General features: G+C 40.9%; 14 protein-coding genes across 18 annotated transcripts; 13 read left to right on the forward strand and 1 right to left on the reverse strand.

Moving 5' to 3' along the window:
- Window positions 1-516: 516 nt before the first annotated feature.
- Window positions 517-6,435, forward strand: LOC308099356 (uncharacterized protein; the record flags this gene model as incomplete). Its single annotated transcript, XM_080448101.1, has 4 exons — window positions 517-554; window positions 3,292-3,439; window positions 4,526-4,770; window positions 6,283-6,435. Exons 2-4 carry the CDS (start codon window positions 3,292-3,294, stop codon window positions 6,433-6,435), a joined length of 546 nt encoding a protein of 181 aa, XP_080304227.1. The 5' UTR covers window positions 517-554.
- A 3,421-nt stretch (window positions 6,436-9,856) lies between these two features.
- Window positions 9,857-10,168, forward strand: LOC308097865 (histone H4; the record flags this gene model as incomplete). Its single annotated transcript, XM_080445964.1, has 1 exon — window positions 9,857-10,168. The coding sequence occupies one exon, from the start codon at window positions 9,857-9,859 to the stop codon at window positions 10,166-10,168; it is 312 nt and encodes a 103-aa protein (XP_080302090.1).
- Window positions 10,169-11,304: 1,136 nt separating this feature from the next.
- Window positions 11,305-11,679, forward strand: LOC308097858 (histone H2B-like; the record flags this gene model as incomplete). The annotated part of the gene is made up of 1 exon (XM_080445957.1): window positions 11,305-11,679. The coding sequence occupies one exon, from the start codon at window positions 11,305-11,307 to the stop codon at window positions 11,677-11,679; it is 375 nt and encodes a 124-aa protein (XP_080302083.1).
- A 1,820-nt stretch (window positions 11,680-13,499) lies between these two features.
- LOC308097847 (histone H1-like) lies at window positions 13,500-14,111 on the forward strand (the record flags this gene model as incomplete). Its single annotated transcript, XM_080445946.1, has 1 exon — window positions 13,500-14,111. The coding sequence occupies one exon, from the start codon at window positions 13,500-13,502 to the stop codon at window positions 14,109-14,111; it is 612 nt and encodes a 203-aa protein (XP_080302072.1).
- Window positions 14,112-15,490: 1,379 nt separating this feature from the next.
- Window positions 15,491-15,874, forward strand: LOC308099167 (histone H2A-like; the record flags this gene model as incomplete). The annotated part of the gene is made up of 1 exon (XM_080447789.1): window positions 15,491-15,874. The coding sequence occupies one exon, from the start codon at window positions 15,491-15,493 to the stop codon at window positions 15,872-15,874; it is 384 nt and encodes a 127-aa protein (XP_080303915.1).
- A 1,058-nt stretch (window positions 15,875-16,932) lies between these two features.
- Window positions 16,933-17,343, forward strand: LOC308098693 (histone H3.2; the record flags this gene model as incomplete). The annotated part of the gene is made up of 1 exon (XM_080447106.1): window positions 16,933-17,343. One exon carries the CDS (start codon window positions 16,933-16,935, stop codon window positions 17,341-17,343), a length of 411 nt encoding a protein of 136 aa, XP_080303232.1.
- A 1,413-nt stretch (window positions 17,344-18,756) lies between these two features.
- LOC308098329 (histone H4) lies at window positions 18,757-19,068 on the forward strand (the record flags this gene model as incomplete). The annotated part of the gene is made up of 1 exon (XM_080446639.1): window positions 18,757-19,068. One exon carries the CDS (start codon window positions 18,757-18,759, stop codon window positions 19,066-19,068), a length of 312 nt encoding a protein of 103 aa, XP_080302765.1.
- A 1,239-nt stretch (window positions 19,069-20,307) lies between these two features.
- On the forward strand, window positions 20,308-20,682 carry LOC308098522 (histone H2B-like; the record flags this gene model as incomplete). The annotated part of the gene is made up of 1 exon (XM_080446913.1): window positions 20,308-20,682. The coding sequence occupies one exon, from the start codon at window positions 20,308-20,310 to the stop codon at window positions 20,680-20,682; it is 375 nt and encodes a 124-aa protein (XP_080303039.1).
- An 11,287-nt stretch (window positions 20,683-31,969) lies between these two features.
- Window positions 31,970-51,716, forward strand: LOC308097839 (synaptonemal complex protein 3-like). Its single transcript, XM_080445931.1, has 11 exons — window positions 31,970-32,368; window positions 34,449-34,596; window positions 37,902-38,041; window positions 46,789-46,873; window positions 47,861-47,924; window positions 48,264-48,298; window positions 48,388-48,505; window positions 49,519-49,618; window positions 49,979-50,077; window positions 50,374-50,478; window positions 51,531-51,716. Exons 2-11 carry the CDS (start codon window positions 34,449-34,451, stop codon window positions 51,588-51,590), a joined length of 954 nt encoding a protein of 317 aa, XP_080302057.1. The 5' UTR covers window positions 31,970-32,368; the 3' UTR covers window positions 51,591-51,716.
- A 3,515-nt stretch (window positions 51,717-55,231) lies between these two features.
- LOC308097830 (serine/threonine-protein kinase/endoribonuclease IRE2-like) lies at window positions 55,232-67,746 on the forward strand. Its single transcript, XM_080445914.1, has 13 exons — window positions 55,232-55,362; window positions 57,693-57,768; window positions 58,784-59,556; window positions 59,743-59,804; window positions 61,158-61,239; window positions 61,883-62,072; window positions 62,274-62,370; window positions 62,490-62,599; window positions 62,737-62,815; window positions 63,052-63,176; window positions 63,902-64,025; window positions 65,899-65,972; window positions 66,487-67,746. The coding sequence occupies exons 1-13, from the start codon at window positions 55,262-55,264 to the stop codon at window positions 66,751-66,753; spliced, it is 2,160 nt and encodes a 719-aa protein (XP_080302040.1). The 5' UTR covers window positions 55,232-55,261; the 3' UTR covers window positions 66,754-67,746.
- Window positions 67,747-67,825: 79 nt separating this feature from the next.
- Window positions 67,826-87,423, forward strand: samd9l (sterile alpha motif domain containing 9 like). 2 transcript variants are annotated; one of them, XM_080445902.1, is made up of 7 exons: window positions 67,826-67,854; window positions 69,412-69,502; window positions 69,813-69,881; window positions 78,249-78,381; window positions 79,126-79,198; window positions 80,728-80,821; window positions 81,612-87,423. In XM_080445902.1, exons 3-7 carry the CDS (start codon window positions 69,878-69,880, stop codon window positions 86,252-86,254), a joined length of 4,947 nt encoding a protein of 1,648 aa, XP_080302028.1. In that variant the 5' UTR covers window positions 67,826-67,854; window positions 69,412-69,502; window positions 69,813-69,877; the 3' UTR covers window positions 86,255-87,423. The 2 variants fall into 2 exon arrangements, with proteins under 2 accessions (XP_080302028.1, XP_080302027.1); XM_080445901.1 differs by lacking the exon at window positions 67,826-67,854 and having other exon boundaries at window positions 69,380-69,502.
- A 3,316-nt stretch (window positions 87,424-90,739) lies between these two features.
- On the forward strand, window positions 90,740-91,255 carry LOC308098698 (NADH dehydrogenase [ubiquinone] 1 beta subcomplex subunit 10-like; the record flags this gene model as incomplete). The annotated part of the gene is made up of 1 exon (XM_080447110.1): window positions 90,740-91,255. The coding sequence occupies one exon, from the start codon at window positions 90,740-90,742 to the stop codon at window positions 91,253-91,255; it is 516 nt and encodes a 171-aa protein (XP_080303236.1).
- A 1,777-nt stretch (window positions 91,256-93,032) lies between these two features.
- LOC308099172 (NADH dehydrogenase [ubiquinone] 1 beta subcomplex subunit 11, mitochondrial-like) lies at window positions 93,033-93,473 on the reverse strand (the record flags this gene model as incomplete). Its single annotated transcript, XM_080447792.1, has 1 exon — window positions 93,033-93,473. One exon carries the CDS (start codon window positions 93,471-93,473, stop codon window positions 93,033-93,035), a length of 441 nt encoding a protein of 146 aa, XP_080303918.1.
- Window positions 93,474-95,774: 2,301 nt separating this feature from the next.
- gaa (alpha glucosidase) lies at window positions 95,775-121,628 on the forward strand. Of its 4 annotated transcripts, XM_080445907.1 has the most exons (20): window positions 95,775-96,233; window positions 96,686-97,045; window positions 98,083-98,234; window positions 99,011-99,176; window positions 100,911-101,007; window positions 101,837-101,956; window positions 104,470-104,588; window positions 105,967-106,098; window positions 108,194-108,304; window positions 108,870-108,983; window positions 109,839-109,923; window positions 111,184-111,301; window positions 114,255-114,388; window positions 114,966-115,117; window positions 116,227-116,375; window positions 116,587-116,728; window positions 117,978-118,076; window positions 119,033-119,197; window positions 120,018-120,170; window positions 121,286-121,628. In XM_080445907.1, exons 2-20 carry the CDS (start codon window positions 96,740-96,742, stop codon window positions 121,349-121,351), a joined length of 2,580 nt encoding a protein of 859 aa, XP_080302033.1. In that variant the 5' UTR covers window positions 95,775-96,233; window positions 96,686-96,739; the 3' UTR covers window positions 121,352-121,628. The 4 variants fall into 4 exon arrangements, with proteins under 4 accessions (XP_080302033.1, XP_080302034.1, XP_080302032.1 ...); XM_080445908.1 differs by lacking the exon at window positions 95,775-96,233 and having other exon boundaries at window positions 96,679-96,791; XM_080445906.1 differs by lacking the exon at window positions 95,775-96,233 and having other exon boundaries at window positions 96,685-97,045.
- Window positions 121,629-133,936: the final 12,308 nt, after the last annotated feature.

Below are 133,936 nucleotides of genomic sequence, written 5' to 3' on the forward strand. Positions count from 1 at the left end.
GTTGCTTCTTTTGCCCTCGATTTTATAGACCTGGTTGCTTGTTTTTCTCCCACAATCTGGCAACAATAGTAGCGTCGTGTTCAGCCCGTATCACGAGAGAGACGAGCGGACAGAACAACAACAAAGCATCTTGATTGTGTGTTATAACATTATATTATAAGTTTGCACTGCAGTGCACAACCCTGCTGTGTGTAACCTGTGTCTTAACATTGTTTTCACGACAGTCTGTGTAAAGAGAGTCAATCTGCACATTTCTACACGGGGTTCGTTCAGAGACTGTTGTGTTGTCTCTAACGCTAATGCTAAGCTAGCTTCCAGTCTAGAGTCAGTACATTACACGTGAGCAGAACGTTGAACAAGTTGAACTTCCCCAGTTGGACGTTTTGAGGGATGCTCTGCTGTTTTACACCTGAAGACAAGACACGAAGAGGACAATCCAGATAGTTAGTTCTTCTGGCCTAGTGGGATGAAAAGACAGTGAGTGGACTGAGATACCTTGTTAACCTTCTACAATACCTGCTCTGTGACTGTTGGGAGGATCCAGGAACATTAAGGTACAACACTAGCCTTAGATCAACACTATCGTAGATGTATTTGATCGATTGTTACGTCTACGACGAGAGTCTTAGTGACCCCCCCCAGAGTGCCCTGGACTTTCACCAGTAAAACCCGTACTTCTCCGTACATTTACAAACAGTATATATAAGGTGTTTACCCGTTTGCACCAAATGTTAACTAGCGGTCCGGAGTGTTTGTGTAATGTATTAGTCCGTATTTGTCAAGAAATAAGTGTTTTAATCCCGTCTGTGGCCGATTCTGTTGGAAATTCTCAATGGGCGGTAGAGACGGGGCGCATCTGGTGAAAGCCGGAATTACACTCAATGTAAACCAGAAGTATACGAGGGGGGAAATGGCGTTCGGTCACAGATGGGATTAAAACACTTCTTTATTGAAAAATATGGACTAATACATTGCACAAACATGCCGGACCGCTAGTTAACATTTGGGGCACCCGTAGCTCTGATTCATAGCCTTGAAGAAGTTCTCTTTAAGGCTATGGGACTCTCGTCTGCAGTAAAAAAAATAAAAAAAATACTCTTTCGCTACTCAGCAAAACAAAGACGACACCCCCACACACACACACACACACACACACACACACACACACACACACACACACACACACACACACACACACACACACACGTCTAAAATACAGGTTTTGGCCAAAATGTAAAATAATCCACCGGAAAGAAAACATTATTTAGTTACTCCGCTGCGCCCTCTACAGATCCGGTCGACGGATTTTGTTCTATTATTAACAGTTTGCCAAAAACAAGGCAAGGTGGCACAGATTTAAACAAATGAATGCTAAAAGGATAACCCAGATATGCCCTCAGGGCTTATTGTTACCATTAAGATCCTGTGTATTCAGTTTGTTGAGACATTTAAAGACTAACAATAATATGCAACAAAAAAAGTGTTTGTCTGGTTGGTCCCACAAATGAAGTGATAAATTGTGGTTTTCACTTGAATAATTCCTTTGAGAAAGTACAGTATATATTGTTGTGGTATATTGTGTTATTGTGTTAAGAGTGTTTACTGAAAGAATAGGGACATTTCATATTGAAGTCAATGTTTATTTTATTATTTTATTTGTATTTGCACAATTCATTCATTCACTAAATAATTGAGAATTACATGACGTTATCACTCCAAAGGTGACAGGAGTCATTTGGATTTAATATGTATTATAATAGTTTAATAATAATAATGAATTGTATTTATAATGCACGTTACATTTGAACAAATCTCAAAGTGATATAATAGACATTTGCATAAAAATATCACACAGCTTTTAACAAAAAATATATATCTTTAAAAACCAAACATTAAAAACACAGGAGGGCACAAAGCTTAGAGGTAAAACCAGTCTAGCTTAAATGTTTTGTTAACACATCCACCGCCAAGAACGTAGTCCTACGGTCCGTTAAATCCAACTGTTAAGCGCCGAGACCGTAGCCCTACGGTCCACGGTCTTTTCGCGCTAAGAATGTCCGGGTTCACTTTCGGATTTTTTTTTATCCACTTCCGTTTCCGGTTTGATGACCGGAAATGGAATTATTTGGGATCCGGTTTTGACGATCACGTCCGCTCCCATTCTACAGAGGAAACTGAAACTCGATTCTCTTCCTGTAGTTTTTTCTCCTCGCATTTCACTGTTTAACGTAATCCGCTCTAACTACAACATGGATGCCCCGTTTGACACGTGGATTATTGGATGACTGGGTGTATTTCCAGTAGGATACACAAAGAGTCTACTTTGTGTCTCCTATAGGATACATTAGCATCTTTCTGCCGGTAATCTAATTATTGGCTTAGGAATGTGACAAAAAACTAAAAGAAATCCATGAATTCAAGGGGCCATGGGGTGTGTAATAATTGATAGAAAATAAGTAATTTTTTGGGTGAACTACTCCTTTAAGTCGTCTCTTAAAAGCATCAACAGACTGCGGTGCTCTCAGTACCAGTGGTACATTTACTCATGTACTGTACTTGAGTAAATATTTGAGGCATTTTTTACTTTACTGGAGTATTTGCAATTTTCAGTAGTTTTACTTCTACTCCACTACATCTCAGAGGCAAATATTGTACATTTACACCACCAACATGATATGAAAACTTTAGTAACTAGTAGTAACTTTGTAGATTTAGGTTATTTCTTAACACACATGAACTACTTCAGTCCTATTGTATAAGATGTTTCATACATTTTGAAAACTAGCAAAATGACTTTCTGCATAATCTCAAGTAAAATTTTGATCACAGGACTTTTACTTGTAACAGAGAATTTATATTTTCTACATTGTGGAATTGATACTTTCTTTACTTCTTCCACCACTGATCAATACAACATGCAACAGTTATTATTCCACAAACAGCTGGCTTGTTGCAGAGTGAGTCTGGTCAAAGAACTGCCTCGTTCAAAGAACTGCTTCACCACTTCAAACGTATTTTATACTTCACCGTACGATGTGAATGAACACCACCTACATACACTTAGGTTGTAGATCTGCTATTTTCAACACATTCTCAAGTTTGTGTAATTCTGGAAGTTTTTCTTTAGTTTTCTAAAATGTCTCATATGCCCAAAATTGGGATGCCAGTTGAACGTTGTTTTTTCATCTTCACTGTTTGACTGTTTATATTATTTATTATTTCAATTATAATATAGCTCTTGTCTAATTGTGTGTGTGTGTGTGTGTGTGTGTGTGTGTGTGTGTAAAGCAGATGTCTACAGGTGAAGACCATCTATCCAGTCACAGCATGTTGCCTCAGCACCACATGCATTCCTACGACTCAGCAGCCCTGAGTCCAGACCATCCAATGGCTCCTCCCACCTTCACCTCTGAGGACAACAACCACACTGATACAGGAAGTGAGTCTCTCTCTCTCACACACACACACACACAGTTTGTACCCAAATTGGTACACCGTATCTCTGTAGTCATGTGATCAAGATGTATGACCGGCTTCGAATGCTGCCAATGCACTGAATGGGACATTATCACGTTTGTTCAGACCATTGAATGGGCGTAGTAGGCGACATAATGACCTACCCACCATTTATCAGCCCATTCATTGGGCGTAATCAGGTACAGATCAGATACAAGAAACAAGATTTATGATTCTGTGCCTATCGGTACATGACTCGTACGGCGCTGAGTAGGCTCAAGCAAAAGACGCAACGTTTGTGACGGCAACTAGCTCGCTTTCGCTCCGTCGGTGGTCCCTCTCGTGGCTCCAGTCTGCTTGAGACTGCGCACCTCTAAACCGAAACGTAACTTTATATAAGTATATAAGTCATCTCCGTCGGTAGGTTAGTATGTTCTGATAACAACTAATGAATGGTCTGATAAATCGCTGGATGTCAGATTTTTTAGACCCTATTCCGATTGACTATGATTGGCTTTCATAGTTTGCTGGAGGGGTAGTTTTGCACCACATGCTACAAGCACCACTGAACCGATTGGCGGGAAACTTTTCACGCATAGTCCAAGTAGGCCAAGGAAGAATTTCCACCACGATTATTTTCAAATTGCCGAATTGATCTACAACTGAGCTTATAGATTCGTAATTTTCACTGGTCAACACCATTGTGCACCGAGGTATAAATTGAGCTTCACAGAGGGCACATAGCCTATCTGAAATTTACAGTTATAAGTATGGTCAATGGACCAATAGTATTTTTAAACCCGTGATGTAGTGATTGAACTAAATTTGGCCCAATACCGGCTTCACTTCGGTCACGGTGGCGTTTGGACTCACCAAAAGTTTGTTTCTTGGCGCGCTCGCCTCGCTCACTCCAGCCTGGCTCCTTCCAGCAGCACTTGTATTGGCAATAATAATAATACTGCAAAGTCACCCATGTGTGTGTGTATTTCCTAGTTTGTTTTCCTACATTCTTAAAGGTGTGCCATTGAGTTGCTCTCTGCTGACGTTAGCTCCTCTCTCCTCGTTCTAGATCTCCAATTCCTTCTTGATGTGTGTAAAGAGGAGTCTTCCCCTGAACACCAGGAGAGCAGCTGTGCTCTGGTCCAGGTGAAACTAGAACCTCCACAGATTAAAGAGGAACAGGAGGAGAGTTCTTCCAGTCTGGTCCAGGTGAACATTGAAACTTCACAGATTAAAGAGGAACGGGAGGAGAGTAGTTCCAGTCTGGTCCAGGTGAAACTAGAAACTCCACAGATTAAGGAGGAACAGTCAGAAGTACTTCTAAGACCAGAGGAGGCTGCAGTGAAAAGTGAAGATAATGATGACAACAGAAAGACAGAGCCTCTAGCCAGCACCTCAACTGAACACATGAAAACACAAGCTGCTGTAGAGGACTGTGGAACATCACAACCAACTAGTGATGAGCTGCTCCTGTCTTCACACTGTTCTGAATCTGATACTGATGACAGTGATGACTGGGATACCAGGGATGATGAGTCAGTTTTAAACACACTGAAATCATACAAGACACAACATGTGGAAGGGCAAAACATGTCTTTTAGCAAGCTGTCACAGAACCTGAAATCATTTAAACAAAAGCCATACATGAGGAGTCAAACAGGAAAGAAAGACTTTAGCTGTACAGAGTGTGGAAAAGTCTGTGGTTGCAAGAGTGCTCTGAAAAAACACATGAGGATTCATACAGGCGAAAAGCCCTTTGCTTGTACAGTTTGTAACAAAAGCTTTAACCAAAGTCAATATCTAAAACCACACATGAGGATTCATACAGGTGAAAATCCCTTTGCTTGTACAGTTTGTAACAAAAGCTTTAATCAAAATCAAACTCTGAAAACCCACATGAGTATTCATACAGGTGAAAAGCCCTTTGCTTGTACAGTTTGTAACAAAAACTTTAAACAAAATCAACATCTGAAAAGACACATGAGGATTCATACAGGTGAAAAGCCCTTTGCTTGTACAGTTTGTAACAAAAGCTTTAATCAAAATCAAACTCTGAAAACCCACATGAGTATTCATACAGGTGAAAAGCCCTTTGCTTGTACAGTTTGTAACAAAAGCTTTAATCAAAATCAAACTCTGAAAACCCACATGAGTATTCATACAGGCGAAAAGCCTTTTGCTTGTACAGTTTGTAACAAAAGCTTTAAACATAATCAAACTCTGAAAAATCACATGAGGATCCATACAGGCTAAAAGACCTTTGCTTGTACAGTTTAAAACAAAAGATTTAACTGAAATCATCATTTGAAAACACATGAGGATTCTTTCGGGCACAAATCCCTTTGCTTGGACAGTTTGTAACAAAAGCTTTAACCGAAATCAAGCTCTGAAAGAACACACAAGGATTCATAAGGCGTAAATCCCTTTGCTTTGACAGTTTGTAACAAATGTTGTAATACTTTTTTTTCTCTGAAGATACACATGAAAGCTCACATGATAAGAACTTAAGTTGTACATTGTGGCATATGCTTTGGTCAAACAGTAACAACAGTAATAGGAGCCGTCACATGATATGACATACACAACAAACGTATCATTCTGCTAGTTTAGCTTGAAACCTGTCATTGATACCAAGCAAAAATAACCATACATGGTAGATTTAGTTAAACACTGATGTTTTTTACATCAAAATGATTGGTAGCCACTGTATTCTGAAGAAGAAAAATGAAATGTATACTTTAGCAGTAGACTTTGTCTACAAACATTAGACTTTGTCCAGAAACTGGTGTATTGTTCTTCACATGACTTGTGGTGTCACATCTCTAGGGACACACAGTCTTTGTCTCAAATGATGCTCATAAGAATGAAATATCTCACAAGAATGCTAGTGTAAAAACCATGAACTCCTCCTGGCTCATCTGTATCACGTTCTTTGAAATCAAAGCTGAGGACTTTCTGTTTCCTGCTGCCTTTTACTGACGTTTTTTATTCATTTTTTCTCTTGTTTTTATTTTACTTTATTTTTTCTGTTCTCAACTCTTTTTTTCATTGCCTTGTTAAAATGTGCTGTACAAATAAACATACGTACCTACCCAAATTATTATTATATTTTCTGTAGAAATATTCACAAATGTCAAGTGATGGTTGGCTTATATTGTTACTTAGCGTAGGTTACCACCTCAGTTAGTGGTTAAACTGTGTCTCATATGGCCCAAGTTCTGGTAATGGTAAATGAAGACCAGATGCAGACAATTAAGTGAGTCAACACAGCCATCTACCAGCAGATTTTAAAGCACTTTGTTTTTCCGTATGTTGACAAGCTTTACAGAGATGCTGATTTCCTTTCCAGCAGGACTTGGCACCTGCCCACACTGCCAAAACTACTAGTAACTGGTGTACTGACCATGGTATTACTGTGCTTGACTGACCAGCCAACTGGCCTGACCTGAACCCCACAGAGAATCTATGTTGTATTGTCAAGAGGAAGGTGTGAGACACTAGACTCAACAATGCAGATGAGCTTAAGGCCGATATCAAAGCAAACCTGGGCTTCCATAACACTTTAACAGAACCACAGGCTGATCACCTCCATGCCACGCCCCATTGATGAAGTAATTTGTTCAAAAGTAGCCCAGACCAAGTATTGAGTGCCTAAATTAAAATACTTTTAAGATGGTTGACATTTCTGTATTACAATTATTTTTTTGAGTGGACTTATGTAATATTCTAACATTTTGAGATATAGATTTTATATTTTCATGAGCTATATACCATAATTATCTAGATTAAAATATATATATTTTAAAAAGCATTTCACTTCATACGCAATGAATCTAGAATCTATTTTCCACGATATTCAATAGTTTTTTAGATGGGTCTGCAGACTGTATTTGAGTGAAACAGGGTAGGTGGATATACATCTGGAGACGTTCCACACTCTAGAGACCTAATGAACATCGCAGTGATCTGGCAGGAAGAAAAAGCCCAAGCCTAGAAGAGAGTGAGATGGAGAGCTCTGGTGAATGCCTTATGCCCCTCAACGGGGTAAAGAGGATAAAGTAAAGCATTTATTTGTTTTTATCCTGTGAAATTGATACAGACTTCATGACAAGGACTTCAAATATGTTAATCTAGTGTATGGTGACACCTACTGGACACATTACCATTCTGCACAGAACTATTACATCAAATAATAATAATATAGAGTACAGTATGACAGATTAAATGATTACACATACACATACAAACTAAATAAACACACACATCAGACACAGGCATGATACCCTCCACGTCTCCCAGGCCATTTCATTGGCCCACCTCCTCTGGTTAACAACATGGTCATTGTTTTAGAACATGAACAAAAGGTAGCAGTTTTATTTTGGTCATTAAAAGTAATTCAAAAAGATACAAAGTATTCATTTCATATGAATCAGTGAAACAGACCAAAAGGGTGTAACTGAGGCCAATGGCTTATTGTGCCTACCCTTTTACATTTAAATCAAAGGTCAAAGGTTAAATACGTAGACTTTACCTTTGGCTTTGGTACTTGGTCTGCTCTTTTTTCCCTCCACACATAACCTTTCCAATAATAGCCATTCTACAAGCTCACGACGTGTCTGTGATGCGTTGTGAGCTTGTAGATCTGCTATTTTTGGCTAATGTTACCCCGAGAATAGGGATGGGAGGGTTCAAGTGGTTAATGTAAAAAATCAATCAAGTCCCTTGATTTAAATGTGTATTTTGACTTAAATGTAATTAAGTCCCTCTCACACAACGTTTTGGCAGCCCCCCTGCAGTATATGAGGACCCCCAAGGGGTCCTCAGAAACGGCTCTTTTAAGAGCCACCCACTTATTTCTTTAAAAGATTTCCATTTATTAAAGCCATTATAGTCATATGCCATAACATTATGGCTGAAGTTATGACAACGAAAATATAAACGCAAGTATAATTTACTAATATTTTAAAGGGCATTGGTGTTTACCATTAAAAGACAATTCCCATAATGGTCTGCTCTACTGGGCTATATGAGTTATCAGTGACGGGTCTCCCCTCCATCTGTAGCCCTTGGTATACACAAAATAAAACTAATGATTGATATAGATCCCCTCTAAAGACCATTATTTCCCCTGGTTACTGCTATCTTAATGCGTGAGAGGGCCACCTTTCTGTTTTGTCAATTAAAGAAGTATATATTTTATGAAAAATAATGGTCACCAGGACCATGGGTGTGTTTTCAAAGAGTCTTAACATGCTCAATTGAGTTATAACGGGGTTACGACATCTGCATAGGCATTATAGGGACACAGACAGACGGTAATCTGCTAACGGTTATTGCATGATACATTCCTATTTCTTCACTCTTGCTTTGGTTGATTTTTTTTTAAAAATCTCTGTTGTTATTCATGTCCTCGCTGTTTTGCCTGATTCACTGCCTTTTGCCTTTGCATATTACAATGACCAGAGATGGACATTGTGTCTGCAACAGTAGAACAAACTGCTTCTCTCTCTCTCTCTCTCTCTCTCTCTCTCTCTCTCTCTCTCTGCAAGTAACTTGCAAACTTGCAGCAACAGTTCACTGTGATATATTTACTGAACAGTTCGGTCCCCTAGCTACTGCTATAAAGGTAGGCCTAATTGATCTTGCCATGGGGATGGACATATTTGCTATGGCAGTCCCACTGTTTTCATACAGATACATACATATTTTGTTTACTTTAGTTTTATCAGATGTTAATTACTCACTGTAAGTTATTCACTATGCGAGGCGTTGTGAGCTTGTGGATCAGCTATTTTGGCCAATGTTAAACCAGTTTTTATAGTATAGTTTGTTGATGACTTTTGTTGCAGTAATGCATTTTTTATTTTATTATTAGGTATTTAACATGTATTAATAGTCCTTAAATTGTCACTTAACTGCCATCTGGGGACCCCCTGTTTTAACAGTAACATATGATGTTATATAAACATATAATGGTCAGATATAACTTTTGTATACAGTCAATGTGGATTTCATTTTCACAATTGTTTTAAAATAGCAGTGTAGATAGATAGATAGATAGCTGTATATTATGTACATTTTTCACTATTCATGTTGAAGTCGTATAAGCCAGGCATGGCTTATAATGATTTATAATACGGTATTGTTAAACAAGACATGGAATACATAGTGCCGGTTAAAAGTGGGAATAGTTAAATGCTTCCACCAAGTCTCAGCTTTATAACCATGTTCTAACCGTTGGAGAGGTCATTGTCATGCAGAACACGGAATAAAGGGGGTGGGCTGCAACGCCCAGTGCAGAGCAGGCTGCCTGTCTTCCTATACGTCCTCAGAACACACATATATTGACGGGGCTTACAGCCTTTTCAGCACTTCTGTCTATATCATCTATTGAGCAAAAATGTCTGGTCGTGGTAAGGGAGGAAAGGGTCTTGGAAAAGGAGGCGCTAAGCGCCATCGCAAAGTGCTTCGTGATAACATCCAGGGAATCACAAAGCCCGCTATCCGCCGTCTGGCTCGCCGTGGCGGTGTGAAGCGTATCTCCGGTCTGATCTACGAGGAGACCCGCGGTGTCCTCAAGGTTTTCCTGGAGAACGTGATCCGTGACGCCGTCACCTACACCGAGCACGCCAAGAGAAAGACCGTGACCGCCATGGATGTTGTCTATGCTCTGAAGAGACAGGGACGCACTCTGTACGGCTTCGGCGGGTAAATGACTGACTGACTTCCACCAACAACCCAAAGGCTCTTTTAAGAGCCGCCCACATTTATTTACAGAGTTAATTCCATTATTGAATTGTGAGAAATTTCTGTTTTTACTTATTAAAGCAAATGAGTTGCTGTTTGCCTCGTATAAATGATTAATGGTCAGTTTCTATGGAAAGGCATGGGTTCCCGAGGCTAGTGAACGGGTCTAAATACAATCTCCCAACATGTACATCCTAGTTGTGCATACCCGAGCCAAGATAACCTGTCTGTTTTCATTTATATGTAAGCTATTCAAAGAGTCGCCAGTGGGGGACAGGGTTGGATCAAGGAAAAGTACACTGCAGTGGCCATGATGAGACTCAAAGTTGAGGGTGTACAACTCTCTTCACATTTAACTTGTGAAAATCTTCAGCAAGCTATACAATAGATTCCAGGGAATTTAATTGTTATAAGAAGCTTTATAAAAGCTTGTCAAGATTAAGATATGGAAACCAATGTCCACTGGTCCAGCATTTTCTATATTGTCTAGTAGTGCAGAGAGTGACTTTATTTGACCATGGTAGGCTATTATACTTATTTTTTGAACGCAGATGAAATTCACATTCACTTGCCAGCACCATGTCATGCTCCCTGATTCAGTTTGGAATAAGTTCCCATAGTGGGAGACTAAGGAGTCGAACCGAGGCCGCCTGGATGAGAACTAGGAATCCTAACCGCTAGACCATATGGGAATGTGTACAACCATCTACTTCATTTATATCAGATAGAAGTATCATCTCGGATTAGTAGCAAACTAGCAATAGTCTGCAGCTAGTGGATTAACTAGATTATACTGTATACATTATGTATCGATAGAAAAGTATGTTACAACTGGATTGAAATTGGAGCGTGGAACAGAGCTATTAATTCAAATTTAAATATAGATTTACCCTGAATGTTTATTATACTTTATCCCTAGTAGGCGGGAAAACATTATGCAGAAACAGAGACAGTGTAAGACACCTCCCTCTGTGGGTCACATAGGCAGTGGCACCAATCATGTGCTGGGAGTCGCACACTTCATTTGCATTGGCCTGGTATAAGTACTGGTGCGACGCCCATAGAGAAACACTTTTCCACTACATCCCTCGTAGAAAGAACATGCCTGAACCCGCCAAGCCAGCGCCCAAGAAGGGCTCCAAGAAAGCCGTCACTAAGACCGCCACCAAGGGCGGCAAGAAGCGTAGAAAGTCCAGGAAGGAGAGTTACGCCATCTACATCTACAAGGTGATGAAGCAGGTCCATCCTGACACCGGTATCTCCTCTAAGGCCATGGGCATCATGAACTCATTTGTCAACGACATCTTTGAGCGCATCGCCGGTGAAGCCTCCAAACTGGCTAACTACAACAAGCGCCGCACGATCACGTCCAGGGAGATTCAGACCGCCGTCCGCCTGCTGCTCCCCGGTGAGCTGGCCAAGCACGCCGTGTCTGAGGGCACCAAGGCTGTGACCAAGTACACCAGCGCCAAGTAAACGACATCGTCTGCTCTAACCACAACGGTCCTTTTAAGGACCACGCATATTATCAAGAAGGGGCATATCCATATAGATTTTAATTTGAACTACTTGGGCTCTTTATTAGAAATGCAGTGGATACTTGAGTTAAGTACCCCCTCCCCCCATTTTGTTTAAACTGATAACAAAAGCGTTTCTTGTACTCTATTTCTTGCCTTTAAAAAAAAGTATTATCTATTGTAATGGTCAAATATAAATACCTAAAACCTATACCTAAATGATCAATGTCAAGAGAAAGCCTAGCTTCTTGCCTAGCCTAGCTTCTTGTACTATAATATAATTTGAGTAGCCTACTTTACCCCCCATGAGGGTTCTTTTGCATATTCTAGTATTCTTATTGTCTTGATTTTGACTGGAGTGGTTTCGGCTGATTGTCCTTCATTCAAAATAGACCTTGATGTAACCAGGCTTGACTTAAAACAATGTAGTGGATACCAAGCGTATTTTTTATCTAGTGGAAAATCGCTGGACTCGCTATAATGATAGCTTTATTTAGCGCCTTTCATGAACAATATGAAAAAAAAACAAGCAACTATATTTGCCATAAGATGGCAGAATGGACCTTACAGTTACACCTTTAAAAAGTACACAGTGCAACAAAAAACACCTAAAATGGATTACAATCTGTGTTCCATGTAAACACTCTAAATAAACTTAGCATTTATAAATTATGATGTGATGTGTAGATATGTCCATGCAATGGGTGATTGTGAACACTTTAACTATAGTAGGGTAATTTATTAATGAGTAGGCCTATATATAGTATATACCTATACATACATTGTGTAGTCTTACGCACATAGCGAGTGATCAGACCTCATAAGCATGATATGCCCGAGCGTGCATGAGCGTGACAGCTGAACACTGGTCATGGCATTATTTGCCATAATTAATTTAGGTGTCAGTGGTGGCCAGCTAATGTACATTAACACAATTAACTGAAACACGTGTGGTGTTTCTTTTCCTCTGCTGTGCTCCTTGGCTACCGTATTACTTTTGATAAAATTAAAGAAGATATATTGTATACCCATTTTGCCTATTATAATAAATTATGAAGCAATCTGGGTATACATGTGCTATGTAAATTGCTTGTAAATAAATGGTGTGCTGTGTTTATACATTTTAAATGATGTCAAGTAATAATTATGTAATATGCCATATGTTTTGTAAATGGCACCATTGGAAAAGTGGAGCTTGCTCTCAACTGGCCATCCTCTCATAAGTCTCCATGCCACAGGAAGGACAACAGCAGCACTGTGTTTGCAGACACTGGGAAGTTTGAAATTTAAAACAAAACGCTTAGCCAAAGAGGATATGTTTAACTGTTGTTCCAAAGTCAGACATCTCAGCTTGATCTGCAGCAAATAGCGAATTGGATATTCTATGTTTAAACTATTTTAAACGACAAATGACAGAGGAAAGCTAGCAAACTCCTCTCCTTGTAATGGTGTATATGTGAGGTTTTTAACATCTCCAAACAAAACGCAGGAGTCCTCAGCGCTCCACATGATTTGATTATGAAGTGAAACTTGTCTGCTATCTGCTCCATTTGTTGTTTTGACATAAATCCATTTCTACGTCTGTATTTTATCTGGTTTTAGTTGTGGAGAAAACACAAGTGTTCAGTATTCTGCAGCACACAGAGCACTGACCCAGTGGGTTGAGTCTACATGGTTCTCACACATCATTTAAGTTCCACCCCCTCCTCCTCTATTCCATCAGTCTCTCTCTCTACTCAGACTTTAGTCCAGTGCATCTGAAACATTAACCAGAAGACCATGGCAGAAGTCGCTCCAGCCCCAGCTGCCTCCCCGGCTAAAGTAGCCAAGAAGAAGACCGCGGCCAAGCCCGTGAAGGTCGGTCCCAGCGTCCAGGAGCTCATCGTCAAGGCTGTGAGCGCTTCCAAGGAGAGGAGCGGCGTGTCTCTGGCCGCCCTCAAGAAGGCTCTGGCCGCCGGTGGCTACGACGTGGAGAAGAAGAACAGCCGCGTCAAGATCGCCGTGAAGAGCCTGGTGGCAAAGGGCACCCTGGTCCAGACCAAGGGTACCGGTGCGTCTGGATCCTTCAAGCTCAACAAGAAGGCCGAAGAGAAGGTAAAGAAACCCGCTAAGAAGGCAGTCAAACCCAAGAAGCCGGCAGCCAAGAAACCCGCCGCGGCAAAGAAATCCCCCAAGAAGGCAGCAGCCAAGAAGCCCGCAGCCGCTAAGAAATCTCCCAAGAAGGTAAAGAAGCCTGCAGCTGTAAAGAAACCAGCAGCCAAGAGCCCCAAGAAGGCGGCCAAGAGTCCCAAGAAGGTGCAGAAACCCGCTGCCGTCAAGAAAGCACCAGCAAAGAAAGCAGCAAAGCCCAAGGCGGCGAAACCCAAGAAGACAGCCGCTAAGAAGAAGTAAACATTCACACAGCAACCTGTATATCCCACAAAGGTTCTTTTAAGAGCCACCCACAACTTTATTTAAAGAGTTCCTTTTAGTCTATTCTATGTCTGACATTTAGAATTGGTTATCAATGTATTAACTCAACTGAGCTAAGAGGAGAGGGTGGGATTATGTGATTGCTAGCATTGGGAACTAATGATCAAGTTTTGCGAGATAAATAAGCCCAAGGTATATGAAAACTAGCCCCAAAAGAGGCCACATGAGCGCTAAAGCCTGTACGTCGGTAGGCGTTGTGAGCTTGTAGATCTTCTTTTTTCACGAACATATTGGGGGGGAGGGGAGCATGGTTAAAGTGACATGGATAAATACATGTAACAGTCTCAAAAAGTACACAGTGCAACAAAAAGCACCAACTGGATGAAAGCCCACTAGACAGACAATAGCTACAAGCATTCGGTGTGAGTTTTAGATACAGATATGGCTGCCCATGCAATCAGGGTGATTGTCTACAAATTAAATATGGTAATTTTACAAACACTGATATTTATTGGTATGTATATTACATGCGAACATCTACATGTATTAATATATATAAGATCATAATGATCGAATATAGGTGCATGATGTGCAAGAGAGAACATAAAGTGATACATGAGAAAACATGATTAATATACAAAATATAGTGTGGCAATATATATTAAGAGACAATATAAATATAATACATATTCAATATGAATTCACTAATTTTATTTTTAAATCAAATCTAAAGCCTTGGCATATCTACATACTGATACATCACACAGAATTATGTTCAGCAAACAGTTCGTTTTACTTTTGATTATATTACAATGTAATAATAACATTAATTATAACAATTGTACTAAGAATGTAATATTGTCACACGTCACTCTAAAGTCCCAGTAATATGTTTTAAAATGTGTTCATCATTACAATGGATCCTATTCCCAGCAGCCTGTTCATGTTGGTTAGTTGTACCTTTTATTTAGCTTGACCACTAATACTGACAATGTTATTTTAGTAGCACTATTATACAGATGCCACATTTAAAGTTTCAAAGTTAAACTTTGTAGCACCAAATCATTGTATGTGACCATTTACTATATGTCGTCTCTGATTGTGCACTTTGTAAAATGTAAATCACACATTTAGGATGAATAGTGCCTGATAACTGTCTAAACTGGACATTGACTGAGAGACGCCGTCATTCTCCGATTGGTCAGGAACCTCCTGGGGGAGGAACAGTACGTCACTGGTTCTGATTGGTGGGGAGCATTTACAAACTTAACCCCGCCCACTTGAGGACATAAATAGTCCTGTATTCCTCTCCTCAGACACATTTCTTCTCTCTACATATCAAGGAACAAAACCCAACCATGTCAGGAAGAGGCAAAACTGGTGGAAAGTCCAGGGCTAAGGCCAAGACCCGCTCATCCCGTGCCGGGCTCCAGTTCCCCGTGGGTCGTGTCCACAGGCTGCTGCGTAAAGGCAACTATGCCCAGCGTGTCGGTGCCGGCGCCCCGGTATATCTGGCGGCTGTTCTCGAGTACCTGACCGCTGAGATCCTGGAGCTGGCTGGAAACGCTGCCCGTGACAACAAGAAGTCTCGCATCATCCCCCGTCATCTCCAGCTGGCCGTCCGCAACGACGAGGAGCTCAACAGGCTGCTGGGTGGAGTGACCATCGCTCAGGGCGGTGTGCTGCCCAACATCCAGGCTGTTCTGCTCCCCAAGAAGACCGAGAAAGCCGCCAAGAAATAAATCTACACTCATTTGACGAACCCCACAAAGGCTCTTTTAAGAGCCACCCACTCATTCAATACAAAGATGAATTCTATTCCATTCTATATAGACTGTGCTCAGTTTATATAAACCGACTAATGTTATGCTGTTATGCAGCGGTGTAAAGTAGCTCATATATTACTGAAGTATTTTAAATACAGTACTTGTACCCTGCTGCAAATATTGTACTCTACGATTATTTGAAAACCAGTTAATTTGCAGATTGTATTATAAAACCTACATTAGCCGCTTGAGCCTTATTTTATACATTTGAAAATAGCCGATCTACAAGCTCATTGTAGATCTGCAAATGTCAATCATTACAGTAACTTTTGGTACTTATATTACCAATATGTTGATAGCAATACTTTTGTACATTTACTCAAGTAACACTTGAACACAGGCATTTTATTAGTATTTTTACATTTTTGTATTGCTTCTTTTGAGTGAAATATGTGAGTACTTCTTCCACCACTGATATTATTACTAGTTTACAGCAAAGTGAAAATACATTGCTGTGTGTTTTATGACATGGGGCAAAGAAATAAATATTTCTACTCGAGTGACAAAACACAAGGATTATGGTGTATACGAGTTATAAAGGCACATATTGTCTTAATTAAACCAAAATGTAACACTCATCCGATTCACAACATATTAATGTTGTCAAACAAGTGTCAACTTCCAATATGGACAATGACTGCTTTTACTTCAAATAATTTTGGATTGAGGACTACCTTGCATTTAGGCAGTGAATAATAGGCACTGATGTAATCCATGCAATCTGGCTCTAACTATAAATATGTAAAGGATATTAAATGCCTGCAAGTCATTACGACCATTTCATAGTTCAGTATGAAGTTTGAAAGAGATCCCCTCCTCCAATCGATACCAGTGACGTATATGGTACCTCCCCAAATAAGGAGGTTCCTGACTGCTGACCAATCAGAGAACGACGGCGTCTCAAGAAGCGCTAATAAAAGGCAGCAGTTTGCGCTGTTCTTGTATCACTGTTCTCTACTTCGCTCAGAGAAGCCATGGCAAGAACCAAGCAGACAGCTCGTAAGTCCACCGGCGGCAAAGCCCCCAGGAAGCAGCTCGCCACCAAGGCAGCGCGTAAGAGCGCGCCGGCAACCGGTGGAGTGAAGAAGCCTCACCGTTACAGGCCTGGTACTGTGGCTCTGAGGGAGATCCGTCGTTACCAGAAATCTACCGAGCTGCTGATCCGTAAGCTGCCCTTCCAGCGCCTGGTGAGGGAGATCGCCCAGGACTTCAAGACCGACCTGCGCTTCCAGAGCTCCGCCGTCATGGCGCTCCAGGAGTCTGCCGAGGCTTATCTGGTGGGTCTGTTTGAAGACACCAACCTGTGCGCCATTCACGCCAAGAGGGTGACCATCATGCCCAAAGACATCCAGCTGGCCCGTCGTATCCGCGGAGAACGTGCCTAAACTACTCTGCAACTGTCACAACCCCCAAAACGGTTCTTTTAAGAGCCACCCACTCATTTCTTTAAAGGATTTCCATTTATTAAAACCATTATGGTCATATCAGCCATAACGTTATGGCTGAAGTTATGACAGTGAAAATATAATGTACTAATATTTTAACACCAATGCCCTTTTGGTGTTTACCATTTTTAAAAGACAATTCCCATAATGGTCTGCTCTACTGGGCAATATGAGCTATCAGTGACGGGTCTCTCCTCCATCTGTAGCCCTGTGTAAACACAAAATAAAACTAATGATTGAATATAGAGCCCCTCTAAAGACTATTATTTCCCCTGGTGGTTACTGCTATATTGCGTGAGAGGGCCACCTTTCTGTTTCTCTCTCTCTCTCTCTCTCTCTCTCTCTCTCTCTCTCTCTCTCTCTCTCTCTCTCTCTCTCTCTCTCTCTCTCTCTCTCTCTCTCTCTCTCTCTCTCTCTCTCCTCTCTCTCTCTCTCTCTCTCTCTCTCTCTCTCTCTCTCTCTCGGCTGCCTCACCAACATTATCTTCTTATCACGTGTCTCTCTCTCTTTCTCTCATATATAAGGTAGCCTATTTTAGTCATTTCAGCCCATGATGCATTTGAAATATTCTAGAGCTCATCTAGGATAGATTATCCATGTTTGTCCCATTGAAATAAATGCTCTATTTATAAGAGAGACAAGAATAGCAGCACCACAAAGTTTAAACAGTAACATAATGTTATATAAACATATAATGGTCAGATATAACTTTTGTATACAGTCAATGTGGATTCCATTTTCACAATTGTTTTAAAATAGCAGTGTAAATAGATAGATAGATAGATAGATGTATATTATGTACATTTTTCACTATTCATGTTGAAGTCCATGCCTGGCTTATAATGATTTATAATACGGTATTGTTAAACAAGACATGGAATACATAGTGCCAGTAAAAGTGGGAATAGTTAAATGCTTCCACCAAGTCTCAGCTTTATAACCATGTAATAATCGTTGGAGAGGTCATTGTCATGCAGAACACAGAATAAGGATAAGGATAATTCCTTTTAACAGGTCGTTCATGAAAGTCCTTGCGGTCTTGTTTCCAATGAGAACCTGTGAGCAATTGGGGTTAAGAGTCTTGCTCAGGGACAAATTTCATATCATCGGCACATATGCTGGGATAGCCTGGAATCGAACCTGGGGCAACCAGGGCCTCTGGTTCCCTAGGCGGGCTCACTAACCACTCAGCTATGGCCGCCCCTGGGAATAAAGGGGGTGGGGCTGCTACTTTTTAGGCAACGCCCAGTGCAGAGCAGGCTGCCTGTCTTCCTATACGTCCTCAGAACACACATATATGGACGAGGTTTGCCGAATAGCGTTACTTGTTACAGTACCTACTATAACGTTAAGATGTCTGGTCGTGGTAAGGGAGGAAAGGGTCTTGGAAAAGGAGGCGCCAAGCGCCATCGTAAAGTGCTTCGTGATAACATCCAGGGAATCACAAAGCCTGCTATTCGCCGTCTGGCTCGCCGTGGCGGCGTGAAGCGTATCTCCGGTCTGATCTACGAGGAGACCCGCGGTGTCCTCAAGGTTTTCCTGGAGAACGTGATCCGTGACGCCGTCACCTACACCGAGCACGCCAAGAGAAAGACCGTGACCGCCATGGATGTTGTCTATGCTCTGAAGAGACAGGGACGCACTCTGTACGGCTTCGGAGGTTAATAATGCTGACTTGATCTACCAACAACCCAAAGGCTCTTTTAAGAGCCGCCCACACTTTCTTTACAGAGTTTATTCCATTATTGAAATATGAGCAATTTAAGGTAGCAAAACCTTTTTTAGAAAAATGTGTAGTACTTTGCCTCGTATATAGTTGCAGTATACAGAGAACCGTGATTCATGGACATGGTCAGTCTTGACACAATCTCCTTTATCTTACCATCAAGACAGTAAAAGTTGAAGGTGTACAACACACTTTGCACATTCAATTTGTGAAAATCTTCCAGCAAGCTACGCAATAAATTCCAGGCTGATACTTAATATAACACGAATGTAATTGTTATAAGACTCTTTATATTAAGATGGGGAAACCAAGGTCCATTGGTCCAGCATTTTTCTATATTGTATAGTCTAGAGTGACTATTTTTTAGGACTATAACAGTTGAATGCAGATTAAATTCACACCCACCTTTGTGTTTGAATCCCAATCCCATCCCAGCTATAATGAACATGATGAAATGCAATTGTTGATTGTTAAAATACCAAAAGTATTGGTATTAAAATGTACTTAAAGTACCAAAAGTAAAAGTACAAAAACTGTTAGAAAATAGCAGATCTACAAGCTCACAACATGTTGCGATGCCAAGCTTGCAGAGCGGCTATTTTCAAATAGCTTAGGTATAAAATAGGGCTGAAGTGGTTAATGTATGTTTTATAATGTAATCATTTATATCTGCAAAGTAACTGGTAACTAAAGTTTTTGAATAATTGTAGTGGAGTAGAAGTACAATATTTGCCTCTGAGATGTAGTGGAGTAGAAGTAAAAGTACTTAAAACTGGGAAATACTCCAATAAAGTAAAAAAGACCTCAAAATTGTGATTGTCTGATTATACTGTATAAATTATGCATCGATAGAAAGTGTGTTACAAGTTACAACTGGTGTCTGGATTGCAATTGGAGCGTGGAATAGAACTATTAATTCCAATTAAAACATGAATTTACCCTAAATGTTTATTATACTTTATCCTTAGTCTTTATTTTAGTGGGACAAATAGATGCAGGCGGTAAAACATTATGCAGAGACAAAGACAGTGTAAGACACCTCCCTCTGTGGGTCACATAGGCAGTGGCACCAATCATGTGCTGGGAGTAGCACACCTCATTTGCATTGGCCTGGTTTAAGTACTGGTACAACGCCTATAGAAAGCCACTTCTTCACTACAACCTTTATAGAAAGAACCATGCCTGAACCCGCCAAGACAGCGCCCAAGAAGGGCTCCAAGAAAGCCGTCATCAAGTCCGCTGCCAAGGGCGGCAAGAAGCGCAGAAAGTCCAGGAAGGAGAGCTACGCCATCTACATCTACAAGGTGATGAAGCAGGTCCATCCTGACACCGGTATCTCCTCCAAGGCCATGGGCATCATGAACTCCTTTGTCAACGACATCTTTGAGCGCATCGCCGGTGAAGCCTCCAAACTGGCTAACTACAACAAGCGCCGCACCATCTCATCGAGGGAGATTCAGACCGCCGTCCGCCTGCTGCTCCCCGGTGAGCTGGCCAAGCACGCCGTGTCTGAGGGCACCAAGGCTGTGACCAAGTACACCAGCTCCAAGTAAACTGCAGTCCGCTCTAAACACAACGGTCCTTTTAAGGACCACCCATATTATCAAGAAAGAGTTGATCCGCATTTAATCTAAATGTAAACTAACTTTTGGATTACAAGTGCATTAGAAGCAAGCTGAAACATTTTAACATCAGCCTACTTAGAAAAAGGCCTTGCTTAACAAACTGGTTATACATTAACACATCCACCGCCAGAGGTTAATCTCATAATGTACTCACCAGTGCCAAGGTGTTTTTGTTGTTTTTTTGTTTTTTTCATGTCGCCATAGATCTTGTTAAAATCCTTAAGATTGAGCCGTGAACGGTCTGTTTACATCCGCGAGATCTCCCTGTATCTCCCAGTGAAGATCGCGTGTCAAACGGGGCATCCATGTTTGAGTTAGAGCGGATTACGTTAAACAGTGAAATGCGAGGAGAAAAAACTACAGGAAGAGAATTGAGTTTCAGTTTCGTCTGTAGAATGGGAGCGGGCGTGATCGTCGAAACCGGATCCCAAATAATTCTATTTCCTGTCATCAAACCGGAAACGGAAGTGGATCAAAAAAATTCCGAAAGTGCACCCGGACCGCGCATGCGCGAAAAGACCGCAGCCCGTAGGACTACGGGCTCGGCGCTTAACCGTTGGATTTAACGGCCCGTAGAACTACGGGCCCGGCGGTAAAGTGTTTAATAGACTCGAGTACTGTAGCAACTCTCACGTTAATTAAATGCTGCATACCTAAATTACAGATGCGTGTTCATAAAGCTATTGAACTGTGGTCTATTTGAATAGCTTCTGTTTTGTTAGACACGTATTTGTGAGCCCCTGACTCAATTTATCTTTATGCCAGAGTTCACAGATTATTAATGTTGGCTGGATATCAAATTACTCAGCTATCTTATTGCACAATATGCATAGCCTACAGTCAAACATAAAACAGAGTCAAAAGGAAGATGGGGATGATGGCAGCATTATTTCACTTCTTACATTTTAATTCAAAACAATCAGTCAAATTTAGTATTTAGAACATGTTAGCTACTAGCAGGCAGACCCCTTTCACAGCAGTCATTTTGAATGAAATATGGCATTAATTGACATATTTCATTTAGGTGTCAGTGGTGGCCGGATCAATATTCTAAATTACACATAGTGTCATGGCTTCACTTAAATATGAATTTAATTTAGATAAATACATAATCCCCTAATTAGACTGTTCCTATATATGACTCACTCCTTCTGTGTGCCTGTGTTAAGTCATTTGTCCTACATAAATTGTACAGTTGGTAATAGTTATTGTTTTTTACAATGGAAACGTGATTAATGTGTTTTGGGGCTTTTAAATGTTCCCAATAAAGTGAACTACGGGGAAATAGTTTTAATAGTATTTTCTTACTGTGAAATCATATTGTTCTTTCCCATTTCTATCATGGAAATAATCACTGTGGAGTTAAATGCAACGTGATTGACATCTGCTGGTGAAAATGGTGTAATGCATTCACATGAGGAATACAATTGAATAATATAGCTGCAAGCAGCGATAAGCGGGGCCAGGGAATAGAGAGAGAGAGAGAGAGAGAGAGAGAGAGAGAGAGAGAGAGAGAGAGAGAGAAAGAGAGAGAGACTAATGAGGAGTGAGTGAGGGCAGGTGTGATTATGGATTGAGAGGGAATGACAGCAGGTGAGGTGGGTAGATCCAATCCATGGGAATAGGCCAGGTGGACTGTTGCTGTTGCTCACTTTCTAAAAGAACATAATTATGAGAAAAAGAGAGAGAGAGAGAGAGAGAGACGGAATAGATTGAAGAGAGAGAGAGACGGAATAGATTGAAGAGAGATAGAGATAAACGGAATAGATTGAAGAGAGAGAGAGAGATAAACGGAATAGATTGAAGAGAAAGAGAGAGAGAGAAACGGAATAGATTGAAGAGAAAGAGAGAGAGAGAGAAACGGAATAGATTGAAGAGAAAGAGAGAGAGAGAGAATCGGAATAGATTGAAGAGAGAGAGAGAGAGAGAGAGAGAGAGAGAGAGAGAGAGAGAGAGAGAGAGAGAGAGAGAAAAGGAATAGATTGAAGAGAAAGAGAGAGAGAGAGAAACTGAATAGATTGAAGAGAAAGAGAGAGAGAGACTTGGAAAAGGAATAGATTGAAGAGAGAGAAAGACATGGAAACGAAATAGATTGAAGAGAGAGAGAGCGAGAGAGACATGGAAACGGAATAGATTGAAGAGAGAGAGAGACATGGAAACATAATAGACTGAAGAGAGAGAGAGATGGAAGCAGAACGGATTGAATGGACATCTCAACCTATTGCCATTAACAGGAATCGAACCCTCAACCTTCGGATTGACAGGCTGCAACACTACCTATAGTGCTATAGCTTTGTGAACCAGTGAAAGCAGCCGACCTACAAGCTCAGAAATACGTTGCTATCTGAAAAGTTGTGAGATTGTAGATCGGAGAGAGAGAGAGACAAGGAAACGGAATAGATTGAAGAGATAAGGATAATTCCTTTAACAGGTCTGTTCATGAAAGTCCTTGCGGTCTTGTTTCCAATGAGGGCCTGTGAGCAATTAGGGGTTAAGAGTCTTGCTCAGAGACAAATTTCATTTGCTGGCCTGGCCTGGAATCGTACCTGGGGCAACTAGGGCCTCTGGCTCCCTAGGCTGGCTCACTAACCACTCAGCTATGGCCGCCCCTCAAAAGAGAGAGAGAGAGAGAGAGAGAGAGAGAGAGACATGGAAACGGAATAGATTGAAGAGAGAGACATGGAAACGGAATAGATTGAAGAGAGAGAGAGAGAGACAGACATGGAAACAGAATAGATTGAAGAGAGAGAGAGACATGGAAACATAATAGATTGAAGAGAGAGAGAGAGATGGAAGCAGAATGGATTGATTGGACATCTCAACCTATTGCAATTAACAGGAATCGAACCCTCAACCTTCGGATTGACAGGCTGCAACACTACCTATAGTGCTATAGCTTTGTCCAGACTAAGGTTGTCTGTTGAAGATAAAAGTGAACCAGTGAAAGCAGTCGATCTACAAGCTCAGAAACACGTTGCTATCTGAAAGGTTTTGAGATTGTAGATCGGCTATTTTCAGAATGAAGTATGTCATACATTGCAAAAACATACATTCTCAGATAAGCATTTCATGTTATCTTTATCAATTGCATATGTATTCATTAATGCAGTCTTGTTGTTTGCAATGTACTTTAAATGAAGTCTCCACCAAGTGAGGCTTGAACCGGCAACCTTGCTGTTGTGAAACATTCACTTAAGCGGGGAGCCATTGGACCAACAGACCTGATCCAGTGAAAACGGAGGTCAAACAGATGATACCATTTCACGCAAATAACTGAAAAATCCTGGGTTTAAGTGTTTTTCAAACTGCTCAAAATTGCGGACAATCTAAGGGCGGAGAGAGAGACATGGAAAAGGAATAGATTGAAGAGAGAGAGACATGGAAACATAATAGATTGAAGAGAGAGAAAGATGGAAGCAGAATGGATTGATTGGACGTCTCAACCTATTGCCATTAACAGGAATCGATCTCTCAACCTTCGGATTGACAGGCTGCAACACTACCTATAGTGCTATAGCTTTGTCTAGGCTGAGGTTGTCTGTTGAAGATAAAATTGAACCAGTGAAAGCAGCCGATCTACAAGCTCAGAAACACGTTGCTATCTGAAAAGTTTTGAGGTTGTAGATCGGCTATTTTCAGAATGAAGTATGTCATACATTGAAAAGACATACTCTCAAATAAGCATTTCAGGTTATCTTTAACAATTGCACTTGCATTAATTGACACAAGTAAGACGCGCAAACGCTGGAAGCGAACGCAGATTGACTGAGGCTGCTATATTTCAACCACACTGTAGTGGTGCACTCTGCCGCACTCTGCTGGCTGTATACAGGCAGTGCAGCTGCTGGCATTTCAGCATGGAGTTTCGAGTCACATGGGGCGCGAGCCAATGAGAGCGTGAACACACGCTGTATACAGGCAGTGCAGCTGCTGGCATTTCAGCACGGAGTTTCGAGTCACATGGGGGCGCGAGCCAATGAGAGCGTGAACACACACGGAAAGACCATAAATAAGGGACAGACACACACACACACACAACTCAAGCACGGTGATATAGTAAGCTCCACTTGGTCGGAGGCCTCCTTTCGCGTTCGCAACAATCATGTTGTGTGCAATGCAACTTAAATGAAGTCTGCATCAAGTGAGGCTTGAACTGGCAACCTTGAGATTTTAAGGCACACACTTAAGTGAGAAACCATTGGAACAACAGACCTGACCTGGTGAATATGAGAGAGAGAGAGAGAGAGAGAGAGAGAGAGAGAGAGAGAGAGAGAGAGAGAGAGAGAGAGAGAGAGAGAGAGAGAGAGAGAGAGAGACGGAATAGATTGAAGAGAAAGAGAGAGAGAGAGAGAGACATGGAAACGGAATAGATTGAAGAGAGACAGAGCGAGAGAGCCATGGAAACGGAATAGATTGAAGAGAGATAGAGAGAGAGACATGGAAACGGAATAGATTGAAGAGAGAGAGACACGGAAACATAATAGATTGAAGAGAGAGAGAGATGGAAGCAGAATGGATTGATTGGACATCTCAACCTATTGCCATTAACAGGAATCGAACCATCAACCTTCGAATTGACAGGCTGCAACAGTACCTATAGTGCTATTGCTTTGTCCAGGCTGAGGTTGTCTGTTGAAGATAAAAGTGAACCAGTGAAAGCAGCCGAGCTACAAGCTCAGAAAGAACGTTGCTATCTGAAAGGTTTTGAGATTGTAGATCGGCTATTTTCAGAATGAAGTATGTCATACATACTTCATACCCTCTCAAATAAGTGGTTACTGCTATCCTAATGCATGAGAGGGCCACCTTTCTGTTTTCTCTCTCTCTCTCTTTCTCTCTCTCTCTCTCTCTCTCTCTCTCTCTCTCTCTCTCTCTCTCTCTCTCTCTCTCTCTCTCTCTCTCTCTCTCTCTATAGGCTGCCTCACCAACATTATCTTCTTATCACGTGTCTCTCTCTCTCTCTCTCTCTCTTTCTCTCATATATAAGGTAGCCTATTTTAGTCATTTCAGCCCATGATGCATTTGAAATATTCTAGAGCTCATCTAGGATAGATTATCAATGTTTGTCCCATTGAAATAAATGCTCTATTTATAAGAGAGACAAGAATAGCAGCACCACAAAGTTTAAACAGTAACATAATGTTATATAAACATATAATGGTCAGATATAACTTTTGTATACAGTCAATGTGGATTCCATTTTCACAATTGTTTTAAAATAGCAGTGTAAATAGATAGATAGATAGATAGATGTATATTATGTACATTTTTCACTATTCATGTTGAAGTCCATGCCTGGCTTATAATGATTTATAATACGGTATTGTTAAACAAGACATGGAATACATAGTGCCAGTAAAAGTGGGAATAGTTAAATGCTTCCACCAAGTCTCAGCTTTATAACCATGTAATAATCGTTGGAGAGGTCATTGTCATGCAGAACACAGAATAAGGATAAGGATAATTCCTTTTAACAGGTCGTTCATGAAAGTCCTTGCGGTCTTGTTTTCAATGAGAACCTGTGAGCAATTGGGGTTAAGAGTCTTGCTCAGGGACAAATTTGTTGTTGTTTGCAATGCACTTTAAATGAAGTCTCCACCAAGTGAGGCTTGAACCGGTAACCTTGATGTTATGAAACATTCACTTAAGCGGGAAGCCATTGGACCAACAGACCTAATCCAGTGAAAACGGAGGTCAGACAGATGATACCATTTCACGCAAATAACTGAAAGATCCTGGGTTTAAGTGTTTTTCAAACTGCTCAAAATTGCGGACAATCTAAGGGGGGAGCTTACTGGTCAACGTGATACATGTGTTCCTCATGAGTCAAGGCACATGTGTAAGCAGGTTTAATGGCTGTCGGCCAAACGAGGCATGACTTTTGCCTGTTTAAAGTTTGCACTTTCAAAAAATCGCTATAGCGCCCCCCTTTGACCAATTGGAGTAAGATTGGTTTCAGTAATATTTGGAATGACCCTCAACATTAACGCAAAGTTTCAAATAAATGTGAGTCTGCATGTATGTGTTAGGGGCAGATGAATAATTGTCATAAAACTGAAATATTCATTGGCTCATTAAAGTTTCATTTTTTCACTTATGGAAAATCTTTGCTGCTTGTTTGTCGGCATAGGTCCAAAGTTCATGTGTAAAACGTTTCGTGCAGATTACTCAAAAATCCCAGGAGGAGATAGGTTTTAACTGTTTTTCATATAATTCAAAATGGTGGGAGATCTAAAGGTCAGAGGTCAAAAGTCAGAGGGTTAAAGTTGTTCATCATGAGTGTGTGTGTGTGTGTGTGTGTGTGTGTGTGTGTGTGTGTGTGTGTGTGTGGGTGAGTGCATGCGCGCGCGCGTGTGAGTGCGAGCGTGTGAGAGAGACAGTGCAGCGTGAAGTTAAAGGAGAGATCCGCCCATTTTAAGTGTTATCTTTGATGTGTCGCTAATCACTCACCATCATTGAAAGGGACGTTGAGTTATTTCAGAGAGTCCCCTGTCGTGCAGTCTTTCGACCCCCTCCGTTGGACACACACACACACACACACACACACACACACACACACACACACACACACACACACACACACACACACACACACACACACACACACACACACACGTGTGTGTGCGTGTGTCTGTGTGTGTGTGTGTGTGTGTGTGTGTGTGTGTGTGTGTGTGTGTGTGTGTGTGTGTGTGTGTGTGCGGGTGTGCGTGTGTGCATGCGTAACATACATGGAGTATCCCATCCTCATTGCGCTACACGTCATCAGTGTGTTATTGATTCTCTATTACAACAACAGCCTGTGGCAGAGCCTTATCTACACTTTGGTGTTTGTTGTGGGCTGGCGGCTGCTCACTGTGCAGAAGTGGATGGTAGACCTGGCCATGAGTCTGTGCACATTCATCAGCGCGTCCAGTTTGTTAATTCCGCTGCTGGAGGACTCGGGCCAGGATGATGTCCTGTCCTTTGGCATGACTACCTACGCTTATGTGGCACGCATTTACACCACCATCATGACAACTGGAGACAAGCAGGTTTTGGTGCGGTGTATAGTATATTAGTATTGGCTCTGTTGAACCTGTGGGGGGTGCTTGCCGTGCTCCACTACCGTAGAAGCAAGGCGCTGCCTGCGGTGCTCTGCTACGTTAGAAGCGGCAGTCCCAAGAAGGAGGAGCATTGGTTGCTGCTTGCCCTGCTCCACTCCATTAGAAGCAGCAGTCCCAAGAAGGAGGACCGAGTCCAGCTACACCAAGGCTCAAGCAAGAGGACTCCGTCGGAGTCAGACCAGGCCCAAGTGCAAGAGCCGATGAGATAAATAAAAAGAACGAGCTTTTCCGGTGCTTACGAGAAGCCCACAGGCAGCAGCTCGCCACCAAGGTCCAAAACGGCTCTTTTAAGAGCCACCAATCTACTTATTTAAAGAGCTATTTTCCACTATTTATTGTAAAATCAAGGGCAGTAAGCTCCTGTCAGGGCACATCCACCACCCCCGGCCAATACATCTTTCTCTTATCAAATAGCAATATTTAAATTGAACTGCCATTAGGTTGCAATTAGTAAAGACATACTGGGAACACGTGTTTAGATGGATAACATGATTAATCTATTCTTCAATAGAATCGATTCCTCAACTGTATGTGATCTACTCTGATTCCTCGACTGTATGGAATTCTCTGCAACACGTTGTACTAGTCTTTTCTAACTAAAAGGCTAGTAATAACCATAGAGGTATAGGTAATAACAGATCTATTTCCATCATGGAAATGATGCAGAGTTTAATGCAACGTGAGTGACATCTGCTGGTAATATAGGTGTAGTGCGAGAGGAATACAATTGAATATGTTGTAGGCCTACATGTGTCTACTCTAGGCTCAATGAAATTAATAATACTATTCAAATATAATCGTAATACCGCATAGCTAATAATGTTACTAGTCATAAATAATATGATCTGAGAGAGAGAGAGAGGGCAGCATTAAGTTAACACAATAACTAAATGCCATAATGTTGCCTTTTCAAGTGAACAAGTACTGCATTGTAAACAGTGTTTCCAAATAGATCATGGGCATCTATATTGTTTATTGTTCATTTACTGACTCAATGGTGGATAGAGAACACTGCTTCAGATGCACTGCTGTCAGTGGATCTCTTTGGCTACACCATGACACACGCACGCACGCACGCACACACGCAGGCACGCACACACACACAGTGTCTGTGACTGTTGCCGGCACACACATAGAACGTGCTTAAACTTATAAGGACATTTGTATGATATTTGTTGGGTTGCTTTGTTTAATTAAAATCCTTCTGGTGAAACATGTAAATAATAACAGTCATTTGTAGAAACTTAAGATACATTAATAATAATAAACAACAACCCCAACATGTCTGAGCACAGTTCCAGAAAGGATAAACTGGAATCAACTGAATTAAATAGTTTTACAAGATGTAGATTAGAGTAGTGCAGCTGATTTATGGGCTTTTTTAATCAATTTTAAACACATCGGGCAGTATATAGTCTGGATAGAGATAAATAAATGTAAAGGACAGCCACAAGTAGCTATTGAACAAGTCTCTATCGCCCCTTATTGTCAGTCAAGTCTTGACTGCATTTTATGATATAAATGCCCCAAGTAGCTCAAAATTAAATAGCTTAATTAATATGAATATGCTCTTTCCTGATAAAAATAGGTGGTCCTTAAAAGGACGATAACAGTTTACTTAGAGCTGGTGTACTTGGTCACAGCCTTGGTGCCCTCAGACACGTCGTGTTTGGCCCGCTCACCGGGGAGCAGCAGAGGGAGGTGTCTTACACTGTCTTTGTTTCTGCATAATGTTTTCCTGCCTGCGTCATCTATTTGTCCTGCTAAAATATAGACTAGGGATAAAATATAATAAACATTTATGTTTTAATTGGAATTAATAGTTCTATTCCACGCTCCAATTTCAATCCAGATGTACCACACTTTCTATCGATGCATAATTTAGTCAGTCCACTAACTCAGTGGTTCTCAACCAGTGGTCCGGGGACCACCAGTGGTCCTTGAGGGGGAACAGGGGGTCCCCAGCAAAATGTGTTAATTGTAACCACTTAAACCATAAAAATAGCAGATATGCAAGCTCATAACGTGGCACAGAGTGCCATGCGATGAGCTTGTAGATCTGCTATAATATATATCATGTTGGGGGTCCTTGACATGTAAAAGGTTGAAAACCACTGCACTAACTGCAGACTGTTGCTATAATCCGAGATGATACTTCTATGTCCCTGAACGGTTACCACACAAAGCAATCAAAATTGATATTTGATCATATTCATCATAGCTGGGATGAGTGGGGTCTCTGATTTCAAACACAAACTTGGAGCCGTGTGTAATTTTGTGAGATCTATTAACTAGGCTATATGTATTCATACAGTCCCATATGGTCTAGCGGTTAGGATTCCTGGTTTTCACCCAGGTGGCCCGGGTTCGACTCCCGGTATGGGAACTTAATTTATCCCAACTTATTTCAGGGAGTATGACATGGTGCTGGCAAGCGGGTGTGAATTTAATCTGCATTCAACTGTTATAGTCCAATAAATAACTGTTTAGAAGCATAGTCACACGGTCAAATAAAGTAATTCTCTGGACTAGACAATATAGAAAATGCTGGACCAATGGACATTGGCTTCCCTTTCTTAACTCCTTATCTTAATCTTGACTATATAAAGCGTCTTATAACAATTGCATTCGTGTTATTTTACCTACCAGCCTGGAATTGATTGTGTAGCTTGTTGGAAGATTCAATGTGCTGAGTGAGTTGTACACCCTCAACTTTACTGTCTTGATATAAAACAATGAGTGGCATGTAGCATCATGGCCACAACAACAGTCTACCTTTCCGATTTTAAAGTATTTTATTGAATTTTCACAGCTTACAATATTATTATTTTTTACAAATCGTAAGTCAAGGCTTGGCAATACATATTACTTAAATATATGACATGGTAATAACAAACATACATTTCATAAACATTATATGGCAATATCTAAATCATACATTTCATAAACCTCTCAAAACATTACATAGAAAAATCATATTTATACATTTCAAACAGCTTTATTAAGTGACCAGTGTGATCTCGGTCCAATAAATTACATTTTGGGTGCGTTCTTTTTAGGTCGACACTTCTCCTCCTTTTTAATTCCATTTTCACCTGCCTGAACACCGTGTCTGCATCTTGGACCGGGATATAAAACAATGAGTGGCACGTTGCATCCTAACACAACAACAGTCTACCTTTCCCTGATCCAACCCTGGGCCTGCCCCCCACTGGCGATGTCATTACCCGTCACTATTCCTACTGACCCCATTATAACTAATCCTAACAATTGGAATAATGGGATGTCGGAATTATGAGCGGACCCCCACACTATGCCTGTATGCAGTGGTGGAAAGTAACTAAGTACATTTGCTCTCAAGTACTGTACTTAAGTACAATTTTGAGGTTTTTGTACTTTACTTGAGTATTTCCAATTTCCAATACTTTTACTTCTACTCCACTACATCTCAGAGGCAAATATTGTACTTTGACTCCACTACAATTATTTGAAAACTTTAGTTACTAGTTACTTTTCAGATATAAATTATGATATAATGAAACACACATTAACCACTTTAGCCCTATTTTATACATAGGCTATTTTCTTTTACTTTTGGTACTTTAAGTACATTTTAATGCCAATACTTTTGTACCTTTAGTCAAGTGAATTTTGAATTCTGGACTTTTACTTGTAACTGTCAGAGTATTTTTATATTGCAGTATTGGTACTTTTACTTAAGTAGAGAATTTGAGTACTTTTTCCACCACTGCCTGTATGGCATGTTATCCAGAGTTTGCCAGATCTGGATAACATGCCATATAATGTTGCCTTTGTAGTAAGTGAAAGAGTATGCATTGTGAACAGTGTTTCCAGTGAATAAGTACATAATGGGCGTCTAGATTGTTTATTGTTCTTTGCCTGACTCTCTTTGATGGATCCCTGTTAATATCTATTCTAAACCAGCATTTATGGGGTTAACATTCTGCCAGAACGCACAGTAGCAGTGTGTGTGTTTCAGCCCGGACGAGAAAGAGGGGCGGACACAACAACACTACAGATAGCCTACAGAAGATTAGCCCTTAGTAGCTGCTAGGGAAACATAGCCGATTCAGGGTTATGTAATCATATTATAAGTGTGCTCTGCAGTGCACAGCCCTGCTGTGTGTAACCTGTGTCTTCACATTGTTTTCACGACAGTCTGTGTAAAGAGAGTCAATCTGCACATTTGTTATTTCTACACGGGGTTCGTTCAGAGACTGTTGTGTTGTCTCTAACGCTAATGCTAAGCTAGCTTCCAGTCTAGAGTCAGTACATTACACGTGAGCAGAACGTTGAACAAGTTGAACTTCCCCAGTTGGACGTTTTGAGGGATGCTCTGCTGTTTTACACCTGAAGACACAAAGAGGACAATCCAGATAGTTAGTTCTTCTGGCCTAGTGGGATGAAAAGACAGTGAGTGGACTGAGATACCTTGTTAACCTGCTACAATACCTGCTCTGTGACTGTTGGGAGGATCCAGGAACATTAAGGTACAACACTTTGATTTTGGCTCACAGATGAGCGAAGGGCCATCTAGGGTTTGGCCTACAACGTGTGTGTGTGTGTGTGTGTGTGTGTGTGTGTGTGTGTGTGTGTGTGTGTGTGTGTGTGTGTGTGTGTGTGTGTGTGTGTGTGTGTGTGTGTGTGTGTGTGTGTGTGTGTGTGTGTGGTCCCACAAATATTACAGTTTTAGTTCTTAAGTGACTTGTGGGTGATACATTGTTGTTTTCACTTGAATAACTCCTTTGAGAAGGTATATATTGTTTTGGTATATTGTCTAACATAAGAGTGTTTCTTAAGAGGGACATTTCATATTGAAGTGTTTATTTTATTAGTGTGTGTGTGTGTGTGTGTATATATATATATGAAGCTTAAAGGTGAAGTCAACCTGGTTTATACTAACCTCGCATCACCAGTCTTTCCACCTCGGAGGAAAGCCTGGTATGCGTTACTAAAGACCCATATGATCCAGTTTAGGCCACGCCTACTGGGAAAAAAATAATAATAATCTCTTTCCGGGTTTTGCGGTGCCGCTTTGTTTTGGTTCCCCAAACCCTATTTAAATGGAATAGAATTTCCCCGTGGGATAATACGGATAATACAGACGCTAAATAGTCTCCAGAAAGTGCATTCACATTTATATTTAAGAAATCACACCCTGTGTGAAGTGGGCGGTGTCTTGCTAGCTAATCACAATACTGAATGGAGTCAACCAATCATGTACAAAAAATAAATACATTTATTGAAACACTCTTTATGATGGAAGAAACCATAACATAAAAAAAACAAATGTATGCTTTTTTTTTTAAAGTTATGGTTTCTTATATAGGGCTATGCACATGTGTCATGTGACACTGGCCAATCACAGTCCTGAATAGACTGTGATTGGCCAATCATGGTGCAGGGTTAGGCGGGGTACATTTTTGGCCAATCACAGCGCAGGATTTGTTGTACAAATATCCAAACCTCACTTATAGGGGCGGTTTCACCGCCCAAAAATAAGCTAAACTACACCACATCAAGGATTTTATTAGGACGGACCTATTTTGGGGTGAGTCAGGGTGAAGTCTCTCCGGCTCTGCCCATCCGGCCGCTTGATGACGCGGATGACGCGCCTGGTGACGTAGAGTTACTTCCGCTCCCGACCGGATCATAGACCCGAAAAGATATGCTGCCCAGGCTAGGTTTATACCCCCCAAAGATGTCCGCGCTACCAAATGACACTTGTTGACGCCCCAACCAGGATTTTTTGGTAGCGCTATATGTTCAGAAGCATCTTCCATAAAATCTTAATAATATAAAAGCAAAGGTTAAAGCCTCAATCTGTGATTTCTTCGCCTGGTTAGCCGTATGTAGAACCGCAGGAACAATATTGCTAAAATACAATCATTTTACATACAAATTTTTTAGGAAACGGCACATTTTCAGTCGTGAGATTTTATTTAGCTTGGATCCATGTATTCCACAAACAGCTGGCTTGTTGCAGAGTCTGGTTAAAGAACTGCCTCATTCTGAACTGTTTCACCACTTGAAACCTATTTTATACTTAACCGTACGATGTGAATGAAAATAGCCCACCTACATACATTCTGAAAAGTTTGTAAACTTATGGACGTTTTTTTGAAAGGTTTTGAACATTTTAGAAAATGTTTTATATGCCCACAATTCGGATGCCAGTTGAACGTTGTTTTTTTTTCATTTTCACCGTTTGACTGTTTATTTTGTTTCAATTTTAATATGGCTCTAGTCTAATTGTAATAATAACTTGTGTGTGTGTGTGTGTGTGTGTGTGTGTGTGCGTGTACACATACTGTTGCCGTCGCTACTTGGAGTGCTGAGTGGCATGAGGACATATCCATGAGTTTGTGAATGTAAACTTTACTGCACCTAAAATATTTGTATCCCTGTATGTTTATGTGTGGACATAAATACATTGTTAAACTGTGTGTGTGTGTGTGTGTGTGTGTGTGTGTGTGTGTGTGTGTGTGTGTGTGTGTGTGTGTGTGTGTGTGTGTGTGTGTGTGTGTGTGTGTGTGTGTGTGTGTGTGTGTGTGTGTGTGTGTGTGTCAGATGTCTACAGGTGATGACCATCTATCCAGTCACAGCATGTTGTCTCAGCACCACATGCATTCCTACGACTCAGCAGCCCTGAGTCCAGACCATCCAATGGCTCCTCCCACCTTCACCTGTGAGGACAACAACCACACTGATACAGGCAGTGAGTCTCTCTCTCACACACACACACACACACACACACACGCACACACACACATTGGCCCTCATTTATCAACGCGGTGCAGACCACATAATGGGCGTAAGGCGAGATCACCGCAACTTTCGGCATTTATCAATATATCCTGACGTTGGATTCATCCTACCGTATGCTGAGATCTCACGTCTGGTCGAGACCAGTTGTTGACGTTGGCTGCGCCTGTTTATTCCATTGTAGACCTGCGGAGCAGCATTGTCTGACTGTCTGACAGGCATCTGGACACATAATCCACTCCAAAATGTGTATATCTACACTAATAAATAATCGCTGTGAAAATATATAATTTTTATAAACTAATTGAAACAAACTGCTTTAACAGTCATTCGGTTAAGCTTGCAGATCTGGCTGCATTGGCTATTTGAAAATAGCAGATCTACAAGCTCACAACAGGTCGCATCGCGACGCCTTGTGAGCTTGTAGATCTGCTATTTTCAAAATATACGAGCGCTTCTGCGAGAGAATTTTCGGGAGTCCCGACCATCTTTTCATGGACAGTGAGGTCTACAAACTTACAGTAGCTTGTCCTATGTTATGGAGTTATGTCATAGAGAGTTATATAGGCTACACAACCTGGCTGGGTTAAGGATATAAACCCGACGCTCCAATATTAACGTGGCGGCACGGGATCACTGCATTCCGCCCGAGTCTCATGACTGCTTTATTTAGTGTAACTCGAACACGCACTGCTCGGTATGGGTTAAATAAATGGGTATACAAACGTATTCCATTCATGGCGATGTGATTGGTATCATAATATGTCATTCATGTAGGCTACAAGCCTGCCTATGTGACAACAAAGATTGTACCGCTACGCTACGGATTACATGAAAGACAAAGTTGGGCGTGTGTGTGTGTGTGTGAGAGAGAGAGAGGCGTGTGCGTGTATGGCGAGGCGAGCGGGGGAAACTCTTTCTTATTGGCTTTTCATGCTTTTTTTTGGGTCGTATTCTGGTTCTTCATGTCGTGAAATCGGGGCGTTTGTGAATATTTAAGGGTTATTTAAATGACGCTCGTTTTCAGACGTGAGATTTATCAAAGCTCCGACCTGATGTACGCTAGGATCGGCTGTATAGGATCCTTTGATAAATGTGACTTCGACGTTGGTGTACGGCCGAATATATGGAAAAATATAAGAAGTTTTTTACGCTCCGTTGATAAATGAGGGCCAGAGTGTGTACCTAAATTGGTACACCGTGTCTCTGTAGTCATGTGATCAAGATATATCTTGTCAGATTTTTCAGATTCTATTCCGATTGGCTTTCGAAGTTTGCTGGAGGGGCCCGTTTTGCACCACTGGACCGATTGGCGGGAAACTTTGCACACACACACACTTCCAGTAGGCCAAGGAAGACTCCACCACATTTTTTATATATATATATATATATATATATTAGGGCTGGGACTCGATTAAAAAAATTAATCTAATTAATTAGAGGCTTTGTAATTAATTAATCGCAATTAATCACATTTTAATCGCATATCAATATTTGACCTGAGAACAGTGAAAAGCAATTTTTTCAAATGGATTTTGGCATTCGTCTTTAAGTACTCAAGAACTGTACTTAAGTACAATTTTGAGGTATTTGACTTGACTCTCGAGTATTTCCAATTTCTAATACTTTTACTTCTACTCCAGTAACTCCACTATATCTCAGAGGCAAATATTGTACTTTTTACTCCACTACAATTATTTGAAAACTTTAGTTACTAGTTACTTTGTAGATTTAGATTATTATTATAAAACATACCATGTAACCATGTGAAAATAGCAGATCTACAAGCACAAGGCATTGTGAGCTTGTAGATCTGCTATTTTCCACCACTGGAGGCTGGTAGAGTGTGTTGTTGTTACCGATGTTTTATAGTAGTTGAATTAATTATTAATAAAAATCGCGCATGTGACCCGCACCGCATCGTGGAACTCCCCCCACCCCCCCCCCCTAAACGGGACAAACGCGCACGTAGGGGGGGCATCCATAACAGATTCTGATTTGCCCAGCCAACATTATCAAGCAGGCATCATGTTTTCATGCACTGTGCTGGCTAGCTGTGTTCCGGGAGCAGCAGTGGCTTTAGTTAACTTTGTTGTTGCGCACCGTTGTTTGGTGCGCTGGTAATATCAGTCCGTCTGAAACTCGTCCAGTGAGAAACGTTCCGCGGTGCAAAAACAGGTGCGATTAAAATGCGTTAATTTTTTTAACGCGATAATTTTTCTGTAATTAATTGATCGAAATTAACGCGATAAAGTCCCGGCCCTAATATATATATATGTTATATTTTTTTGTGAAACACATTTTTTGTTAATACTCCTACAGATTTTCTCCAAACCTCACGCAAATCAGTATACATTATCTCTGTAGACATGTAATCAAGACCTATATGTCTCTTATTACATTCCGATTGGCTTCCAAAGTCTGCGGGGGTGGTCCGTTTTACACAACATGCCTTATATTGATGTGATTTTTCATAGTACTGACAATAGGGATAACAAATTGATAAATACATAAAATAACATTGTTGATGCTATAAATGCTTTTGTTAAGTCAAATGCATGTGTCCATTGTACAACTGTGTCGCGTGTCGAAAATGTATGATTTACAAGCTCTCAGCAAGTTGATCTGCAACTGAGCTTGTAGATTGCTAATTTTCAACATCGTTGTGTGCCGAAGTATGAAACAATCTTTACAGAGGGCACGTAGCATAACTGACATTTAGAGTTATAATTGGGGTAAATGGACCAATAGTATTTGTTTAGGCCATGAATTTAATCCAATCAAATTAGTCTTTATTAAATGATGCATTTTCTATATTTCTCAACAACAAAAAAACGTTTTTGAACTTTAGCCCAGACACATTTTTGTTATGTTGTTGTGTTTTCTCTTATCGCATTAACCCATTCAGACCTGAGGGCCGATTCTAAAAACGCCTTCTAAAACCTAACCTAAGTTTTCTGAAAACGTTAAAATTCACCTGGATTGAAAGGTATAACAACGTATAGGTTACAACAGGTCTGAATGGGCTCAGAGTGCTCCTGGCCACTCTTAAAACAAATTCTTACAAAAGAGAAAAGTAAAAAATAAGAACTTCCCAGATTAGAACACAATAATATGTTTTCTTTGCTTGTTGTTTTGTATAAAGCACATTTAATTGCCTTGTTGTTGAAATGTGCAATACAAATAAAATACCCTTGCCTTGCATGAGGCCCATTGAGTTGCTCTCTGCTGACGTTGGCTCCTCTCTCCTCGTTCTAGATCTCCAATTCCTTCCTGGTGTGTGTAAAGAGGAGTCTTCCCCTGAACACCAGGAGAGCAGCCCTAGTCCGGTCCAGGTGAAACTAGAACCTCCACAGATTAAAGAAGAACAGCATGAGAGGAGCATCAGTCTGGTCCAGGTGAAAATAGAAACTTCACAGATTAAAGAGGAACAGGAGGAGAATAGTTCCAGTCTGGTCCAGGTGAAAGTAGAAACCCCCCAGATTAAAGAGGAACAGTCAGAAGTACTTCTAAGACCAGAGGAGGCTGCAGGGTCATCGTTGACATTACTAGCAGTGAAAAGTGAAGATGATGATGACAACAGAAAGACAGAGCCTCTAGCCAGCACCTCAACTGAACACATGAAAACACAAGTTGATGTAGAGGACTGTGGAACATCACAACCAACTAGTGATGAGCAGCTCCTGTCTTCACACTGTTCTGAATCTGATACTGATGACAGTGATGACTGGGAGACCAGGGATGATGAGTCTGTTTTAAACACACTGAAATCATACAAGACACAACATGTGGAAGGACAGACATTTTCTTTTAGCAAGCTGTCCCAGAACCTGAAATCATTTAAACAAAAGCCATCCATGAGGAGTAAAACAGGAAAGAAAAGCATTTGTTGTATAGAGTGTGGTAAAGTCTGTGGTCGCAAGGCTGCTCTGAAAGAACACATGAGGATTCATACAGGCGAAAAGCCATTTGCTTGTACAGTTTGTAACAAAAGCTTTAAAAGTAAATCCACTGTGAAAACACACATGATGATTCATACAGGTGAAAAGCCCTTTGTTTGTACGGTTTGTAACAAAAGCTTTAAGGGAAATATACATCTGAAAATACACTTTAGGATTCATACAGGCGAAAAGCCCTTTGCTTGTACAGTTTGTAACAAAAGCTTTAAACAAAATGGAACTCTGAAAAATCACATGAGGATGCATACAGGCGAAAAGCCCTTTGCTTGTACAGTTTGTAACAAAAGCTTTAACCAAAATCATCATCTGAAAAGACACATGACGATTCATGTAGGAGAAAAGCCCTTTGCCTGTACAGTTTGTAATAAAAGCTATAAAGTAAATCAAGATCTGAAAATACACATGAGGAGGATTCATATCCCAGTGGTGGGGTTCGGCAATATGGACGCCTCGGCGCAGCTAAGCAGAAAGGAGCAGCTGAGCCAAGAAGTTGCAGTGACAGCTGTGGAGAAACAGCGTATTCCAGGCTGCAATCCTGGGACTGCCAATACCTCGCGAGAGGGGCTGCGGGGGCCAGAGCCGATGCGGGGGCAAACAAGCCCTGTTTGTCAACGGGAGCTAACGATGTCTCCCGCTGGGAAACTTCGGCTCCAACTTCGGATTCCCATTTTGGATTACGGGATCGCCAGTACCTCACGAGAGGGGGTGCAGGGGCTGGCGGGTTCCGCTCAACAGGAGGAGTTGGATGTAGGTGTAACTTCAACTTCATTGCCACGTTCACAACTACAGTCCCCCCAGTGGAGCGTTGTTGTGAGACCCAGACCCCACAACAAGCAAGCTCACTTGAGACGAGAGCAGAAGAACATGGGAATAATTGGAACTGGCACTGAGAGCAACATTGACGTGGCGACAACCAAACTGGTGAGCGTGTTAGCTACTCGGCTTTCCCCTAATATCGATGCGGATACGCTTCGGGATTATTTATTGGAGAAATTGGGTAATAAGACAGTGACATGTCGTAAGATCGAGTCGCCCCACAGCAGCTTTGGTTCGTTTCACATTACTACTGAATGTAATAATGTTGATGATATGTTCGATCCCAAACTGTGGCCCGCTGGGACGCAGGTCCACCACTATTTTGAGGCTTGTGGGCCCAAGGCTACTGGCAGCGGAGGGGGGGGGGGGGGGGAGGGGGAGTGAACTGAAGTGCCTAGGTACACCTGCAGCTCTGCTTGAGAGCCAGTCTGCATCTGTGAGTGATGTGAATGCACTAATCTCTCTATGAATATCTGTGGTGTGTCTTACAATGCGTGAGGGCTGCGTGTTGGCCACAGTAAAACTGATAAATCACGCCGTACTGTTGTGGACAAACTGTTGGAGGGATGTGACGTTTTGTGTGTCCAGGAGACGTTCTTGGCTAAACAAGATCTGGAAGGTCTTAATAGCCAGGGCTGTTAGTGACCCGATCGCCAAATTTTCCACAAAATTTCTTCTGGACCTACTTTTTCACAAAAGCCCGTTAGCCAAGCAAAAAAAAACAATATGCCTGCCATTTTCCAAAATGGCTGCCGGCGAAAGACATGCTATGTGGTTTTTGACATGGATTGTGATTGGATAATCCAATTTGGATTATTTTGGCATCAGAATATAGTTTTGACTCCCCCCACCCCCTCCCCCCGTTACCCACCCAAAAAAAAAACAATATGGCTGCCATTTTCCAAAATGGCTGCCAGTGAAAGACATTTTATGTGTTTTTTTGACCTGGTATGAAATTAATTTGGCATCAGAATATAGTTTTGACTCCCCCCCGCCCCCTCCCCCCCGTTAGCCAAGCAAAAAAAAAACAATATGGCTGCCATATTCCAAAATGGCTGCCGGCAAAAGACATGCTATGTGGTTTTTGACCTGGATTGTGATTGGATAATCCAATTTGGATTATTTTGGCATCAGAATATAGTTTTGACTTCCCCCCACCCCTTCCCCCCATTAGCCACCCAAAATGGCTGCCGGCGACAAACTAACACATTACAAAACAGTACTGTGCTGTTATTGTACAGCACTGTACTTTACTCTACTGTACTGTTCTGTTATTGTACAGCACAGTACTGTACTGTGCTGTGCTGTACTGTACTGTACTTTGCTGTACTGTACTGTACTGTACTGTACTGTACTGTACTGTACTGTACTGTACTGTACTGTACTGTGCTGTATTGCTATTGTACAGCACAGTACTGTACTGTACTGTACTTTGCTGTACTGTACTGTGCTGTATTGCTATTGTACAGCACAGTACAGTACAGTACTGTACAGTACTGAACAGCACTGTACTGTACTGTATTGTTGTTGGTTACCAGTTCACGATTTAGTGAAGAATCTAGGCCCTGAAAAATCAATTGGCATCCTTTTCTTTCACACTTTCACTGGATGTGATGTCGTGTCAGCCTTTCGTGGGAAAAGGCAAAAAGACAGCATGGCAAACCCGGCAAGTGTGGCCTGAAGTGTCTCATGTCTTCCAGAAGCTCAGTCAATACCCACCAGTAAAGGCCTATTCATACTCGACGTAAGACCCTTAAGTAAGCATAAGGAACGGAGGGGGAGACCAAAAAGGGGAGGGGGGATGGGGGGTTTGTCCGTCGATTATGACATCCGGTACGTCAGGTTGAGCTCTGAGCTCAACCTGACGTACCTGACGTACGTTCACTGCTTCCCTCTGGAGGATGAATAGCCTCTTGTGGCCCTAATCACGCATAAGAAACGTGTCAAACTATGAATGCACTGAATGCACTGACGTAAAGAACGTACCAGTTCCTCACCACCAACGTACGTCAATCCCCATCTCCGTCTAGTATGTACGCCACTTAACGATGCATGAACAGCACTGCTGATGGGGTTGATGATGCAAGATTTTACCTGTTTGCATGGAAGCAGAGGTCCAATGATGCCATTCCACCTACAAGGGCATCTCTTGCACATCATGTGAAGCATGCCACTTATCAAGTTGCCCGTGTCTGAAGCCAGGCAACTGTAGGTCAAATGCATACAGAGAGCCCTGCCAGCTGGGGATGGCGAGCAGAAGATGATATTTGGCAAGTAGCGTGGATGACAAATTGCCCAGATTTATGAACAACTGACAAAATGTCGATGCAAGACTGAATGTCGTGGTAGATGCAGTGCTACCGCTTTGGCCTTCAGTGTACACAGCTGAGTGCCAGAAAATATGACGATTAGAACCATTTGTGATCCAGGGGGGGGGGGGTAAAAACTCATATGTTGATACCAAAATAATCAAAATCCAATCACAATCCAGGTCAAAATACACATAAAATGTCTTTCCCCAGCAGCCATTTTGGAAAGTGGCAGCGATAGTTTTTTTTTGCGTGGCTAACGGGAGAGGGGGTGGGGGGGAGTCAAAACTATATTCTCATGCCAAAATAATCAAAATTGGATAATCCAATCACAATCCAGGTCAAAATACACATAAAATGCCTTTTGCCTGAAGCCATTTTGGAAAATGGCAGCCATATTGTTTTTTTTTCACGTGGCTAACGGGGGGAGGGGGCGGGGGAGTCAAAACTATATGTTGATACCAAAATAATCAAAATCCAATCACAATCCAGGTGAAAATACACATAAAATGTCTTTCGCCAGCAGGCATTTTGGAAAATGGCAGCCATATTGGATTTTTTTTGCGTGGCTAACAGGCTTTTCTGCAAAAGTAGGTCCTAGGCATTGTTCATGCCAAATTTGGCGCTTGTATCACAAAGTGAACGATTGTAACATAAAAATGGACTTAACAGCCCTGACTATAACTCTATCCATAAGGACTTTCACGGGGCGGGGAATCCACCATCGACCTAAGTTCATAGTGGTACGAGGGAGGATTCCAGGGGGAGTTGCCACTCTGGAACAAAACATATGACCTGTTGGTTAACGTCATTAGATTGGGAGTTGACTGGGCTATTGGGATAGAGCTGTGCCGTAATGGTAAAAAGTTAATAATTAGTGTGGTTGCCCGAATGGGCAACCAGACTATTGTTTTACAGAAACTTTATTCTTTCGGTGTTTCTAGATAAACAATATTTCAAACCACTACTCCTCCCACAGTTTAATTTTCCCAATTTTTTGCCATATGTCAAAATGACCGGCCTCACCGGGAATCGTGCGCTTGTATAAGGCTAAGAGATTGGTTGCATAGTTTTATTGATATTGATTTATTAGTGCATTAAATGTCCCCATCCACTTTAATGGAAAAGTGAAAAAACTCAAATTCAAGTATTTTTTGCTCTGAAACCGTAAGAGCTATAGTTACCAGATTTGGTGGGGAGGTTCATGATTTAGTCCGAAATTATTTTTTTAAAAAACATTACACCAGTCGGCCTCATGGTGGCGCTATAACAGCCCCCTTTACGTTTTGGCCTATAACTCTTGAACCGTAGGTCGTAGAATAAAAATCTTTTTTTCCCTAGATTCCCCACATTCTCCCCATATAGGCCACGCCCATTTGCGTCAGGATAGATTTTCCGCCATTTTGAATTTTCTTCAAAACACACTTTTAGCTCCTCCTCCCACATATTTTGGTCAAATTTCACAAAAATCAGTGCACATGATCTCTGGACCCATGCGATAATCTGGAGTGAAACAGAATTTTGATAGTCCCTACCGTTCGTCCGTAAATGGCTTCCGAAGTTAGTAGGAGGGGCCCGTTTTACCAAAAAGGCCAAAAATCACGAACGAAACGTCCAGTCAATCCCAAATTTGAATCAAATGTCGAGGGTGGTTTACTCAACGAATCTCCAAAAGCATTTCCACTTTGATCCACAGGGGGCGCCACAAATGCACAAAACGTAACCGTTTGATGCAAAAACATGATTTTGGGGGGGATCACTCCTCTCAAAATGAAAAGCAGGTGATCTCAGGAGTTACAGGACGATGTCATTGGCCCGCTACATTTGTGGGAGGGGCCTATTTATTTAGTGGGAGGGGCCTATTTCTTAAAATCAAAACGCCATGTATCATGAACGCAGGATCCAATCATCACCAAATTCGAATGGCACGTCGCGCGGCCTCCGACGGTATTCCTCCAAGCGTATTCCTCAAGTCCCGGCGGCCGCGACCGGCGTCGGCGCAACCACACTTTGCAATTTCCCAGAATTGCGACGCGTCTAGTTGTGAATGTTACTAAATGGGATCTATGTATAACCTACTTCAACTCACTACAAACTCTGGCCCCTGACTGAGTTCCCCCACCCCCTACCTACCTCCCCCTTCCCCTGTTCCTCCCCTCTTTTTATGTTCTCTTTTCTTTCTTTTCTTTTTGTTCCCTCTCCTTTTTTTTAACACTTATCTTTTTCTTTTCTTTTTTCTTAAAAAAAAAAAGTAACTTGTCCCTATTTAAAACTGCTTTATTTAACTCCTTTCTGACAGCAGTGTAGACATTCCCCAGTCATTATTATTTCTCTTTGTACTACAATACTTAGGTCTAGTACACTGATGAACTCCTGGATAGACTACATGTATGACAGACTTGGCCAACTGGCCATTTGGCCACATAGAGATGATTTCACAGAACATGCCATCTCTAACTTTAAAGAGGACTTTCCAAACACTTTTGCAATACTGGACTGCACAGAACTAAAGATAGAGAAGCCTACTTCATTAGTCTTGCAGAGTCAGACGAATTCCACTTACAAGTCTGCCAACACACTCAAACAAATCTTCAGTCAGGTGATTTAGGTGATTTGTTTTATTAGTTATGCTTTTATTAGTAGACTACGGGTCAATGTTTCTATTTGTATTAACAATTACAATGATTTGTTTAATATCAATAGTCTTTCAATGTCTTCTCTTGTGAGGTTCACAATAAAGAAATAAAATTCAGTGGACCATGCAATCTTTGTATCTTCTGAGTTTTAAATGTTTTGCTTTTAACACATTTACTTAATTTTGCATACTAATAGTATCATCCTCAAAGCAAAATGATTCTTGGCCTTACAGTAGCTTCTCAGAATCGGTAACTGTCTGTAATTTAATTGTCTGTTCTCAAAGCACAATTGAAACAGTGGTTGAAAGGATATACAGATCCATACCAGTCTTAATGTCTTAGCTGTGTAGTATTGCTGAATGTGATTTGTCATAAATCACCTTTAATTGTTTAAATTGTGATTGGGGTTGAGTTTGTATTTTTACTTTGGGTTGGTTTCTTAATACAGTGGTTCTCATACTATTTCATGCCAAGGACCCCCAGATTGACATTTATTAGCCTGCAGACCCCCATTTAATGGCATTTCTATCTCTGGGATAAGAGAAGATTCTTACGGCTCTATAGCAGTGATTCTCAATCATTTTAATTTCAAGGACCCCCTGTTTGACATGCATTAGGCTGAGGACCCCCATTTAATGGCATTTCTATCTCTGGAACCCCAAGTTATAGCATAAAATCTATGTTAATTTAACTCTGAGTGTGAAACAAATGGACCCTTACAGGTCCATTTGGTTCCATTTGTACACTCTCAGTTACAGTCCTGTAAAGGTCCATTTGGTTCCATTTGTACACTCAGAGTTACAGACCCATAAGGGTCCATTTGGTTCCTAATCTATCATTTAGCAGGGGACCCCCTGGAACTCTGTCAAGGGCCCCTGGGGGTCCGGACCCCACTTTGAGAACCAATGTCTTAATACACTCCCATTTTGAATGTGTTCCATGTAGATGTGTTTGTAACCCTTCATTGCCCAAGCCTCTGTGAGTTTTGACTACTTTAACTTGTAAACTGAGAAATATTAGCAAGATCATAATAAATTGGGTCACAGTGTTTAAAATGTTTGAAAAGTGTTGATTTGTGAATGTAAAGTCTCACACAGTGAATGAACACACTGCAGTGCTAACATAATTATGCTTCATTTGCTGATTATTAACAGGAAAAGCTTAATACCAGAAATAATAATGTGAAAAAACTAAAAAGAAAGAAAGAAAACAACTGTAGGCTATAATGTTAATGTTAGCCGCCCTTTCCTTGAGAGCACAAGTTTTAGACAATATTTATTTCTTTTGTTTTTTGCTCATTCCCTGACAACCTGGAAACGCCTCTGTGACGTCATACAATAAAGATACACCAGGAAGTGTCGTGCGCCGAAAAATAGCCGATCTACAAGCTCACAACACGTCGCATCCGCGACGCTTTGTGAGCTTGTAGATCGGCTATTTCAAAGGGCCAGATCGGCTGTTGTCGGCGCGCGGTACCGCCGTACGGACGAAGTATAACCATCAAGGTTTTGGGCGCCGTTTTTGGGTCTCGCGCTCAGTGTTGCCATGTCTGCTTATTATAAGCGACGTTGGGCTTGTTTTTCCTGTAAAGTTGCTTATAAATATTGGTAGTTGTTGTGGGTTACGTTTTTTTGATACTTGTTTAAACCAGTGGTTCTCAAACATTTTCATGTCAAGGACCCCCAAATAAATGTATGTGTATTTGTCCACGGACCCCCATGTGAAATTATAATTTGTGCCAGGGACCTCCATACCATATTTGTGTTGTTTAAATGTTTTTTTTTTTTTTTATCCAGTTTTTTCCTTTTTGGGGATTTTTTTCATTTTGGGGGAAAATAGCAGATCTAGAAGCTCATCACAACTTGTCACATTGCAACGTATGTAATAGGTTTAAAGTGCTCTTGGCCTAGGTTGCTTATTTCTCTCGCACACTCTGGCAACACTGCTCGCTCTGCGTCTCGAGTCAAGACACAGCAGCTTCTTCTGTCTTCAGTGAAGCAGCTCTTTAATATCAGCTTATAGTCCTTATATCCATTATTACTGCTGTTTAAAAACACCTTTACTCACAGAGGTGACTGTTAACAAACTCTACTAGTAGTTATGTTCATTAATTTGACCCAATATGAGTCATAATTCACTCGTTTCATTTAGACTTGGTTGTGAATACAGCTCACAACTAGTACAATGTGTTCTCCTTGTGAGCTTTGATAAGAGGATAATTATGTTCCTGTTGTTTTGTGTTTAGTTCATGAAGATAGAAAACTATAGATGTATCATGTTGTCTACTAGTTATGATGCTCTAGTCTCTCTGTTGTGTTGTCACTGTTGAATAATAGTTAAATAATAGTACTTAATGTTATGCATTTGATCCTAATGTAATGTTTACACGTCATATTATTAATTCATCCTAATGTAATGTTTACAGAACATGGCAACTCACAGGGGAAACGCTCAAAAGGCCAAAGGTAAAGATCTGTCATCCAAACCCCTGAAGGACCTGGACCAGAAAGGTATGTCTGTCTGTCTGTCTGTCTGTCTGTCTGTCTGCCTGCCTGCCTGCCTGCCTGTCTGTCTGTCTGTCTGTCTGTCTGTCTGTCTGTCTGTCTGTCTGTCTGTCTGCCTGCCTGCCTGCCTGTCTGTCTGTCTGTCTGTCTGTCTGTCTGTCTGTCTGTCTGTCTGCCTGCCTGCCTGCCTGCCTGCCTGCCTGCCTGCCTGCCTGCCTGCCTGTCTGTCTGTCTGTCTGCCTGCCTGCCTGCCTGCCTGCCTGCCTGCCTGCCTGCCTGTCTGTCTGTCTGTCTGTCTGTCTGTCTGTCTGTCTGCCTGCCTGCCTGCCTGCCTGCCTTGTGTGTGTGTGTGTGTGTGTGTGTGTGTGTGTTTGCTGGTGTGCGAGCTACTGTATGCTACCTTAAAAAAAAACAGAGCTATATCTTACACATGATACCATGACAGGAGCTCGTGTCATATAACCAACCTGTACTCGAAACAATTAATAACAGTATTGCAAGTCAAGGACTTAAGAATTTCATATTCTGCGAGCAATCACTTTTTTGTCTGATGCAGATTGAGATGAGAAGAAAAACTAACAAATCAAAAGTAAAGATAATTGTAAGCAGTGTCATGATGCAGACTTTATTGCTGACAACAAGTTACTTTTCAATTTTTGCTCATTAGACTTGACATACATTTCAGAGAGAGGTTATTGTCATAAAACACATTTTGAATGTCAATCTACTTGGTTAATGTGGTAGCTGTAAGTCTGTGCTTACATGTTGGCAGAGATATTATAGACAAATGTGCATGATGTTGAAATATAGGCAAGGCAATGTTATTTGTAAAGCACATTTAAACAACAAGGCCATTCAACGTGCTTTACAAAACACATCAAGCAAAGGAAACACAATGATGAGATAAATTATGAATAAACCATCCAATCAATCCATCTGGTGTCTGACTTATTTGAACCAAATAACTGATCTGGTTTCATGTTTCAATTGAAGTGGAATCTCTGAAGGGAAAGAAGCACCTTTTGGACGATGAAGAGGACGCTGGCACCCATGAGGGGTAAGGCTGTGTTTACCGGGGTCCCCCAGGGGTCTATACCTGCCCCCCTCCTTTTGTTCCGCTGTACACCAAATCTCTTTGCTGGAAATAGCAGTTTTACAAGCTCACAACACGTCACAATGTGATGTGTTTGTGAGCTTGAAGATCGGCTATTTTTCAATTTATCGCTAAATGTTTGACGATTTTTGCCAAATTACAAGAATCAGGATGCTTTAGGGTTTATGTGGTTAATTAGAATGAAACATTTCACCTTTTTGTTCTATGTTGTCTCAATACATGTGTGTTTCACATTAATGTTCTATCTATCTTTCACATTAATGTATCTATTTTCATTTGCAGAGGGGTTGTGATGGGCATGTTGGACACATTTGGAGGTAAGCTGCCTCTGCACTGCAGTGTCACTCATATCATGTTTTCCACATTTCTAATTCAAATGACTATAATCTGTGTCTCTGTGTTGTAGCTGACATCAGTAAGGCCTTCCTGGCCAAGCGGCAGCGTGTGGAGACCTTCGCCAAGACCACGACGAAGAGCAGTCAGCAGAAGATGGAGCAGCTGTGGAAAACACAGCAGAAGGACAGGTACACAATTGTTTTTATTTTATTGTATTTTTTATGATTTTGATACATGATATTGCTTGCATGTAGCGATACTTAAATGGCAAACATTTTGTAGAAGATCACCCACGGCATTGGTCATTGCAACCCGAGCTGTAGGCAAGGACTTACATTCAATGCCCTCACTTGGATACGAAAGGTTTAGTGATGTTCTCTAAAAATGAACAATGTGAGCGTTTAGCAGATTCTCTCACCCAGAGACACTTATAAGTGTGAGATCAGATTAAATGACTTGAACCCTAGTGAACAAATGACAGGTCAAGTACTGTAAGTAAAGTGCAAAGAAAAACAATGCAGTGCTTCATAGAAACTAAGATACCAGGTAAACATCAAACCTATAGCAACTGAACTAATATTATGCTGTGTTTACATACACATTACTCCTATAAAGCCTAAGGGCAACACTAATGGTAAATGGTGCATTTATATAGCGCTTTTATCCAAAGCGCTTTACATGGATTGTGCATTACATTCACCCATTCACACACACACACATTCACACACCGATGGCGGAGGAAACCATGCAAGGCACCAACCTGCTCATCGGGGGCAATTAGGGGTTCCGTCTTGCTCAAGGACACTTCCACACTGACTCTGGGGGAGTTCATACCCCTGAGCCACTGCCGCCCCCAATGCCAGTCATTAATCTGTTCATCACATGTGTATTTATTAATAAAGACAGCTGTAAAATAGCATTGGATCAACACTCTCACAACGCAGCTGATGATGCTTGCTGTGCCATTCTCTCTGTCTTTGTGCCTGGGTAAACTCTTTGGGACAAATGAAGGTTGTGTGTGTGTGTGTGTGTGTGTGTGTGTGTGTGTGTGTGTGTGTGTGTGTGTGTGTGTGTGTGTGTGTGTGTGTGTGTGTGTGTGTGTGTGTGTGTGTGTGTGTGTGTGTGTGTGTGTGTGTGTGTGTGTGTGTGTGTGTGTGTGTGTGTGTGTGTGTGTGTGTGTGTGTGTGTCATGTTGTTGCAGGAGTAAAGTGTCTGATGACTACGGCTCTCAGTTCAATGCTGTGTTGCACCAGTGGGACACAGATAATGTCAAGGCCAAGGATCAACATGACCAGATGATGGTAATGTTTCCACACATACTGAGGGCATTTTCTCTTTATAGAACACTCATGTTTGGGTTTACAGAGTAAATGTACTTAGTTACTGTACTGTGTGTTTACAGAGTAAATTTACTTAGTTACTGTACTGTGTGATTACAGAGTAAATTTACTTAGTTACTGTACTGTGTGTTTACAGAGTAAATGTACTTAGTTACTGTACTGTGTGTTTACAGAGTAAATGTACTTAGTTACTGTACTGTGTGTTTACAGAGTAAATGTACTTAGTTACTGTACTGTGTGTTTACAGAGTAAATGTACTTAGTTACTGTACTGTGTGTTTACAGAGTAAATGTACTTAGTTACTGTACTGTGTGTTTACAGAGTATGTACCAACAGCAACAGAAGCTGTTTCAGCAGATGAGGGCCTCACAGCGCCAGAGGCTCAACACTCTCAAGCAGCTCTTAGATCAGTACATCCAGGTAGTAACAACTGTTTCCTGTTTGCGTTATCATGGACATTATGTTGCATGTCGTTGTTGTCGGGCAGAACAGGTATATCTCCATATTTAATTGATAAAGCTATGAATAGTGAAGCTATTTCCATGCTACATTGTGTCACTGGTCCATGACCTCATCTCATCAATGACCTCATCTCATCAATTCACATTTGCAATATATTTCTGAAAGTAGTCGTAAAGCCATTGTCATTTTGACAATTGTTTTATTTGCATTGAGAGTAGAAGGTAAATCCTTACTATTCTAGCTTGTGTTTACAGACCCTTGAAGCAGTGGAGAAGACTCACAATGGCCAACAGGAGGCGCTACACAGTGAGCTACGCCAGGAAGTGGCAATGCTTCAAAAGAGAGTCCTCATGGACACAGTAAGTCAACATGACATTTCAACCGTTATTCCTTTAAACCTGTATTTAAGGGTAGGGTAAGTGATATGTTTTGGTTAAAACAAAAAGTTTGTTGTTAAAAGGTGACCTAGTTATCACATGTACATGTAGAGTCATGTGCTTCTAAGGGTTTAAGGGTGGTAGCAGCTGTACTTAAATTATATCACTATAAGAGTGGAAGGTTGCTTCAGTTATCATGCTGGTGAACACAAAGGGAAGTATGTCTTAAAAAATATAAAGGTTTCAACCTCCAGGAAGAAACTCAAAATAGTCAGAGAAGACACCAATGCACAAAAAAACAACAAGTCTAATGAAGTTCTATCAACCTCATAGACACATGAAAAACAGAAAAAATGCAAAACCATGGCACCAGCTCTTTAAAAGGGTAAAGTGTTGACATTGACCAAAATGTCCATCTCCAAATGTTTCTAAACTTTTAATTGGATCATAATTGCATTGGTTTTCTAATCTCCTTGTATATGATGAGACTGATTTGACCCATTGCATCAGTGAAAAACAAAACAAAGGCTAACAGATCTGCACACATACAACTTCAGGAGCTTAAAAGATAAACATCAATGTCTCATTGAAAGGCAAAGAAAATAAAAACATTTAATTCTTCATTATTGCCCCGCACTGCTTTCAACCATTCCTCTTTAAAAAATAAAGCTTTGTTTCATGTCTTATTGACCATCTGGCCACAAGGTTTTGTTTATTTATATAAAAGTAATAGTATTTAATTGATATTTTTCCATTATGTCATTTAGTCAGTATGCCAATTCCCCTATGAAATACAGAACAAAAGCATTGAATCACCATATCCAAACCTAATCTGAAAGAGCATCAATTCTGAAATGCCCAGCTTCCAATATGATTACTGAGGTATGTATAATAATGGTCTCTCTCTACAAGAGTACTGTGAGAAGAATACTCAAAATGTATCCTTAGCTTTGACAAACAGCTTGTAGTTTGTCTTATAAACATGTCTAATGTGTTGCTGTCTCTCTCCTTTTTACACAAATATGAATTGACAGCAACAGCAAGATATGGCAGCAATGCGCAAATCCTTGCAGTCCATGATGGCGATGATGTAAGAACAACAGGATGAATCGCCCTGTGAAACTACATTTCTCTGTGTTTTCCTGTTCCAAGTAGTTTGTGGATGTTGTTTTGTTTCTGTTAGAAACACTGTATTCTTTAAATACTTAAGTTAACCATTGTTCCACTTTAAAATCCTACATTTCATAATTGTATTCATAATTTCCATTTTCCATGTTTTCTTGGTCCTTGTTCTCTATTATTATCAACAGTAGTTCACCGGCTGTTCTTCCAACACGCTGTCCTTTGACCTTAAAACTTCTCTTTATTTCTTCTCAGAGTTTATGTATTGTTATTTGACAAGGCCTATTGTTTTATGTTGTTCACTATCTATTATATATGTTCAATGCAAGGAAATGCATTTTTATTATAGATGGATTGAAATGATCTGTTTGCTGTTGTGTTGTCTATCATTGTGATAAATAAAACATTATTTTGCATTGTAATTGTACTCTCTCCTTTTTCTGTTATATTTGTACTTGTGTTTATTTTATTATATTCCAATGTCCATTCATAATGTGTTAATATCTTAGGTTACTGCTTAATTAATGTCTTATGTAAAGCACTTTGAATTGCCTTCATATATTCAGTGTGTTGCTGTTGCTACAAAGGGTCACTAGATGTCACTAGATACCAAGTTATGAATAAAAAGTGCTACTTATGCCTTGCAATGAGTAAGGCATGATAAACATTATATGAGTCATATGAGGCACGTTGTTTTGTTGTTTAATTTGAAAGTTTTCCAATTCTTATTACTTTTCAAATGAAGAAGACTTTGTATGTTACACAACCTGCTTTGAGTGACTTGCTTATTCAATCTCGTTTGTGTATCCAACTGTCTTGTCAACAGTCAAACCCCTCTTGTATCATGATTAATTTCACATGATACAAAAAAAATAAGTATAAAGGACAACATTTTGGACAGTACAAAACGTATGCTTGGTTAGTAAAGAAAAATGCTTTCCAAATTGGTGTTGTTTTCATTGCATTTTAATTGCTTGTATTTGCTTGTTTGCTTTACTTTTGGCCATATAATGTTCCAATAGTGCCTGCAGCCTGCTTGAACTAGCCTTGGATCAACACTATCATAGATGTATTTTATCGAGTCTGACTTTTACTTTCGTATCTATATGAATAGATGTTTTTAACCACAACATGCAGCAACTCACTGAGCTGGCACTCTGACAGATATGTAATGACATGGTAAGACACAGATAGGATAGGCCTTTGATGATAATTAGAAAAACAAACAACCTTATTCTGATCATTATCATTATTTAAGACCCTTGTCACATAGTTATGCATAGTTAAGACATACTGTCTGAACTGTGCATAATTAAACATTGTGAGCTTGTAGATCTGCTATTTTTTCTATTCATCGTATAAATTAGTATAGGGTTTAAGTGGTAAAAAGGCAGAGGATGACCAGCCGATATATGAAAATGTATATGGTCTTTCAAGAACATCCTGAATGTCCTATTTTTTTTAAACTTCTTTAAAGTCTTTGGGCATCCCATAGAGAAGGACACTCAATACCATTACATGAGTTAGATCATATCTTAAACACACTACATCTTTAATAATATGGAATAAGACACTAACATATTCTGCACTTGGATGTAACTATTTTAAGTGACAGTAATGTTCTTCAAGGCCTTGAGGCCTTGTCAGATCTTTTAAACTAGAGAGATGTTCTAACTCCCCTTACTGACGTTCTAGGTGAACTGATCCAGTTGGTCTAAAATATGAATTACTTGAAGTTAGAAAACTCACATGACTTACAGGTGTCAAGATGTGAGTATGAGAGCATATGGGATACTTTGACAAGAGTAATAACACTGATTCCCGTGATTCAGCGTGATGACACATGCACATATTGAGAAACATGTGGATTCATACAGGAGAAAAATCTGTTAGTTGAACAGTAACATCAGCAATATGAGCTAACACATGATATGTCATACACAACAAACTTATCATTCTGCTGGTTTTGCTTGAAACCTGATTCCTGTTCAATTTAGCAATACAAAATATCTCTCAAACTGACTGTTATAAGTGATTGGCACCAAGCAAAATTAACCATACATGGCAGATTTTGTTAAACATTGATGTTTTATACATCAAAATGATTGGTAGCCACTGTGTATTCTGAGGAAGAAAAATGAAATGCATACTTTAGCAGTAGACTACAAACCGTAGACTTTGTCCAGAACCTGCTGTATTGGCCTTAACAGGACTTGTGGTGTCACATCTCCAGGGACACACAGTCTTTGTCCCAAATGATGCTCATGAACTATCTCACAAGAATGCTAGTGTCTTCCTTCATCTCAGTTTTTTGTAAATAAAAACCATGAAGTGAGATAACATTAAATTACTTTGGGTGTTCAAAGGTCTGGCTGTAACTGTACCTAACCCTAACTCCTGACACATCTGTATCACGTGCTTTGAAATCAAAGCTGAGGCCTTCTGTTTCCTGCTGCCTTATGAGTCTTTTTCATTCATTTCTTGCCACCGCACCGTAACCTTTTTTTCGTACTTTCTGTTGTTAATTGTATTTAAAGGTCCTTATAAGATGTGCTTTTTTTTACTTTGTCTTAATAATGCTTTTAATTTGACGTGTAAAGCAGTTTGAATTGCCTTATTGATGTGTGCTTTACAAATAGACTTGCCTTGCCTTACTAGACATTTATAACTGAAAGTATTCTATTGCTTCTTCGCCTTGCAAATGTTTCTTTTGTCACCAAGTGGCAGTGGTGGACAAAGTGCAGGTATACAGAGTAGATACTCCTGGTCCTGGTCAAATATATTACCCAAAAAGTAGTGGAGTAACAAACCATTTGGTTCCATGTGTACACTCTCAAAAGTCATGGTCCATGGTCTAATGGGGTCAAGACTACAGGACCAGGATAGCCTGGGCCCAAAAAGCCATACACCATATTTTTGTATTATTACCATACACCAGTCAGTGGTCCTCAAAGCCCAAAGGGGTCCGTGAGCTAATGCATATCAAACTGGGTGGGGGTCGTTGAAATTAAAAAATGATAACCAGCTGCCATAGAGACATAGACACCCAGAGGAAAGCACAGAGCTCTGTGTGAAGATTCCTGTAAGTAAAGTCTGCATGCATAGTTGCATACTGTATGGGGGCGTGAACGCGCAGGAGGAGGCTGTTCTCGAAGAGGACGAGTCGTGAACGCGCAGCAGTGTTGCCATGTCTGCTTATTATAAGCGACTTTGGGTTTGTTTTTCAGTAGTCTCTTTTAAGTATTGGTACTGGTAGTTTGCGGGTTGCATTTTTGGGCTCGTTTCTAAAGTGTAGTTGCTTGTTTCCTAATGTTGTCCCAGTGGTTCTCAAACATTTTGGGGACCCCCAGATTAATATGTAACCTAATTGTCAGCGTATCCCCATCTGAATTTATTTTTTGCCATTTCTAAATTGTCACCTTTTCCCCAAGATTTCTTTGTGCGTTGTGAGCTTGTAGATCGGCTATTTATAAATAAATAAATTATAAATGATTATATAAACTAAAAGTCTAGCATAGTTGCTTCTTTTGGGCTTGTTTTCGTAGACATGGTTGCTTATTTGTCTCACAAAATGTGGCAACACGGACGGGCGGTCTCAATCAAAGAGGTCTCATTGCTGTCTGAGGACGAAGAAGGGATCAGGATGGGAAACTTATTTTCAAACTTATACTACTTAGCCCCTTTCCCAGCCTTACTCATCGTCTACTACTACATTAGAAGAATAAAAGATGACAGCGAACACGGGTAAGAAACATTTAACTATACATTAGACCCCTGGTGTTAATAACGAACTAATCACATGTTAATCACATCAATCATGAATCACCGCTGAATAGCCCTTGAGCAAGGCTTCCATGCAGGGTCTGGCTGTAAATAAGTTTCGCACTTAGTCCAACACCCTGGGTAAACAACAAACTTTGCTTTGCTTTGCTTTGCTTTGCTTTGCTTTGCTTTGCTAACTGTCCTCATTGTAATAGTTGGCGACCGTTAGCCGTTAGAATCGTGGAGTCTCGCCGAGGGACACATGTGTTCTGTTTCGTTTTGTTTACATACAAAGTTAGGAAGCAACACAACACGGTTCATGTCAGCGTAGTTATTAATAACATACATTCAACACCATTATGTCTGGCTAAAACAGTAAACGATGTTTCGGATTTACTGACGCTTGCCCGACGGTACATGTTGCTTTCAGGAAATGAAGCCAACAGTAACTACACTTGTAGGCTGTGTTATCACACTAGTTTATGTGTCATAGGCCCTGCCCTAGGCTAGAAGTCATTCATTTGTGAAAGACAGACATAATGGCATGAGCTAAAATTATGATTAAGTGGTAGCTGTAGTATACAACTCTCGTAGACGTATTTATGATTCTGACGTTTTCAATCTACGAGAGTTGTAGGGTCAAATGAAGGTGCTTACCCCCAAGCCCCAAATGTTAACTGTCTCTACGGGGTAGTAGTTTAATGTAATAATCCATATCTTTCAATAAAGAAGTGTTTTAATGCCGTCTGTGGCCGAACGCCATTTTTTCACCCTCGTTTACTTCCTGTTTACATTGAGTGTAATTCCGGGTTTCACCAGATGGGCGCGTCACTACCGCCCATTGGGAACTTCCGACAGAATCGGCCACAGACGGCATTAAAACACTTCTTTATTGAAAGATATGGATTATTACATTAAACTACTACCCCGTAGAGACAGCTAACATTAAGGGCTTGGGGTTAAGCACCTTTATTTTCAATTTGTACATGTTTGGAGTGTCTACGGGGTATAGTGCTGAAAGTCCATGTCTCCATGGGGGGTGAACCCTACAACTCTCGTAGATTGAAGACGTCAGAATCATAAATACGTCTACGAGAGTTGTATTCTACAGCTAATTAAGTGGGCTACTACGCCTTTTTGTACTTATATGCTAATAATAAAATTATTATATAATGATCCATATCCATTAATTTAAATAACTAGTCTACAGACACAAAGTTATTTTGTTTTAGAAGTTAGGCTGTTATATTATTTATTATCTACGTAAGCAGTTTGGTATAAAAGCCAGCATTCTTAATTCGGTTGTACTTTTCATGCCCCAATAAGCTCGGTTTGTACTTCTACGCACGAGTGCACGACGGTATTGCGCGTCCAACATCGGCGATCTACAAGCCCACAACGCGTTGCGGATGCGACGCCTTATTATGGGCTTGTAGATCGCCGATATACCGTCGTTCATCGAAGCATACATAACTCCGCATAGACATCAGGCTTAGAACGCGAAGCTTTGGTGGGAAGCCGTTCTGAAACACATGATTTTGTGTAAAATCCACTTTTTGGCGTTTGGCCAGAAAGTAAAATATGCACACCTGACGCCCGAGAAACTTTGATTTACTCAAGAGCGCCACCTACAGATCTGGTCAATAGAAAACACTTGACATTTTCATGTCAACCGGTTCAAGTTGTATTAGCCATGGTTCACATGACGCTTGTATACAAGCGTCATGGTGCCCTGTCCCCCTGGTCTAAAGTTTTGTTCGATTTTTTCAGATTGCCATCGCTCACATAAACATAAACGTTCAGATTTCAAATATAAAGTGCTTACCACCGAGCCACGGATGTTACAAGGCGATGTGGACCGCGATGAGTACCCGTATCTCCCGTATTGTTCAATAAAAAGCATTTTAATCCCATCGCCGTCCATTTTCTCCAAATTGTCTCCTATACTTTCAACCATGCGACACTAATGGTTGGGAGGTGTATTGCACTCTGATACATTACAAAACAAAAAAAAACAAAAAAAGAAAATGGCCGGCGATGGGATTAAAATGCTTTTTATTGAACAATACGGGAGATACGGGTACTCATCGCGGTCCGCATCGCCTTGTAACATCCGTGGCTCGGTGGTAAGCACTTTATATTTGAAATCTGAACGTTTATGTTTATGTGAGAGATGGCAATGTGAAAAAATCGAACACAACTTTAGACCAGGGGGACTCGGCACCATGACTGTCATGGTATGACAGTCATGTTTCAGGGCTAAAGTTGTATGTGAGTGACTGTCACTGACTGTACTCCTCTGCTCTGCACAGGGGACCAGACCTGCAGACACATGAGAGGAGAGGGAATGAGAACAATGGAGATGTGTCAGAGGAAGACGAGAAGGAGGTGGGCTTTTTATTAACAGTATAATATGTATATCAATCTATACATACAGCAAGAATGTTTTGACTAGCTGCAATACCAGCACACTTGATACACACTTGCTCCCCTGGTGCCTTAAAAATGACAGTCTCAGAGTCAATAGCTCTGGGCAGACAGGGTTATTGTCTGCGGCTATAATAGTTGAGTGGTTACTGGTTAGTGAGCACACACTACTCTGTGTGTGTGTGTGTGTGTGTGTGTGTGTGTGTGTGTGTGTGTGTGTGTGTGTGTGTGTGTGTGTGTGTGTGTGTGTGTGTGTGTGTGTGTGTGTGTGTGTGTGTGTGTGTTCATGGGGATCTTTATTTATGGTTTTGTCTTGTGGACAGGTTCATATGAGTGAAAATCCTTATTGTTCAGCTCCTCAGACAATGTAGCATTATATACTGTACGCACAATACAGTATACACAGTACAAAGATAATCATTAAGGTTCTGTGCACTACGGTTCATGTTATCAACACTAATATAAACATTGTGCACAAGGTTATCAACATCTAATTGATGTTAAACATTGAGGGCATGCAGATGCTGTTAAGTTATAGAGAGATGCCACTTTGAGTGAAAGACAGAGTCAAGTAATCGCTCACTATTTAGGGTGTGTATATATGTAACTTTCATAGTGACAATTGATGGAAAACACTCCCTATCACAGTGCTCAGATTGCTGCATCATAATGCTATGATCATATGTGTCATTACTGTTATGTGATGCATCATAATGCTATGATCACATGTGTCATTACTGTTATGTGATGCATCATAATGCTATGATCATATGTGTTATACTGTTATGTGATGCATCATAATGCTATGATCATATGTGTTATACTGTTATGTGATGCATCATAATGCTATGATCATATGTGTTATACTGTTATGTGATGCATCATAATGCTATGATCATATGTGTCATTACTGTTATGTGATGCATCATAATGCTATGATCAGATGTGTTATACTGTTATGTGGTTCTTGCTTTAGGATGAAGCAGAGACTAACGGTGAGAAACAAGAAGAGGAGTCCAAACATCACAGCAGCAGTGGCAAACATAAGAGGAAGAACCGCAAATGTAAGGAGGTCACTGTCATCAAGACTGATCCCTCCCCCTCCTCTGGAAAACCCAGTCTGGACGACAAGGCTTTGCTGGAGGATCTTGACCGGAACAGAGGGCAAAGGAACCAAAGGGGCAGCATGGGAGCATCTTCATCACCCAGGGCTGGAAGAAGCAACCCCAGGCAGGATCCGGTGGAGGCCAGTAAGACCAGATCTAAGCTCCACAGCTCGAGTAAGTCCCAGGACAGGAGCACCCATGGCAGGAGCAGGTCCAAAGACAAACAACCTTTGCGCAGCCTGAACAAGTCTAAAGAGAGAGCAGCCGGCAGGAGACCAGAGCAGACAGGCAGCCGCTCTGACAAGCCAAGCGACAAGCCAAGCCAGGAGAGAGCAGGACGCAGGTCCAGACCACCTCTACAGGAGCGACCAGGTCAGTCGGACGCAGAGCTCAACAAACGGCCAACCAAGTCCCTGTCCAAGGAAGCTTTGTCCGGAAAAGAGAACTGTACCCCACATAGACGAGGGCTCCATAGGTCCGGGAAACGCAACAAGGACATCCACCAGGTCTCTGGAAGCTGTTCAGAGAGATCATCACAGCACAGCCACTCTCCCTCCAGAACCAGTTCTCCACCCAGAAGGCCTTGCAGCCGCTCACCAGACCCCAGGAGGAGGGACGTCGACAGGCAGGAGTCACCACAGAGGTTGGTGAACTCAAGTCTGAATACAGTAGTTCATTCATACAGTAGTTGTCTGATTATGTCAACAGTCTTTTAGCATTAGTGAAGACAGGTGTGTATGTGTCACACTAAAACAAACTAAAACTACTTTCATTAAAGTGTATCACTTATCTGTGTGAATCAACAAGTGAAAATATGATTGGTTTAAAGGAACGAAGACACAGACACAAACAACCAGCTCGAGACTGTCCGTTCATCCCCTATGCCTGATGGTAAGTATTGTGTAATGTATGTGATTCTGATTCTATGTGACTGAATCCCAGAGTTACAGCAGTACGGTAAGGGGAGGTCACAGGTGAGGCTTGATCTATGGTACTTTAAAGGGATATTTCACTTTCAAACATGTTTGGGGTCATTTTAACATCTACTCAGGCTTTTGTGAACACCCCAGACAGTTTTTAAGGTGCTTGATTCAGTATTAAGACATTTGATATTCATTTTTATCAGACACTTCAAACTCCATTTTAACCATGTTAGAATGATTGTAAACACATGTCCTTGTTTCCGGGTGAGTGCATTTTAATGGGAATTTAATTCAGAAAAAAACAGGGAAGGGGAGCCTTCTGAGAGGTTCCTGAGCAAAGTTAATTGACTTAAAAATTTCGAAATCGGCCTGGCCAACCACTCCATCACACGTTAAATGAGTGAAATTTACGAACGGCAACGCACCGACCGCATTGAATTTACAAATGACCGCAGAGCATTCAGTGCATATTTATGAAAGCACCCTAAATATTCTCATACTTTGGAACTGTTGCCAATTCTCTGACTGACTTTGTCAATTATAAACCTTGTCATTACCTCTTGATGGGTTGATTGCCTGTGATTGGATTAAACTCATTCATTCACTCACTCACTCACTAATGCATTTGAAAGGTTAGCCTAAGCTAGGACATTTATATGAATACACCTCTAGCATTTTTTAAGATTTTAAATGTTTAAGTGAGTCATTTCACTTTCATAACATTGTTTGTTGGGTTATTTTTATTTCTATGTTATCTATTTTTAACTACAAGATGGTTATAGGCTGCCACTGAATGCTTGTGTACTGTATGTGTCTCGGATAATTCTAGTTGAAGATGTTTAAATGATGATGCAGTTTGTCCAAGACATTGTTGTTGTATCTTTAATAACGGCCTATATCAGAAACAAGTGTTCCATGACCTTTGATATTGATGCAGGTGACGTTGCCACACCTTAGATTTTGCTCAATTGACACCACTGTGGGTTTGTGACGGTTCTCAACTGTCAATTATTTAGCTGGGGACCTCTTAGGATTTCACAGTGTGAATTTGGATCCCAGAGATGAACATTGTATCATATGAGGTTCTGTGTCCTGATAATGCATATCAAACTGGGTGTTCTTGAAATTAAAACGTTTGAGAATCAGTGGTCTGCACTGCACCCTCCCCAGACCAACAATGAGTGTTGGAGTGACAGGGCCTGCAGTATGCGAGGATGAAATGGGAAAAAAAGAAAAATCCTCCCCCAAAAAATGTTAAATTTCAGTTGAAATAAGGTAAAAAATTATTGTATTGACATGCATGCTGCATGTGTCATTTCAGATGAGGTCAAAGTGGGTGACTTAACCTTTAACCGCAGTAACGTCTTGAAAATAGATGGTGAATGTAGTGCCATTGTGTTCAGGTAAGTAATTTGATTTAATAATACTAGTTAGTATAGTTGTAATAATGTTCATCATGTCCTCAACACTCCAATACGTTCAAAACCCGTCTGCTCACCAGTACCCGCTCCAGAGATCATATTACACCCGTCCTCCAGGACCTACACTGGCTCCCCGTCAAACAAAAAATCCACTACAAAATCCTGCTTACCACCTACAAGGCACTCAATAATCTGGCCCCCCCCCACCTCTCCGATCTCGAACCTTATGTCCCCTCCCGTTCCCTCAGGTCCAGTGAAGCCAACCTCCTGGAGGTCCCCAAGGCCAAGTACCGTACCTGGGAGGACAGGGCTTTTTGCTGTTGCTGCCCCCCCCCCGCTCTGGAATGCACTCCCCAACCACCTAAAAAATGCCCCCTGTGTCTCACTCAATACCCACCTCCCCAACCCATGCTTAACCTTTATATTTTTAATCTACACGTCTTTTATGGTTTCTACTTAATAAAGCAGGTTCCCTGCTTTTCTTTATGTAAAGCGACTTTGGGTTCGCTATATAAATCTGAGCTATTATTATTATTATTGCATTATAGATTATAGCGCATGCCAAATTCTGCATGCTTTTTCTGTTTCCCCATTAAACCTTGTATCTCTGTACTTTCTCCACCAGGGGTCAGTTTAACAGACGTTCGGTGGCAGTGAAGAGAATTCCCCTAGATGAGTCTACATTTACCGACCAGAAGCTGGACCTGATGAGGGAGGCAGATGACCACCCCAACATTGTCCGCCTCTTTGTCTCCACTAAGGACCCTCTGTTCCAGTACATCGCCTTCAGTTCATTTGAAGCAACACTGTTTGAGGTACTGCACTGCCCAACAGATTGACTGAACATTATGTCTGGGTTTAGCGGACAGGATAAGACAGACACTTCAAACCTGGTGACAAACAGTGAAGCGTCTTATCATTTAGAAATGCTCTGAACCACACTGAACACAGTTAGTTGGACAATTTCATCACACTTTTGTCCTTTTACTACAATGATGCCTTGTGTCTTTTTCCAGTACGTGGAGAAGGATTTTGACCGTCACGGACTAGAGCCTGTAATGCTGTTTCAACAGTTTACAGAAGGACTAGGTCATCTACACTCTCTAAAAATAGGTAACTATTACTGACTACACTACAACATCATGTTGGAATTCTTTTTTATTATTGATTGTTCATGTGCAACATCTTCATGCCCAGTGTAAGTCTTGGCTTCATATGATTCTATCCTGCAGTTCACAATGGCATAAAACCCAAAAACATCCTGGTGTCCACCCCTGATCCTAGCGGTCAGCGGAGGCTCATGATCTCTGGGTTTGAAAATGCTTCGAGCTGTGCGATTCCGGTTAGTCATATTTGTAATGAATGATCTCTACCAGAACTATGTGGAGTACAACAGAATATGAAAAAACTTTAAACTTAAAAAAATATGAAATTCTCACAGCTGTACTCGATCATAATCTTCACTCTTCTTCTCTGTAGTACTTTCACGCATTTGACATCAAGGCAGCAGGAAAGGTGTTGGTGTTTGTGCAAAAGCCCTTTATCAACAACATACACAGTGAGCACTCTTTCATCATGTCCTCCCCTTTACACACAGGAAATGTATGTCAGAAGCAGTTCGTGAATGTTTTTTAAATATTCTTTAATGTAATTTTTTTTAATGAACATAGACAGCAAAAGGAAGTAAATGGGACGGATTGTGAAATGAGAATGAAAGTCACTCTGTTATGAGGTGCATCATAGTAGACCACCTTGTAATGACCCTCATGTTGGTTTTAACACTGTCCCCTCCAGATTGCTTTGTGACCATGGATCTTATGATACGAATGGGGTCACGAACAGTACTTTCAGGGTTGATAGGGTCAACCCTGAAACACCCATTCTTCTGGAAACCAAAGAAGTTGCTAGACTTCTTTCAGGTTTGTGTTCTTCTCAGCTCATGCGATTTATTTTTTTTAATTTATTTTTACCGACAGCAGCTGAAGTCTGTCTGTCTGTCTATCAGTCCCTCACACACAACACCACTGACCTCTTAACACACTGAGGAAGGCTTGACACCGAAACGCTATTAATTAAAAAGTACCAGAAGGTTTGTTTTTTTAATTGTCAGTCTTGACTGAGGGGGCGAGATGGTCCGGTTGAGGGGGCATCGCTCCCTCACGCCACAAGAGCAAGGGTTCTCAAACTGGCCGCGGCCGCCCAAAATAATCACATTTGAACTGTGGACCCCCCTACCTGACAAGCACTTGGAATTGTAGGTATTACATTTAGTTTGACTCGGTTCCACATATAAATATTGTGAAAATAGCCAAACTACAAGCTCACAGCGCCTCCCACTATGAGGCGATGTTGTGAGCTTGTGAGCTCGGCTATTTTTACAATGTTTGCCTCTTTCTTATGTAATATTTGACAATTTGGTATTAAAAAGTCATTAAATTGATTAAGAAATGTGCAGATACCCTGGCCTGTATACACATATACATGCAGTATAGTAGTATTGGTTTGTTTACTGTTGAGTGAGAAAATAATGTTGCACGTTAATTTAATCACCTGGGGACCCCTCAAAATAATTTGGGAACCACTGCACTAGAAGACGCCTGGCAGCTGACTGAAAATATTGTCTTGTTTTGTTGTTTTTATTCAGGAAGTGAGTGACCGAATCCAAAAGGAGCCGCTGGATGGACCAATCATGAGACGGCTGGAAAGTTGGTCGGTGTGCGCTGTCTCGGGTGACTGGTTACAGCGTATCGATGCGCCTCTACGGAAACGTATGAGACTAACTAATGTAGCACACATGCTGTTTTTAAATGTATGAGACTAACTAATGTAGCACACATGCTGTTTTTAAATGTATGAGACAACTAATGTAGCACACATGTTGTTTTTAAATGTATGAGACTAACTAATGTAGCACACATGTTGTTTTTAAATGTATGAGCTGTTTAATATTCTGTGCCGTGGCATCCTAAATGTTTAGAGCATTGTGACCGGAAAGTTGCAAGTTAGAATGTCAGGGTGGGGAAGTAAATGAGTAAAACTCACCCCTCCCTCAATATCCACCATTGAAGTGCCCTTGAGCAAGGCATATACCATAACCCCAAACTGTTCCAACAGTAAACGACTGATTGTATTGGAAAGCTCCCAGGTTTGAAGGTGTTATTAAACAAGTGTGAAATAGAGCATTTGTATTTGGACTTATACCCTGGATGAACAAATCGTTTTTTTCTCTTTTAATTGAGCTAAGCTTTCATTTCATAGCCATTTTTATGTGATTGCTACATCCTCTTAGCATCATAAGTAAGTTACGACTGCTGATCGAGTTAAGGCTGCAGATGTGCCACTCTGTTGCATCATACTTGTCGTCATCATCATCATCCATGTATCCAAACTATGTATTTTTCAGCGAATATCTTAGTTACGCCAACATTGATCTTGTGAAGTAGTTATTTTGCTCTTCTTTTGAGCCTACTGCTCACCACCTTGAGTTGCCTCTCTTCCACACACAGCACCTGCGGATGAGTGCATGCACACACACACACACACACACACACACACACACACACACACACACACACACACACACACACACACTCTACATCATGCTGGAAGTCAACCCTTTAGAACTACTTTATTATTTGGACAGATATGGGGGCCACTGTATTTTAAATTCGCAGGCTGATTTGTGTTCTAAGTCCATCCTGTTCAAACATAATTAATGCAAGGAATCAACAATCACCATCATTTATCATAGGCCTTCCACCTAGTGTGTGGATTTGGCCGTATATCCGTCCTTAACCCATTAAGACCTGAAGCAAATGTCTTCTAAATCCCAACAGTATTCTGAAAAAAACATGTTTCTATATCAATGGTGCTCAAACATTTTCATGTCAGGAACCCCCAAAATGATCCCCATCTCAAAATATATTGTTCCAGGGACCCCCAGAAGCAAAGATTTGAGTTAAAAATGTTCGCTTTAAAACAATATATATTCAAAGATTTGCACACATTTTCAGTTTTTCAAAAATAGCAGATCTACAAGCTCAGAGCCACGCTATGAGCTTGTAGATCTGCTATTTTTGAATAGCCAAAGTGTAAAATAATGCTTTTTAGCTCAAATCAAAAAGTGACACAGTTGCATGCGTTGCAGGTCTTAATGGGTTAATCTGAGAGTAGTAACCAAGCCTGAACCAAACCAACCATTGTTTATAAACACTAGACAGATGCCCGTTGGGAACGCATGTTCCTCCCGTTGTACCCGTTGTCAGAGAACTCAGTGCAGTACCATTATCATAGTACTTGGAGGCCAGTCTATAACATCATATTGATGACTTCAGGGATCTCCATATATGGGCTTAAAAGGGACATAGACTGATATGGAGATTTGTTGATTGGTCGAACGGTTCTCCAGATATGTGGGGTAAACGGACAGATACACTCAGAGATTCTGTGAATTTATACATGGATTTGTCTGAATCCCAGCCTGTCCCCGACACAGTTAAATGGAAGCTGAAATTCTAAAATATTATTTCCAGAGGCACTACTTTGCTAATAAAAACAAAAAATCATTTATTTATAAAATCTTTTATTCCCTCACATTTTCAATGTCTGTGTTTTGTTTGATGGTGTTTGTCTCGTTGGCAGATCTCACAGAATCACGTTTTCGTCGATATGATGGACGCCAGGTCAGAGATCTTCTCCGTGCGATAAGAAACCTGGTAAGACTGTGTTCTGGCAAAGACACTAAACCTGCTATGGTAGGTTACAGGTCATCGGTCACAGGTGATTGGAGATTGGTCATACGTTTGGTTGGACAAGGAAGAGGGCGTGGTTAATCCTTCCTTAAACCTGCATGACTTTGGCCCTTTGGTGTCTGCCTGTAGGGCAGCCATTTTGGATCTTCACAGCTAGCCGATATGGTTGGATGATCTTAGCCACTGTGTCATCAAGAATCATGAGAATCAGTAGGGCTTTATTTGTCACTCACTCATACAGTGACAAGCAGCTAAATGCTGGTGTGATGATGGTCTGCAAGACTACTCAGCAATACACACTAGATAATAAGGATAACACGAAACAGTACTGTACTGTATGATTTCATATCCAAATGTGTATGCTTGATCCATAGTTAAACGTCATAGGAGTTAAGCTGTATTAAGCTGTAGTGTGGCACTTTGAACACCCATGTTGATACAGACTCACACTCTGTTTCTACCTTCATGTCTCCAACAGAAGCATCATTACTGGGAGCTGCCTGATGAAGTCCAGAAGACGTTGGGTTTTCCCCCTGATGGCTTTGTCTCCTATTTCACCTCCCGGTTCGCATTCCTACTGATGCACACCTACGAAGCCATGAGCACCTGTTCACAGGAGAGTGCCTTCCAGCCTTACTATCCGAGAGATTATAGATGCACTAGAATTAGACAACTTGGAATGACTTCAATGGAATTTTTCGTAGAAAAAATAGCTGAAGGTTTGAGGCTTAAAAAGGTCTATTGACCGAAATGTTGCTTAAATGAAGTTGTCTTTATTGTGCAAGTGTAGACCGTGTGCCGGTCATTTTATTTTATTCTGTAGTTGAGAAAGTGAAAGCACACCAAAACAGGATGATGTGATGAGGCAATCGAACAGCACACTGCAGTGTGGGCACATTTTAACCTTACAGAGAAAGACACACAGAAAGCCGTTTGCAAAAAGCTGTTCTGCTGAAATATTGTGAACAATTTGGCATTTATACATGACGCTTCTCTGACGAGAGAAAACCAAAGTGTCTGCAATGTATGGCATTAACCCTAGGGGGTCCGCGGAGGTACTGCAGGGGGTCCGTGAAATTGTTGTTTGATTAAACAACATTTTTGTTTGGGGAAAAACATAACATGAATCCATAGCAATAAATGGAGGCACAATGGACAATAACATGGTATGTTTATACATATTTTGTTTGGTTGAAGACCCCCGTCTTAAACAATATCTGAATAGACTGAAAACAGCATAGTTTTCTAAAAGAATGATGGTCTTCATCTGAAGCCGCTATTTTAAACCAATTTAATGCCTTATTATCAACTAGAGAGACGGGTGCTTTGTTTAAGCTGATCATGAAAAGCTCAACCAAATATCACAATCTGTGTTCAAGAGGATCTGAAGTCAGTGCCCACACCAATCCCTGTGAGGTAGTAGTTGTATCATGCTTGTTACTATATAAAATGAATACATGTATTTTATTTTATTTCGTGCCTTGCTGGAAGAATATAATGTCTACTCTGGAATGTAAGTGTTCAAAAAGTGTTAAATAAATTAATGTATTCTTAAAAAATCATGAATATTAATTCATGCATTTGCAAAGCCTTGTCTTTAGTGAGGATACAATAGACCATTTTCCCTCTAGCCATGTTAACATGTCACAACAGGGTCAATCTGGGAACCCATCGCCAAATAAAAAGGAAAAACAGCGCCCTCTGCTGTTTTGTAGAGCAGAATCTGTTCTTGAGAGATTACAACAGGGTCAATACTGGTGTAATTGATTTATTGTGTATTTAATTCCAGTGAGCCACCATGTGCAATAACCGTAGGGAGGGATGCGAGACGGAGGGGGTAAACTAGGTTAGTAAACACAACGGAGTCACAGTCATGACCGCAATGGTACAAAGAAAATGTACAATATAAATTAAATTAAATTTTACAACTACAAGCTCACAGCGTCACAATGCAACGCGTTGTGAGCTTGTAGATCTGCTATGTCCACTAGTATTGATACTGTTTGAATACTACAGCACTTCAACTCAAGTACTGGAGTTGAGTACTTTGTCCACCACTGCTTATTGGACACATGCATTACAAATTATTTCCCCTAAAGGGCTTGATGATGTTGATGCTGTTACTTAATGTAGTAGTTATAACTGTTTGTACCAAAACCCTCCTTCCAGTGTCACTGTGGGGCCTTTTTGCCCATCATCCATTTATCCCAGCCTTTCTAGATTATGGCTTGTACTGTAGATGTGCCAGCCCCTTGAACGTATTGCCTTGATTAACTACTTTGTATTGTTGTATTTGACCTTATGTGTCATTTGTCTCCTAATTTAATAGTTGAGTTTCCTTGTGTTAATTGTCTATTGTTGTGATTTTATAATACAGTACATTTTCATCAACGTAGGATGTAATGACAATTATAGCCTAGTGGTTTTCTTCTCCAAAAAGGGGTCCTTGACAATAGTTCTAGAAGCTCACAAGTTCATTTGAACATTTTTAACAACAAATCTTATCTTAAGCGGATCTATGTTCATGTTAGGGTCCGCCCTTGATATCAAAATGTTTGAGAACCACTGTCCTATAGCCGGGGGAGGTCACAGATGGGGCTAGTCTAGTGGGGTTAAGCCCCCATGCAGGACCAGGAGAGCCTGGGCCCAAAAAGCCTTTTACACCAGTGGTCCTCAAAGTGAAGTCTGGGGACCCCCTGGCACCCCATTGATTGATAGATAGGAACCAAATGGACCCACAGGTGTGTAACTCAGAGTGTACAAATGAGTGAAAACATGTGTCCACTCTCAGAGTTAAATTAACACTGAGAATTGTACAGTGCAGACAGATTGGGGTCCCAGAGATAAAGATTATATCAAATGGGGGTCAGTGGGCTAACTAATGCATGTCAAACTGGGGGTCCTTGAAATTAAAAAGTGATGTGTCATGTGAGTAAAGTTTAAGTGAAAGATTCAGAATCTGCTTATATTGTCTTGCACAGCTCGCATGTAAAAACAACCTTTGTCTGTAGAGCCAAAGTCATGTTTTTACACACATAATGATATGGCCATGGGACCCTGCGTGATTATTGGGAGGTTTGGTTCCAAAAAAAGGGCAGACTTGACTCACTAGTCAGTCACTACAAGTAAATATGAATACAGTTTAACCACCAACAAGCTACTGTAAAATATAGTTCAACTAATTGCTCCCTAACACTGGTCACAGATGGGGCTGTAGTCTGGGGTTGGGAGGATACCACTGAACTAGTCTCAAACTATCCCTTTCTGCCTAGTGGCCATTAATCTCGTATGCTTGTGGCGCGAGGTTTACCCTTTGTCGAAAAACGAAACCTACCCGTTTTATATTATATGAACCTTGTACAGAAACACTTTCACTTCTCTCTCCACTCCATCCGTGTCGCAGTTGGTGACTGATACGGTCTGTCTGTCGAGGCGACGAATCTTTCTCCTTACAAGTTACAACAGAGACGAAGGAAACGTCACATTACATCATGGTAGGATACAGTAATCGATATTTCGGTTAACTATACTGAAACTTTTGATGTTTTTTTTATTGGTCAGTAGTTTGCTGTAAGCGATGGTAACCGGAAGAGCGGGCACCTCGATGTAAAATATTTGTCTGTCAATCTATCTCTCTATGATATCTCCTGGTCTGTTGTTATTCATGATTAACTATAAATGTTGCATTCCAACACACATTTCGTTTGATAAAATAAAACGCCCATCTAACAGCCGCCCCCTCCTCTCCTCCTCTCTCTTTCCTATTTATTTACTTACATTAAATGTAACATTCTCTTTTATTAGATTAATCTTCATGATCAATCAATCAATCTGTGGTGAAGTTGTAGCCAAGCAGTGGAAGTAACATAATGGGTAAGTAGGCTACATTGAAAGAAGTTAAAGATGTATTATTTATGATGACCCCTTGTAATGTGGACGATATGGAGGAATAACAAAACGCCCGCGCCCGTCCCCAAAACATAGTCGCCCCGGCCGCGGCAAATCCGTCGACCTCGGAACGATCGTCCCAAAGTATGTCTGTCTGTCTGTCTGTCTGTCTGTCTGTCTGTCTGTCTGGCCACTAATAGGTACCGTCGCCCCCCGTTCGGTCCCGTCGTCGTCGCCGCAAATCCAGCGACCTCGGAACGGTCCGACCGTTCCATGTATTTCTACACAGAGGGGAATTATTGCAACATAATAATATTTATTTATTCTATTAAATATACAAATTTCCATGTTGTACTCACATTACTGTCTTGTCTCAATAAAATGTTGCTTTTAACAAGCAAAATAAGCAAATTAAGTATTAACAACAAGGTGATTGTGTGGGGCCTGGCACCGGCACACTGATTTGCGTATTGCTGGTCACCTGCAGCCTAACCTCTCTCATCACTAGCCCTGAAACATGACTGTCATACCATGACGCTTGTATACAAGCGTCATGTGAACCATGGCTATCTCATCACCAGTCTTTCCCTGCAGCCTGGCTGATGGCATCGTTCACATTCCAGAGCAGTAGTGAACCTAGCATAGGCCTACTCTACAGACAGACAGACAGACAGACACTGTCTTATGGGTGGGGTGGGGTGGGGGGGAGCAAAGTTTCAATCACAAGTTAACTGTTTGGCTGAACATCCAATAGGCCTACTACTACATTTGATGTAATGGTTTAAGGGGAGCTGCCCCATGTGCTTCTGATCAGCTCCAACACTGGAATGACAGCATCATTAATTTGACCCACTTTTGCGCAGTGCATGGGCCTGTGTAATTAATTATTTGGAATGCATTTTATTTGCCTAACAGACGTAACTTGAGGAGAAAAATACCTTATGTACTAACTTTTAAGCAGATGCTGTATTAAAATGCATGTTATTTGCCTAACAGACGTAACTCGAGGCGAAAAAAACCTTAAGTACTAACTTCAGAAAGTTGAGGACAAACCGCAAGGATTTTAATCCCCAAAACAATGCGCTTTCACAAATTTTCACAGTGAAATTACTCGGTACAATATAGGGTGAATAACAAGTGAACTAACAACAAAGGTGAAGGCATCAGCCGATCTGCGATAACGATAAAGTACAGAGGTTAATAATGTCACAGCTTTCCTGGAGCAGATACACAGGTATGGTAAACGACACCAGTCAGACAGCATTCCTCAGCGGTCCCTGGCACAAAATAGGCCAAATCAGCTGGCGTCTGAACATTCCAGGTAGAATGCATTCCAATGGTCCCATTTGCTTGGTTGTGTTAAAATTCTCTCTATTGGCATTGTTCAGGGGTAAGAAGATACACTTTTTAGATTTTTTAGATTAAAATGTTGTGTGCACAACCTTGGACCCTATGTGGGTGGCATTCCGCACTGGTGGGGCGAGTGTTCCGGGCGAGCATTCCGCACCGGCGTGGCGAGTGGACCGTTGTTGTGGGGGCGAGGGTTCTGCTGCTCGAGCGGGGCGACTGGACCGACGCTGGGGTGACCGATCTGCTCAGAAAATAGGGGCGTGCATGTTTTGGGTCGAGTCTTCCGGTTGGGGTCATCAATATGTCCGTACAGTACAAAAGTGAAAATAAAATAAAACAGTCTATATATGTATTTTCATGACAATGTAAAAACATACTAAATATTCACAATCTAATCTTTGAATTCAAAATAGTTTGAATCATTTTGGTGACTCATAAAGTGTCGGGATGACATGTTGCAGGAGATGTGTGGTATTGTACATGATTGCATCAGGTGAGGACAAGACAGCTAGAAGTAATGTTTGATATTAGCTACCTTCATTCCCTGAAAATAGCAAAATGTGTGTTTAATCCTTTGTAGGAGAACCTTCTATTTAAGACAATGGATTCATATATGGTGTGGTCAGACAATTAAACTGTAGGAAAAGATCAAGAACAGATCTGTTCAGAAGGATCCATTTGCTACAAAAGGGCAGAGGGTAGAACTGGACAAGTAAAGCTTTTTGAAAAAGATTTTCACAGTTTAGAGAAAGTGTTTCAAAGTGTCCAAAAATAACAGTATTTAACTATAATAACACTCCACCATCATAATCAGTGGAAACCCTTGATTCACAGCCTGGGGGTCCACAATCACCACCAGACATCCAGCTTAGACATTTGCTCAACTCTCATTAAAGTTAGGAGCCCTTGCATGAAAGTAGTTGTGACACTGCATTCCTTTAAATCCTGTCATGCCCTTGATCATATCTAATCACTCATCATGTACACGTACAGGTGTATGATGGTTTTGACTCTGACCTTTCTAAAGGTGGACATACACTACGAGATAATCGGGCTAAAAACAACCCTCACGAGTATCGGGGGGGCGTGTCTACCCCAGCCTAGATCGGGGGCGAATCTCGGCCATAAACATCGTCTAGTGTGAGGGTTCAAAGATCCAATCTGAACCCTCCCGAGTTGCTCACAAGACGATCGGGGCCACTCCGATCACGTTCAAAATAGTTTGATATTTCGAGTGAAACCCCCTCCCCTCGGGTGAACCCCCTCCCCCCTTTTTTTGTCATCATCAAAATCATTTTCAAAAATGTTTGGTATTTATCTGGATCGCTACTGTATGGAACACCTGCCGCGGGTCGGACCAAGAGAAATACGGCCGCTGTCGCTGTTCCAACACCGCAATGCCACACACACACACACACACACACACACACACACACACACACACACACACACACACACACACACACACACACACACACACACACACACAATTTGTGTAGGATGGACAATCATGTGCAGCTGCGGTGGATCCATGTTTTATATTAAAATACATTATTTTGATAATGATTATATTATTTTCATTTTAAAATATAGACTGACAGTCCTAAAGCTATAATGTTCATAGAGAATACATCCCCACCTGAAAGATGCTTATTAAACTTTATAACTTGCCTGGTACCATGCATGCTTCATCTTGCCGTCTAAAATTATATTCCTTGGCTTGCAAGCAGCCAAAACGTGTGTAGCCGATGAAACACAACGGCTTTGCATTGATGACACCAGGTATAAGAAACTCATGAGCGCTCTGGCCAATACAAACTAATAGGCCAGTGCGCTCTGGTGCCCAATTTCCGAACGCACTGCTGCTGTCCAGTCCAATGTGTCCATATCCATCTTTAAATGCCCTGTTTTCAGCACTGTCACATATCTTTTATACATATCTTTTATACTCTTTATACTTTTGGATAGTGTCATTTCTCTTGTTAACTAGCAGATTAATGTTTAGCGATCTCAAGCAGTCTGTCTCTCTCCATAAGTAGCAGCTGCAATCCATCCAGTAACGACCAATTTATACTTCGACGTACAACGGTCAGTGCATGGTGGGAAAAGTACTCAGATATTTTACCTAAAGTAAAAGTATCAAGTGTTGCGATGCAATGCATTGTGAGCTTGTAGATCGGTATTTTCAAATAGCCTATGTAGGCCTATAAAATAGGGCTAAAGTGGTTAATGTATGTTTTATAATATAATAATTGATAATAGCAAAGTAACTAAAGTTTTCAAATATTGTAGTGGAGTAAAAGTACATTATTTGCCGTTGGGGTGTAGAAGTAATAGCCTACAATAGTACTGAAAATTGGCAATACTCCAGTAAAGTAAAAATACCTAAACATTTTCCTTAAAGGGATATTTCACTTTCAAATAAAATAAACATTAAAAATAAATATTTTTAAAAAATGAAAAAAGTTATGGCAAAATCACGGCCCCCTCACACATTAGTAGGACACTCTAATGCGTGAGGGGGCCGTGATTTTTCCATTACTTATTTATTTTTAATATATTTTTTAAATGTTTATTTTATTTGAAAGTGAAATATCCCTTTAAGTACAGTACATGTACAGTACAGTACAGTACATGTACTTTGTTACTTTACACCACTGACAAGTGACAACGGTGTTGCGCCCCGAATATATTCAATCTGCGCTGCAGTGTGAGCTTGTGGATTTGCAAAGCGATGAATCATGCTTAATAATGTGATGTTGTAGCCTACGTCTGGCATTGGCAGAAGGGGTATATATAATGAGAATAAAAGTAAAATCATTCAAATTATTGAATGATTATAAGGACGGTAGGCTTTGCTACATGGTCAGTCTTGGATGGGGGGGGGGGGACCAGTACATTTGTTAACTATCCATTTCTTAAATTAGCCTTTCATTATCTTCTGGCCCGCCATCTAATGCTTTAGAAAAAAAACTTTCATGTTTGTGTACCCTTCAGTTCTTAAATCCATGAATTTTGGAAAATGTTGCAAGGGAAGTCTCTGTGCCAGCCAGGATTATTTTTCGTCGCACAATGGTTTCGAGTGGTTAACATTATGCGATATTAGCTGTAGAATAGGCCTACAACTCTCATAGACGTATTTATGATTCTGACGTTTTCAATCTACGAGAGTTGTAGGGTTCACCCCCCATGGACACAGGGACTTTCTGCACTATGCCCCGTAGACACTCCAAACATGTACAAATTGAAAATAAAGGTGCTTACCCCAATGCAGCAAATGTTAACTATCGCTACGGGGTAATGGTATAATGTAATAATCCATATCTTTTAATAAAAAAGTGTTTAATGCCGTCTGTGGCTGATTCTGTCGGAAGTTCCCAATGGGCGGTAGTGACGCGCCCATCTGGTGAACCCCGGAATTACACTCAATGTAAACAGAAAGTAAACGAGGGTGAAAAAATGGCGTTCGGCCACAGACGGCATTAAAACACTTCTTTATTGAAAGATATGGATTATTACATTAAACTACTACCCCGTAGCGAGAGTTAACATTTGGGCGTGGGAATAAGCACCTTTATTTTCATTTGTACATGTTTGGAGTGTCTACGGGGTATAGTGCAGAAAGTCCCTGTGTCCATACAACTCTCGTAGATTGAAAAGGTCATAATCATAAATACATCTACGAGAGTTGTATTCTACTACAGCTAATGTGATATACAAGAACAAGACCACAAGTAGCCTACCGCGAATGAGACGCGTTGTGAGCTTGTAGATCTGCTCTGACACGTGCACCGCGTGTGTGTGTGTGTGTGTGTGTGTGTGTGTGTGTGTGTGTGTGTGTGTGTGTGTGTGTGTGTGTGTGTGTGTGTGTGTGTGTGTGTGTGTGTGTGCGTGTGCGTGTGCATGCGTGCGCGTGCGCGTGCGCTGCGCTGCTCAGGAGCGCAGCTTGGCTGTCGGAGAAAAACACTGAATTGACATATGAAAATGTACGGATTGTAATGTGTAACTTTATTTAATATCAAAATAATATAGGCTACTGATATAATATCTTATATAATTATAATTATTAATAATTCATAATTATTATTTTAAAAATATATTTTTCTATTTATTATTGCTGTTTGGGCAAGCCCGAGAATCTGGATAGAATCTTGTAGTGTGAGATGCCCCCGATTTTTTTAATCGTGTAGTGTGTGCATGTTAAGATAATCTGATAAGAGAATCTTGAAAGATTATCTTGTAGTGTGTGATTATACCCGATTTAAAAATCGTTAATATTAAGATTATCTCGTAGTGTATGTCCACCTTAAGACTTCCTCATCATGATAGAAGATTTCTCATCAAGATATCACTGTAATGGAAAGAAACCACAACTATGGAAGCTACCATACCAATCAATTGTATGATTATTTTTTGATTGGTAAGGTAGAACTTGATCTCCTCCTGACCTCAAGTAACACTGTCCTCTGAAAAGCCAGCAATCTCTATAATAACCATATGACACACAGCCACTCACCTCTGCTCCTAAAGGGCCCTTTGCTCATATAAAGTGCAATGGATTAAGCACTGTACTGATAAGACCGATCATTGAAATTGATCATTAACCCTGGCATCCCTATTTTGTGCATGTCATTATAGGCCAAGTAAATAAATAAATAATTAGAAAATACCAGATCTACAATCTCTCAACATGTCATGATGTAATGTGTTGTGAGCTTATAGATTGGCTTTTAACCCATTCAAACCGGGACGCATCTGTGTAACCACTTTATCCATATTTTATACTTTGGCTATTTAAAAGAACATTTGTGCAAATATTTGAATATATATATGTGTAATATTTGTAACTCAAATATTTTGCTTCTGGGGGGGTCCCTGGAACAAAATATTTTGAGATGTGGTCTGCGGCAAAATACATTTTGGGGGTCCTTGACATGAAAACATTTGAGCACCACTGATATATAGCAACTTATGTTTTTCAGAAAACTGTTAGGATTTAGAAGACATTTGTAGAATCCCCCAGAAGCAAAGATTTGAGTTACAAATGTTTGCTTTAAAAATATATATATATTCAAAGATTTGCACATATTTTCACGAAAAGAAAAAAAAAGCAGATCTACAAGCTCGTAGCACGTCACTCGGTGCCGCGCTACGAGCTTGTAGATCTGCTATTTTTGAATAGCCAAATATATCTAAAAATTTGAATAGCCAAAGAAGTCTAAAAATGACAAATTCCCGGTCTAGATGGGTTAAAAACAATGGCTTATTTATTTGTGGGTCAGTGGTTACTGCAGATATACTATCATTGTAAAATGTGTAGCACTTTGGCATAGACAATATGGCACATTAGGAGTTCATCATAAAAAGTAATATTGATCACTTATTTTGTATGTCTGTGGCAAAGATGAAATATCGATGAAAATGTCCATCACAAGCTGGCATGGTGATGACCCCTGATATGGAGACGTTCTATTTTAACCGATTGAACGGCAACAGACCGATTTTAAACATGGAACAAGTACATTTTGCTTACTTGCAGCCCGCAGGGGTAGCCTATAGGCATGTTCCTGTGATGTGAGTAGGACTGGAGGTCACCTAAGGTCAGTGGTGTGTTCTAGGTTTATTCGAAGGGATACGATAATCATTCCCTGCACGACATGCGCGTGGTCGTGGGTATACGTTAGCGCGTTTTCATTGGATGAAATGGTTAGTAGAGGGCTACGAAAATATAGTATAACACGGTAGAACACACCACTGGGTGACGTAATTAAGGTGTAACATCCCCCATAAGCAGTGGTGCCATAAGTTAAATTTGATCAAACAGTTTTTTGCAGTTTTATGATGTGGACACAGTGGACAGGCTTGGAAAATCATACTGTTTTGCAGTTTTATGATGTGGACAGACTTGGAAACCCTTCCCAATTTGTCCCTCTGAGATTACACTCAGATCTTAGCAGTGCTACCACTGCGCCATCTAGCGGTGAAAACACCAAGTGGAAAAGCAGAATGAAATGTTCTGCAATCCAATGCGATAAAATCTATCCGTGTGACAGTCCAAATCTTTTTTTGTTTTTTCAACTGACAGAGCATTTTTATGCTGCACTGTGGATTTATTTTGCTGTGCATACCAGAGACATGCTTAGAGCAGGCTCAGGCTCAAGTTAATTTAAGAATCTAATTCTTAGAAACAGCCGTCCATGCTCCAACAGGTCTCTCCAACAGTTGGCCTAAATTAGTATGAAATACATGATGTCCAACATTAGTATTACTATTAAACTTTTTTGTTATTTTACAGTAATGTTCTCTACACAATATAATATGTTACTAAGACAAGTAATTTTTTGATAAACACTGAGCTAGAGATCACCGTAGCTAACAATGTCTGTCCAGACAACCAACCTGAGCTCAGATGCATGTACTTTGCTCTTACACTGGGATGAACATGACATGAAATGAGCTTTGGGGAGACATGAAGTTAAAGAATAATAATCAACCACTATAATACATTTAATAATACTAGTGCTCCTTGAATATGTACTTTATTAAAGTAATTATTGTGCAAATGTAAACAAACAAACAACAAAAGAAGGGAGATGCAAACAAACACTGCAAGTCTTGTCTTACGTATGATATGACTGATTCTGTCATTTGACTGATTTGACCTGAATTCAATGGAAAGAAAAAAGGCAAAAAAAGTGAAACAACTGCACCTATGGTTGCAATCACTGCACGCACCAACATCTCTTGTTCTCCATCTCTCCATTGTAACCTTGACAGTGGGCCAAAACTCGATCATATCTTAGCGCACAGTTCATTCTCGCACGTGTTGTCCCTATCCGCTCATGCTGCCCCCGCCCCCCCGGCCTAATAGTCGACTTTTTTTCCCATGTTCGAATCCCGTGCCATCGAACGAGGCTTCGAATATTCTAACTATTTGGATCAGCCCTAGTACTAACTGATCAACACGACATATTAACATGTTAAATTGCTGTGCTGCAACAGATCCGGGAGAGAAGGGGATGAGACCCCCAGAGGGAGAGGAGAAGGAGGGGACAGAGGGAGAGACCCAGAAGGCTGAGTCCAACACGGCTTCCTCTGCAAGACCTGTGCCTAGAGCTGTCACTTTCAGCCACAGGTAATCACTAATTTGTGTGTGTGTGGATTGATGATAGATGTGTCTAGATTGACAAATGCATTTCTTACAATGGGTAATTATCTAATATCTATAGCCAATCAGAAGTCTCCCTTTGTTTTCATTCACAAACTAGACCAACCAGTCCGTAATTACAAAGCAAGCCTGTACTGGCGTGAGGAGAGAAATAATACAGGGTGGCAAAAATACTTCTTTGTATTTGTCCGTGTAATGGGCATACTATTAACCAACAAGTTATTAATGCCATACAATACCTAAATTGCTGTTTTATGTACAGGGTTATATTGAAAGTGTTCCAAAATTCATCAAATTCCCAAGCATAACTTCCCTTAGGAATTTCCCAACCCTTACTAGTCAGTCCAAATGGTATGCAGAGGTACTGTACAGTACACAACGTGGCTACATGTTTAATGGACCACAATGGAAACAAGCTTCTGCTTATTTGTGTATGATCCATTTTGGCGCTTTTAATTGGTGATACTGTGATTTTGATGGTTGACAATGAAGTATTCTATTCTACAGATGGAGTTATTCTGCACTATAGTTAATCACTGGATGAATCAATTATAAATGTGTCATCTTCACTCTTTACCTTCCCTGTTGTCCCTTTCCTTTCTATACTCCTTTCCCTCTCTCTGTCTCTCTCTACCCATCCATTTGTCTCTTGCTCGCCCTCTCTGCCTATTTTACCCCCCCCCCCTGCCCCCCCATCACTCCTCTTCACAGTATTGGACCAATGAGCTCACCACCACTTGGGGTACCGAAGTCTTTATCTCAGGAATCGAGATCTGTGGCAGAGGTAAGGTTACTCTGATTTGCCTCTAAGCTGACTTAAGTAAACCAGGCATTTAGTTGTGCTAGCTCACCACCAGTGACGGACAAGATTAAGTGGATCTTAGCTGGTGGTGCTAGCCTAATTCCCAAACCTCAATGCACATGTGTTTATTTGAGAAGTTTCATTTCCAGCATCAAGCAGAGATTAACTGAAACTAAAATAAATGATTCTCACACTGACAATATGACTGATGGCATGAAAGTATACAGTAGACTACATATCTCTGCTGTCCGGCCGGAACCAGCTAAATCCAAAATGGTAATTGTTCAGGAAATGAAAAACAAAATATCAATTTTTCTGAAAATGAAGAAAACCTTATATTTTTAAAACAAAGCAATACTGCCTCATCAAACTTGGTATTGTGACTTTATATATTATCAGATACTTGCATGTGTCATTATATTATCACCACTTTACCCAAATCCAGCTCAAGTGGAGTTAGGAGTTTTGTCCAAACACAAATCCAGCGCAAGTGGAGTTAGGAGGTTTTGTCCATCATTGATAAGAACAGCTGGCAATGGATCTCAAAGCTCACAACACATCACAACGCATTGTGAGCTTGGAGATCAGCTATTTATGGTGAGCGCCATCCTCATATACTAAGTATAGATCAAGCTGAATGCTGTACTTAAACAACTTTTATTTTAACATGCATTGTAAACAACCATGGATCTAACTGTTACCACTGTTGTTCTTCTACAGTTGAGTGCAACAAACAATTCTGCCTCAATACTCAATCATGTATTTAACAAAAGCAATCATGGCACACCAACAATAAATAAATGGCATATAAATACAAAATACATTCATGAAAAATAGAATCTGTAGCCTATCAAATCTGTAGCCTACTGCACTAAAAATAACAACCACAGTTGAATTTACCTATCATATACCTATCAACATTTTATTATCACACTGTTGTGTGTTGCGTGTGTGTGGTCGGTGTTTCTTAGTGCTTTAGATTGTCATAAAAGCAGTGAAAGTCTTTTGGCATGATCTCCTTGAGCTCTTGGAGATGTTTGAAACAAACTCCTGCACACACTCATTCTAAGTCCATTAACATTTAAAAAGAAAACACGAGCAGATGACCTTTGTGAAGACACCCTTCTCCTCTTTACTGGGGTGACATCTATCAAACCTTGCACATACATTCTCTTCTCTTCCCAGTTTATGTTCTCCCAAAAGCATTGAAAAATCTTCTCCCTGTCTGCCTCATACAGAGCAGAGCTTCTCTGAGAGCCTGAGAGGAGGGGGGAGTTGTTTGTTTTTGACAGACAGTTTGAGGGTCCAATGGAGTTAGGAGTTTTCGTCAGAGGCGCTTTTTAATACTTTTCATATGTTATTATTAAAAAAAGATTACACAGATGTAGAGGGGGTTCAATAGCGTTGATTTATGAAGTTAGCTGGTCCCGGCTGGACACCGACGATATACTGTCTGTGTATCCTAAAGAAGATTTTAAAGTGTGTTTGTGTGTCTCTGTTTGTGTGTTCAGAGTTTGCCTAGGGAGGACACCCGTACCCATTCTCCGGAATCTTTGAGATCACACCAGGCGATGCCACAGAACTCTGGGACAGCTTCAAATTCAAGTGAGTGTTTAAGTAACTTACCAGAGATCACACACTGTTAGTGCATGTGTGAGTCTGTGGGCAGATAACACACTGCTAAGGTAGCTCTCCACCGCACAGACATCGCGGAGGTAAGTGTTGGAAAGCGTCTGTTGCCGAAAATCTGCTGTTGAATGGGTAGTGGGTACACTGTCGCTCGCAAATTGTAGGGAAGTGTCGGATAGCAGCAGGCTTGTTGTTGAAAAAGATGTCAAGCCATAGGCTATTTTTTGCATCATAGTAGCCATCTGTCGGTGTTGGCTCTCAGGTGCATTCAGCAACTTTTTATCACACCTTCTAACCGACTGATCTCCAGGATCTCCTGACTTCATTCGACTGCCAGGCTGTAGTAATCTGTTGTAGTCTGTTTGGTGGAGAGCTACCCTTATGGAATGACTCACTGCCAGCTGTCCACATAATAATAATAATAATAATAATACATTTTATTTGTAACGCACTTTATATTTGAAGCAAATCTCAAAGTGCTAATGCACATACTCACATTAACTTTTAGAGCCAACAGGCCTCCATTTAGATGAAGGTCAGACAACCCCCCCTCTGTGAAAATAAGTGTTCCATGTTTCATAGTTTGTGTATTAGCTTTAGCCAAACTAGATAATACAAAAGGTCATAAATGTTGGGTGAATCTAAAAGCACAAGTACAGTAACTTCCTGTTGATCGTTTCAACTGATTGCCCCTTTCACCTCACACGTCTTTTATATTCTGGAATCAACGCACAGCCAATGCTGCTCTTTTGTCTCTTCTTTACAGCTGATGAACCTGAGAACTGGACTGAATCTCAAGTAAGCTCCTGGCTAAGAACTATTGGAGTCAAAGAACAGTATATCAGGAAAATACATGATGAAGAGGTTGATGGACGAGTTCTCCTCACACTGAAGATAGACTATTTGAGGAAGGAGATTGATATGAAATCAGGGCCTGCTCTTTTGCTAATCAATAAGAGGGATGAACTTGTTAAAGGCCCTGACCCCACCCCAGGTCAGCAAAAGACACTAAGTGCCCCAAAAAGTAAAAAGGAAATTAACAGAAAGGAACAGAAATCCAGTCTATGTCTTCCAGAGGGAAATGAAGGTCACCCTGTAGATATTGTAGGTGTGCTAGGTGAAAAACAAACTGGTCAGGAACAGTCTGTCTGTGTGTTGACCTCAAAGGAGGACTGCAACCCACGACCATTTGACAAAGAAGGCATTGATTTCACGTATGTTAGACACAGGGTTTTGCAGCCTGAGTCTGGTGTTTTTGATCTGATTAATGCTTGCCATGAATATAAGTCCTTTGCAACAGCTGCCACATTGGACCGAGTACGGTTACAAGCAAAGTTTGCCAAAGAGGTTCTTAAATTTGGTACTGGCTGTATGAATATGAGATCAAATGGCACAATACACTTTGGTGTGATGGACAGCAGAGATGATGCAGGGTACACACATGGTGAGATCATTGGAGTCCCTGTGAAAGAAAAAGACATGTATGTAGATGCATTAGATCACATTGAGAAGAGTTTCACTCCCACTGACAGTGAGCATGTTCGGCAATGTATACGTCCACCTCGTTTCATTGAGGTGATGGATCGCACAAGTACTGAGAAAAGGTATGTAATAGAGGTTGACATTGTACCATCCATAAGTATTGTCAATGGCAGAGTGTATTCAGTCCGCTTGCCAAACTTCAAGGAGTCGACCAACAAAGTAGAACATGAGAAAGAGACAATTTACCGGAGGGTGGGCTCAAAAACTGAGACAGTGATTGACAAAGACCAAAGTAACTTCTACCACAGAGTCAGAGATAGGGATGCTCAAAGGAAAGAAGCTGAGAATGGTCAGTCTTTTCGTACACCTGACATCTGCCAAGATCTAGGCCGAAAACTCACAATGCTTGTGACCAGTGGCAAGAAATTCATTGAAAAAGAGAAATGGTACATCCTTGTCACAAACAGATTCAAACCAGAAGATCTTTGCAGCATTGAATGGCTACTGAACATGAACATATTCTGTGTGTTCGACTTTGACCCAGACTCAAATCAGTCAGGTTTATGCAGTAGATTCCTTCAGCATCATGCTGCAAATTTGCATTTTATGCAGAACTACAAAATACCAAGTGGTATGACCATTGGTGAATTCGTGAGCCACTTGCATCTGTTTGAGCAGACAAGCTGGATTTTTTGTAATGGGCGCACTGACTACAAAGGAAATGAAAGGCCCTTTGATGAAATGACTTGGACCAAAACAAAATTGACCCTCCTGAAGGAATCTGTGTCCTTGATCTGTAAGCAGATCTTGCCAAAAGGCACATTCCTGGTGCTTTTCCTTCTAACATCACCAGTTGAGAAACCACTCTTGCACACCTTTTATGAGTTTTTCACTGATATGGAAGGCCATGATGACATCATTTGCATCTCTGAATCTGAGTACTTTCAGAAGTGGCAAAGCTTTGCTGAAGGTTTATGTGAAACAAAAGATGTCAACCGTTCCAGTGTTGTTGGGATGAAAATGAGCCACATTGATGGAACATTGCAGCAGATCCAACCAATAACATCACGAGCCACCAAACTTTTGCCCACGGTTGTAAAGGGGCAATGTCTTCTTGAAACACGCGAAGAAGAAAGGATGTATTCTCTTGAAATTCTGAGTATCAATCACTGTGATGAGACGAGTGAAGAATTCATCAAAGCTGAGAAAGTCAATATTGAATGCCAGTTCTACCATGGTGGAAGAGTGGGGTGGTTGAACCTTTGGCTTGCTGGGCAGCGATATGTTGGAGAGATAATTGAAAGGGATGCTTATCGTGATATTTCTAAACTTCTCAGTGATACCTTGAAACAAAATACTGATCAGAGTTCTGTGATCAGCTTCAACATATTCCATCATCCAGGGAGTGGAGGCAGCACTGTGGCGAGGCAACTGCTGTGGAACAATCGGAAAGATCTAAGATGTGCTGTGGTGAATCCGTCATACCCTGCTTCTGTTGTCACACAACATGCAGTTCAGCTGAGAGAGTATGAGGAAAATGATGTTCAGAAATGTCTCCCTGTGCTCCTTCTCATTGAAGATTCTGACAAAGAATATCTTGATGAGCTAAGGAATGAACTAGAGGTTGCCATGCATATCAAAAGAGTCCACCAAGGAACAGTTTGTTTCATTTTGTTGGGCTGCAAACGATCCCATGATCCAGAGAAAAAATGCAAGGAATCTCCATTACAGAATGTTTCTGTCACTCACAAACTCTCTGATGAGGAGAAGAGGAAGTTTGCTGGAAAACGACAGATTCTTGAGGGACAGTATCAGCCAGAACACATCTTGACATTTGTTTTGATGAGTGAAGAATTCAACGATAAAAAGATTTCGGAGTATGTTGAACAATTTGTGACACATTTGCTCCAAGGCATTGATCCTGAATCTGCCTCCTGTCGCCTCATCCTCTATGTGGCAATGCTTAATACGTACGTCCAAAACTCTTTCATTTCTCAGTCCCATTGTGAAGCTCTGCTTGCACTAACCATCCACATGGATAGGTTTCGCCGACATACATTTGAGAAATCTCTCAGCGAACAAGCTAAACTGGTCTTCATACACCTACGCGACGAGAAGACTCACATTGAATCAGTCAGAATCATCCATCCCCTAGTTGCCAAAGAAATCCTCCAACAGCTTCTTGGTGACCAAAAGAGCCAAAGTAGTTTGGCAATGGATCTGCTCCATGAGAATGTGCTTTTTGAGCACAGGTTCGGAAAGGAAGAGTATTTGGGTTTTTTGAGAGCACTGTTCTTAAGGCGTTACAGAATAAGCAAAGGGGATGAAACGGACAGTTTCTTTTCTCCTCTAATAGAGCATGTGTGTAAAACTGAACACCCAGAAAAGGCAATCGCATTACTCACGGAAGCATACCAGAGTTTCCAAAAAGATGCATTTTTTGCACAGCAGCTTGCTCGCCTTCATTATACCTATGAAAAGTTTGAAGAGGCTAAAAATTGGGCAGAGAAGGCAGCCAAACAGATGCCCAAAAACTCGACCATACTACACACAAAAGGCCAGGTGTTCAGGAAATGGTTCAATGCCAAGTGTAAATTAATTGAAAAAGTACCCAAGACGGCGCAAAATACAGCAGATGCCATGGACACTGCACTGAAAGCCATGGAGTGCTTCAAAGAATGTGAGAAAGCAGCTGCCTCAGATGCAGGAACTATGAATGGTTCAGGATTTTTTGCTGAGGTTGAGGTTGGATGCAGCCTGCTGAAATTGATGTCTTCATTGCAAGTGTTTTCAAACGCACACAATGGCCATTCTGAACTTATGAAGTACTTGGTTACACAATACATCCCTGAGGAAGTTAAAGAGCCCTGGGAGTGCTTACATGATCGTTTGCAAAATCTCCAGAAAACAATGCAAGAAGCCTTCGAATGGATCTCAGAGGAACTCAGCTACTTCCAGACAGATATCATTGAAGAGGACACCATTGATGGGCCAGAGATGAAGATAAACAATCCTTTGGCATGGATGGGGAAGAAATCTTCAGAGTACGGGAAGTACTTCTCAGACGCTTCACTTAGCACAGCTATGAAGCTGTGTCAGTCAAACCCAGACAGTTTGACTCCTTTCATGAAACGCATGGTTATTTGTCACCTTGGAGGAGGTAATATAACAACCATCCTCTCAAAGCTTACTGACCAGAAGCAGAAAGAAAAGGATGCAGTTACACTACTTGAGACCATCCTAACTCTTTACCCCAATAACCCATTGAAGGCCAATCTTGATCAAAGGGATCTTGTTAATTATATAACAACCCATCTAGCTTTGAAATGCCTTTCGCCTCAGTCTCAAAAGGTAGCTGCTCTGAAAGATCTACGAACACTCAGTCAGCAATTCCCAACCGAGAAAAGGGGATGTTTCCCTAGTGCACTTTTCTTGCTGACCTTTCTGTTTTGGCCAGAGGATAATGACACAGACCACGATAGAGAAACCAAATACGAAATTGTTCAAACGGCGGTGGAACACTTGAAAAGAGCATATTGGACAAAAATTAAGGACATTCCTCCACGAAAGAGAAGAATTTACACACATTTCTTTCTCACCAATGGTAGTGGATTGGACAAAATTGTCCATAAAAGCAAGGTTGAAACGATTACTAAGATGCTCTCAGTACCTGAAAAACGAATGAAATGGTACAGTGGAGAAGCATGGAAAATGCCAGAGATTGCTAGGATGTTGAAATGTGTGTCAGGGTGGACTGAAGATGGAGAAGTGTACCTTGAAGGTCCAAAGAAAAAGAAGTTCAGTATCCTCCCTCTTTATGGGCGTTCAGTGCCTCCTGGTAATGAAAACATCACATTCTACTTGGGATTTACTTTCAGAGGACCTGTTGCACTGAACATACAGGTGCAACATACAGTGAAGAAATAGTTTTCCCACCCGAATCTGTCAGTGTTCATAGTTCATACAGTATGTCAACAGGCTAGATCATGACCGTGACACTGAATGTAGTTTAAAGTTGTTATTATTAAGAGGTTTGTACGGCATTTTAACCTGGAACAGGATGTGGATGTTTTAACCAACCACCGCTCTCTTCTCTCTCCAGTACACATTAGTCTCACATATCACACATGCTACCAAATATCGGTATAGAGGTAGGCTACCTGAAATCATGCAACTACCTGATTTAGTGTACTTTACTAAGGCATCATAAGGTATCACAATGATGCATTGTTTAAGTGATGCATACATACGTTTTATGCTCTATGGTTTGTGTTCGAGCCCCACAAAACTAGCTGTCACTTTGGAGTGTCGCCCAATGGGGATTCTAATGAAAGGATACATTACAAATACAATGCGGTGGCAACAATCTTTTTCATAATTGTGTTTCCCCATATTTTTCAACTGGAAAGTAATCACTGGGTGTCAAGGTGTAAATGTTGTGCAAATGTCATGATCAAGATTCAGATCATTGACACAAACTATGAACAGCCATATTAAAATAAAAGAAATGCATATAATGTGCCTAACACGCAAGAGTATCTACATGCTGGACTTTTCATTCATGACATGTTTTGTAAATATGCCTTGTTCAGGGTGTTATAATAATGAAAGTTCACCTTGACTTTGAACAGTGAGCTTGTTCCTCAACCAGATATAACCACAACCAGAGATGAATGTACTGGACATTATTTGAAATCAGACACAAGAAAGATGTTAACAATTATTGCTGATACTTTGTCCAGAGTGTAATTTTCACCAATTCCACATGATTGTATTATAGTGTGAACATTCTATGGTGAAGGTAACGTTAAAAACCATGTTTGATCTCATGGGAGGGGGTGTACAAATACATGCACTGATTTTCCTCTGGCCTCTTTTTGGTAGAAAGCTGTCTCTATCCCTGGGTTTCGGGTCTGTCATGCGCTCTCTGCCTAGAATAGATCACCCACACATTAATTTCATTTGCCTGTCAGTGGAGCTGTACAGTATATCAACCCCTGGCCTTGAATAACCTGATGTCTTAATTGCTTCCATTTATGTAATTAGAAATGGTTTATCTCTGTTAATAATTGTTATGTAAATAAATGTTGTTTCTTATTACATTTAAAGTGTTTCAGCAGCTTGTTCTTGTATATTTTGGGCTCTGTTTTTGCAACGGTACATATATATAGTATATATACAATAGGTCATAACATGATATTCATACAATTAACATGTTTTTTGATACTCAACATATTTCACAGTAATCAATCGACAACATATACTGTCGTACAAGGAAAATCTTGCAGGCTCATGAAACATTTTTTTTTTTTTACAATAATATGGCACATTGCAAAATTTCATTCAATTATAATACACATTGTTTAATAAGCTACTCAATGTTCATCACAATGAAATCTGGACTTTCAATGATTTTGAAATAGCAATTATCTTTGCCCGTATGGTATACAGCACAAGCAAGCATCTAGGCCCTAGATTCTAGCAGACTATTTGATTCTATTGGCCTGAATTCCCATATTGTCCCCCTAGATTCTAGAGGATTTTAATCAAATTGTCAACAAGTTCATGGGTCTGTGCTATTATTTACCAAAAATGGCAGATATACAAGCTCATAGCGCGGCACTTGTATATCTGCAACTTTTTGAAAAATCATGAACATTTGTGCAAAGGTTTGAATATATGTATTTTTTTAAAGCGAACATTTTTAACTCAAATCTTTGCTTCTGGGGGATTCTACAAATGTCTTCTGAATCATGTTTTTTTTTTTTTTTTTTACTTATGTTGCTATATCAGTGGTTCTCAAACTTTGTTCATGTCAAGGACCCCCAAAATGATATCTATTTGTCGTCGTCCCCCCCATAAAAATATTTTGTTCCAGGGACCCCCCTGACAAAGATTTCAGCTAAAAATGTATATATAGATTTTTCAAAAAAATTGCAGATCTACAAGCTCATATAGCGCGGCATGAGCTTGTATATCTGACACATCTAAAAATGACACAGATGCGTTCCCGGTTTTAATGGGTTAAAGCAGAACAGACACTGCACAGATAATGGAAACTGTGGATCTGACAAACACTGTTAAACAGTTCACCAGGAACTAACTAGACACAGGTGGAACTCAAAGGTCAATCAACACAGGGAGTGGCTGAACTAACACGACGTGTAAATAATCCACTCTGCCATCCACATCCACTTATCCAGTTAGAACGATTTTTAAAACTGTCTTTATAGTTATCGTTATAGTGCTTGGTGTGTAATGCACTTTATGGGTATGAACATGTTTAAACACAGTTTGTGTTAGTACTAGGCCTAACCTATTTAAAAGGGGTCTCAGTCACATGACTGAGTTATTTCCTTTGAGCTTGTAACTTGATTTTCTTTTCTTCTATTTACATGTAGTCTAAAATAAACCAAATGAAGACATTTATCCAAAAGTATAGAGTACAGATTTGGATGGAGGCATGAAACAGAGAAGCCTGCTAAGTAATACACATTTCCTTTTACTCTACATTCTGCAAATATCTGGTATGAAAATCGTTTTTCTATAAGAATAACTGCACTTGTGATCCATTTTCTGTTAAATGCATTACATTTGATCAGGCCTTAGTATAAGAAACCAATCCTGTGTGTAGTTGCACAGACATGTCACACAGTGTTTTCCTCTACAAATAACCGTGTGCTACAAATAACCGGGTGCTTTCTCTACACAACAGTTGTGTGAATGTAGGGTAGAAGTCTTGCTTCATTATTCACTTCATGTCACCATGATGTCTTGGAGCGTGGACCATCAACTGTGAAAGATAGGTATGTGGTGACTGGTGAGTCACTAAGTGAATGAGAAATCTTCATGACAGATTAGAGTGAAAGTTGCAGCAGCCATGATGAAGAGCAGCCTCTTGTGTTCCCTTCTTATACAACTGACAGGGACCAAGTTGGTACTGCAAAACCAAAATATACCATGAGGCGAATATATATAGGGGGCGGTCAGACCACTATAAACAAAAAAGGGGGTAAAGACAAAGACTACCATTTAAACACACAACCAATAACTACAACCTAACCCAATACAACATGAACTAAAGATTAACTAATGAAATCCAACTGAATCTGAAATACCAAAAACACATTTCTCCAAAACCTAATAACAAAATCAAATAAATAATCCCTGCCCCTCCCCATGGTGTAGAGAGACTGTGGTATAGTCCAATTGTCCCCATCAGTTGCAGATTTGGAACAGCTGGTTCCCCTTTCTTTTGCCAGCCAATCATCTCCAGCAGCTTCCCAAGTTCCCACAGAACTGGTATTAGAAAACTCAGTCAACAAATACAACGATAACTATGTTATCTGGTTGTGTGTGGTTAAAGAAAGGTCACCATACAGTATAGGCTGTAGTATGGTGTATGTTTTTTTTATATAGGACTCCCCATTACAGATACATTCTTCCCTTAAGTCATTATGTACATTAGCCACTTTTCTTAAATGCACTTTACTGTACTTCTACTCTCTATTATTCTATCTATCTTTTAACTGCATTAATGGGCCTGCACATTTAAGAATTTCACCCATATTAATTGTAATGTGATGTGACAATAAAGTTTGATTCTGATTGTGATTGTGATTCTGATGCTGTCTGTGTGGCTGCTGAGGCGACCATAACACTATTTTCCAAATTTCGATTATTATTATTAAAAAATGTATATTAACCAATTAAGCCTTATTTTATTCTTAGTCTATTCAAAAATAGCAGAGCTTGTAGATCTGACATGTTTGAAAATGTAATACTTTTACTTTTGGTACTGTAAGATATTTTGATGTCAATACTTTTACCAAGTAAAAGTTTGAACAAATTCAAAATGTGACTTTTTCACAGGAGTATATCTACATTGCAACATGGCTACTTTTACAGTAGGCTACTCAAGTAAAAAAAATTACTGTACTGTTGCCGGTCTAACCTAGAACTTCATATATGGAACTGGCTGACACATCAGCACCATGGGCTCCGTATTTGGGCATGCCTGACCTTCGAATGGATATGGTTGACTCATCATGACATCATCGGGAATGACAAGACACCCTCGACAGACCATAATTATATAAAGAGCCACAGTCCCAGATTCAACCAACGATCTAGAGAATCTCCAGGACTCGTCTCTTCGACAAAGACCCCTCGACCTCCAGGACCTCTTATCTTATCAGGATTCCCACATTACTCTCGTAATACTACCCAGGATCTATAGGCACTTACTCCTTTTGGCTTCTGCTGCTGGTTGCCTTGAACCGCCCTTCGAACCACACAGGTTAGATAAGTCCTGATTGGACACCGCTGTGCCGGGGTCCTGGTCTCTTAGACAACGCCCCCCTTTACTTTGAGTCATATTTTTCACGGTCCTTCCAAATAATATAAAACAAAATGCCGGCTGATTATGATAAAGACGCTTACCCGGAGCCTCCTCGCAAGACCCCGGCCGCAGAGAAACACACCTCGCTGCCCAATCCGGCCCTGCTTGTGTCCAAACTCTTCTACTACTCGGTGGATCTCCCTGTCACCACGTTCAGACGTGTTGTGGAGAGGATCCAGGCTGGCAACAAGTCCGTCTACTACCACCAGAGGTTCCGGCGTGTTCCTGAGCTGACCGAATGCCAGGAGGGGGATTTCCTCTGCTACTATGAGGCAGAGATGCAGTGGAGGAGAGACTATAAGGTGGACCAGGAGATTGTGAAGGTGGTCCAGGACCGTCTGAGGGCCTGTCAGCAGAGAGAAGGTCATAGTTATCACCAGAACTGTATGAACGAGCTGCAGCTTTTCGGTGACGTCGCCAAGGCCTTCAGTTCACGATACGCCGACCTGGGAGCGTACGCCAGCGGGAGGAAATGTCTTATGAAGCAAAAAGAGAGAATGATGGCGGCTCAGGCTCAAGAAGCCTAATTAAAGAACCGGTTTCATGTTCTGACAATTATTTGGGGTCCCACTTGTAATAGCCTCACGGCCCACCAAATAATTGCTTATATATTTATCAATGAATTGACACAAAAGTTATAGATTTGTTTTTTATATAATCAACTTAATCAATTAGTCTGTGCAGATTGAACAGATTGTATTACACTTTGTTGTGCAATGATGGTGAGCAAAATAGCAATATATAAGAATTGAAAATAACCGATCTACAACTTACGTTGTAAACTTGAAGATTGGCTATTTATTTCAGCCCGTAGGACTACCTACATGCAGTGACAAATATCACCATCCCCGCCCGGCTTCCCTCCGACGAACACAGGCCAATTGTGTTTGTGGGAGCAGCTACTTTTTTACCAATGCGCCACCCGAGCACTCTATTTTTCCCCTTTGAAATGATAATTGTTAATTAATTGTAATCGTAAAAGTTTGAAATAATCATGATATTGCTGAAGTAATAATACAAAATGTAGCATTGCTGCCAATTATCAGCCTCCCTTTATCCTATAAAACTTTGCTTATGTGTTGACACCGGTGGACGTCACAAACTGGCGCCTGTGCCCAGACAGTTATATAAACCTTGTTGGTGTCACTGCCGGGGAACCAAAAGGTCCCAGGTTCAATTCCCAGGCCCCAGCTACTGTATGTGCCGAGGTGTCCATGAGCAAGACACTTAACTCTGCTCCCCCCTCAATATGACCACCTGAGCAGCCATCAGCTGGGTGATGGCTGCTATCATGACTGATGATAGGTTCTTGGTTTACCTAGATTACTATTAGATGTATTATCTTGTGTTTACGGGTACCTTGCTTACTGTAAATCGCTCTGGATTAAGAGCATCTGCTAAATGCCTAAATTGTTATTTGAAGTTGTTAATGAATCTACAAGGATTAACAGCGTGTACACTGTCTGGCTTCAGACAATGTACAATTGTTGCAGTGGACAATTCCTATAAAGAACACGGATGTCACATTTGTGTTCTTTCGCGTGTGCACAGGTGCGCATGGCCCAGACCGCTGGTAGGTGTGCATGATAAAGGTAAATGGTGCATTTACATAGCGCTTTTATCCAAAGCGCTTTACATAGATTGTGCATTACATTCACCCATTCACACACACATTCATACACCGATGGCGGAGGAAACCATGCTAGGCACCAACCTGCTCATCGGGAGCTATTAGGGGTTCAGCGTCTTGCTCAAGGACACTTCTACACTAACTCTTCTGGGGAGCCCGGGATCGAACTGGAAACCTCACAGCTTACCATCCGGCCGCTCTACCAGCCACTCTACCCCTGAGCCACTGCCGCCCTAGGGGTGTGCTGATACACTAATTTCACCAAACGATACGATACGATATTTGGCTCACAACTTCGATACGATTTCGATACGATACGATACGCACTTTTTTATTATGAAAATATATGGGGGAGAAAAAATGAAAACAAATAATTCTGTTTTTGCATTATTCAGACGCAAACTTGTAGCTTTTCAGCAACAATAGCCGTTTTGAATCCAAATAGGGCAATAGTGTGACACCTGACCCGAAAAAAACAACATGTTGTCACCCTTTTCACCTCGGGGCTGTTTGCATGCCTGATTATTATGATTGTTTTTTTTTACGATTTTTTTCTTTCTCAAAACGATACATATCGTCACGAAAACGTATCGCGATATATCGCGGGACGATATATCGGCACACCCCTACGCCCCACTGATAATGACAGTGGATCTTATTGTACTGTATGTATCCTACTCCTCTCCACATCCAGGCAGCACAATGTTGCTTGGGTCATAGTAGTTGTCATCAATCAGAGGAAGACCCTCCACTTCTCGTTGCTTGATCAGCCTCTCGGCTTCCCTCCTGGCCCACTGCCGCATGCCGTGGTCTGGTAGGTAGTGGATAAACGTTCCACCGAGAACAAGAGCCACGGAGACGCCCAAGAAGAAGCCTATCTTCATGTTCCATTCGTCAACCACGGGATCAGTCGAGAACCCATGGAAATCTGGATTCTTCACGAACGGGCTGACCTCGCCGTGTCCGTGACTATTACCGGCATGAGACGGCTGTAAATCGGACGTGGTGGCAGAACCGGCGACTCCGGACGACTGCGACTGGGAGACAAAGCGAGCCGTTGCATCAGGCCGAAGACGGGCCAAACCGGGCCCAAAACGAACCCAACGAGACAACATATTGTCCCGTTATGCTCAGCACACACTGATACTGATGATATCACAACCCAGAACAGGAAGCCTGTATTCCTGTATTAAGCTGATGTTTAGTCTTTATATACTGTCTGGCGGGGATGCTCTCGTCATCCAAGTGATGTCACAAATCATGTCCATAAATGGAGTTCTTCCTGACGGTCCAGTTGGTTCTGGAGCAGTGATTATCAAGTTTTAGAATTTCAAAGGCCCTCAGTTTGTTTGCCCTTATTATTATTATTATTATTATTATTATTATTATTATTATTATTATTATTATTATTATATTTTTTTTCTCTGGGACCCCTATCCACAGGTTAACAAAACAGGCTGGAGGGGGCACACCGGCAGTGCTGATGCTGACTACAGTGCAAAGGTATAAGAAAAATGAAAATCAAAGGTATAAGAAAAATTAAAAGAGGTCACACAGCTCGTAGCCACGATGCAGAAATGTATTTTAATATGAAACCAACGTTTGGACCATGCAAAGAGGTCTTCTTCAGGAAGAAGTATGTTAAAAAGTTAAAGCCCTGCTCTGTATTCTGACCGTAATCATTGCTATAGACTAGAGTGTTTGTTCAGTAACAGGATCTCCCTGTCTCTCCAGCTCTTTAAAGAGAATACATTTTCAGGTGGGTTGCAGATTTTCAGCCATTCAGGAGAGAGTACCATTTTTTGCCTGGCATGGCTAGACTAATATCACAATTTTTCTTTTTTTTAATGTGGCAGATTCGTCTGGTTTCCAGACTACCCATTTTTCAGATATAGTGGTACAGTTCCAATTTTGTCTGCTAATTTCTTTGTGTCATCATTTCCAATTTCACTTGATTATCTTGTATCCTTCCTGTGTAAGTTCTCTCACCTGTTTGGATAAGATTGGTATCCCAACCTGAAAATGTATTTTCTGTTTACCTAAAAGCTGCTCGAGAGATATGGAGACTCCTGTTACTGAACAACACTCTATAGCAATGAGTACTATCACAATATAGAGCAATTTAACACTTAAATAAAAACTCTACTCTGAGAGTGTACAAAATTAGCCTCCCTTTGCACAGTGCTGCAGCCTGGTGGCCAGATTGTGTATTTCATTCCCACAGGTAGATTTTTATATAAATGGGTGTTGGACATAAAATGCATAACATTAATACATATTAAATCAATTAATTGGATGATTGGACCTGAGTTCATGATGTTTCATCAACATTTTATAATTATATATTTTTTCCAGGGGTGGGAAACATCTAAAATACCATTACAGCTACCAAAATAAATAAATAAACACAAAACACTCCTTTTGTTCATTTTGGGTTTGGGACCGCAGTGACACAAGGCCAGCACTAAACAAACACAAACAGTGATTTTGATATCAACTAAATGTATATGCATTGGGTAGGGAGTTTGCATGCTATTTAGGTACTTCTCTGAAAGCAGTTATGGCTCATACAAACATTAGTCCTATACAATAACATTACATCATTCATATACCAGAGTACAATAGAACAACAAACAGTGTGTGTGTGTGTGTGTGTGTGTGTGTGTGTGTGTGTGTGTGTGTGTGTGTGTGTGTGTGTGTGTGTGTGCGCGTGCGTGTGTGTCTCCACTGTACAGACGACATGCACTTCGCGGATCGTTGTGTTTGCACAGTTTGTCCTAGGAGGCTTGCCGTTGTGCTAGTCTGCTAACAAGCTAAGTCAATGTTTTGGTCATGTTTTAATGTTTAACCATGTTTTACACAATTATGCAGACGTCTTTATAGTTCTGCTTTTGAGCCGACACGTAATTATTTAAAAAGTGCAGTCTCCTACAGATGTAATAATGATAATGACGTGTGTTGTGGGAATAGTGAAATGATGAAGTTTATTATAATGTTTGGGAGCTTATAATAGCTCATCAGTCAACTTCTGCAGCAGCTATAGTGTCTGATTCCACCATGTAATAGTTCCACTGCACATTGTATCCTAAACCAGTGGTGTAAAGTAACTAAGTACATTTACTCAAGTACTATACTTAAGTACAATTTTGAGGTACTTTTTTACCTTACTGTGGTATACTTTTACTCCACTAAATTATTTTTTTACATTTTAGTTACTAGTTATGCCTACTTTGCAGACATCAATTATTACATTATAAAACATACATTAACCACTTTAGCCCTATTTTATACATAGGCTATTTGAAAATAGCAGATCTACAAGCTCACAACGCATCGCATCGCGACACGTTGTGAGCTTGTAGATCTGCTATTTTCAAACATTTTAGTACTTACATTTTGATACCAATGCTTTTGTACTTTCACGCAAGTAAATGTCGAATTCCGGACTTTTACTTGTAACAGAGTGCTTCTACATTGCAGTATTGATACTTTTACTTAAGTAGTAAAACATTTGAGTACTTTTCCCACCACTGCAGTGACTGCACAGACTACTGACAGCATGGCTGTATTATCTGCTGCTCTGACCCCAGCCATGATCCTCCTCACTTTTACACTGTTAACATGTTTAATGCACATCAGCTATCATTCTGAACACGAGATCATCATCAGGCAGATCAAGTCAATCGGTGCACATCAGCAACATCCCGCAGCATTAGTGAGACACCTGATCCATTCAGCAAAGCTACAGAGCAACGCAGTGGACAGAGGGAGAGTCCCTCTGGAGAACATTAACCCTGAGCAGCCACACACACAGCCAGTGGTGGAAAGTAACCAAGTACATTTACTCAAGTACTGTACTTAAGTACAATTTTGAGGTATTTGTACTTTACTTGAGTATTTCCAATTTCCAATACTTTTACTTCTACTCCACTACATCTCGGAGGCAAATATTGTACTTTTACTCCACTAGAATTATTTGAAAACTTTAGTTACTAGTTACTTTTCAGATATAAACTATGATATAATGAAACATACATTAACCACTTTAGCCCTATTTTATACATAGGCTATTTGAAAATAGCAGATCTACAAGCTCACAACGCGTCGCATCGCGACGCGTTGTGAGCTTGTAGATCGGCTATTTTCAAATATTTAGTACTTTTACTTTTGGTACTTTAAGTACATTTTGATGCCAATACTTTTGTACTTTTACTCAAGTAATTTTTTTATTTTGGATTTTTACTTGTAACAGAGTATTTTTATATTGCAGTATTGGTACTTTTACTTAAGTAAAGAATTTGAGTACTTTTTCCACCACTGCACACAGCCGGGGCAAAACGACACTCCCGCTCCCGGAGAAGATGATAATAATACATGTGCCATGAGGCTGGAGAACAGGTTCGACTGTGCCAGGGACAGAGTCCTTAGCCAGGGTGAGTGTGAAGAGAGAGGCTGCTGCTTTGCTCCTCCGCCTCATCATCACAGTGAGGTTTCTTCTGGGGGACCACCGTGGTGCTTCTATCCACGCTCATACAGTGGCTACGGCATGGGACCACTCACCCCCACCCCACGGGGCCGGGCTGCCACCCTGACACGCTCCCACGCCTCCTCCTCCTACCTCCCCGGGGAGGTAGCCACCCTCCGTCTGGAGGTCATGGAGGAAGGCCAGGGTCGCCTGCACCTCACCGTGAGTCCGTCTGTCTCTATAGGGCATACACGGGCAACTGGCCGGCCCGGGGGCCACATGCGGCCCCCCACCTTCACTTAATGCGGCCCGCAGGTTAATATGGGAATAGTGATATATTATTGATTTCAGCTGTTTACAATTCCAAACATGCAAACATGACCCGCTTTCATTACTTCAGTCTATATTAGTAGCTTAATGACTAGTATTAAAACTGTATTGTCTTTTTTATGTCCAATGTATTTGTATTTAAGTTCATAAAGTTTAACATAAGTATAACTAAATGCATTTGAAATAAAATAAAAAACTTTTCAGGATTTCAATTCAAAAATAGCAAAAAATAATTCAGGATTCCAATTCAAAAATAGCAAAAATAGCAGATCTACAAGCTCAATGCATCGCATTTGCGACGTGTTTTGGGTTTGTAGATCGGCTATTTTTGCTACTTTTGTGTGACATAGAATGACGAAGTAGAGAATTAATTACTAAAAAAGTTAAAATACAGAGATAAGATGTTTCTGTACAGTATATGCAATGTGGCTCCTCTGGAGTGAGAGTGGAAATATAGTGGCCCTCTACATCATCAAAGTTGCATCACCCCTGCTATAGGGTCTGGCTGGCTGTCTTATTTCTGCCTTATTTTACTTGACTTCAGAAAGAGATGGAGTACGCACAAGTATGTAATGTTTAAGGCTGGGCACCAAATCAAATATCACAATATTAGTGATGGTGATGACAATATCTTATTGTGACGATGATATAACATTTCTTGTGTTGATGTGTTGTGAGCTTGTAGATCTGCTACTTTTGCTATTTTAAAGTGATTGAGTGATTTAAAACCACGAAAAGACAACATTTACGCCATATTAATACATTCAAATATGCAAAATCCCAGACGATATCTAGTCTCATATCACAATATCAATATATTGCCAAGCACTTGTAATGGTGATGTATATTATTATTATATAATGTATTAAGATGAAATACATCAGGTAGATATGTCATCCTGGTTAAAACTATGCTTTATTTCCCTCCAGATAAAGGACCCTTCATCTCAGCGATATGAGGTTCCTCTCCCTCATGATGAATACACCATGAACACTGATGTCCAGAACCCACTCTACACAGTTGAATTCCAACCTGAACCGTTTGGCTTCGTTGTGTGTCGTAAATCCAATGGACGGGTAATGTAAGTACTAGTAGTGGATTATATCTTATGTTCTGTTCTGTACAGTAATTGTTCAGGTTATTGAGATCATTACTTGTGCGCATATTTAGACGTTCTTATGGTTGTTAGGATGGCTTATCATAGCATGTATCATTGTGTTAAAGCACTGTTTCTCATTAATGTCCTCATTTAGTGCCACTGGACGTAAAATACGTCCTATGTAATAAGCCCTGTGCCACAGAACGTTTAAAACCGTCCAAAAAAAAGAAAATCATTTTTTTTTTGTGGATTTTTTTTTTCAGAACCCAAGATATGATGATTTGATAATGTTCTGCTCCATTCACTTCTTGTTTAACTTCTTACTGAAAAAGGCTGTATCTCGGCTCATAAGCACTTTATTTTTACAATGAATTTTGGCTGTGGCACTGAATGGCACTTTTTTACAATGAATTTTGGCCAGTGGCACTGAATGAGTTAATGTCAGGTTTGGAGACCACCAGGGGTCCAAAATGGACCTTTATGGGTCCGTAACTCTGAGAGTTGGAATCCCATGGCCTAATGCATATGAAACTGTGGGTCTTTGAAATGAAAAGGGTTGAGAACAAATGTATTAAACCAGTGGTTTTCCACCTGTGGGTCGGGCACATGGTTTTGGGGGTGTCCCCAGATGACAGTAAAGTGACATTTTAAGGACTTTTAAGAACCTTTTTATATTATTATTTAATATGTATCTGTGTGGGGGGTCCCAGTTCAAATATGATTATTTGGAATCATCGTGTGTTTTCTTTCCTGTCCAGTGTGAACACCACGGTGGCTCCGCTGCTGTTTGCTGACCAGTACCTGCAGCTGTCCACTGCTCTGGCCTCCTCCCTGGTGTCTGGCCTGGGAGAACACTATGCTCCTCTCACCCTGGACCTCAACTGGACCTCTCTCACCCTGTGGAACAGAGACATGGCCCCTCACGTGAGTCACCCTCTCTCTCTCACCCTGTGGAACAGAGACATGGCCCTCACGTGAGTCACCCTCTCTCTCTCACCCTGTGGAACAGAGACATGGCCCCTCACGTGAGTCACCCTCTCTCTCTCTCACCCTGTGGAACAGAGACATGGTCCCTCACGTGAGTCACCCTCTCTCTCTCTCACCCTGTGGAACAGAGACATGGCCCCTCACGTGAGTCAGTGAAGCGTGATTTGGGAAGGTACGGGACCGGTTGGCAAAGCCCGCTCTCCCGGGAATTCAAACCGCGCCCCTGACTGTCGCCTGCTCGAAAGGTACATAGGTGGGCCTTGCTGTATGTTATGCCACGCAGTTTAGTGACAGGACACTGTCACAAAAAAAATAAAAGACAATATAAAAGACAGCTTTTGTGCATTTGTGCAGTAGGGAGAGGCATTCTCACATGCCCTATTTTCCTGTACAGTTTGTACAGGTATGTACAAACTGTACCTTTTTGGCGGAATAGTCGAGTACAGTACTTGCTACTCACGTGAGATATAAGCGCAGTATACAGGACTACTGAGACTAGGCATTTGGGTGATGAGAATGATCAAGTATAGGATCCATGATCCATCCATCTGCAGGCTGGCAGGAGAGGCTGTAACTTAACCATTGAAATAAAAAAAAAGAACGGATGGTTTTCTGCTGAGGAAAGAGCAATGAAAGCGACCAATTCCAGAATAATATATTCTCATATCTCAATATATTCTATATGTTATCATCTATATCATTATCACAATCATAGGAATGCGGGGGGATCACAGAGGTGCTCCTGCAGTCTAAAATCTCCTCATTCCACTGCCAAACATAATCTTAAATCAACTCGCTCGTTCTGGTTTTTTAAAAGGCCCTTAATTAGAGCATAATGTGGTGGTGTGCTCTCTCTCACTATTAAAGCAACCTCTCTCAGAGAGAGAGAGAGAGAGAGAGAGAGAGAGAGAGAGAGAGAGAGAGAGAGAGAGAGAGGAGAGAGAGAGAGAGAGAGAGAGAGAGAGAGAGAGAGAAGAGAGAGGAGAGAGAGAGAGAGGAGAGGAGAGAGAGAGAGAGAGAGAGAGAGAGCCCATTCATGGTCGAGGGACCGTCACAACGGGTGAGTTGGACTGGTTGAATGAACCCCTGCCAAGAACAGACTTGCGTAATTAAACAGTAACGTATTTTAACAGTAGGCAAACGGATGCACACGATGACCGTCTCCATCTATTTAGAAACTCTTTCGGTATAGCCAGCAGAGAAGCAATTATGTAAAACCTATATAAACAGACTAGCGTATTTAACAGATGCACAAGACGGCCAAAAGTGCCATTAGATAGATTTACATTCTGGAAACAGCCAGCCAATGTAGACGGTCGGGGGGCGCGGTTTGGATTCCAGCGGCTCTCCGGGGGGGGGCGGGGTTTGCCAACCAGTCCCGTACCTTCCCAAATCACGCGTCAGTGAAACCTCCACACCAAATACATATCTGTTACTGTCACAATTCAGGTCTTCATATCCAGGTGTCTCTTGTAAAAGAGATCTCTCAATGGACTTCTTGGTCAAATAAAGAATAATATAAAAACATTTAGTGACAAACAAAGCAATCTTATTGTTAAATGATCAGCCCATGAGATACTCTATTTTCCCATCTTTGAACCATTCCCACATTCTGAATTTAAAATGAAAAGTACAGTAGATGTTCACAGTGGTTTATTTTATTTTCTGTAGAGTGATGCCAATCTCTATGGCTCCCACCCATTCTACCTGGTACAGGAGGAGGGTGGTCTGGCCCATGGAGTCTTCCTACTCAACAGCAATGCCATGGGTACTGGGATATAACTTTATTAATGCCATGGCTAGTACTGGGATATCACTTTATTAATGCATGGGTACTGGGATATCACTTTATTAATGTCATGGGTACTGGGATATCACTTTATTAATGTCATGGATAGTACTGGGATATCACTTTATTGATGCTGTAGTTGTCAGAAAGTCCTATACTTTAAAGGCACTACATGGTTGCCAACGCTAAAAGAAGTTTCGACGTGTGCTCAAAAACTTGATTTTAAACTGTCCACTTAGTTCAAAAAAGGTTTATTCTCCGTCACTGTCAGCCATACAAAACATAAATGCGACTTAAACTTAAATGCACGGGAATAATAGCCCAACCGTTCTCTAAAGCACAGTCTAAAACTGTGTGCCTCTGCCACAAGCAACCACCTGCGCTTGATTGCAGACTGGCTTAAGTATCTAGACACACCTTGAACTTGACCGCGCCCCGCAGACGCAGTGACGTCATAGAAAGGAAGAGACAGAAATCATATGGCTCTAACAAATTTCAGGCACATCCCAGAGCATCCCATTAGCGATATAGTAGGGCTTGTGTACATAGCTTGTACTTCATACTAGGTTGGGATAGACAGATGTAGTTATTACTAAATGTCTGAACCCTGTTCTGTGTTTAGAGGTGATCCTGCTGCCTGTACTGTAATGAATGCTAACTGTCTGAACCCTGTTCTGTGTATAGAGGTGATCCTGCAGCATGTAATGTCATTATTATTAACTGTCTGAACTCTGTTCTGTGTTTAGAGGTGATCCTGCAGTCTGTAATGTCATTATTATTAACTGTCTGAACTCTGTTCTGTGTATAGAGGTGATCTTGCAGCCTGCTCCTGCTCTCACCTGGGTGACCATCGGTGGAATCCTGGACCTCTACATCTTCTTGGGTCCTGACCCCCAGAGCGTCGTCCGACAGTACCTCCAGGTCATCGGTATGTTGGTCAAACTTCAGTGGTTCTCAAAAAGAGGGATCCGGTGGACCCCCAGGGGTCCTCCTCCTTTAGGGGGTTCCAGGGGGTCCCCAGCGAAGTGATGGATAGTTAGGAACAAAATGGACTCTTAGCAGGTTCTGTAACTCCGAAAGTATACAAATGGAACCAAATGGACCCTAACGGGTCCATTTGGTTCCATTTGTACACTCTCAGAGTTATGGGGGTCTGTGGCCTAATGCATACCAACCTGGGGGTCTTTGAAATGTTTTTTTTACTATAAAGCTGAGCTATCAGGGCTCTGCCAGCCAAACCATGTTTCTCAACTGTTCAATGCACTGCCCAGTGCCCACATAGCCCAGACATCCTGGGTTCCGTTCCCATTTCTAATTTAGCCATAGAGTACAGAAGTCCTGACGTCACTCGTTCATCCCCAGGTTCATAAAGTAATTTCTCTATGGAGAATAACATTGGGTCATCATAAAATCGTCTCATATAAGAATTGTGGTCCAAAAATAAACAAACTGTCTCGGCGATATTGTCAGGGAGGAGGTTCTGTATCGTTTATGATAGTCAGTCACTTATATTTGATACAGTCTGTTTCTGGCCAAAAAATTACTAATTCCGGCAGAAGTAACATTATCGTTTTCTCACTGTAAGTTGATATCCATAAGAGTAAAACCGCCGGGGTCATTTGTTTATTTTTGGAACACAGTTCTTATTTGACGCGATATTAAATACGTCTTTGGGGATTCAGAATGGGGGTGGAAAACCGCGAACCAGGTAGACAAACCTAGGATGTGTAAATTACGTCAGACTTCGGTGCTCTATTTAGCAGACGCTCTTTATCCAGAGCGACTTACAGACAGTAAGCAAGGTAAACACATACATCAAATGCATAGAGACAGTGTAGTGCCTCAGTAAACTAGGATCACAGGTAAACCAAGAACCTAGCATCAGTCTAAACAATATAACATCCAAAAATATATAATCTGTACATTGAAACGATAGAAACTAAGACCGCATGGTCGTCAAGGCTACTGTAGGTCAAGTGCTACGGGCTGAGGTGGAGTCTGAAGAGGTGAGTCTTCAGATTACTGACTCATTTCACCCTCATCTTACCTCTCTTTCCTCTTGCTGTCTTCACTGTAATGTCTCAACATAACAGAGCTACCTTAAAAAAAACATCTTAAAAACAAGATAGGCTGGCCCGGACCGCCGGCGTAGTGGTCCAGGCACATAGGCTCCCTAAAGCAGCCTGACAGCGCGTCGCGGGTTCGAGTCCCGATCCCGACGGCCTTTGCTGCATGTCACTCCCCATCACTCTCTCCATTTACTGTCAGACTACTATCAGAATCAGAATCAGAATCAGAATCAGTTTTATTGTCACATCACAGGTTTACAAGGTAAAAAAGTGGGTGAAATTCTTTTTTGTACATCGTTCCCATCGCAACGTTAGTTTCCATAGAAAGAAGAGGGGGGGGGGGGAGAGAAGAAGAGGGTGGGGGGGCAGGTGGGAAGGAGATCAAAACAAGAGAGCAACAGAAGGCCAGACAAGTTATCTACATATTTACAAATTACCTGAGATAATAAAAAAAACTAAAAAAAACTAAACTAAGGTGCCTGAGCATAGCAGCAATGTATTGTATACTGTGCATGTTATACTTATACTGTGCATGATAGACAATGGACGGTTAAGGTGCTTAGAGGAAAAGGAGCACAATAAAAAAAGACCAAAAAAAAGTCAGTGCGTTATACAAGGGATTAAGGTGCAAAAGGTCAGTGCGTGTCCACCTAGAGTGGACTGACCCTAGTATAATCCGCAAGTAGCTCCATCCTATCAATAGTAGCTCCATCCTATCAATAGTAGCTCCTATCAATAAAGGCATAAAAGACAAAAAAAGAGCTCCTAGCTACGAAAAAGTCTCTCTAAGAATAGAGAATAGAGTCAGTCTCTAAACATTTTGCTCAGTAGAGACTGAGTACAGGTCTCTCATCTTACATGGCTAAAACTGAGTGGAAAACAATTAGAGTAAAAAAAACATCTGCCAACTGCATTGCAGAACCAATCCAAGGTCTTTAGGATGGTGCTGACTCCTTCACATTGGGGTCGGTGACATTACTGGCTGTAGGTTTGTTAGTGCCGCTTGTCTAGCGGCCACAGACCGTATCTGGTAGGCAGAGATCTCAAGATCGCCTGCAAGACGCGAGTCTACTCTAAATACAGCATTCAGTCATGTAACATGTTTGACTACAACATACGTTTAAAAAAAGAAAAACTAGGATTAGGATTTAGACGACTCTAAGTAGAATCCCCCAGAAGCAAAGATTTGAGTGAAAAATGTTTAAAAATAGCAGATCTACAAGAGTGCCGCGCTACGAGCTTGTAGATCTGCTATTTTTGAATAGCCAAAGAAATCAAAAAATTGGTTAATATAGATGTAAAATGCAAGAATACTGAAGGAAAGGCAGTGCACATGAGTGTATTTAAATGAGGGCATGTCTTGTCTTCACAGGTTATCCCATGATGCCTCCCTACTGGTCTCTGGGCTTCCACCTGTGTCGCTGGGGCTACCGGACCACCCACGTAACGCGGGAGGTGGCACAGCGCATGCACGATGCCAACCTGCCCCTGGTAAACCAATGTACAAAACAACATGCACGATGCCAACCTGCCCCTGGTAAACCAATGTACAAAACAACATGCACGATGCCAACCTGCCCCTGGTAAACCAATGTACAAAACAGGGGCGCAGCCATGGGTGGGCTGGGGTGGGCCGTGGCCCACCCACATAGAAAGCTGGCCCACCCAATCGATTTTGCAAAAAAAAGAACTTTTGTAAATATATTTTTTAAATTATTTTATAATAATTTTTTTGATAACAAATCGGTAAAATCAGGCAAAAATAAGAATTAAATCACATAACCCAACCTAACCCTAACCCTAAAACCGAAGTAAAGTAACAAAAAAACGCCCAAAAACGCCCAATATCCGCCCAATAACCGCAAATTCGCGCGTACGGGTCGGGGACACATGCACGCGCGTGCAGCGCGCGTGCATGCGTGCCCACCCGCTCCTGCTCAGGCCCAGCCTATACTAGCGTTCTGGCTGCGCCACTGTTACAAGACAACCTTTTTTTGGGGCCAGAATTCACAAACGGCATAAGCTGTATATATTATTTATATAAACTCTATAACAGTGGTTCCAAAACGGTGTGTCGAGGCACACTGGTGTGCTGTGTAGTAAATCTTTATTTCGGTCCATTTAAAAGAGCAAATATATATACAGTACATACATTTGAGTCCACTAATTAGTGGCACCGAAAAGGTGTAGGCTGAAGCCGAGGCTTATTTTGCCTACCCTTTTTGAAACAACTTAGGTTTAGAAAAAAAAAAATTACTAACAAATTTTCAAACATTGGTTTAACTAAGCTAAATTCATCAAATAAATTGATAGAATAAAAAAATGAAATCTAAGCAAACATTGGTTTAACAAAACTAAGACAAATCTAAGCAAAATACTTTTACACACACTATTCGAAGAGTAACAAAAGTTCCAAAATTAACAAAAGTTTCAAAACAAAACCAAATATCAGTTTCAAACATTGGTATAGCGCACACAAAGCATAATTCAGAAGGATCCAAGCGAGAGACTATCCAAGCACTGAGACAAGTGTCTTGAGATTATGTGACAACCTCACGTTATTGTTGCAATAAACATCTAGTATATGCATCTATACAAAAGTTCTGAGCAATTTTTTAATTGACTATATCAGTGCTTTGTGTGCACTCATTTCACAAATTATATATATATACCCTAATAATAAAGTATTCGCTAGGAATACAGGCGTGCTTTGAGATTTTGACTTGCCTATTGGTGTGCCTACAAGGTTGGCACTGCCGCTTTGACAGGTTTTAGTGAACAGCTGCTCAAGGCTTCTTCTGAGATGCTGTTGTGTTGTCTTGTTGTGTGGTTGTTTTTTGTACTTTTGTTGTGTTGTTGTGTTCATCAGGACGTCCAGTGGAACGACCTGGACTATGCAGATAAACGCAGGGTGTTCACCTTTGACCCCCGGCGTTTTGGGGACCTTCCAGACATGGTGCAGGAGTTCCACCAGAGAGGCATGAAGTATGTTCTGATCCTGGTGAGACATCTTCAACAATAACACCCACTGTACCCTCTAAAAGAGAATGAACTCCATTTAGCTGTTGTTGTTGTTGTAATAATGATGATAATAATAATAATAATACGAACTTACAGAGCGATTTTCTAGGTACTCAAAGTCACTTTACAAAACATTAAAAAAAAAAAAATTAAAGCAACTAAGTAATTATGTTTTAATACATGGGGATTAAATGGGAAAAGAAGATTAAAAACTGTTATAAGTTGTTGCAAAGTTGAAGAAATTAGGTGTGGAAGGCTGTAGCTGGGATTTGAATGTGGTACAATACAAAATAATAATTTTAAAGTACATTTAGTCCTGATGGAACAAGAAAGCTGACTTGAAATGACAGAAACTGAGTCAGTAACCACGTTTGTCCAGAAGATGGCAGCCTTGAACCTGGAATCAAACCTCATTCCATTGACATGTTTTAGGGCTACAAGTAGGCCTGGAATTTTGTCATTTTAGGGGCAAGGCCCCTTGGCCTTTGGTGTTGTCCATTTTTTTGATGGCACACAGGCCAAATGCCAGGGCAGGAAGGCCATCAAATAAAACAAGATTTTAGTCCATTGAAATAATTAATTGAATTTAAGGGTTAAGGATGATTTTAAATGTAATATGTAGACTATCTGCAGTGAACTAGATAAATTATGGTATTTACAATCTGATCCATGCTGAGCCCTGCACCAATCAAAGTCACTGGATTGGTTTAAAGATGGGGACTCAGGGGAGTTAAGAATTCAGAATCTCAACAAAAGACACTGATGTCTACATGTCAAGAAAGAGACACTGGTGTCTACATGACAAAAAAGAGACTGGCAGACATGCAAAAGTGTCACTTTTCAGCTACAGTCACCTTTTTGAACCCAAATAGGGCAATTGTGTGACACCTGACCCGAAAGAAAACAACATGTTGTCACCTTTTTCACCTCTGGGCTGTTTGCATGCCTGGACTGGTGTCTACATGACGAGAAAGAGACACTGGTGTCTACATGACAAGAAAGAGACACTGGTGTCTACATGACAAGAAAGAGACACTGGTGTCTACATATTGACAAGAAAGAGACACTGGTGTCTACATGACAAGAAAGAGACACTGGTGTCTACATGACTAGAAAGAGACACTGGTGTCTACATATTGACAAGAAAGAGACACTGGTGTCTACATGACAAGAAAGAGACACTGGTGTCTACATGACAAGAAAGAGACACTGGTGTCTACATGACAAGAAAGAGACACTGGTGTCTACATATTGACAAGAAAGAGACACTGGTGTCTACATATTGACAAGAAAGAGACACTGGTGTCTACATGACAAGAAAGAGACACTGGTGTCTACATATTGACAAGAAAGAGACACTGGTGTCTACATATTGACAAGAAAGAGACACTGGTGTCTACATGACAAGAAAGAGACACTGGTGTCTACATATTGACAAGAAAGAGACACTGGTGTCTACATATTGACAAGAAAGAGACACTGGTGTCTACATATTGACAAGAAAGAGACACTGGTGTCTACTTGACTAGAAAGAGACACTGGTGTCTACATGAGAAGAAAGAGACACTTGTGTCTACATATTGACAAGAAAGAGACAGAGGAGAAAGTGGTAAAGTCAGTCAGCTGGGGCATTAAAGCCACTGTGGCCTCAGGGCATGCCATTTTCTTGAGGGGCACAAGGCCAAACTGAGGGGCAACAACTGCCATGGCCTTCGTGGCCTCCCTGAAATTCCTGCCCTGACTGCAACTATTGATTGTTTTCTTACAGATTATTCTATTAAATACTGTTTTGATTAATCGAACAATATATATTTTTTCAAATAATGTTTATTATTTTTTATACATCAACAACAAAACAATGTTAAAGTTTTAGAAAAAATAAACAACAAAATCAATTAGTATGATTACCGTGACCACTTTGTCATACAACAATATCGCACAAACAAAATATCTAAAATCTACTACTAAATCTAAAACAAAAATTGCTATATGTGTGTTTATTAAAATCGATGACTTTTTATAATGGATTAATTGGATTATTTTGATGAACTGCTGCACTCCTACATGTGTTCCAGGACCCTGGGATCAGCAGCAGCAGCCCCCCAGGTACCTACCCTCCCTTTGATGATGGTCTCAACAGACAGGTCTTCATCAAGAACCTGACAGGACACACTCTCATTGGGAAGGTGTGTGTGTGTTCTCTGTCAAGAACCAAGAATGTATGTGTGTGCATTCGAGTTAATGCTACAATCTGGGCCATTTTGTAATGAATACAACTTAATGTTAATCAATCTGTAGGATAGAGTAAGTTAAAGGTGGTGCAAGTGTGTAAAATAAGTGTTCGATAGCTCTATATTCCAATAGCAATCATTGCTAAGTGTTTGTTCAGTAACAGGGGTCTCCCTGTCTCTGTTATATACATAATACTCCTCGGAGGTAAGAATCAACACAATTCTTTTTTTTCATGCATGTTTTATATTTTTGGGAAATATTGTTTGGATCAGGCTGAAACCTTGTCCAAATATGGGGTCATACATCACAGATACGTCATACATGACTGACGTCAATGAATAATGATGTCATAGAATGGTCCAATGACGTTCCAGATCCAAATGGAAGCCACACCCTTATTAGACCCTGTCTTGTTCATGCCTCAAAGGCAACCACACTATAGTTATTGTTTTGATATTGTTGCTAATGTGCGGGAGGAGCCAAAACCAAAGAATTGTCCCATGTTGTACGCCCGTCCAGGTGTGGCCTGGCCCAACAGCCTTCCCCGACTTCACCAACCCAGAGACCACCCAGTGGTGGGAGGACTGCATCACGCTGTTCCATTCTAAAGTCCCTGTGGATGGCCTGTGGATCGTGAGTAATGCACACAGAATACAAGAAACGAAACCTCGGTACAACGACCTAGTCGGACCCGGTCAAATCCGGCGACCTCGGAACGGTCGGCCAAGTCAAATCCGGCGACCTCGGAACGGTCGGACCCACAAATCCGACGACCTCGCCAAGCGGACCAAGTGTTCGCTTCACTGGCACTTCTCACCAAGCGGGCCGCTTATACTGAGCGTTCCGCGGGGGGAAAAAAAGGGTCCGACTAGGTTGCTGAACCGAGCGTTCCAGTTACCTGCGCACACACATAATAATGAATAATAATACATACGATTTATATAGCGCTTTTCTAGGTACTCAAAGTCGCTTTACAGAGCAGATAAAAACGACTTTATTAGAACCGACTAGTTAAAAGGTTAAAACTATAAAATAAAGGAAAACAAAAGGGAGGGGCAGGGGTTGGGGTTTTACGTAGGGAATGCAAGTCTGAAAAGGTGGGTTTTGAGTGTGGTTTTTAAACATGGTGAGGGTGGGGGGGGCAGCTCTGATGTGAGCTGGGAGTGAGCTCCACAGTGTGGGGGGGGGGGCAGCCGCCGAGAAGGCCCTGCTGTCACCCCAGGTTAAATAAAACACATGCACACACACACTCACGTACACGCACACGCGCCCACACACACGCACACAAGCGTGCACGCATACACTCACTCCAACACAACACAGGTCTGCCTGTGATGTGTGTCACACAGTGGTGATGCTAACAGCCTAATTTTAGTGTTGTTGGAACGCACATCGCAAATGTTACATTCCACATCATTCTACACATTAATGAATCAGACACTTTGTGATTGTATGCATTGTCTCTCTCCCCCCCCCCCCTCCTTCCAGGATATGAACGAGCCAGCCAGTTTTGTCCAGGGTTCAGTGGATGGCTGTCCTGACACCGATCTGGAGAACCCCCCCTACACGCCAAGTGTGTGTTGTGCTCCATATAACATTTACACAAGATCTACTTCAATCTCATGCTGTGTCATTTATTCTGTTATTTAGTTATTGTCTCCGCCAGGCCGAAAGGCATGGCGAGAGTATGTTTTACCCCCTGTCCGTCCCTCCGTGTGTCCTGTCAGTGTGTTAGCAGCTAATCTCCGGCACCGTTGGCCCGGTCGCTGCCAAACTGTGCACACACACTCCCTGGATGCCAATTCAGAACCTCTGCCCCAAATGTTTCACATGGGCCTGTCATAGCGCCACCAGGAGGCCGATTTGTGCAAAACCCATTTTTTCCCATTACTCCTACAGATTTTATCCAAACGTCATCCAAATCGGTACACAGTATCTATATAGTCATGTGATCAACACGGATCTGTCCGATTTCCCATATTCCATCCTCATTGGCTAAGGTTGCCTTCCAAAGTTTGCAGGATTGGTCCGTTTTGCAAAAAATGCCTCAAATCATGAACGCAGCTTGCGATTTCCGTGAAATTTCACACGCACATTCCCACTAGGCCCAGGAAGAAATGCCACCCTTTTCACATTGGCCTGTTACAGCGCCACCAGCAGGTCTAATTTAGCAAAACACACTTTTGGAACAAAATGCCTCAAATCATGAATGCAGTGTCCAATTGCCGTGAAAGACCTAAGAAGAAACGACACCCTTTTCGCATTGGCCTATTATAGCGCCACCAGGAGGCCACAATAACGTACCTGACCTGGCGGAGACCTGTGCTCCGAGGAGCATTTTTTCTAGTTTAGTATATTTTTCACAATAGTCATATCATATGTGATATGTGTGTCAGTTGTTCTCAAACCTTTTCACGTCTAGGACCCCCAAATTGAATGTACTTTTTACCGCAGACTCCCATCTGAAAGGTTTTTGGGCCAGGGACTCACATGAGAGAAGATTCTTCAGGGTTTCTAAAATAGCAGATCTACATAGCAGGTCCACAGCTTGTGAGCTGGTAGATCAGCTATTTTCGATGACAATAATAACTAATAATAAAAAGTGTACCTACATCAGTGGTTCTCAAAGTGTCATCAAAATTATCCAATATACTGTAGCATCTGTTTTTTTTAACTGCAAAGCATACAGCAGTTGTGTGTGTGTGTGTGTGTGTGTGTGTGTGTGTGTGTGTGTGTGTGTGTGTGTGTGTGTGTGTGTGTGTGTGTGTGTGTGTGTGTGTGTGTGTGTGTGTGTGTGTGTGTGTGTGTGTGTGTCTTTGTCTTCCACAAACAGGAATGGTCGGAGGCCAGTTGAACTCTGGTACCCTCTGCATGTCTGCCCAGCAACAGCTGTCCACTCACTACAACCTCCACAACCTCTATGGACTGACGGAGGCTAGCGCCACCCACAGGTTAGACACCACACTGCAGGGAACTCCTAACTGGAGCTAGTTTTTGATTTGATTCCAAAGAAACGACCAGTTTAAGGACAGAGATGCTGCAGTTGTGTCTGTTTGCATACATTGTTCTTTCAGTGGTGTGTCTGTGAAGTGATATTCTGCCCTACAAAGGCAAAAGACCCTCCAGAAAAACACAGGCAAAAATCCTTGATTATGCGGGCTAAAACTCTTGATTATGCGGGATGAAAATATGCATTTTTTTTTTGCAATTTTATGTGGTGAAATTGTGGGAAGTTGTGAAATATGCGGCAATATGCTATATGCGAAATATGTGAAAAGTTGCGAAATATGCGATGCAAAGCGCATATTATGCGATGCGATGCAGCCTTTTTGAAAAAACGTTACCCCCGCATAATTATGCACCATTTTGCTGATTATGCGGTAAATTCTGCGATCGCATAATCGCATTTTTCTGGAGAAAGAGTAAGAACATAACTTCTAACCTGAGCTAACCCTAAAGTCAGGGATCTTCAACGTTTTTCAGGCAAGGACCCCTTAGCTGAGAGAGAAATGAAGCAGGGACCCCCTCTATATTGTATACAGTTGTGTTTCAGATTAAACTTTTTTTTTTTCACTTGGTCTGCTCTTTTTTTCCCCTCTACACCTATACCTCTTTGCCAAAAAATAGCTGATCTACAAGCTCACAACGCCTCGCGCTGCGAGGCGTTGTGAGCTTGTAGATCAGCTATTTTTGGCTAAAGTTCTATAAGAAAATGGATGCTAGGGTTCAAGTGGTTAATGTAAAAAAAAAATCACACAAAGATTTGGCGGACCCCCTGTAGTAACTCTGAGGACCCCCTAGGGGTCCCGGACCCCCTGTTGAAGACCCCTGCTAAAGTCATATTTGTTTATCATTTCACAACATATTTTATGACTATTGTTTTGCTTTACCTTAACCTTTGACATGTCCTACGATTGCTGCTATTCTAATTGTTGCAATTAGAATAGCAGCAACAATATTAATATTGCTCCAAAACGGTGCAAAGATCTCTTTTAGGTGTAAAAGTGTGAACCTTTAAACTTGGGTTAATGTTTTTGGAGGGCTGTTGCTGAGATGGCATTTCATGCTGGCTCAGTTGTCGGTTTCTATACAGTATGATGTTCTAAAAAGTTGGCAGAGTCATAAGAACTCATTGCTGTTTGCTGTTGCAAAGGCAAAACACAGTCACTTCCGTATAAAAGATGTCATAGAAAGTTTGCAAATGTACTCTGGGTAATAGGTTATACCAGTAATAGAAACTTGAAAGCCACTTGTCTCAGTTTCATATTCTTATACTGTGTGCCCACCAAAGCGTTTCTTTTCAGCTGAAAACGCCAGGCGCTCCGCAAAAAACACTACCAAACGCCCCTGTTGAAAATATTTCAGCTCTCGGCACGCTGATAAAAACGGTACACGTGAACGCACAAGTGCAAAACAGACATTCAGCGCCCCGTCGTGCAAACAATTAAAAACAGGGGGAACAAAAAAATACGCCTTGGTGGACACAGCCCCTTAGAAGTTAATAGTGCCTTTTGCCTTTGTGGAAAACTTGTCCAAAACCGTTACCGTTCAGGAAAAAAATAACCTTATACGTATATATGTACATGACTATGTATATACAGATAGCATTTTTCCTGGGGTATATATACCAGTGTCAGTCTACCTTACGTGGATTATGCGGTCGACACACGCTGACATTTTGCACCTTAATCCCATGTACAACGCACTGACTTTTGTCTTTTTTTGTGTGTTTCTTGCACCTTAACTAACGTCCATAAGTATATCATGCACAGCATACATCTGCTGCTATGCTCACGCACCTTTTATATCTTATCTCAGGTGGTAGGGCTGTGAATCGTTTGCTATCTTTTGATTCGATTCCTATTCTTGGGGTCACGATTCCGATTTTTTCAAAACAAACAATTCTCGATTCAAAACGATTCTCGATTCAAAACGATTCTCGATTCAAAACGATTCAAAAACATAGGATTTCAGGATCTACTCCAGTCTGCTGGCATGAGAGCAGAGTACATTTACGTAGCTTTTACAATTGCAAAGGTTTTAAATGAGAATTGATTCTGAATCGTCCAACATTAGAATCACGATTCGTATTCAAATCGATTTTTTTCTGACACCCCTATCAGGTACTATGTGTAAATATGTAGATCATTTGTTTGTTTCCTTTGATTGATCTCTTTTCCCCCTTCGACCCCCCTCCCCCTTCTTCTTCTTCTTCTTCTTCCCTTTCTCTTTTTTCTATGGAAATAACAATACGATAGAATTATGCACGAAAACACATTTCACCCACTTTCTTTTTTTTACTTCTGTAAACCTGTGATGTGACAATAAAGCTGATTGTGATTCTGGGGGGGTTCCTCAGTGCTCTAGTGAAGGTTCTGATTGTGGGGTGTTCCTCAGTGCTCTACATTACATTACATTAGATTACAGTCATTTAGCAGACGCTTTTATCCAAAGCGACTTACAATAAGTGTATTCAACATAGGTAGGGAACGAAAACTACTAATCACCAGAAGTCTTTAGTGCATTTTCTGCAAAAAAAAGCAACCAAGAGTATACCTAGCGCTAAGGTAAAAGTGCAATATATCAGCTACCTATTTCCTTAAACAGATGAGACAAAATAGCTAAATCAAATGAGCATGATCTAAAACAAATAAGTGTATCGACTAAACAAGATCCAATAAACAATACAGCAATAGAAAACAAGCGTTCGTACAACTAGTTAACAACAAGTAGGTCAGGCAGAGAGGAAGGGTAGTGTTTCCTGAAGAGGTGGGTTTTCAGTCTGCGGTCTGCTCTAGTGAAGGTTGTGATTCTGTGGTGTTCCTCAGTGCTCTAGTGAAGGTTCTGATTCTGTGGTGTTCTTCAGTGCTCTAGTGAAGGTTGTGATTCTGTGGTGTTCCTCAGTGCTCTAGTGAAGGTTCGTGGGAAGCGTCCATTCGTCCTGTCCCGTTCCTCCTTCCCCGGCATCGGACGCTTCTCTGGCGTGTGGACGGGAGACGTCCGCAGCGACTGGGAGCAGCTGCACTACTCCATCCCTGGTGAGCGACAAAGCTTTGTCATTATCCAATAGACATTCAGGGCTCTCTAATCTGTCTGTTAATGCAGTACCCCAGGGGTCCTTGAGGGGGTTCCAGTGGGCCCACAGCTAAATAGAGTACAGAAGTCCTGACGTCACTCGTCCATCCCCTGGGTCGTAAAGTAATTTCTCTATGGAGAATAACATCATAGAATCGTCTCATATAAGAATTGTGTTCCAAAAATAAACAAACTGTCTCGGCGATATTGTCAGGGAGGAGGTTCTGTATCGTTTATGATAGTCAGTCACTTATATTTGATACAGTCTGTTTCTGGCGAAAATTTTACTAATTCGACGGAGGTTTTCTCACCGTCAGTTGATGGTTCATATCCATATGAGTCAAACCGCCGGGGTCATTTGTTTATTTTTGGAACACAGTTCTTATTTGACGATATTAAACACGTCTATGGAGCTTTGGTGTGTTTGGTGTTTCAGTTGATTTTATTTTATTTTATTTATTTAGCTATTTGACTACAAACTAAAAAAGTAGATTTAATCTTTTTGCACCCTCCTCCACATTCCCATCCCTCATCCCCCAGCCATCCTGCGTTTGGGCCTGTTCGGGGTGCCTCTGGCAGGGGCGGACGTGTGTGGCTTCGGGGGCGACACCACAGAGGAGCTGTGTGTGCGCTGGATGCAGCTGGGAGCCTTCTACCCTTTCATGAGGAACCACAACGACAAGCCCAACACTGTGAGAGACATGCTGTGTGCGTGTGAGTGTGTGCGCGCGCGCGCGTGTGTGCGTGCGTGTGTGTGTGCGTGCGTGTGTTTTGAATTTGAGACATAGACATGGTTGTTTTATGGTTAAAAAAAAAGATTTTATTAGAGCTAGGTTCTGACATGAAACGATTCATGTTGGGGATATGATTTGATATTTAGAGGTTAGATTTAGCGATTGGTTTTGGGAGTTTACTTTGTTCTGCGAGATGTCATGCACCGAACAATAGCTAATCTACAAGCTCACATCTGCTATTTTCAGCTATTCTTGGACTATTTAACTATCTTTTGACTATTTTCAATGCCATCCTGAAATCTTTATGTACCGTAATTTTCGCACTATAAGCCGCACCTGACTATAAGCCGCAGCAGCTAAATTGAATGTTTGGAACATATATAAGCCGCACTGGACTATAGATGGGTTTCCGCGCGACGTCATCACAGAGCAGAGTGCGCAATCTGCGCATGCGGGTGGTAGAACGAACCGGAAGCGCCATTCACTCTGTTGTTATTTTCGGGATTTAGATAGGCATAATGCTGCTATTTTAGGCATAATAGGCATAATGCTGCTATTATATACAAACAGATCCAACTTCCGACAAATCATTTTTATTGAGTAAAGAAGATATTACAAACTGCATCATTTAATCTACTTTCATTAAACCCGGTGAAGACCATTTCTTTTTTGAATGTACATTTGACTAGAGCTGCTGCGGGTAATAGCGCCCTCTACTGCTCAACCCTCCACTGCGCGCGCATCATCCTCTCATGTTTACAAACAGGAAACCCATCTATAAGCCGCGGGTGTAAAATCCATAGATTTAGGAGGTCCCCTAGTGGCCGTTAGCTGTAAAAATCCATAGATAAGCCGCACCGTTATATAAGCCGCAGGGTCGAAAAATGGGGAAAAAGTCGCGGCTTATAGTCCGAAATTTACGGTACTCACAAATGGTGTGTGTGTGTGTGTGTGTGTGTGTGTGTGTGTGTGTGTGTGTGTGTGTGTGTGTGTGTGTGTGTGTGTGTGTGTGTGTGTGTGTGTGTGTGTGTGTGTGTGTGTGTGTGTGTGTGTGTGTGTCTCCCCAGCCTCAGGAGCCATATGTATTTGGTCAGCGGGCCCAGGAGGCCATGCGCAGCGCACTGAACCTCCGCTACTCCCTCCTTCCTCTCCTCTACACTCTCTTCCACCACGCACACACTGCGGCTGACACCGTGGCCAGGCCTCTCTTCCTAGAGTACGTCTCCTCCTCTCTCCTCTGTGCTCAGCTGCTCTCCTCTCCTTGACTCATCTCTCCTCTCCTTGACTCCTCCTCTCCGTAACCCATTCAATCCGGGAACGAACGCATCTTTGTCATTTTTAGATGTCTTTGGCTATTCAAAAATAGCAGATCTACAAGCTCATAGCGCGGCACCGTGTTGAGAATACATGCATGTCTTCCTGCTCAGGTTTCCAGCTGACCCCAACTGTCAGACCATAGACCGCCAGTTCATGTGGGGGAAATCCCTCCTCATCAGCCCCGTGTTAGACCAGGGCACCGTGGAGCTGGCTGCCTACCTGCCCCCCGGCACTTGGTACAGTCTGCACGATGTAAGTACACCACACTCACTACCTGCCCCCTCCACTTGGTACAGTCTGCACGATGTAAGTACACCGCACTCACTACCTGCCCCCTCCACTTGGTACAGTCTGCACGATGTAAGTACACCACACTCACTACCTAGCCCCCTCCACTTGGTACAGTCTGCACGATGTAAGTACACCGCACTCACTACCTGCCCCCTCCACTTGGTACAGTCTGCACAATGTAAGTACACCGCACTCACTACCTGCCCCCTCCACTTGGTACAGTCTGCACAATGTATTTACTCACAGTAAGTAATATATTTGAGTTATAAAACAAGTGTTAAATAGCTCTATAGTCCCATAGAGAGAGAGAGAGAGAGAGAGAGAGAGAGAGAGAGAGAGAACTCAAACAGGATAAACAAATTAAATTGGAAGTGACTCAAACGAAACAATGAGCAGACAATGTTGGAACTGGAAATTCCTGGAACACAGAACCTGAAATTGTGGGTAAAATAGCATTGATTACTATCAGAATATAGAGTTTTAACCTTTTAACAAAAAAAAACTTGTGTTTTAATAAGATAAAATAAAAGATCACAGAACCTTTTAAATCAGAGAGGAGCAGGAGGTAAATACTTGAAGTTTCCAGTCCTTTTGACGGGGAAATGTTTTCTCTGACTAACAAAGCCCACCGTGTTTTAGTACTGTATGTGGTTGTGTGTTTTCTGTCTTCAGCTGTGATGGAAAAAGTACTCAAATGCTGCAATGTAGAAGTACTCTGTTCTGTTACAAGTAAAAGTCCGGAATTCTAAATTCACTTGAGTAAAAGTACAAAAGTATTGGTATCAAAATGTACTTAAAGTAACAAAAGTGAAAGTACAAAAATGTTTGAAAATAGCAGATCTACAAGCTCACAATCGCGACGCGTTGTGAGCTTGTAGATCTGCTATTTTCGAATAGCCTAGGTATAAAATAAGGCTAAAGTGGTTCATGTATATCTTATGATATAATGATTTATATCTGCAAAGTAACTAGTAACTACATTTTTCAAATAATTGTAGTGGAGTAAAAGTACAATATTTGCCTCCGAGATGTAGTGGAGTAGAAGTAAAAGTATAGACAATTGGAAATACTCCAGTGAGGTAAAAAGTACCTCAAAATTGTACTTAAGTAAAGTGTCCTCAGGGTCACTGTGGTTGTGTGTTACTGTGGTTGTGTGTGTTTTCTGTGTCCTGAGTGTTACTGTGCTTGTGTGTGTTTTCTGTGTCCTCAGGGTCAGCCGTTCTACAGCAGGGGTCAGTACCTCCTCCTGTCGGCCCCTCTGGACACCATCAACGTCCATGTGAGGGAAGGACACATTATCCCACAACAGGTGGGTACGGCGTTAATGTCTAAAGCCTCACTGCATGGTAGGGCTGTCAACTTTCCTCAGAAATTATATTCGAATATTGGTCTTAAAAATTTGCAGATATTTGAATATATTCGAATATTATTATTATTATTATTATTATTATTAAAAAATATATTAATTAAAAAATAAATTTAAAAAAATCTAATTTTTTTTATAAAATAAATAAATACAAAAAACAATGTGTTGAGTGCTCGGATCCAATAAAACATATATTCTGTTTGTTTTTATAACTTGATACATTGTTTTTTGTATTGTCCCTGTCAAATAAACATATATATATATTTTTTAATATTCGAATATGAATTTTCATATTCGAATATACATATTTTCCCCATATTCGAGGAATATTCAATATTCGAATATTAATTCACCAGCCCTACTGCATGGTATGGTCCCTCAAAATAACTTGGTCCATCTAAGGGTGTTCCAGACAGTGCCAATCCATTTTCTTTTCTTTTATTGTTTATTTGTACAATTAAAAACAACAAAGTAAGCAACAACAACAACATAATAGTGGATTGTTCAGGTGAGAGAAAAAAAAACATGGTGTTTATAAAGTTAATCTCACTTCATTTAACAACAAAAATACAATACAAATAGGAAAGTAATCAGAATTAATTTAAAGCAAACCTAAATTATTTAGCAACATAAATACAACATGGATACACAGTATGAATGAAAAAAAGAAAGAAAGATTACGTAGAATCAATTCTCTCCGATGTTTTCTTTGAAATGACACTGAAAATGTGACCATAATACGGGTGTGATACTGAATAGTAAGTCCTGCTGAGCTGTCACTGTTGTTTTGTTTGTTTTTCATTCCTCCATTAGTTTTTAATGTTCCTTTTAAAACATTTAATAGTATACATTTTTTTCTTGTTTGTAATTTAGTTTTTTAATGTTGACATTTAATTCAGGAGCCAGCCTTGACGACCACAGCCTCGCGCAGAAACCCTTTCTTCCTGACGGTGGCGCTGTCTGCTGGAGGCTGGGCTTGGGGGGATCTGTTCTGGGACGACGGGGACAGTCTGGACACCTTCCAGAGGGGAGACTACTGTTACCTCCTCTTCGTCGCAGGACAGGTTAGTTATGGAAGAGAGTGTCTTTTGAAACGGGTGCTTTTGAAGAGTCGATGGGAGAACTGAGGGTGCGTTGGGGAGCTCTCTGGTCACTCTGAAATTCAGAGGTCCCCCCTGTGAAATATATATATATAGCCTCCAGCCCCTGCTCGACGCCAGTGTTGATTTTGACAGCACATTTTGATTTAGTTTTAGTCATAGCCTTTTGAATAAAATTCTGGTTTAGTTTTAGTCATATTTTAGTCATTCTGAAATGTTCTACTTTTAGTCTAGTTCTAGTTGACTAAATATCATAAGATTATAGTCGACTAAATCTACAGTTGATTTTATAAATATTTTGGCAGGCCTTGATGGCATCGAATCGAAATAACTGAGGTGCATGCCGAAAATAGCCCATCTACAAGCTGCTTGTAGATCTGCTATTTTCAGAGCGTAACACCCGAGCACAACCAAACATAAAATGACTTGTCTTTTAGTTCTTACTGGATCTCTTCTCCACTAGTCCCTCACTGACACAGAAAAGTATTCAGCTTTGATTTTTTTTAAAAACTGACTTGTATCAGTCCTGCAATTTTCTGGGAGTTTGTTCCAGATATGTGGAGAATAAAAACTGAAATGTAATTCTGTCCCTAAATCATGCAATGCTTTATAAACCAATAGCCAGTATTTTGAAATAAAGATTTTTATCAGACAGGAAGCCATTGTAAAGAATGTTGATTTATTTAGAACAAATGTCACCAATGGATCATCAATACACAACAATGTCACTCTGTTGATTTACATAATCCACCCTGTGACTTCCATCTCTCGCCCTCCTCTTCAGTCCCAGGTAGTGAGTGACCCTCTCAGGCTGAGGGGGGCTCTGGACGGCCTGGTTCTGGGTGGTCTGCGGGTGTTTGGCCTGCCCTCCCCGCCGCGCTACGTTTGGGCCAACGGGGAGAAAGTCCTGGATTTCACGTACCGCTCCGACACCAAGGTGAGTTCTGGCTGACTCAGCAGTTCTCACTTACTTTTTAATACTTGGCCACATGACGGTGTTTCGTGGCGGAAATAACTTCTAACAAGCTCACCTGGGGAAATCTTTGGAAGACATTCGCACGTAATGACATGACATTTGGGCGACCATAGCTGAGTGTGTAGAGACTGAGAGGAATCGGAAGGTCCTCGGTTTTTAAGCCAACATTTGTAACTCAAATATTTGCTTCTGGGGATTCTACAAATGTAAATGGTGCATTTATATTATAGCGCTTTTATCCAAAGCGCTTTACATAGATTGTGCATTACATTCAACCATTCACACACACATTCACACATTCACACATTCACACACACATTCACACCGATGGCGGAGAAACCATGCAAGGCACCAACCTGCTCATCGGGAGCAATTAGGGGTTCAGTGTCTTGCTCAAGGACACTTCGACACTAACTCTGGGGGAGCCCGGGATCCAACTGGGAACCTCCGGCCACTCTACCCCCTGAGCCACTGCCGCCCCTAAATCCTAAAGCCTCGTACACACATTTAAAGCACTTCACGCATGCTTTTCACTTGCCTCGTGGGGGGGGGGGGAGCTGTTTCAATTCATTCCCTATGGAAGTCACATGGTTTTGATGCGCTGACTTGTCGCATGGCTTCACGGCTTCACCCCTCCTCCCCATGCGACAAGTCAGCGCATCAAAACCACGTGACTTCCATAGGGAATGAATTGAAACGGCTATGAATCATGCGTGCATCATGCGTGAAGTGCTTTAAATGTGTGTACTAACAGTTTTTTTTTAAACTTATGTTGCTATAATATCGGTGGTTCTCAAACCTTTTTCATGTCAAGGGCCCCCAAAATGATATGTATTTGGCCACAGAGCCCCCATCTCAAAATATTTTGTTCCAGACCCCCCCCCCTCAAAAATAGCAGATCTGCAAGCTCATAGCGCGCGGCACTCGTCTAAAATGACACAGATGTGTTCCCATATTGAATGGATTAATCTCTACCTTTAGATAATCAGGTTTGTCCTATTGTTGTGAGTATGATGCTAGTGTACATTATGTCCACACTCTCTCTCTCTTGTCTCTCTTTCTGTCACACACTACAGGCGTTGACAGTGACCAGCCTGGCCCTGCCCATGTCACAGGTGTTCACCGTCCAGTGGACTCTGTGATCCACTACTAGACCATGTGACATTTCACGGACCTCAGGGCCTCCTCGAATCACGGACCACCGCAGTCTGCTGCTCTGCTTCTGGGTGGACTGTTGGGAGGGCCTCTTCGATTCCAAAACCATTCCAAACTGGTTCCACTTTGAAAGAAATGAAAGTAGAACCTGCACCGGGAACTGCTCCTAAAAGCATATTTTGTTATTGATTTTCATTCATTTGAATAAATTATTTTAATACATTAAATAAGCCTCAGTTTGCATTTCTCAGACTGTAATGTTGCCACAGTTGATCCACCTCTTCTCAGTGGCGTAAAGTAACTAAGTACATTCACTCAAGTACTGTGCTTCTACTCCACTACATCTCAGAGGCAAATATTGTACTTTTACTCCACTACAATTATTTGAAAGCTTTAGTTACTAGTTACTTTGCAGATATAAATGATTATATTATAAAACATACATTAACCACTTTAGCCCTATTTTATACCTAGGCTATTTGAAAATAGCCGATCTAGAAAGCTCACAACGCGTTGTGAGCTTGTAGATCGGCTATTTTCAAACATTTTTGTACTTTTACTTTTGGTACTTTAAGTACATTTTCATACCAATACTTTTGTTCTTTTACTCAAGTAAATTTTGAATCCAGTACTTTTACTTAAGTAAAACATTTGAGTACCTTTTCCACCACTGTCTCTCCCCCTGACAAGGGGAAGAGACAGTGGTGGAGTTAATAAAGGTAGGAGTTAATAAAGAATACAAATTCAGGGATCAGATAACCTCAAATTACTGGACATTTCTTGCACAACCACCTTCTGTATTGCAACGCAATTACATGTTCTTTGTCATTGAAATAAATGTGATTTGGATTATGCGTATGATGTATTTAGATGGGAAATGTATATATTTATTTCTGAACTATTAGTACTATCCTGTTTTGGTATATAGCCTTTGTCCTCTACCTCCATAACATAAAACAAAATGATGTCTTGTTATATAAGTGGTGGAAAGAGAAGGAAACTGGCACCAATAAATAACACAGTTTAAGGGGAATAGTGAAGTTATGGGGAACCGTGAACATTTTAAGGGGAATGAATAGTGAAGTTATTAGGAAGGAAACCAAACTATGACGGTGGAGATTGGATGGCAAGGAAACAAATTTGCCAAAAATTTCCCACATCTCTCTGTACAACTATCTTGTTCCATCTGTGAACATCAAGATCTAAGATGTCGGTAAATCTAAGATATCTTGTCAACCTCAATCTAGTCAGACTGTCTGTCTGGTGGCTGAATACTTTGAACTATCATACAATATCTTTAGTTTCAATATGTCATATTCTATAAATGAAGGTTCTCAAACTGCACAGACCTGGGCCGCCAAATCTTTGTGTGATATGTTTTTTTTTTACCTTAACCACTTCAGCATCCCTTTTCTGAGGAGAACTTTAGCCAAAAATAGCAGATCTACAAGCTCACACCGCCTCGCGCAAAGAGGTATAGGTGTAGAGGGGGAAAAAAGTCTAATCTGAAACAATGTTATACAATATAAAGGGGGTTCCTGCTTCATCTCTCAATCAGCTAGGGGGTCCTTGGCCTGAAAACGTTGAAGACCCCTGCTCTAAAGGCCAAATACATCATTTTAATGTCATTTAAGGCCTAACATTTCTACAATTGCTACAAAACCTGTGTGGATATAGCCATTTATTTTGTGCATAAACATGAAGTTGAAGGCTAAATTTAGGTCTGATAAGAGATGATGATAATAATAATAATACATTTAATTTATATAGCATCTTTCAAAACAGTTACAAAGTGAACAGGAAAAAAAAATAGATCACAAAATATCTATGCAGATAAATAAACTGCATCATAGCCTACTGTACTGTAAAGTAAACAACAACAAAAAAGATAGATTCAAATCAGGAGGGATATAAAGCATTAAAAGCAGCAGGACATGTTTGCATAATAATAATAATAGGACTTATGCAAAGATTTAACATGCGGTACACCCTTATTTTTAACTCTATGGAGGTAGCCTAACATGTATGTTCACATCATGTGTAGCTATTTTTACATGATTTATGACCATTTCCCAAACCATTGTGTGTGCGTGTGTGTGTGTGTGTGTGTGTGTGTGTGTGTGCGCGCGCGCGCGCGTCCATGTGGACGTACGTCTTCCAATGTCCTCCCTAAACCCAGCAGCTGTGGAACCCTTGTTCCTCATTTACATTAAGTTGACCATGAGCAACACGTTATCTTCAGTTTTCCAGTAAATACCAGCAGGTTGACAGAACTCCAATTTCACCTTCTTATTGTAGGAATATGTGTGTAAATGTCTAAACGTAAGTGCTGTGTCTTTATTGTATTTTCATGTGCGTTCAATTGTCTATATTCTGTTAGCTGTAGAATACAACTCTCGTAGACGCATTTATGATTCTGACGTTTTCAATCTACGGGAGTTGTAGGGTTCATGCCCCATGGAGACAGGGACTTTCTGCACTATACCCCGTAGACACTCCAAACGTGTACAAATTGAAAATAAAGGTGCTTACCCCCAAGCCCCAAATGTTAACTGTCTCTACGTCGTAGTACTTTAATGTAATAATCTATATCTTTCAATAAAGAAGTGTTTTAATGCCGTCTGTGGCCGATTCTGTCGGAAGTTCCCAATGGGCGGTAGTGACGGTGCGCATCCGGTGAAACCCGGAATTACACTAAATGTAAACAGGAAGTGAACGAGGGTGAACAAATGGCGTTCGGCCACAGACACTTATTTATTGAAAGATATGGATTATTACATTAAACTACTACCGCGTAGAGACGGTTAACATTTGGTGCTTGGGGGTAAGCACCTTTATTTTCAATTTGTACATGTTTGGAGTGTCTACGGGGCATAGTGCAGAAAGTCCCTGTCTCCATGGGGCGTGAACCCTACAACTCTCGTAGATTGAAAACGTCAGAATCATAAATACGTCTACGAGAGTTGTATTCTACTTGTAGTTAAAGTATCGTTGTACATTTCAGCAGTTATATTGCCTTCTAAATCTAACATTATTTAGAGAGCTTGCATGTCTAGTTCAAGTTGTTACGGTGTGGTCGTTAATATTATGCCTAGTAGTATAGTAGGTTTGTTGTGTAATGTTGTTCAATTCCATGTGCATGATGCGGAACTTTGGCCATTGATGTGTTTGTCCACTAGAGGGCAGTCTAATACTGTATAATGTTCACCAGACAGACTCCAGAACAGGGTTCTTCTGCAACCTGTTTGACAAGAAGTGCCATGTTTCTATTTTCTTGATAGTCAATCAGTGTGCCAAATCAATTGATAATTCAGTAATTATGACACCACATCAAAATAAAACTTCCAACATATTTAGATTTTCCACATACATAAACCTTTTTTTTCATCTCCTTAAATATTTTTCTTTCACATCAGGTCATTGTAATCAGTGGTGTAAAGTAACTAAGTACATTTACTCAAGTACTGTACTTAAGAAGTAAAATGTTGAGGTATTTTTACTTAACTGGAGTATATATACTTTTACTTCTACTCCACTACATCTCAGAGACAAATATTATGCTTTTACTCCATTGCAATTATTTGAAAACTTTTTTCAAATACACAATACGATGCGACGCATTGTGAGCTTGTAGATCAGCTATTTTCAAAAAATCTTTATACATTCTATACACTTAAACTTGTGAAATGGGCCATTCTGCATAATGAGTACTTTCTACTCTTGGTACTTTAAGCACTTTTGATACCAATACTTGTGTACTTTTACTCAAGTACATTTTGAATACCAGACTTTAACTTGTAACAGAGTATTTCTACATTGCAGTATTGATACTATTACTTAAGTAAAGAATGTGAGTACTTTTTCCACCACTGATTGTAATGATCACCAGACCAGCTAGCTAACCCACCTGTGTCCCAGACTCTCTCCCCAGTCAGAGTTCAGAGTTTCAAAGCCAAAGTGTAGAATAATGCTTTTTATTACAAAAAAATGTTTTAAAGAAAAATTCTCCCTCAAACTTATGCCAGTGATCACCACCCTCCCCTGTGCCATTGTTGGTAACCTCTGCTCCAGAATGAGGAGCTTTCTCTACGCAAATACGCACTGGGTCAGTATTATATACAACAGCTTAGTTCCGATTGTGGGAATGGTTTTAGTTTATTATAAACCTTATTACTTTATAATGTATAATTAATATAGATGTTCTGCTACTGTATGTTTAATTTCCCAGGTGTGGTCATTGAAGCGGACAACTGACTGAGGGCGGATGTCCATCATCTCCAGCTCAGTGGTCGAGCCCATGTCTTCTAAAATGCCTAAACGTTGAACATGGTAAGTTGTATGTGATATTCTAATTGGTAGCTCGCAATGGTGTAAAAGTAACTAAGTACGTTTACTCAAGTACTGTACTTAAGTACAATTTTGAGGTGCTTTTTCTTTACTGGAGTATTTCCAATTGTCTATACTTTTTTAGTAGTTTAGTTACTAGTTTAGTTTAGTTTACTAGTTTAGTTACTAGTTACTTTGCAGATATAAATTGTTACATTATAAAACATACATTAACCACTTTAGCCCTATTTTATACCTAGGCCATTTGAAATTAGCCGATCTACAAGCTCACAACGCGTCGCATCGCGACGCGTTGTGAGCTTGTAGATCTGCTATTTTCAAACATTTTAGTACTTTTACTTTTGTTACTTTAAGTACATTTTGATACCAATACTTTTTTACTTTTACTCAAGTACATTTCTTATTCCGGACTTTTACTTGTAACAGATTACTCCTGCATTGCAGTGTTGATACTTTTACTTAAGTAAAACATTTGAGTAATTTTTCCACCACAGATGTGATGCATGGCCTTATGTTGTTAATGGTTGTTTTAAAGTCTGAAAATATAGTCATTATTTGGTATTTTATGGAATTCATAAAAAAATACACCATTATGGCTATAAATCCAAAGCACTTCGGATGATTTGTCAAAAGCAACGAGAAGATCAACTAGGATGTCTCTTGTCTTCTGATGTCGCTGTACTGCAATACATCTGAATGACCACTGGGTGGTGCATTAGGCTTATTATACCCACCCACAAGTGGAGGAAAAAGTACTCTCATGTTTCACTTATGTAAAAGTATCAATACTGCAGTGTGGAAATAATGTTACAAGTAAAAGTCTTTCACAAGTTTTCAAATGTCTAAAATGTATACAAATCTTGAGAAAATAGCTGATCTACAAGCTCACAATGTGTCGCATCGCAACGCATTGTGAGCTTGTAGATCAGCTATTTTCAAATGGATGAACTGTATATAGGGCTGAAGTGGTTAATGTTTTGTAATCAAAATCTACAAAGTCACTAACTAAAGTTTTCAAATAATTGTAATGGAGTAAAAGTGCAATATTTGCCTCTGAGATGTAGTGGAGTAGAAGTAAAAGTATTGAAAATTGGAAATACTCAAATAAAGTAAAAAAAAAAAAATCAAAATTGTACTTAAGTACAGTAAATGCGTAAAGGCGTAAATGTAATGAGTTACTTTACGCCACTGCCACCCACTGGCTACTAATGGATCTGTTCAATTTGTTTGTAAGGCTGTTTCCACAAGGTACCCTAGTATCATCTTAAAAAGCAAACAAGATTTTATTTGTTGATTTATTTATGTATTATTTATTTCTCATCTTTTTGGGATAAGGACATCATGACTCCAAGCCCTAGAAAGCGAACGTTGTGTTTCGTTTTGTTCTCCAAACACCCAGAATGAAAGGTAGGGTTAGTGATATTTTTGGGTATTTTTAGTTTTTTGTTAAAAAGGTTAAAGTACTATATTCTGATAATCATTGCTACAGAGCGTTTGTTCGGTCACAGGGGTCTCTCCAGCTCTTTAGGTAGGTGACAACATTTAAGCCAATCAGGAGAGAGCACTGAAAATGTATTTTCTGTTTAATAAAGAGGAGGAGAGACATGGAGACTCCTTTTACTGAACAAACACTCTATAGTAATGAGTACTATCACAATATAGAGCTATTTAACACTTATTTTAACCAAAGTAAATCACTTACCCTACCTTTAAAAAATAAAAATAAATCTCCACCTCTGCATGCAGGGCAGACAATGATTGTCGGGCATTATTACCTGATGATGTTTCATGTACGCTGGTGGCTCGATGATGGCCGTCAAAATGTATTTGTCCACAGACCCCCCCCATCTGCAAATATGTTTGCGCCAGGGACCCCTGTCCCAGATTTGTGTTGTTAAAATGATTCAAATAATATTCAAAAATGTATCACTTTTGTTTTTATTTAATTGAAAATGGCAGATCTACAAGAAAATAGCAGATTTACAAGCTCGTAGGCGGGCTATTTTCAAATATCCGATGCACGTCGGTTTAAAGTGCTCATGTGTCCCATATAGTCACTTCTTTTGGGCTTGTTTTCATAGACCATGGTTGCTTATTTCTCTAGCAGAGAATCTGGCAACACCGGTTCACGGGGAGCCAGCCGCGCTCTTCTCCTCCTCCTCCTCCTGCCTAGTAACAGTATCCAACGCCACCACTGTCCTCCCATCTCTATGGTAACAGAGTAGTGACCCCCTTCCTGCCCCCCCCCCCTTCCCCACATCACCTGCGCCACAGTCCGCACATTGATCCGTTGTCCTCGACAACCCTGACCCCCATTCCATCCCCCCCCACCCCGCCCCCCCCCCCCTGCTGCACTCCAGTCCAGCGCTCCTGAACTGCATGGCACACACGTTTTTTCGTTCACATTCACGGCAACGATTCGTTCAAATGATTCGTTCACGTTCTCGTTCAGTAGCGCTATTTTCTAGTGTTCAAAATTGACTCGAGTAAAAGTACAAAAGTATTGGCATCAAAATATACTTAAAGTACCAAAAGTAAAAGTACTAACATATTTGAAAGTAGCCTAGGTATAAAATAGGGCTAAAGTGGTTAATGTATGTTTTATAATGTGTGTAAAACACCGTCGTGGGAGCGGGGTTTTTTTTACGTCGCGTATGAACGTAACAGTTTCAGAAAGTGAACGAGCTCGTTCACGTTCACGGCAAATGAACTAGTTCTTTTGAACGAATCGATCGTGAACGACACATCACTAACATTTTTGTGGAGGCCTTTTGGGATAGTAAGAAGGGATATTGGAATAGATATTGTGTACCAGAGGCAGAGCAGCGGTTCTCACACTTTTTCATGTTCAAGCATCCCCCATATTGATATGTATTTGGCTATAGGGCTGTCACGATTATGAAATTTACTTGACGATTATTTGTCATACAAATAATTGCGATTAACAACTTAATTGTGTGGCTTTTAGGGCCTTGTAAACAAAAGTTTGCACGGGGCAGACCAGAACTTAAATACACAAAGAAATGACCAATACCAATAATCAAAATAAATAATGCAGTATTGCCAAAATACTCCATATTCGATACTCAATTTTTTTTAAATAAAATAGTGGAAATGGCCGATCTACAAGCTCGCAACATGTTTTGTGCCAGGTCTAATAAGGTCTTTCATTTATATTTCCTCCATCTGTGAATGTTTTTTATTTTTTTGCAGATTAATCAGATTGTACCAACCATACATTCATGAATCACTTTAAAACTGGCCTCCCTATTTTGGCCATGTCATTACAAGAGAATAATATGTTTTTATTTTCCCTCGATGCGATGCATTGGGAGCTTTGTAGATCGGCTATTCTTGCTATTTTAAAAATCTGTGGTCACTTTTTTTTAAATTTTGTATGAGATGTTGTGTACGGGCTCTGGGTCTGATTTAAGCCCTCTATGCCTTGTCGTATAGTGAAAATAGCTGATCCATAAGCTCATAGTGAGCTTGTAGATTGTAGGCCATATTTTATGCTTGCTATTTATGACCATAACATCCAGGGGTGTTTTGAAACCCTTTTTAGGGGTACTGAGGAACCCCTAAATTTCATGTTTACCCCCCAGCATGCCTATTCTGGGGGGAACAATCGCCAAAAAAAATAGCTGATCTACAAGCTCACGTTGTGAACTTAAAGGACGACTTCACCCATAATGAGCATTAGTGAGGACCAATTATATGAAGATTGGTTGAAAATGTCCGAAGTTGTCCTTTAATTGTAGATCGTCTGCAGTTGTATCTCGGGTCCGTCTTACTAAGAATAATTTAAGTGGTTAACAGTGGTGTAAAGTAACTAAGTACATTTACTCAAGTACTGTACTTAAGTACAATTTTGAGTTATGTTTTACTCTACTGGAGTATTTCCCATTTTCAATACTTTTTGTTCTACTCCACTACATCTCAGAGGCAAATATTGTACTTTTACTCCACTACAATCTTTTGAGTTACTAGTTACTTTGCTGGTATAAATTATTACATCATAAAACATACATTAAGCACTTTAGCCCTGTTTTATACCTAGGTTATTTGAAAATAGACGATCTACAAGCTCACAACGCGTCGCTATGAAATTGTAGATCTGCTATTTTCAAACATTTCAGTACTTTTACTTTTGATGAAGTAAGTGTTGAAGGTAGTAAATAACACCAGACTTGTACTTGTAACAGAGTGCTTCCACATTGCAGTATTGATACTTTTACTTTTGATAACTTTTCCTACACTGGTGGTTAATATAATATCCTCGATAATAATGCAGATATGGGAGATATTTTCACCAACAGGCGAAGCCTTATGAACAGACGTTGGAGGCTAGCTGTGTAGTTCCCCCCCCCCCCCCCCCTCCCTCCCCCTCCCCGAGCCGTGAGCGTGTCCGTGCCTAATTCACATCGGTGAGGAATCCCCAGCGGGACGCGGTTTGTTTTGATCAATGCGGGATCTGAGCGGGACGTGATTTGGCCCTCAGCGCGCACATCAATCTAACACGGAGCGGGGTTCAAAAACACTCCTTCTGAAGAACAGCTTTCAAAGTGCTCCTCTCTCTCATCTCATCTACAGCTCGCCCATACATACGCTCTGACGCACACATGCCTCTCTCTCTCTGTGTGTGTGTGTGTGTGTGTGTGTGTGTGTGTGTGTGTGTGTGTGTGTGTGTGTGTGTGTGTGTGTGTGTGTGTGTGTGTGTGTGTGTGTGTGTGTGTGTGTGTGTGTGTGTGTGTGTGTGTGTGTGTGTGTGTGTGTGTGTGTGTGTGTGTGTGTGTGAGAGAACATTCAAGTTTATGCAACCGTCCACCTACCCACCAACACCATTGCTCTCTCACATGAACACAGTACACAGACACAGACACAGTACACAGACACAGTACACACACACACACACACACACACACACACGCGCGCGCGCACACACACACACACACACACACACACACACACACACACACACACACACACACACACACACACACACACACACACACACACACACACACACACACACACACACACACACACACACACACACACACACACACACACACACACACACACACACAGGCACCAGAAACACACCTCACATAAACCAGCAGAGAGAGAGGATGGGGAATTGAAAGTCATTGTCAGATGATGTGGTGAAAGGTAGTTGCTTGTGTAGCTAAACCGTGGCCGGTTGCTAAACGCTGCATTTATATAGTAGCGCTGCGTTTCTCCAAAAGCGCTTTTTACAACAATGTGCATTGTTACGTTCACCCATTCAAGGACCACTTCACACATTTTCCAACCTAATCTTCGTATAATTGGTCCTCACTAATGCTCATGATAATACAGCAAAAAGATTTCATGTTGGAACGTTTTTCACACATTTTCAAATATAAAAAATTGCAGAAATTGATGATCTACAAGTTTACAACGCGTCACAAAGTGACGCGTTGTAAGCTTGTAGATCATCAATTTCTGCTATTTTTTACATGTATAAAATGATTATACGTCTAGCGGACCTGTAGACAGCGGTTCCGGTAGGAGACACAAAGGAGACTCTTTGTGTCTCCTTCCAGAACCGCTGCCGTTCATCAAATTATTGGCTTTTAGGAATGTGACAAAAACTAAACTATATCCATGAATTCATCAATTTAAGTCTCCATGGGGTGACTAATCGATAGGAAAAAAAGTCATTGACATGAAAAAGTTTACGAACCACTGTTATAGTGTAGGCTATATGAGCTGTTTGAACCTGTAAGATTCGAGTCATTGATTGATTTCCCCCAAAATGAAGGAACAAAGTGTGTCTTTATCACATACATGGGCAACTGGAGGCCTCGGGGGCCACATGCGGCCCCCACCGTCACTTAATGTGGCCCGCAGGTTAATATGGGAATACTGATATATTATTGATTTCAGCTGTTGCAATTGCTAACATGCAAACATGACTGTGACCCTCTTTAATTACTTCGGTCTATATAGAGCAATTATTTGTTTACTAACATTGAGACTGGATGCACAGGTGATTGTGTCATGCAATCAATTCTCAACCTGTTGTTTCGGGGTGCGTTGGTTTCAACACACCCCGACCCCCCTCTTGTGTGTTGGCTAGTGAGGCCATCCTAGCGAGACCTGATAGAATGGGTTTCATTTGGAGCCAGTGTGACGTCGTCTGTTAAGGGGTCTATTAGTAGCTTAATGACTAGTATTAATATGTATTTAAGTTCATAAAGTTAACATAAGTATTTGAAATTAAACAAAAATGTTACTTTTCAGGAGTCCAATTCAAAAATGGCAAAAAAATGTTCAGGATTCCAATTCAAAAACAGCAAAAATAGCCGATCTACAAGCTCAAGACTGCGATGTGTTTTGAGCTTGTAGATCTGCTATTTTTTGCTATTTTTGAATTGGAATCCTGAATTGGAAATACTTTTGTGACATAGAATGGCGAAGTACGGCATAAATGTACTAAAAAAGTTAAAATACAGAGATAAGAGGTGTCTGCCCTCTGACAGTATGTGCAACGTGGCCCTCTGGAGTGAGTGTGGAAATATAGTGGCCCTCTCCATCATCAAAGTTGCATCACCGCCGCTTTTTCAGGTCAAGGAGGGACACGTCTTTTTGTTTTGTTTCTGTAGTTTCTCCAAATAAGGGACGACGGTTCCTTATTCCACGGGACGGTTGTCCAGTCTGTGTGTTTTCAATCAACAGAACATCCTTCCAACACGCATGCAGGCGGCCAGCGTGCAGTGTGTAACTAATGTAACTAAAGTACATTTACTCAAATGCTGTACTTGAGTACAATCTGGAGATATTTTTGCTTTATTGGAGTATATCCAAATTTCAGTACTTTTACTTCTACTCCACAGCACCTCAGAGGCAAATATTGTACTTTTACTCCACTGCAATTATTTGAAAATCTTAGTTACTATAGTTACTTTGATTATTATTACAAATCATACATTACCCACTTCAGCCCTGTATACATTTCGGCCATTTGAAAATAGCCGATCTACAAGCTCACAATGCATCGCGATGTGTTTTTTTCTATGGATTAGTCACACCATGGAGACTTGAATTCATGGATATGTTTTATTTTTTGTTGCATTCCTAAGACAATGATTTGATGACCGGCAGCGGTTCCGGTAGGAGACACAAAGAGTCTCCTTTGTGTCTCCTACCCGAACCGCTGCCTACCGGTCCGCTGGTCATCAAATTATTGTGTTAGGAATGCGACAAAAAACAAAAAGAATATGAACTATCCCTTTAAGTACATTTTGATACCAAGTACTTTTACTTTTTTTTAAGTAAATTCTGAATTTCTGAGTTTCACTTGTAACGGAGTACTTCTACATTGCAGTATTGATGCTTTTACTTAAGTAAAAAAAAAAATGGTACCACCACCACTGGCAGCGTGCGACCAGGAGCAGTGCTCTGTGTGTCTGAAGAGCTCATGAATTATTAAAACGGGACTATTTCACGGCGGCGGCGAGCGGCTAAAATTAGGAATAGCCTTATGTTGGCTATAATTAGAAACCAGATGGAAGGCGCTCATTTATAATGGTGCATGGAAGGTTTTGACATTTCGAGGTGAGGATGCAGTGTGCGTGCGTGCGTGCGTGTGTCTGTGTGTGCGTGTGTGTGTGTGTGTGTGTGTGTGTGTGTGTGTGTGTGTGTGTGTGTGTGTGTGTGTGTGTGTGTGTGTGTGTGTGTGTGTGTGTGTGTGTGTGTGTGTGTGTGTGTGTGTGTGTGTGTGTGTGTGTGTGTGTGTGTGTGTGTGTGTGTGTGTGTGTGTGTGTGTGTGTGTGTACACACAGAACAATTCTGAGGTATTTGTACTTTACTTGAGTATTTCCAATTTCCAATACTTTTACTTCTACTCCACTGCAGTTCCACTGCAGTTCAGAGGCAAATATTGTACTTTTACTCCACTACAATTATTTGAAAACTTTAGTTACTTTGCAGACATGCATTAACCACTTTATCCCTACAGTATATACTTTGGCTATTTGAAAATAGCCGATCTACAAGCTCACAACGTGTCGCAAAGCGAGCTTGTAGATCTGCTATTTTCAAAAGACTTTTATACATCTTGAACACCTGTGAAACGGGACATTATGCATAATGAGTACATTTACTTTTGGTACTTAAGCACATTTTGTGTGTGTGTGCACGTGCACGTGCGTGTGTGCACCATGTCCCCTCAGTGGCTT

Source organism: Gymnoscopelus braueri, assembly GCF_963280865.1.
Source record: "Gymnoscopelus braueri genome assembly, chromosome: 13".
NCBI lineage: Eukaryota > Metazoa > Chordata > Actinopteri > Myctophiformes > Myctophidae > Gymnoscopelus > Gymnoscopelus braueri.

Bases quoted from the DNA above. Each gene is read 5' to 3' on its own strand.
- LOC308097839 (XM_080445931.1), top strand. From the start codon at position 34,449: ATGTCTACAGGTGATGACCATCTATCCAGTCACAGCATGTTGTCTCAG. The intron at 49,619-49,978 runs GTAATGTTTCCA...GTGTGTTTACAG, and splicing joins ATCAACATGACCAGATGATG to AGTATGTACCAACAGCAACA. The intron at 50,078-50,373 runs GTAGTAACAACT...TTGTGTTTACAG, and splicing joins TCTTAGATCAGTACATCCAG to ACCCTTGAAGCAGTGGAGAA.
- LOC308097830 (XM_080445914.1), top strand. From the start codon at position 55,262: ATGGGAAACTTATTTTCAAACTTATACTACTTAGCCCCTTTCCCAGCC. The intron at 61,240-61,882 runs GTAAGTAATTTG...TTTCTCCACCAG, and splicing joins TGTAGTGCCATTGTGTTCAG to GGGTCAGTTTAACAGACGTT. The intron at 62,600-62,736 runs GTTAGTCATATT...TCTTCTCTGTAG, and splicing joins CTTCGAGCTGTGCGATTCCG to TACTTTCACGCATTTGACAT.
- samd9l (XM_080445902.1), top strand. The intron at 78,382-79,125 runs GTAATCACTAAT...TCCTCTTCACAG, and splicing joins GCTGTCACTTTCAGCCACAG to TATTGGACCAATGAGCTCAC. The intron at 80,822-81,611 runs GTGAGTGTTTAA...TCTTCTTTACAG, and splicing joins TGGGACAGCTTCAAATTCAA to CTGATGAACCTGAGAACTGG.
- gaa (XM_080445907.1), top strand. From the start codon at position 96,740: ATGAGGCTGGAGAACAGGTTCGACTGTGCCAGGGACAGAGTCCTTAGC. The intron at 101,008-101,836 runs GTACTGGGATAT...TTCTGTGTATAG, and splicing joins ACTCAACAGCAATGCCATGG to AGGTGATCTTGCAGCCTGCT. The intron at 116,729-117,977 runs GTAAGTACACCA...CTGTGTCCTCAG, and splicing joins CTTGGTACAGTCTGCACGAT to GGTCAGCCGTTCTACAGCAG.